Raw genomic sequence first — 106,594 nt, 5'->3', positions numbered from 1 at the left:
AGGGGCTCAGCAAAATATAACCTTTTTATTTTTTTGCAGCGACAAGTGTCCCCAAACCCTGTGTTTTAATTCTTAATCTCTTCAGGTACCATGTCTTTTGCACATTAGTGTCAATAGGTGTGATCAAATGTAGAGGCATATGTCACCATCCAGGAGAAAGGAGACTCTTCAGAAGAGATTACGCTTTCTGCCATATTCAAGCTGTCCACCTAAGTGCATCTTTGATTTACCCTGAGACCCACTAAAACTGACATATCACAATGTTAGCAGGCATAGTGCCATCCTGACAGATGGGTATGAATGTAAGCAGTCAAAAGACTGTATCTGAGTAGCTAATGCGTATTCTAAGTGTTGGAGTCCCAGCCAGGAACATCACATCAGCAGCTTCTTCTCAACTCCTATGCCTATGGCTAAGGCGATATGCCATCACTACAGCTCTGAACTGGATTCATTTAGGGAAATGAATGCATATTTTACATGGCATGGGATTTTGGCTCTAGTGACTTGCGATTAGCACTCTGCGGGGGAGTTGTATTACAATGGAGTCTCCTTCTCTTTTGATTCTCAACCAAAGGCCTCCATGGAATTAGCTGCAAAAAGCCCTCCTGCTGAGTAGGCTGAAAGGGTGAGGAAGCCTTGAAAGGCTGAGAAGTATTAACAAGCTCTTGATCAAAATCAGTTTTCAGAAACTTCTTTGGAGTCTGACATAATATTGAAGCTGTGGCACAACATGTAATGCTTAATACCTCATTGATTTGTACGTCAAACATAATTTTTGTAGCAAATCTCTTAAGAAGCACATTTCTATTTCATTTAGCAACTTCCCTTCAAACAAAGTTTTTCCTTTCAGGTTGAAGTATAGGTGAGCATTCTCAGAAGCCAAGCTTTTTACTACCGTCTCCAAGCAAGGCATAAGGGTGAGCATCATGATGCCAAAGCATCTTCTCCCAGAAAGAAAGCATTTCACTCTTCACTGGCACCTATGCTAATTCTGGCCTTTCTACATAAAAGGGTTTCATTACAATTGTGCCAAAATCTGTGGTAATAGTGTGTCATGTAACTTTGGGTCCACATGAGACTAAGCCAGAACAACCAAAGTAATTTCAGCCAGGAGACTTTGAATTTAGGTGCTGAACTAAAGAAGACTAGTGTGAAATATGATTTACTAAAAACGCCTCAATTAAAAAAGAAGAAAAAGATTCATCATATGCAAATTAAAATGGTCTAATGACTCCAGCTAATGAAGCATCAACCACAGCATTCTACCTTCCACTACCTTGTCATCTTCCTCTTCCAAAGTTAAACTGAAGTAGATTAGCTTCTCTGGACATTCTTCCAAAATTAGTTGCTTTATTTTTTTCTACTTGAAGTAAATCTAAATTATAATAGTGGGAAACAGACCATTAATTTTGCTGCCATTTATATCACTAATTTTTAACAAACCCATCAACAGATTCAATATCATGTTATTTTTCTGTCCTTTTGCAGTGAATGTGTATTCTTCCTTTGAAGCAGAATCCATGAACATTCTTTTGAAAATGTGCTGTTTGTATTTGATTCTTTGCAACTGTGGATCACTAGGTTGATACTTTGTTCTGCTTTAAATGGGATCCACATCAAAAGATAAATGTGGTAAGCTTCCTTCTGCTAGATCAGACAATAGAGTTGTTAACAGATAACAATGCCCCCTGGGAAGGAGGTGAAAATGCATTTCTAAATTCTTATGAGTCATACCAAAATTGTAACATTCTCTGTAGTGGAAGGCAGAATAACACAAAAAAGAAACTATCAGAAAGGGAGCATACACAGAGCGCAAGATATCAATATCAGATGAACAGAAAAATTTTTGTTTCTATTTGTTACAATTTCAAAGCATATCATTGCACAGGATTAAAAGAACAGTAGCACAATAGATTAAGGTATCTTTTAACAAGCTATTGGTTCTGAATAGAAGTTGTTTAAAACTGCTGTATTCTGCAGAGATGCGTATTTCTCCTTTATAAGCACATACTGTACAGTCAGTTTGCAGATGCAGAAATCATAGAATCATAGACTTTAAGGTCAGAAGGGACCATTATGATCATCTAGTCTGACCTCCTGCACAACACAGGCCACAGAATCCCACCCACCGACGCCTGTAACAAACCTCTAACCTATGTCTGAGCTATTGAAGTCCTCAAATCATGGTTTAAAGACTTTGAGGTGCAGAGAATCCTCCAGCAAGTGACCCGTGCCCCACACTGCAAAGGAAGGCGAAAAACCCCCAGGGCCTCTGCCAATCTGCCCTGGAGGAAAATTCCTTCCGACCCCAAATATGGCGATCAGCTAAACCCTGAGCATGTGGGCAAGACTCACCAGCCAGACACCCAGGAAAGAATTCTCTGTAGTAATTCAGATCCCACCCCATCTAACATCCCATCACAGGCCACTGGGCATATCTACCGCTAATAGTTGAAGATAAATTAATTGCCAAAATTAGGCTATCCCATTATATCATCTCCTCCATAAACTTGTCAAGCTTAGTCTTGAAGCCAGATATGTCTTTTGCCCCCACTGCTTCCCTTGGAAGGCTGTTCCAGAACTTCAGTCCTCTGATGGTTAGAAACCTTCATCTGATTTCAAGTCTAAACTTCCTGATGGCCAGTTTATATCCATTTGTTCTTGTGTCCACATTGGTACTGAGCTTAAATAATTCTTCTACCTCTGATATATTTATAGACAGCAATCATATCCAATGAAGTGAGCTGTAGCTCACGAAAGCTTATGCTCAAATAAATTGGTTAGTCTCTAAGGTGCCACAAGTACTCCTTTTCTTTTTGCGAATACAGACAAACACGGTTGCTACTCTGAAACATATCTCCCCTAATCCTTCTTTTGGTTAGGCTAAACAAGCCAAGCTCTTTGAGTCTCCTTTCATAAAACAGGTTTTCCATTCCTCAGATCATACTAGTAGCCTTTCTCTGTACCTGTTTGAATTCATCTTTCTTAAACATGGGAGACCAGAACTGCACACAATATTCCAGATGAGGTCTCACCAGTGCCTTGTATAACGGTACTAACAGCTCCTTATCTCTACTGGAAATAGCTCACCTGATGCATCCCAAGACCGTATTAGCTTTTTTCACAGCCATATCACATTGGCGGCTCATAGTCAACCTGTGATCAATCAATATTCCGAGATCCTTCTCCTCTGTTACTTCCAAGTGATGTGTCTCCAGTTTATAACATAAATTCTTGTTATTAATCCCTAAATGCATGACCTTGCATTTTTCACTCTTAAATTTCATCCTATTACTATTACTCCAGTTTACAAGGTCATCCAGATCTTCCTGTATGATATCCCAGTCCTTCTCTATATTGGCAATACCTCCCAGCTTTGTGTCATCCGCAAACTTTATCAGCACACGCCCACATACAGAGAACATGAAAAGTATCCTCACACCTTCATGTCAACTATCTGAAATGGGCCATCTTGATTATCACTTCTAACGTTTTTTTCCCCCTGCTGAAGATAGCTCCTCTTCATTAGCCTCTTACAGTTGGTATGGGTACTTCCACCTTTTCATGTTCTCTGTATGTATAAATATCTTCTTACTATATGTTCCATTCTATGCATCCGATGAAGTGGGCTGTAGTCCACGAAAGCTTATGCTCAAATAAATTTGTTAGTCTCTAAGGTGCCACAAGTACTCTAGTTCTTTTTGATACAGACTAACACAGCTGCTACTCTGAAACCTGTCAGAAGAAAATGAAACCCTTGGAGGCCCTAGTAGCTTTCTTCCCCAATGTGATTTTTGTCCAGACAAACGCTATCTTATCCATTCCATTACTTCTTATTTCTTTACAGTCTACCTCATTATTGATATACAATGCTACTCCACCACCTTTGCCTTTATTTCTGTCTTTCCTAAACAGCACATACCCTTCAATACTTGTAGTTCAGTCATGACTACTATTCCACCATGTTTCTGTTATCCCTATAATATCTAGTTTCACTTCCTGCACCAGTAGCTCTAGTTCCTCCATTTTGTTACCTAGGCTCCTCGCATTAGTGTACAAACATCTTAATTTTTGCTGTTTGGCCTTGCTCACATTTTTTACCCAATTAGGTACAGACATTCTACCGCCGGTATCACCTATTAGACTGGTATATACACTACCCTTCCTCCTTATGTCCATTCTCCTACCCACGGCTGTATCCTTTCTTACTTCATTTTCTTCCCTCTCTCAATGTTAAAATCTGGAATGGAGATTACCTGGACATCTCCCAGCCATCTCCCCCAGATTCCTAGTTTAAAGCTCTCTTGATCAGTTGTGCCATCCTCCATCCTAGAAGTCTATTTCCCTCCTTACTCAGGTGAAGTCCATCCCGAGAGAACAGTCCTCTGTCCATGAATGCTTCCCAGTGGCCATACATCCTTATACATAAGCCCTCCTTATAGCACCAGTGCCTGAGCCATCTGTTGAGCATCATAATCTTGTCACACCTTTGTTGCCCTTCTCTAGGAACAGGCAGAATCCCACTGAAGATCACTTGAGCCTCGATTTCCTTAAGTGTCTTCCCCAGCCTGGCATAGTCTCCCTTGATACATTCCAGCGACAATCTAGCTGTATCGTTTGTTCCCACATGAAGGGCAATCAGTGGACTCTTTCCCGCTCCTGTTAGGATCCTCTTCAGCCTCAGGTCCACAGCCTGTATCTTAGCACCCGGCAGACAGCACACCCTTCTGTTCTCTGGATCAGCTCTAGTTACAGGCCTGTGTATTCTTCTCAGTAAGGAGTCCCCAATCACGTAGACCTGCCTTTTCCTGGCTATGGTGCAATTCTCCAGTCTATCCCCGTTCCCTCTAGCTGCAAGTCCTCTCGATTCCTATTGTCCCTTGCAATCCTCTGCAATCCATCCTGGGGCTCATATTTGGTGGTGTTATCTCCATTGTCTCTTGCCCTCTTAGAATCATAGAAGGTTAGGGTTGGAAGGGACCTCAGGAGGTCATCTAGTCCAACCCCCTGCTTGAAGCAGGACCAATCCCCAATTTTTGCCCCAGATCCCTAAATGGCTCCCTCAAGGATTGAACTCACAACCCTGGGTTTAGCAGGCCAATGCTCAAACCATTGAGCTATCCCTCCCCCCTAAAGAGAGGACTAGCTGCTCTTCTATAGGACTAGCTGCTCTTCTCTTCTTCCTTGCCCTCTCACCTTCAATGACCACCTGCTGTGCCCCTACTTCATTTTCCAACACTGCAAACCTGGTCCTGAGCTCTATTTTTTCCTTCACTGGCCTGTCTTTTCCTCTGCCTGGTTCTCTTAGTCACATGCTTCCACTGTCCACTTTCCTCACCCAGCAGTATCCCCTCAGAGTTCTTTGGTCCTGCTTCCATCTGCAAGTCTGAGCTTTTGCCTTCAGCCACCTCGTGTCTTTGCTCCATCATCCGCTCGAACCGCCTTTTAAACACAACCAGAGTTTACACCTGCATCTCCAATCCTCGGATCTTTTCTTCCATCTGCTCTATTGGGCGGCACTTCATGCAGACTAAACTCTTTTCAGGTACCCCCTCCAGGATCATGTACATGCCACAGCTTCTACATCCAGTCATCTTCATTGTGTCTTCCACTGCTTGGGTACCTACCACTGCTGCCTCTGTATCTGTCATAGCCTTCCCACCTAAATCCTGTTAGTCCAGGAAACACAAACCAAACCAAAACATCACCACCCACAGCAAAACAAACCCCCAACGAGCACCAAAACATTGCCAGACCACCACACACTCCCTTCACTACCCTGTCTGTTCCTCTGCCTGGCTCTATTAGTCTTCCCCCCACAACTCCCCTTGCAAACTCCCACTCAGACTCCCCTGTTTACAGCTCTGTTTGCTGGCTCCTGTGCTACTGGATTGGTCAAATCGCTCACAGATACTAAAAATGGTCCTGATTTTATATGTAAGATGTCATATTGGGTTGATTTGGGGGAGGGGTTGGTTTGAAGATGGCTTGGGGGGGGGCGGTTCTTTGTTTGTTTGGGGGTTTTAGTAATTGTTTTCTTCTCCCTTTAACACTCTGTTCTGAATAATCTTCTTTCAATAGATGGGAAGGGTGGGAGTTTACCTGTTGAAAAAGAAGCTAACGCTGCTGGAATAGTCATAGATTTCAATAACCCTTTGCCTGTTCCCAGGCTTTAAGCCTGTATTTATTTTTTTCCCTGAGATTAAATGAGACTCATTAAACCTGATTCAGTTTTTGCCTTTTAAAATACTGAAGGCAAAAAAACAGGAAAGCTGTGGATACTGGGCTAAGGGACAATTCTGCCAAGGGACACTTTTGTTCTATATCAGCCACTTCAAGAACAGAAAAAGAAATGCACAAAGAACAGAAAGAAAGCGTGAGAGAGAAAAGAGGGACTATTTTCTATTTTTAAATTGATGGTAAATTCCAGCAGAGTATATATGTGATATAGAAAAACAAAGATAGAAAATGCTACACAAGGACATATTGAGATCTCAGAATTGTTCTGGTACCATCAGAAACCATATGTCCTGAAAAGACAGCTAGGGACGCAAACTATGGAAACTATACTCAGCAGCTAGCAAATTTTAAATAAGGGCAAGATATGTTGCCTAGATCAGCCCCACCAAGCTCTGGCAGCTATAGCCACAATTTATACTGCCACAGGAGGACACCCTCTGCCTATCATAGAATATCAGGGTTGGAAGGGACCTCAGGAGGTCATCTAGTCCAACCCCCGGCTCAAAGCAGGATCAATCCCCAACTAAATCATCCCAGCCAGGGCTTTGTCAAGACTGACCTTAAAAACCTCGAAGGAAGGAGATTCAACCACCTCCCTAGTGGAATTCTCCAGCGGGATAGGGCTGTTGTAGATGCTCCTGCATCAGCCTTCCGCCCATCCCCTGATGCAGAGGCATAGTTAGAGGAAAGGAGGCATGATATGAGCACTGCTACAGTCATCTGATCCTTAGCTGCCCAAATTGCCACACTGGCAGCCATTAGCCTTTTGGGTGTTCTGTCTTGTGCCAGGGAACCAGCCTGGTGCTCACATGATCAGGGAGCCACAGAAGTGGCTCACAGCTGCCTTTGTTCTTACTGCCTCTGGATTTGCCCTGCGCACAGCTCAGCTGATTTAAATAATCTGAGCCTTTGTCATAACCATATTATGTGTGAACATGAACCACACTGGAATCAACTATGTTACAAGCTAGTTACAAACAGGATAAAAACTTGTAGGGTAGATAAGCCCTAAGGGAATATGCCCAAGGCATACAAGGCAGCACTATGTGTGTGTCTTGTCCCATATATCAACATGCACATTTGAAGCAGAGAAACGATTGAACCAGTTTTGGCCTATGTTGACTTTTACAGAGCCCTGAAGAACCCCCAGTTTCTCCTGTTCTTTATTTGTACTGTACTCAAAACTGCTAATCACCACCGATAAGGATTAAATGGGTCTGTCTTGGGAGCCTATCAACAATCCCTTTCATCTGTTTAAATGGATAACTTGTGTACTCAAGGTCACGGGACACTTGCTGGAGGATTCTCTGCACCTTGAAGTCTTTAAACCATGATTTGAGGACTTCACTAGCTCAGACACAGGTTAGGCGTTTGTTACAGGAGTGGGTGGGTGAGATTCTGTGGCCTGCATTGTGCAGAAGGTCAGACTAGACGATCATAAGAGTCCCTTCTGTCCTTAAAGTCTATGATTCTATGAACTTCCATGCTTCACCAGCAGCACTGCCAGGTAATTAGATTCAAAAACCAAGAATCAAACCTAGGTTTCTCATGGATATATAGAGTGAGAGCCTCAGCTGGTGCAAATCAGCATCACTCCCTTGACATCAGTGAAAGTATAACAATTTACACCAGCTGAGGATCTGGCCCATTCTCTTTTTATTGAGCCATATAAGAGTAATCAGTGTCATTGATCTTTTGCCACTAAGTACTACTCCTTGTTTTACAGATTATTGGGGTTTTTTGTAATTTTTCAGTTGTCTTTGCTGCTTATTGAAACAAGATGCTTACATTACTGATTTCACTGAGGCTTACTGTAATGAGAATGCAAAAACAGGATTGCATCAGAAAAGATTTCAGAATATATAATATATATGCTGGTACATCTAAACCATAGAGCATTCTATTGTGAGTAATTTGGGGCAAGATTATGAATTGTTGTGCGCTATGTGTAATTTTTATCAGAGATTGTTTTTGAGTAAATAGAATGCCCTACAGCCATCTCTTCTAGTCTAGTCTAATAGGAAAAACAGGCAAAGCTGAATAGAAAACACAGAGCTGAACAAAAAATGACAAACATTACCAATCAAATAATTTATTTGGGAAAATATTTTTTATGCTAATCAGCAAACAAAATATTGGATGAGTAATACCCAACTAGCAATACAGGTTAGTGTGTTGTATGGTAAACCATAGAAATACGCGTAATAAGAATAATGTGGTTATAGAGGCAGAGTTTTTGTCTATCTCCCTCCCCATTCACCCACTTCTAACTTTCCCCCTTTTCTTTGCCCCCTCTACATTGATTTTCCCCTCCCTCTTGTGGTGGGTGGACAAGTCTATCATTATTTCATTTCTCTTCCCTTTTCTCCACTCACAATTGAAATTGTCATGCTGACATAATTGCTTTGACTAGGGGTGGCCAACCTGTGGCTTTGGAGCCACACGGCTCTTCAGAAGTTAATATGCAGCTCCTTGTATAGGCACCGACTCCGGGCCTGGAGCTACAGGCGCCAACTTTCCAGTGAGCCGGGGGTGCTTACTGCTCAATCCCTGGCTCTGCCACAGGCTCTGCCCCCCATTCCACCGCTTCCCCCCCGTCCCCGGAGCCTGCGTGCCCTCGCTTCTCCCCTCTCCCCCCCTCCAGAGCCTCCTGCACACCACGAAACAACTGATCGGGAGGTGCAGGGAGGGAGGGGGATGCGCTGATCGTCAGGGCTGCCGGTGGGTGGGAAGCACTGGGAGCGGGGTGGGGGAGCTGATGGGGGGCTGCTGATGTATTACTGTGGCTCTTTGGCAATGTACATTGGTAAATTCTGGCTCCTTCTCAGGCTCAGACCCCAGCTTAGACCATAACCTCATTTTGAAAATGCCTACTATATTTCAGTATAGGCCTTTTCAATCTAGAATAAAGAAAACGTTCATGTGTGACAAGTGGAGGGAAACCAAAATGGCAGCTGCCATGTGGCAGGTTGTCTGAGCAAGCTGTGAAAACCTGCAATTTTTCATGCAGCCACCATACTTTTCAGCTGACATTGATATAAGTGAAACCATGTCCCAAATGAATGAGTCTTGAATGGTGGCTGTGACTATGCATATTTGGCTTTATGAGTTTTGTGATGCATGTACTACAGAATCTGTGACACAGTTTTAAAGGGATGGTATGCAATGTCCCTTGTAACGAATGCCCACCCCGCCAGACATGTCAAGTCTCACTCATTGGGTGTGAGACTCACTCATTAGCATGCTATCTCTCTCTCACACACCTTCTTAAACTAATCCCATTCATTGTGAATACATATTTAAAGATTTAAAATATTTTTACTCAAGTGCTGAAAGAGACAAGATATCCAGGGCCTCAGGCACAAGGTTTAGAGCAGGGATCGGCAACCTTTGGCATACGGTCCGTCAGGGAAATCCGCTGGCAGGCCAGGATGGTTTGTTTACCTGTAGCGTCTGCAGGTTTGACCGATCACAGCTCCCACTGGCCACGGTTCGCTGTTCCAGGGGGCTACAGGAAGCAGCGTGGGCCAAGGGATGTGCTGGCCGTCGCTTCCCGCAGCCCCCATTGACCTGGAACAGTAAACCGTGGCCAGTGGGAGCTGCAATCGGCCGAACTCGCAGATGCTGCAGGTAAACAAACCATTCGGGCCTGCCACTGGATTTTCTTGACGTGCCGCGTGCCAAAGGTTGCTGATCCCTGGTTTACAGCTTGGAAAGCTGTTTTCCAAGCTTGTGTTGTGGTAACCATGGAGACTATAGGCCCACATTTTATATGTGCACAAAAGGAGAGAGGAGGCCATGCGGAGGAATGGGGGAGGTTGTGTGTGAATACTTGACAGTCAAAAAAATGAGTTCACCCAAAAAACAAACAGGACTTGATCAAAAGTTTTGCAGGTTCTGCAAAATACAGTTCAAAATTTAAATCACATATAATGGGGTGCACCTCTCGTGAGCACCCTCTGATTGAGTGCATGTGCCTGCATTCTCTCCATTTGTGGTGACTCCTGTTGATGGTTTCTCAGGCAGGTTTTCACTGACTCAGTCCTCTGGCAAAGTCTGTATGTCAAACAGAGCAGACCCCTTCTGGGTCATACAGTCCACCAGGGGCTTATCCCAGTATCCCTCTCTTGGTATCTCTGTAGTCCTCCCTGAGATCAGTCTTCAAATAGTCCCAGCCCTGGTATGGTGCCATACCCTCAGGGCTTCCTCCCTAGAGATACTATCTTCCTGCAGCTTTCCCTGGGCTCAGTCCTTACTCAGTCTCAGCAGCTAGCCGGGAGCAACTTCTTTCTCCCCTGGGCCCTGCCAGCAACTGATCTGCCTGTGGTCCTGCTGCTCCTCACTCTTTCAGCTCTAGACTGCAATTGACTGACTCTGGCCCTGCAGCTTCTTTTAGGCAGGGGTGAAAGTAAGTCTAGGGACTCACCAGTACGAGGCTGGGCTGGGGCCGGCTCTGGCTCCCAGAAGGGGTGGGGCCTTGGGCAGAAGGGGCAGGGCTGGGGGTCAGAGCCAGCCCCGGCCCACCCTGTACCAGCAAGTGCCTCCTTCCCCCTCCCCGGGGTGACAGCAGCAGCCAGGGGCTGTGGCAGTGGTTTAAAGGGCCCCGGGCAGTAGCAGCAGCCGGAGTCCTGGGCCTTTTAAATCTTCCCCGGAGCCTGCCAGAGCCCTGGGGAAGAGGCTCCAGGGACGATTTAAAGGGCCCAGGGCTCCGGCAGCTGGGCTCTGGCAGCAATTTAAAGGGCTGGGGGCTCCAGCTGCTGCAAACCCTTTAAATTGTGCCTGGGGAAGCCGATCCAGCTCTTACTTTCACCTCTGCTTTTAGGTGAGTCTGCTTGGCCCTCATTGGCTGGTTCCCTGCAACCACTCTAGGCCACTCGGAGGACTTCTCTTCTTCTCCTCTCTGGCATAGGGTGTGATAGGACCCTGAGGCCTCCAGCAAGGGGTCTCTGGGCCTAGTCCACCCTGTCAGACCACACTAGACAAATTCAAGGTCCTTCATTGTCCTGGTAGCAGGCAAGACTTCTTTTTAAAATGCACTTCTTTCTTTAAATGTGCTTATATCACATTCCCATTCCTGTCCAAGGTTGCCAGGCTTGTCTTAATTTTACCCAACTCAAATGCAAGAGATGAGAGAGTGTTCAGTTTTGTTTCAAAGAATAAGAGACCATTCAGACCAAACCTTGGACTAGACGGGACACTGTCTTCTATTGTCCAAGTGAACCTGGCAAATCCTGAGCCACGTTTCAAGTTTGAGCCACCAAAAGAAGTTATAAAATCATCAAAGGGGGCCACATGGCAATATATCAAAGCACGTGACTAAAATGTGAAAACAGATTAGATATTAAAGGAAATGTGGAATCTGAATCCTTTGTCTATGCTTTGATTATCTGATCTATCTAGCCAATCTTTTTTAAATGCTTCAAATTAAATTCAGTTTAATTACGGTACTTATTTTACATTCATTTAATGTATTGTTTGGTTGTGTTTTATTTTAATTAATTTATTTTGCATTTATTTATTTTGGAATCTGATTACTTTATTTTAGTTTGCTGTAAATGTAATATGACCAATAATATACAAACCAAATAATATTTGTATTGTAAAGTATTTTTAAATAAATGATCACTATGACAAGTTTATGTGCAAAATAAACACTGTTGCATTGATAAAACATAAGTTTTCTTTTTTGTTAGGTTTATATAAAAACAGTTTATTTTTGAATATTTCTCTTGTTCTGTCCATTGACTGTGTGTTATAAGCCCAGGGTTATTAACTCTGATTCTCAGGGATCCTCAAGCATCCAGATTTTTTGTTCCAATCAGCAAATAATCATTTTTATTAAAATCCACTGGTTTCCCTTGCATATAGAATCCTCATGTGCCCTAGACTTCAGTATAAATTAGGACATTTAAGTGTTTCATATGCAATATTAAGCAGTATACATTTTAAAACAAACTATTAAGTGCTGGTTGGATTAAAAATCTGAACTATTGGATGTCACCAAGGACCAAAGAGGAGAGTTTGTGGCTAAAGCAGGGATTGGCAACCTTTGGCACGTGGCCCATAAGGGAAATCTGCTGGCAGGCCAGGACAGTTTGTTTACCTGCTGCGTCCACAGGTTCAGCTGATCGCAGCTCCCACTGGCCACGGTTTGCTGTTCCAGGCCAATGGGGGCTGTGGGAAGCGGTGCGGGCCGAGGGATGTGCTGGCCACTTCCCGCAGCCCCCATTGGCCTGGAATGGTGAACCGCAGCCAGTGGGAGCTGCAATCGGCCGAACCTGCAGACGCGGCAGGTAAACAAACCGGCCCGGCCTGCCAGCAAATTTCCCTGACAGGCCGCGTGCCAAAGGTTGCCGATCCCTGGTCTAAAGCAATGACCTAGCACACCACCTCGAAAATCTTACTTTTTGGCCTTGAATCTCACTCTTTGGTTCTGTAAATCTCACTCCTAAGGACAGCTTCCCCACTCACTGTGATGTGTCCTTTGTTTGGAGCAGTGGGGCACTTGCACTTCTGGACTCCTTACAGTGGACAGAAACAGCCCCGTCCCCCATAGCATTTGTGGCCACCACATGGAGGAGGCCTCTGTGTGCCGATGGCACTGATTGGTCTATTTACAGGCTGCAGGAAGGGCTTATTGGTTCCCCTATTCCAGTTTCGGGGTGGGGGAGGGGGATATTGTTTCAGAGTGGGAGAGAGTCTTTTAGCTGGAAGCTTGGCCCCATCCTCCCACCATGAATTTTCTAGTGGATATTGAGTATGGTTCTGGGGTTTGAGCACTGGGTTAAACAGCTTGCTTCAGCTCTATGTGGATTGCCTGTTGTTTTCAGGAATCAGTTTTCCCCTACTATAGATTGATGGTTGGAGGTTTCTATGTTCCCCGAAGCATTTATAAGGGTTAAATGTTAAAAGCATAAATTTGCTCTCTTTGTTGAGCACTTGACCAATGGTCTAATGGTGGGGGCAGGGTCATTTACCTATCCTAGTCCTGAACACAGGCCTGTGAGTGGTTTTTGACTGGGACCTGAAGTTTTGATTGGCATAAGGATGGAGTGCTGCTAGGTCAAGTACACAACCTTTGTGCGCACTCTTATCAGAGACAAGGGAAGGGTGGATTGGGGGACAGTGGCATCTTGCCGATCTCATAGCTTGGCTAAATGTGAGATGAGGTGGCAGATAAGGCTGAAGTCAGCTGCCTTAACTATGTAGGCCTGGATGGCCAATAAAGACCACTACACGGGACTCATTCCACTGCTGGGTGGATAACTTGCTAACCCTTTTTCTTCCCAATCTGACATTTTGTTGAGCATTTCGAATACTAAAAATTGCTACTCTTACACCATTTTGATTGTGCCTGACTCTCGTTCCCAGCAGTGTCTGTTTAACAGGACACTTGCACAATTTCTTTCAGTGAGACTTTGCACAGTAAAAGTAAGACGCAGCAGGACTAGAAATAAAGATGCTGGCTAAGTGCATGTTATCAGGCAGGCCAGCTAGCAGGCAAGCACTTGGATACTATCCCTAATACAAACAAATAAATGCAATACCAAATGTTAAACAATGTTGATATCCTGGCTTAAAATAAGAAAACCAATGAAAGCCAGCATTTAAGCTGAAACTTCATCTTTAATTTGTTCTTTTGCACATTGCTGCTCAGGAGCCAACAAAACAATAGGATATCATTGATGAAGTAGTAATGGCCAATACAATAAGGCATGCAAACTTGACCACGATGCTATTGGAGACAATGGTGGTTGAAAGTTCTAATAAATCTAGATACCACAGCCTCATTAATGCATTATATCATCCACTTTATCTGGGTACAACAGGGTGAGTAAAGACTGGAGTTTCTGCCTTAATGTTATTTTAATGGAGGGGGGTGTACTTAGTCTGAATGGTGCGATCTTGAAAAAAACATTCTTTTGAATGTCATAACAAAGGAAGGAAGGGAGCTATCTCACTGATTTATTTAAGAAGTAAATTTTTTATGATGTAATCTGTGGTGGAGACTTTTTGAAATTATATACGCATATACATATAAGATACAATAAATGACAGCTGCTTAATATAGCTTTTAAGTACTCCTCCAGGAACACTATGCCTTTCTCTTTTGATTTAATAGAAATTTGTTACATTCAATGAAGCACAGTGAAGTGGAGACACCAGGTTCTTTTTTTAAATGTGGGAAAATACAAGGCCTGTTACCTTTACATTTTATGAGATGCTTGCTCTTTAGTGTTTGGCAAGACAAATAGAATTACATACTGGGAGTGACTCAGAACAGAACTTCACTATCAATCATCTGCCTGGCTCTGCACAAATTCTGTAGGGCATTCAGGACATTTTGCTGTCTATGAATATTTTAGACAAGAAGAATCCCTGAAAGCGTCCTGATGGATTAATACAGGAAAGTGGGACTTTTCTTGTTTTACAGCTGTTTGCCAAAGCACTATTGCCATTACTGCTCTGCAGTGGAAGCATGCCTCTTTAAACAAAAAGGAGAAGGCCAATGGAATACGGCCGGTTCCTTTTATCACAAACTCATTTGAAAGTAATGATATTGTATATATGAATACTGCATGAACTACACAGCAGAAAATGGAACGCTGTATTAGTTTCTAAACCTTTCAAAAGGGCAATAATTAAATCAAAATATAGTGGATGCTTTCAGAAAAATCACATCCACTGGCGAAAAGAATAATATGTTAACATCTTATCTGAGAACTAAAATAATTTAGTTTTCTTTTAAATTTAGTCCTATTTTGGTTTCTCGAAACATCCCCAACAAGCTTGGCCCAAGTTAGAGGTATGAACAGACTCTTACGTATCACTCCTTGTTGAGTTCAGGAAGTTAAACAGGCCCTTAACTGTCCATGCATTTTCACCTTAAAAGGCTCTTTCACGCCAACGGAACTATGTAAATTTGAAATATCAATTAAATATATATCCATCCATCTAGGTACCTATAATGCACCCATTAGCACAGTATCTGATTTCCTAATATAACTACAATAATTTAAGGTCTATGGAAGCTGAGTGCAGCAGAAAGTATGGGACCATAGCACATTTCTTAGAGTAGGAGTGTTACTCTAGTCTCAAGCCAGATTCTAGATTGGGTATTACATTTTTACACTGAAAATTTCCTCTTTAGTTTCAGATGAACACAAACATCTTCTCTGTTTCCTGTCCCAAACTGCATTACTGTATCCTGTCAAACAGCTGCCACATTCCATTCCAGAGATAGCTGCATTTCAGTTTGGGTGAAATGATTCCTTTATCTCCCTTGACTACCTCAGAAGATTGTGATAATAAAGTTTTGTAAGGGGCAATGAGATGTTCGGATGAATCGCTCTGTAGAACTGCAAAGTATTATTAGTTATGATTACATATTTAAAATAGAAACTGTCAGAACTACAGAAGTCCAAAAGCAAACCCATGAATTGAACCATTCCTGAACAATTTGGATAAAGATCTGAAGTTTGTGGATTGGGCACATTTTCAATTAGAACAGGAGTTTATACAGACCAGAAAATGATCTACCAATTATTCTGATTTTAAAAGTTCTCAAATCACAGATATTTTTCTTTATTAGCGCAACTATTAAACAAGATCTGACTAGTATCAAGCAGTATATCTGTTATAGTAATGGATATGAATTTGCCATGCTATTCTCTCATTTTGTGTAGTAAGAATAAAAAAGGCCCAACCCATTAACAAGAACTGGGTAAATGATCTCACTCCATCATTTTCAGAGGGACTGATGAAATGTGAAATGGGTTTCATGGCAGTAAAGCATCATGATACTAGAGAAATTGTCTGAAATTAGATATATAGGTAGATAGATAGCTAGATATTGGTAAATCATTTAATTGCATCTCAATAGAAATGCGTGTGTGTGTATGCATGAGAAAGAGAGAGTTTGTTTCCACTAATACAACAGATGAATTAGAGTGATATTAATCGGATCTTTCTCCTTGCTGAATTTCAAAGGCTTGCTGCAAAAAACGAAGGTGTTAGATCATCTCAAAACAAGAATCTATTATAGTGGAAAGTGTTAGACAACCTAAATATAGCGGTCACTCCTAGCTTCTCTATAATATGTATACATAGTATATCTCTGTGTGTGCGTATGTATGTGTATACACATATTCATGAGACCAGATCCTCATCCTCATCTGGAGTAAACTGGTGTAGCTCCATTGACTAGAGCTGAGGATCCAGCCAGGGAGCTGCCTGAGTAACTTTAACATGGCCAAGAGACCCTGGACCCAGCACCAGGCTCCTCTAAGAATTTTTTAATTTCATTTTCTATATTTGGATTTCAAATGATAAAAAGGCCTGTGCAAGGCTCTAGGCCTGATTTAATTAATCATAAAATACAATGAAATAAAAGCAGCATAATAGCTTTCTCCTGCTGCCAAACACTGTAGCTAGTCCAGTAGCTCTAGTGATGGACATCAGTGTTGTGATGCTGAAGGTTCACCATTCAGGCTCTGATGAAGATGCATGGGGTTTCTGCAATTGTACATAATATAATTTTTTACCTTTTTCCTTTTAAAAAATTAGGAAATTACTTTTTTTTAAACTACCTCCAAAAATAATATTTAGATGCAAAGTCAAGCTCTCAAAGTTAGGAAATGCCAAATTTATGGTTACCCATGCATGCTTCCCCCTTGTGTATATGCATTATGGTACAGTCTTTAATAACATGATCACATACTTCTTTTTCCACAGGACCTAGCTGTAATTTATTGCATGGAATGGGCACAAGGATGCAGAAACAAGGTTGCCTGGGCAACCGTATAGCTGGCGTTTCCTAACTTTGAGAGCTTGACTTTGCAATCTAAATAACATTTTTTTAACACTGGTTTTATACACACACACATGAATAAATGATGATGGGAAATGATAGAAAGGTTTTATTGCCATGAGTTTGGGACTGCTGTATTACTAATTAGTTGCAAAGCCACAAGTGAATTATGCAGCTCATCCCAAACAAATCATGTATAGACCCTTTAATCGTCATATGCTACTAACAAAGCCAGGACTGGTTCATTCCCCAACATCATTAGGGCCTTAAGGTCCAATCATGCATATCTTTTGGAGCAAAGACTCTCATCCAATTCAGTGAGATTTTGGGGGTGCTCAAGAAATGCATGATTGGGCCCTTAGGACAGAAGTAATTCTGTTGAAGAGAAAAAGTTTATTGTGGGAAATTATAATTAAACCTAACAGCAAAAATAAAAATAAAAATGTAAGAAACTGTAACACTTGTTAGTAAACAGTTTGTGACTGATGGAAAAAATATTATTTTTGACATGTAAGCACCAATTTGAAGATGCAGAATACCATCTACAGGTGCAAATATAAAATGAGCCTGTTTCCTAAAAATTCCACCTATTCATTGCACTATATTTCATGCCACTTAATGTATTTTATAATATTATGTAAAATAAATGTATGAATATATATTCCAAGTTTTAATGCAGAAGGTGTGAAATTAGTTCTATACCAATGCATGTTTCCAATTGTTGGGGTTTAGAATATCCAGAAGCTTAGCTATCTGTGACATAATTTCTCCAGTTCTATTACATTAAAGTAAAAATAAACCATATAGTAAAAAAAGGGTTGTTATAGAATCTACCATGTAAAATTAAACAGACATTTTTAATGAAATACTGGGGATTCAATGTATTTTAAGGAAACCCTTGTCTTAGGCACTGAATACAGTAGTCCTCCTCATTTCTCCTAATTTTTCCTCCGAGGCTCCTTTACATTGCAGTTATCACAAATTCTCTATAATAAGAAGATCATTTTGTTTACAAAAGCATAATCTTGCGAAACATTTGCATCACTAATGTAATTAAGCACTTGTGCATATGCTAATGTATTCTACCTAATCTTAGGTTTGCAAATTTTCATTTCTGTGGAAGAGACAGAATTATAATTTTTCCCTTTAGTAACTGCTTGAGGGTTTAATGACGAAAAATTAGCTGGGTGGCATTACTGTATTCTGAAAGACAGAGAAATCTAGGCTGCAAGGGAATTATCCCACTACAAACACAAATAAATAAAAAAATAAACAAACTTTCAATTTAAATTTTAAAAAGCAAATGCTAAGTGCATGCTGATCTTTTTAAAAATTAAGCTGCTGTGCTATCTTCAACAATCATGTAGCACTCTGAAGTCACACAAGGTAAAGAACATAAAATTACAATGGGCCTGATCCAAAACTCCCTGGAGTTCATGGATGTCGACACTGCAGCTGGGAGCAAGCTTCCTAGCCCAGTGGACAGACTTGCGCTAGCTCTGTTCAAGCTACCACGCTGAAAAATAGCTGTGGACACAGCAACTTGGGTTTTCAAGCCCACCCAAACCTCTGGGCCTGAGTTTGGGTGGCTAGCCCACATCTACATCACTGCCACACCATCCACACTGCTATTTTTAGTGCACTAGTGTGAGTGAAGTTAATGCAAGTCTGTTTACCCAGGCTGGAAGGCTGACTCCCAGCTGTAGTATAGACATATCCAATGGGCACACTATGTCTACTTTGTAAGGGCCTGATCCTGCAAGATGCTGAGTAATTCCCTTTGACTTCAGGGAGGTTGCTCAGCACCTTGCAGGGTACAGCCCTAAAAATGGTTACACAGTGCAAGGCTAAAAAGGCTTTCTTAGAAGGCCTGACTCATTGTTAGGCCTGACTCACCAGTTACTAAAAATAAATCGATAAAATGTGGTTTGCCTTTTCAAATGAGTAAGATTTTATAAGCCATCTCAAGTTTTTGCCCCTTACAAAACATATTAATCTACTTACTAGTAAACTTTACTTACAATAGCTTTGGCATATATAACATGTGGATAATTCTTGGTTACAGTACCTACCTCACAGAGCTTTTGAGAGGATTAATTGGTTAATAGCCTCCTGATTATCTTATTGATGCAAGTAGTCCCACTGAAGCCAATGGGACTAGTAACATGAGTAAGGCAAAGTGGTTTACCCCAATATTTGCAAATTGCTTTAAAGATGAAGACCCAAATCTTCCAGCATGGCCAAGCTGCACTCAATACAAGACTCAGAGAGTAGGGCCTTGGGGGCAGTGAACAAAGGTAGTTTCAAGCCACCTTTACACTTTCCCAAGCCTGGGACCAGCTTGGAACCAAGTCAGCGTGCAGCATAAGTTAGAGCATCCTCAGGGCTGCTCTCGTGTACTGCTGTCTGCAGCCCCCTTTGGCATTAAGGCATAGAGCTGCCCAGCCATGCCCCCTTTGCTCCAGCTACACACACTGGGCTGAGTGCCAGAGGGGTGTAGGAGACACTATAGGGGCTCTGGGTCACTCAGGGTATATCTACACTGCAATGAAACACCCGCAACTGGCCCTTGTCATATGACTTGGACTCATGGGGCTCAGGCTAAGGGGCTGTTTAATTGTAGTATAGATATTCACGCTCAGGCTGCAGCCTGAGTTTTGCATCCATCCCCACTCATGCCGAGCTGAGGATGCCCTAGGACAGTAGGTGTAAGACTGTATAGTGTACAAGGGATAATAAGGCATAAAAGTCAAAAATGGTTACAAGACAAATAAAGACAAAATGCAACTAGTGCCTAAGTGAACAAACTATGTTAAATTCAATGCAAAGTTCTTCTCACCACATGTTCTAAACGGTCTTACTGACCAAACTCCTTAGGCCAGGACCCCTTCTTATGTGTAAAGGCTGCTTCCTTTGTTCCTTCTCATTCAGTGAATCAATGGACAGAGAGAGAGAGAAGGAGGAGGGGTGACTTGGGGCATTTCCCCTTTCTTTTTATAGTCCTCCCCTCCCCCCCTTCAGAAGCATTTCCAGCTGGGAGCAATGCAACAGGCAATCTCTGTGATGGAAACACTCTGCTGCTTCTTTGCTAAGATTTTTTGTGCATGCCCCCTTTCCTGTCAAAGAATGGCCATGTAGCAGGTAATGGACCATTGGCCTAGTTTACATCTGACTGAGGCATCAGCTTGCCCTTTGTCTCTGAGGAACTGGTTTGGCCATTCCCCAGATTTGGAACATGTTTTAGTAACACCATACAGTGTAATCTTATAACTTTATATACAATGTTGCCAATATATTTTGCCAGGACAATAATGACCAGCAAATTATGAGTTTTTAAATGATACCTCACAAGGCACACTTTGTACAAAGATTATTACAATAATGGACATGGAGGTATATTCTGTCACAAGAACTTTGACATAAGTTTCTGTATGACAAAGTCCAATGCCTACACGAAGGAAGTAGGACCTCTAACACATTAGCTCTCGTTTTTACCTTGTGGTTGGACTTCTTTTCTTCCCTTTAGGAACTGGGTTCTTCCTGATTTTTCTATCAGGTGTCCTCATCACTTCTAGGAACTAAAGACTGTGCATGACTTTTACCAGGAGAGCAATGGCAGTGAGTAGCTGAGCCTTGATGATGTGGCTAGATTTATGGCCTGTTACTGATGAGGATGCAGAAAATCCACCTGCAATATGGCAAACGAAATGTGGAAGAAATGTGTGGTTTCTTTTATACTAGGTGACTCATTGTTCTCTGCCTATATTAGGGCCACCAGTCCTTCAGCTATGTTACAACAAGTCTGCTGGCAGAGGTCCTGATATTTCTGCTGAGTGGTCTTACTAAGCATGTTCTTGCCAGACAGTGCTCAAGAACCTAGTCCTCAAAGAGCACAAAAATCATTTTGTGAAAGAAAATACTCACCACACATTCCTGCATCATTGTCACAATTTCTATCTGCAGTCCCAAAATACTAGTCTCTACTCATCTGAGTAGTCCCACTGAAGTCACATAGCCATGTGATTTAAGGTTTACAGAATCAGACACTTGTTTAGACTCACAAAGAATGAGAGGCTGAAGACCATTGTAAATTAATGCTTTTAAACTTATGGTTTTCTTATTTTGTCAGCTCTTCAAGACTGGTATTCACAGGTGCTTGAAGATGGTCCAGCATAGCACAGGAGACTTGATCCTGATTGAGGCCTCTGGAGGCTACCACAATATCAATATTAAAAAATTATAACAATAGTAAATGATAGTAAAGAAACAAATTTGCTCTAGGAAAATGGCTGATGGGGGGAAAATTACATTTCCCCAAAGTTAATGCACCACCTCTGTACATATTCTTGAGAAATGATGTGTATTAAATTTGCACCTTTACCTCCAGATCAATTTTATTATCTGTAGATTACCTGGAATCTATTTAGCTGCAACAAAATAAACATTTACTACAATTGCTACTGCAAACTGAGAATTTGTTTTACATTTCAGCCGTTAGGTACATTTTTCACAATCCAGTTCAAGCCTGATTCTGCAGCCCTTAAAGTGTTCACTGCAGGATTGGACCCTTCTTGCTGGGACTGGAAGACGCAAATACTAATTGTAAAGCATCTTGGTTATTCAAATGTATATAACTGATTTGTTTTTTAATAGAATCGCAGTACTTTAGGTTTAAAACATATTAATGTAAAAGTATGTTTCCTAGCCCATTAAAGCTTAAATTGTGCAGATTAATGTACTTTCTCTACTACTACTCCATTTTGGAAGGTAACCAAATTGAAAATCAGTTCATTCTGAAACTAACATGTTTTTATTATTATCTTTGATACAAATGATCTCATTACTAAAAGTATATCTAACCATTGTAATCGGGGACAGTTGTAACAAATGAAGGCATAGCAGGCCATACTATTTCATTCCCCTCATGTAAGGTCAAAGGTTTATGACTCTACTGCCCAGAAGAGAATGGAGTACATAAAAGTTTAGATAACCACAATCCCCTCCCCAATTTCATTTGTGGCTTGCAGAAACTCCTTGATCCGTCCCAATAGATTACTGTAGTATATTTTTAAAGAGCTCATCATTTATATAAAAAGACAAGAGTTGAAATGAAAATGTGTAGAAGAAAACAGCCCTCATAAAGTGACAGAAGCACTAGTTTGCAGCAAGGTGACATAACATCTATCAGTAGAATGAAACAGCTGTCTCAGGCAACAAAGATAAAAAAGTGAATGCCTTCAGAATAGAGAAGGAAATTGAGGACAAACACTGGATTCTTCAAACTTAAAGAACCTTCATAATAAAAGAGGCACCTCAATGTTAAAGAGCAGGGTTGAAATCTTGGCTCCATCAATGTCAATGACAAAACTCCTGTTGACTTCAATAGGGCTGAGATTCCATCCTGGGTGTTAGTAACCAGCTAGCTCAAGGCGGATAATGAGTTATGGAACTTTTCTTCTTCAAGGTCAGCAGTTCAAATCTAACTCAAGTAAGTAGTGACTTTCTGCTGAATGTTGGGCCTATATATGAAATAGGTTGATGTTCAAAATCACGTTCCCAGTAGACAGGTCTCCCCATATCTTGAAAACCATTGTTATATTTCATACGAAGTGGCTCCTTTACTGGAACGCTCAGCAAAAAGTCCAGGGACAGAGGAAGCATGCTGACTAAACTTTAGTACTGGGGCTAGTTCCTCCAAAAAATAGTTGGAGTAGTGAAGGGGGAGCTTGCATTGATGCTGCCTATGCTATACTTCATCACTTAGTAAAAGTCATCCCTCTCCAACACCTTTTACAAGCACTTTGAAATGAAAAATCCTATACAAGGGTAAATTTTCCCTGTCAGCATTTTCCCATGTTACTTCCACAGCTGCCTTCTGCAGGTTTCTTCCATGCACCTGTGAAACCACAGCTGGCCACTGTTGGAAAGAGAATATTGCACAAGATGAATTGCTGCTCTGATGCAATATGGCAATTCCTGTTTTCATGTTCCTAGCATTAATATAAAAATGTTTTAGGAAAAACATCAAATGTTTTGAAAGTATTGGCATATGTTTACAATATTTCTGAAACTAAGTTTTCCATGAAAGTCTTTTGTTAATGCCACAATAGTGATGTGAGATAATATATTGTTATCTATGTTTTAAACACATAAATCTTTATATCAGAGAACTTGAAGTGTTTCAGAGTAGAAATTACTGGAATTCCAATTAAATGAGAATTAGTGTCTGCTTCCTTAAAGTTTCCCTTGAAATTAAACAAGTGAACAAGAACTAATGTAATCTAGCCTGGAAAGAAATATAATTTTTAATACCCTGCAGCAGATCAAGCAAAATAGTCCTATTTCAAACACTATGTCATTAGAGTTGATCAGGATGATTAGTTTTGATTGGGCAAGAAATAGCCTGACACCAAAAGTAAATTATCTATTCAAATGGAATAATGGAGAAAGCTTTAAAATTGTTGTAGGATGTTGGATATTATTTTTACACAAAGTGGAAATTATGCCCTCAGAACTGTATCTTATGTGTCTCATTATTTGAAATCTTATCTCCCCTGAAATTTTTATGTGGACCTAAATTTGGTAGAGACTGAAGACCTAACAGTTCATAGGACTCACACAGAGCTTGGAGGTTGGGGGTGAGTATGCTCCAGTGCCTGATAAAGATAAAATTAAACATGCTCAGTGCTGACAAACTGGATGACTTTTACTGCAAGGCAGAATCATAGGACTGAAAGGGACCTTGAGAGGTCATCTAGTCCAGTCCCCTATACTCGTGGCAGGACTAATTATCTAGACCATTCATGACAGGTGTTTGCCTAATCTGCTCTTAAAAATCTCCAATGATGGAGATTCCACAACCTCCTTAGGCAATTTATTCCAGTGCTTAACCACCTTGACAGTTAGGAAGTTTTTCCTAATATCCAGCCTGAACCTCCCTTACTGCAATTTAAGCCCATTGCTTCTTGTACTATCCTCAGAGGTTAAGAAAAATAATTTTTCTTCCTCCTCCTTGTAACAACCTTTTACATAGTTGAAAACTGTTATCATGTCCCCCTCAGTCTTCTCTTTTCCAAACTAAACAAACCCAGTTTTTTCAATCTTCCCTCATAGGTCATGTTTTCTAGACCTTTAATCATTTTTGTTGCTCTTCTCTGGACTCTCTCCAAGTTGTCCACATCCGTCCTGAAATGTGGTGCCCAGAACTGGACACAGTAGTCCAGTTGAGGCCTAATCAGAGTGGCGTAGAGTGGAAGACTTAGTTTTCGTGTCTTGATTACAACATTCCTGCTAATACATCCCAGAATGATGTTCACGTTTTTTGCAACAGTGTTACACTGTTGACTCTCATTTAGGGCGACCAGATTTCCCATTTTTAAAGCGACAGTCCTGTTATTTGGGATGTTTTCTTATACAGGTGCCTATTATCCCCCACCTCCTGTTCCAGTTTTTCACAGTTTCTATCAGGTCACTCTACTCATATTTAGCTTGTGGTCCAGTATGACCCTCAGTATGACTCAGACCCACAGTACTCCTTCCTAGGCCGTCATTTCCCATTTTGTATGTGTGCAACTGATGGTTCCTTCCTAAATGGAGTACTTTGTATTTGTCCTTATTGAATTTCATCCTATTTACTTGAGACCATTTCTCCAGTTTATCCAGATGATTTTGAATTTTAATCCTATCCTCCAAAGCACTTGCAACCCCTCCCAGCTTGGTATCATCCACAAACTTTATAAGTGTACTCTGTATGCCATTATCTAAATCAGGGGTCTCAAAGTCCCAGCCCGCGGGCCACCTGCAGCCCAAGAACCTCCCCCACTGCAGCCCATGGAGGAGAGACTCATGCAGACACGCTGCTGGAAATGTCTGCAGCAGATGCCGCCCCCACAGCTCCCATTGGCTGTGGGAGAGAGAGAGATACCATCACTAGTCGCCAGGCAGAGTCAGCCGTGGAGGCAGGGTCACTTTTTTCCACAATGAATATAAACAAGTCAAAATACTGAACACAACTACCTGATGCATGTTAGGATATAGATATTCAGGCCTGTCTGAAAAGGCCTATACTTTAAGAATTTAGGTGTATTCTTATCACTTAGCTAGTTATAGAGGTATAAAAGAAAGAATCAAAATCACAGTCTGCCTTTTTACTGGTCTTCTCTTACAGTGACAGTCTGAGGCTCTGTTCTTAGGCTAAGGGCTTTGGCTAAGCTAGGAAGTGTATGGTCACATCCTCACATTCCAAACTAGTCACAGTGAAATAAGGCAATCTGGGGCTGTTAGAAAGGTGATCTGATCTATCACCTCCAGAGAAAGGGAAGAGCCTAGAGGATGTAAAAGGAAGTTTAGTTTGATAGTTTTCTGTTTGGTAAGAACTCACTTATCAATAGACAGCTGGGAAACCCTTATGTCTTTATAGATGTAGTTGTGAAATCCTCACTTCTGTATTGTTTTGTCATTATAGTTCCCACTTTGCTATTGTTTGTCTGTATGGTCTCTGTCTGGTTCTGTGATTGTTTCTGTCTGCTGTATAATTAATTTTCCTGGGTGTAAACTAATTAAGGTGGTGGGATATAATTGGTTAAATAATCATGTTACAATATGTTAGGATTGGTTAGTAAAATTTCAGGAAAATGATTGGTTAAGGTATAGCTAAGCAGAACTCAAGTTTTACTATATAGTCTGCAGTCAATCAGGAAGTAAAGGGGCAGGGAATGGGAACAGGGAATGAGGGTGGGGAAACTGGAATCATGTTTTGCTAAGGCGGGGAAATGGGAGCAGGGACACAGGTAAGGCTCTGTGGTGTCAGAGCTGGGAAGGGGGACACTAAGGAAGGAAACTGGAATCATGCTTGCTGGAAGTTCACTCCAATAAACATTGAATTGTTTGCACCTTTGGACTTTGGGTATTGTTGCTCTCTGTTCATGCGAGAAGGACCAGGGAAGTAAGTGGGTGAAGGAATACGCCCCTAACAATGCGTACCTTGCTGCAATCCTGAAGGTTGCCCAGTCACTAAGGCCAAACATCAACAAACTGCAGGAACTGAAGCATTGCCAGGTGTCTGGCAAACACTAAAAACTCTCTGGCAGGCAAAGAACTGCATAACTTTGTATGATCTTTTTATTATTTCTAAGAAATTCAAAATAAAAAATACAATATAAATGTTTTCTTTTCTGAACACCATCTTCAGTGACATTATTGGCCTGCTGGGAGGATTTAAGGGCTGGCACTGGCCCTAAGGTAAATTGAGTTTGAGACTCCTGGTCTAAATCATTGATGAAGATATTGAACAGAACTGGACCCAGAACTGATCCCTGCAGGACCCCACTTGTTATACCCTTCCAGCATGACTTTGAACCACTGATAATTTACTCTCTGGGAAGGGTTTTCCATCTAGTTTTGCACCCACCTTATAGTAGCTCCATCTAAGTTGCATTTCCCTAGTTTGTTTATGAGAAGGTCATGCGAGACAGTATAAAAAGCTTTACTGAAGTCAAGATATACCACATCTACCTCTTCCCTCCATCCACAAGGCTTGTTACCCTGTCAAAGGAAGCTATCAGGTTGGTTTGACATGATTTGTTTTTGACAAATCCATGCTGACTGTTACTTATCACCTTATTGTCTTCTAGATGTTTGCAAATTGATTGCTTAATTATTTGCTCCATTATCTTTCTGGGTACAGAAGTTAAGCTGACTGGTCTGTAATTCCCTGGATTGTCCTTATTTCCCTTTTTATAGATGGGCTCTATATTTGCCCTTTTCCAGTCTTCTGGAATCTCTCCCGTCTTCCATGACTTCTCAAAGATAATCGCTAATGGCTCAGAGATCTCCTCATTCAGCTCCTTGAGTATTCTAGGATGCATTTCATCAGGCCCTGGTGACTTGAAGACATCTAATTTGTTGAAATAATTTTTAACTTTTTCTCTCCCTATTTTAGCCTCTTCTCATCCTACCTCATTTTCACTGGCATTTGCTATGTTAGACATCCAATCACCACCAACATTTTTGGGGAAAACCAAAACAAAGAAGTCATTAAGCACCTCTGCCTTTTCCACATTTTCTGTTATTATTTCCCCCCCTCCCCATTGAGTAATGGGCCTACCCTGTCCTTGATCTTCCTCTTGCTTCTAATGTATCTGTAGAATGTTTTCTTGTTACCCTTTATCTCTCTAGCTAGTCTAATCTCGTTTTGTGCTTTGGCCTTTCTAATTTTGTCCCTATATACTTCTGTTGTTTATATTCATCCTTTTTAATTTGACCTAGTTTCCACTTTTTGTAGGACTCTTTTTTTATTTTTAGACATTGAAGATCTTCTGGTTAAGCCAGGGTGGTCTCTTGCCATACTTCCTATCTTTCCTACACAGTGGGATAGTTTCCTCTTGTGCCCTCAATAATGTCTCTTTGAAAAACTACCAACAGTCATCTATTGTTTTTCCCCTTAGACTTGTTTCCCATGGGATCTTTCCTACCAACTCCCTGAGTTTGCTAAGTACAACTTTTCTTGTTGTCAAAGCCTAAGAAGATAAACTAACTCAGCCAATTAAATCATTGGGAGCAGTAGTAAAGTGTAAGAAGATTAGTTTATTTCAGTTGTCCTCTTTTCTTACTGTATTTAGATTGAAGGTGGGTTTCACCAATTAAATTGTCCCACAAGACACATCTAAAAACAACTGCATTTCACAACTTTCAAGCACTGTGATATGATCATCCAAGGAAAATTTTCTTGAATCAGACTAGAGTTATTTCAGCTACAATTTTCGAGATCTTGAATGAGAAATGAATTTGTGTCCTTAATAGAGACACTGGGTTTACGCTTATTACAACAATCAATAACACACTAAAAAAAAACAGCTGCTTCCCCTGCCTTCTTCTCCTCCTATGACTGGAGGGACGTTAAGAAGCCACCTTGAATTGTCCCTTGAAATTTGTGTTTACTACTTATACTAAACAATCTGTTCCACCTTGTATTTAGCTGTGACACTCTGAGTAAGTTTCCCAGACCTGAAGAAGAATGATGAAATACAGCCCTGGTCTACACTAGGACTTTAGGTCGAATTTAGCAGCGTTAAATCGATGTAAACCCGTACCTGTCCACACGATGAAGCCATTTATTTCGACTTAAAGGGCTCTTAAAATCGATTTCCTTAGTCCACCCCTGACAAGTGGATTAGCGCTTAAATCGGCCTTGCCGGGTCGAATTTGGGGTACTGTGGACACAATTCGACGGTATTGGCCTCCGGGAGCTATCCCAGAGTGCTCCATTTTGACCGCTCTGGACAGCACTCTCAACTCAGATGCACTGGCCAGGTAGACAGGAAAAGAACCGCGAACTTTTGAATCTCATTTCCTGTTTGGCCAGCGTGGCAAGCTGCAGGTGACCATGCAGAGCTCATCAGCAGAGGTGACCATGATGGAGTCTCAGAATCGCAAAAGAGCTCCAGCATGGACCGAACGGGAGGTACGGGATCTGATCGCTGTATGGGGAGAGGAATCCGTGCTATCAGAACTTCGTTCCAGTTTTCGAAATGCCAAAACCTTTGTCAAAATCTCCCAGGGCATGAAGGACAGAGGCCATAACAGGGACCCGAAGCAGTGCCGCGTGAAACTGAAGGAGCTGAGGCAAGCCTACCAGAAAACCAGAGAGGCGAACGGCCGCTCCGGGTCAGAGCCCCAAACATGCCGCTTCTATGATGAGTTGCATGCCATTTTAGGGGGTTCAGCCACCACTACCCCAGCCGTGTTGTTTGACTCCTTCAATGGAGATGGAGGCAATACGGAAGCAGGTTTTGGGGATGAAGAAGATGATGAGGAGGAGGAGGTTGTAGATAGCTCACAGCAAGCAAGCGGAGAAACCGGTTTTCCCGACAGCCAGGAACTGTTTCTCACCCTGGACCTGGAGCCAGTACCCCCCGAACCCACCCAAGGCTGCCTCCTGGACCCAGCAGGCGGAGAAGGGACCTCCGGTGAGTGTACCTTTTAAAATACTATACGTGGTTTAAAAGCAAGCATGTGAAAGGATTACTTTGCCCTGGCATTTGCGGCTCTCCTGGATATACTCCCAAAGCCTTTGCAAAAGGTTTCTGGGGAGGGCAGACTTATTGCGTCCTTCATGGTAGGACACTTTACCACTCCAGGCCAGTAACACGTACTCGGGAATCATTGTACAACAAAGCATTGCAGTGTATGTTTGCTGGCGTTCAAGCAACATCCGTTCTTTATCTCTCTGTGTTATCCTCAGGAGAGTGAGATATAATCCATGGTCACCTGGTTGAAATAGGGTGCTTTTCTTCAGGGGACACTCAGAGGAGCCCATTCCTGCTGGGCTGTTTGCCTGCGGCTGAACAGAAATGTTCCCCGCTGTTAGCCACAGGGAGGGGGGAGGGTTGAGGGGGTAGCCACGCGGTGGGGGGAGGCAAAATGCGACCTTGTAACGAAAGCACATGTGCTATGTATGTAATGTTAACGGCAAGGTTTACCCTGAAAGAGTGTAGCCAGTGTTTTATAAAATGTGTCTTTTTAAATACCGCTGTCCCTTTTTTTTTTCTCCACCAGCTGCATGTGTTTCAATGATCACAGGATCTTCTCCTTCCCAGAGGCTAGTGAAGATTAGAAAGAAAAAAAAAACGCACTCGAGATGAAATGTTCTCCGAGCTGATGCTGTCCTCCCACACTGACAGAGCACAGACGAATGCGTGGAGGCAAATAATGTCAGACTGCAGGAAAGCACAAAATGACCGGGAGGAGAGGTGGCGGGCTGAAGAGAGTAAGTGGCGGGCTGAAGAGAGGGCTGAAGCTCGAATGTGGCGGCAGCATGATGAGAGGAGGCAGGATTCAATGCTGAGGCTGCTGGAGGACCAAACCAGTATGCTCCAGTGTATGGTTGAGCTGCAGCAAAGGCAGCTGGAGAACAGACTGCCACTACAGCCCCTGTGTAACCAACCGCCCTCCTCCCCAAGTTCCATAGCCTCCACACCCAGACGCCCAAGAACGCGGTGGGGGGGCCTCCGGCCAACCAGCCACTCCACCACAGAGGATTGCCCAAAAAAAAGAAGGCTGTCATTCAATAAATTTAAAGTTGTAAACTTTTAAAGTGCTGTGTGGCATTTTCCTTCCCTCCTCCACCACCCCTCCTGGGCTACCTTGGTAGTCATCCCCCTGTTTGTGTGATGAATGAATGAAGAATGCATGAATGTGAAGCAACAATGACTTTATTGCCTCTGCAAGCGGTGATCGAAGGGATGAGGAGAGGGTGGTTAGCTTACAGGGAAGTAGAGTGAACCAAGGGACGGGGGGTTTCATCAAGGAGAAACAAACAGAACTTTCACACCGTAGCCTGGCCAGTCACGAAACTGGTTTTCAAAGCCTCTCTGATGCGTACCGCGCCCTCCTGTGCTCTTCTAACCGCCCTGGTGTCTGGCTGCGCGTAACCAGCAGCCAGGCGATTTGCCTCAACCTCCCACCCCGCCATAAACGTCTCCCCCTTACTCTCACAGATATTGTGGAGCACACAGCAAGCAGTAATAATAGTGGGAATATTGGTTTCGCTGAGGTCTAAGCGAGTCAGTAAACTGCGCCAGCGCGCCTTTAAACGTCCAAATGCACATTCTACCACCATTCTGCACTTGCTCAGCCTGTAGTTGAACAGCTCCTGACTACTGTCCAGGCTGCCTGTGTATGGCTTCATGAGCCATGGCATTAAGGGGTAGGCTGGGTCCCCAAGGATACATATAGGCATTTCAACATCCCCAACAGTTATTTTCTGGTCTGGGAATAAAGTCCCTTCCTGCAGCTTTTGAAACAGACCAGAGTTCCTGAAGATGCGAGCGTCATGTACCTTTCCCGGCCATCCCACGTTGATGTTGGTGAAACGTCCCTTGTGATCCACCAGAGCTTGCAGCACTATTGAAAAGTACCCCTTGCGGTTTATGTACTCGCCGGCTTGGTGCTCCGGTGCCAAGATAGGGATATGGGTTCCGTCTATGGCCCCACCACAGTTAGGGAATCCCATTGCAGCAAAGCCATCCACTATGACCTGCACATTTCCCAGGGTCACTACTCTTGATATCAGCAGATCTTTGATTGCATGGGCTACTTGCATCACAGCAGCCCCAACAGTAGATTTGCCCACTCCAAATTGATTCCCAACTGACCGGTAGCTGTCTGGCGTTGCAAGCTTCCACAGGGCTATCGCCACTCGCTTCTCAACTGTGAGGGCTGCTCTCATCTTGGTATTCATGCGCTTCAGGGCAGGGAAAAGCAAGTCACAGAGTTCCATGAAAGTGCCCTTACGCATGCGAAAGTTTCGCAGCCACTGGGAATCGTCCCAGACCTGCAACACTATGCGGTCCCACCAGTCTGTGCTTGTTTCCCGAGCCCAGAATCGGCGTTCCACAGCATGAACCTGCCCCATTAGCACCATGATGCATGCATTGGCAGGCCCCATGCTTTCAGAGAAATCTGTGTCCATGTCCTGATCACTCACGTGACCGCGCTGACGTCGCCTCCTCGCCCGGTAGCGCTTTGCCAGGTTCTGGTGCTGCATATACTGCTGGATAATGCGTGTGGTGTTTAATGTGCTCCTAATTGCCAAAGTGAGCTGAGCGGACTCCATGCTTGCCTTGGTATGGCGTCCGCACAGAAAAAAGGCGCGGAACGATTGTCTGCCGTTGCTCTGACGGAGGGAGGGGCGACTGACGACACGGCTTACAGGGTTGGCTTCAGGGAGCTAAAATCCACAAAGGGGGTGGCTTTAAATCAAGGAGTAGTTCAGGCAGGAGTTCATGGAGGGTTCCAATAAGAAATGGTGCACCTAAGTTACTGTTCTTATTGGAACAAGGAGGTTAGCGTGGCCTCTGATTGATACATGGCTAGATTTAGCTCGCTGCACCTTCTCTGTGAGTGACTGCAGTGTGACCTAGAGGAATGAGTCCCCTAGACAGGGGAAGAGGCAAATGAGTACAAAACAAATCTGGTCTATTTCTTGTTTCGATCCACTCCATCTATCTTTTACATCTTTGGCTGGCAGCAGACGGTGCAGAAGGACTGCATGCCATCCACATCTCATGGCTGCTCGGCAGAAGATGGTACAGTACGACTGCTAGCCATCCTCATCTCTTGCCTGCCTGGCAGAAGATGGTGCAATATGACTGCTAGCCATCCTCACCTCTTGCCTGCCTGGCAGAAGATGGTACAATACGATTGCTAGCCATCGTCATCTCTTGCCTGCCCGGCAGAAGACGGTACAATACGACTGCTAGCAATCCGTATTGCCTGCCTGATCACCATAAGACGGTTCAATAGGCCTGACTGCAGGACTAAAGAGAATGACCTGGTCAAGTCACCAAAAATTTAGTCCCTGCACCCATGTCTGCCCAGGCGCTCCCAGCCAACGTGGCCAGGAGCACCTCCGACACGACGAGGACGGCTACCAGTCATACTGCACCGTCTGCTGCCAGAAGGCAATGGGTTGCTGCTACTGTGTAGCAATGCAGTACCGCGTCTGCCAGCACCCAGGAGACATACCGTGACGGTTACCCGAGCGGGCTCCATGCTTGTGGTGGTATGGCGTCCGCACAGGTAACTCAGGAAAAAAGGCGCGAAACGATTGTCTGCCCTTGCCTTCACGGAGGGAGGGAGGGAACGGGGGCCGGACAATATGTACCCAGAACCACCCGCGACAATGTTTTAGCCCAATCAGAGTGCTCCATTGTGACTGCTCTGGACAGCACTCTCAACTCAGATGCACGATTGTTTGCCGTTGCTCTGACGCAGGGAGGGGCGACTGAGGACACGGCTTACAGGGTTGACTTCACGGAGGGTTCCAATAAGAAATGGTGCACCTAAGTTATTGTTCTTATTGGAACAAGGAGGTTAGCCTGGCCTCTGATTGATACATGGCTAGATTTAGCTCGCTGCACCTTCTCTGTGAGTGACTGCAGTGTGACCTAGAGGAATGAGTCCCCTAGACAGGAGAGGAGGCAAATGAGTACAAAACAAATCTGGTCTATTTCTTGTTTTGATCCACTCCATCTATCTTTTACATCTTTGGCTGGCAGCAGACGGTGCAGAAGGACATATTGCCTACCTGCTCACCATAAGACGGTTCAATAGGACTGACTGCCGGACTTAAGAGAATGACCTGGTCAAGTCACCAAAAATTTAGTCCCTGCGCCCATGTCTGCCCAGGCGCTCCCAGCCGACGTGGCCAGGAGCACCTCGGACATGACGAGGACGGCTACCAGTCGTATTGTACCGTCTGCTGCCACAAGGCAAGGGGTTGCTGCTACTGTGTAGCAATGCAGAACCGCGTCTGCCAGCACCCAGGAGACATACGGTGACGGTTACCTGAGCGGGCTCCATGCTTGCGGTGGTATGGCGTCCGCACAGGTAACTCAGGAAAAAAGGCGCGAAACGATTGTCTGCCCTTGCTTTCACGGAGGGAGGGAGGGAGGGAAGGGGGGACTGACGATATGTACCCAGAACCACCCGCGACAATGTTTCAGCCCCATCAGGCATTGGGATCTCAACCCAGAATTCCAATGGGCAGCGGAGACTGCGGGAACTGTGGGATAGCTACCCACAGTGCAACGCTCCGGAAGTCGACTCTAGCCTCGGTACTGTGGAAGCACTCCGCCGAGTTAATGCACTTAATGCACTTCTGTGGGGACACACACACTCGAATATATAAAACCGATTTCTAAAAAACCGACTTCTATAAATTCGACCTTATTCCGTAGTGTAGACATACCCACAGTCTGATAAAATACAGCCTAGAATACTCATGGAGCTGAGTGAGGAGATATCTGAGCCATTAATGATTATCTTTGAAAAGTCATGGAAGACGGGAGAGATTCCAGAGGACTGGAAAAGGGCAAATACAGTGTCAATCTATGGGTATGTCTACACTACGGAATAAGGTCGAATTTATAGAAGTCGGTTTTTTAGAAATCGGTTTTATATATACCCCCTCAACCCTCCCCCCTCCCTGTGGCTAACAGCGGGGAACATTTCTGTTCAGCCGCAGGCAAACAGCCCAGCAGGAATGGGCTCCTCTGAGTGTCCCCTGAAGAAAAGCACCCTATTTCAACCAGGTGACCATGGATTATATCTCACTCTCCTGAGGATAACACAGAGAGATAAAGAACGGATGTTGCTTGAACGCCAGCAAACATACACTGCAATGCTTTGTTGTACAATGATTCCCGAGTACGTGTTACTGGCCTGGAGTGGTAAAGTGTCCTACCATGAAGGACGCAATAAGTCTGCCCTCCCCAGAAACCTTTTGCAAAGGCTTTGGGAGTATATCCAGGAGAGCCGCAAATGCCAGGGCAAAGTAATCCTTTCACATGCTTGCTTTTACACCATGTATAGTATTTTAAAAGGTACACTCACCGGAGGTCCCTTCTCCGCCTGCTGGGTCCAGGAGGCAGCCTTGGGTGGGTTCGGGGGGTACTGGCTCCAGGTCCAGGGTGAGAAACAGTTCCTGGCTGTCGGGAAAACCGGTTTCTCCGCTTGCTTGCTGTGAGCTATCTACAACCTCCTCATCATCATCATCTTCTTCGTCCCCAAAACCTGCTTCCGTATTGCCTCCATCTCCATTGAAGGAGTCAAACAACACGGCTGGGGTAGTGGTGGCTGAACCCCCTAAAATGGCATGCAGCTCATCATAGAAGCGGCATGTTTGGGGCTCTGACCCGGAGCGGCCGTTCGCCTCTCTGGTTTTCTGGTAGGCTTGCCTCAGCTCCTTCAGTTTCACGCGGCACTGCTTTGGGTCCCTGTTATGGCCTCTGTCCTTCATGCCCTGGGAGATTTTGACAAAGGTTTTGGCATTTCGAAAACTGGAACGGAGTTCTGATAGCACGGATTCCTCTCCCCATACAGCGATCAGATCCCGTACCTCCCGTTCGGTCCATGCTGGAGCTCTTTTGCGATTCTGAGACTCCATCATGGTCACCTCTGCTGATGAGCTCTGCATGGTCACCTGCAGCTTGCCACGCTGGCCAAACAGGAAATGAGATTCAAAAGTTCGCGGTTCTTTTCCTGTCTACCTGGCCAGTGCATCTGAGTTGAGAGTGCTGTCCAGAGCGGTCAAAATGGAGCACTCTGGGATAGCTCCCGGAGGCCAATACCGTCGAATTGTGTCCACAGTACCCCAAATTCGACCCGGCAAGGCCGATTTAAGCGCTAATCCACTTGTCAGGGGTGGACTAAGGAAATCGATTTTAAGAGCCCTTTAAGTCGAAATAAATGGCTTCATCGTGTGGACAGGTACGGGTTTACATCGATTTAACGCTGCTAAATTCGACCTAAAGTCCTAGTGTAGACCAGGGCTATGAAAAGGGAAATAAAGACAACCCAGGGAATTACAGACCAACCAGTTTAATTTCAGTATCCAGAAAGATAATGGAGCAAATAAATAAGCAATCAATTTGAAAACACCTAGAAGATAATACAGTGGTAAGTAACAGTCAGCATGGATTTGTCAAGAACAAATCATGGCAAATCAACCTGATATCTTTATTTGAGTGGGTAACAAGCCTTGTAGATGGGTGGACATGGTAGATGTGATATATCTTGATTTTAGTAAGACTTTTGATACTGTCTTGCGTGACCTTCTCAAAAAGCAAATAGGGAAATACAACCTAGATGGAACTGTTATAACGTGGGTACATAACTGGTTGGAAAGAGTAGTTATCAGTGGTTCACAGTCAAGCTGGAAGGGCATATAAAGTGAGGTCCCTTAGGGATCAGTTTTGTTCAATATCTCCATCAGTGATTTAGATAATGGCATACAGAGTACACTTATAAAGTTTGTGGATGATACCAAGCTGGGAGGGGTTGCAAGTGCTTTGGAGCATAGGATTAAAATTCAAAGTTATCTGGACAAACTGGAGAAATGGTCTGAAGTAAATAGGATGAAATTCAGTAAGAACAAATGCAAAGTACTCCACTTAGGAAGGAACAATCAGTTGCACACATACAAAATGGGAAATAACTGCCTAGGAAGAAGTTCAGCGGAAAGGGATTCTATAAGAGCTCTGTGTAAGCTCAAAAGCTTGTCTCTCTCACCAAGAGAAGTTGGTCCAATAAAACATATTACCTCACCCACCTTGTTTCTCCCGTGATCATGATGACAGACAAAAGTTTCTTAGCAGCCATAGTCCACCAGAGTATTTACAAAAGTAAGCACCTCTATTTTATCTATCTATATCAAGAGAGAAAGAGAGAGAGAATAGTTTTCTCTGACCTACTCCATCCCTGTACATGAAAGCTAATCAAGTACATTCATTCTGGGTTATTGCTAAACCTGCCACTTCCAAAGAACAGAGGACCCAATCCTGTACTTCTTTCTCAGTTAAAGCTCTCCTTAACTACAGTGGTGGCTTTGATAGAGTAAGGTGTGCAGGATTGGAGCCCAGGGGAGTTTAAAGAGGCAAGAAGTTCAGTGACCAAAACTATCCTGAGACACTGCAGCATCCCTTCCTTCATGCTCTGAAACTCAGAAAATAGTCTTCAAATTATTGCTGAATTTCAAACTTTTTCTATCTGTTAAAAGACCATGTATTTGCCATCATGTTGTTTGCTCATATCTTTGATACCCTGAAGGACAATTTATTGTTTTAATGCATGATGTAGTATAATTCATCACGTAGCAAGAACAATACTAATAACCCCTCTTTGCATCAGCCATCACTCTTCAGCCCTTATTGTATCTGAATCAATCTGGGCTCATTTATATTAATCATGACTTGTTTTGTATTGAAAAAAAAGACAACCACAAATAATGTGCATAGGTACTACCACAACACAATATAGTAAGCAGAGACTTGTTTGTTAGTTTCAGATTTGTAAAACTAATAAATATCTTAAGTAAAGAGCACATTATAACCATTGAAAACAGACATTTCAGAGAACAGTACATCTGAAAATGCATGTGAACCATTTTTTTAAAAACATCTAAGAACTTTCATATTATCAACCCATCCTAACTTTTTAAAACTACACTTCTGATCTATACTATTGCAGGATGGCTGAAGGGCAAGCACTTAGAAAAGTTATATATAAACGCATTTATACCCATTTTCAACTGTATGGTCTCTAAGAGCTGCATCCAATAAAAATATATTCAGCTTCTGCACCAAGTTTTATCAGCCTTGCCCTGTCTTCCAAAGAGTGCCAACTGAACATATTTTTTATTGAACCTGCCATAGAGGGTTTCTGACATTATTCTTCACATCATTTAGACAAATATCAAATGTGCTGTGTATAAAACGCTAATATTAAAATATTTTTGTTTTCATTTTAGAGGTAATTCAATGACCATAGATAAAAAGGCCTGTAATAAGGTCTAAATATAAATGGTATTGGCACTGACTGATTTATCAAAGTAGTAAAGCACGTGCCTAACTTTAAGCACAAGTAGTCTCACTGAAATCAGTTGGACTACTCGTGTTTAGAGTCAGGCATGTGCTTAAATACCTTGTAGCTACTTATGATTTTGCATGATATAATATGGTATAATATAGTATGTTTTTACAATACAAAATAATGTTACATACATGTGTGTATTTCCCGAACACATTAATACCAAAGTGCAAAAGGTGCTCTATCATTCAGATTTAACTGAGAAATGAATTCTTATTTGAGATTAGATTTGAATATTTATTAATTTGGCAACTTGGATGCTGGTCAAGACTGATTTCCATATTTCAGCTAGCAACCAAGAACTATTTTCCTAATCTTAAACAGCGAAATAGTATATAGAGCTGCTTCGGATGATCCACAGAATAACTTAGAGCAGTTCAGTTAAAGATGTGTCTCTCCATTTTTGAACCCCTTTAAAAATGGGCTATTCTACCCACGATGTGTGCACATAACAGCTATTAAGTTTAATTAGAGTTAGACATGTATCAAGGGGGGAATATAAGAAATTTTGGGATTAATGAAATATTTAACAGGAAGTCAATGTAATACGTTATGAAAGATTGGAGTAACATAGAAACAGAGGCTCTGCACTGGTTCACTGGCACAAAGAAGCCATACACATGTGGATACAATGGGGATCTTCTAGTGATATAAAGATCCCATAGCAGTTCCAATGCCATTCCCACTCCAGTCCCCCATATATGGGGTGTGGATGGGGGGGAAAGAAAGGTGCTCTACTTTAGGCCAATCCACAGACTGGCAGCTGGACATTCCATGACTGGAACTGAGGCCATAAAAGTGGTTTGAAACCCTCTTAGCCACCTCTTCTCCTGATGATGCTGTTCAATCTGTGCCATAATAGCAAATAGACGATTTTGTTCATGATATTCCTTTCTTGTTGTTCATTTTCTATATACAGTTCTCCCCTTTCAGTAAATTGTTAAAAAAAAATAACAGTTTCTGTCCCTTGTAGACTACTTGGAGTCCTATAGGGGAAAGAGCTACAAACTTTTGTTCTCACTGCAGCTCTGGGTTTTTGATCCTTCCTCTCTCTTTCAAGCTTCACTGAAAATTTCTGGGGGGAAAAATGTAATTTTTATCCATGGCACAGTATATGGGCTGAGAATAAGTATCCTGTAGACTCTCCCTCTATTGCCAAAGTTTTAAAAAAATAATAATGATGACAGCACAAGGGTTTTTACCATAGCCAGGACTCCAGTTCAGAACATAAGAACGGCCATACTGGGTCAGACCAAAGATCCATCAAGCCCAGTATCCTGTCCTCTGACAGTGGCCAATGGCAGTTGCCCCAAAGGGAATGAACAGACAGGTTATCATCAAGTGATCCATGCCCTGTCACCCAAGCCCAATTAGTACTAGGAATCAGAGGAAAATACTGTAGACTCAGGTAGACCAACTGGTTCTCTAAATTATCTACTTCTTTTGCTAAGTGAGGATACTTCTCCATCTGTGTCTCACAGCCCTTGCTGACTCTGGCCTTCATTTCCTCAGAGGTACTGACCCTGTTCTCTACATCAGATAGCCATTGGGTGCTAGCTGCCTCAAAGACGGAACAAGAAAACTGCAAACTTCATCCTTGTGTCATTAACTGCTTGCATAATCCCTCATCCGAGTTATAAGCACCCCATGCAATGCTTATAACTACTTATGACTAAGTAGGAAAGTCTTTAGCAGGGTGAGCTGCTCCAATGCAGAAGGAAGGCCTCACATATTCCTTGATGTCCATCAAACAAAGCACATATTTGTTTATTTTCTCTTTTCTGTAGCACCTATTGCTATACTAGCTAGGCAAAGATTAAAAACTAATTAGGTATGGCAAGGACAAAAACAAAAGCAGTCATTCAAATGATAAACAAAATAAGTGCCCTGCATTATGCCCTGAAGGTCACTATACTCAAGTTCTGTTGGACTTCCAAGGGAAGCAAATTCCAAAGCCAATGACAGCTCTCAACTAAGGAAATCTTGCTGCCAGACAAGGAGTACTTCAAACTTACTTCAGGAATTAATATCAAGAGTCTCCCATTTTTTCTGAACTTTTATGATGGGGCTTCAGGTGACAGACAGTATTCCAAATAATTAGATCTCACCCCACCAGGACTTTGAAGATCACAAGCAAGAGTTTCAATTCCATCTGGAATAAATAGAAATCTAACACAGAGATTTGAGCACAGGCTTTAAGGACTCAAGGTAGCTGACATCACTCAGGTGTTCTACCCCAGATGGACCTTCTGGGTGGACTTCAAGGTTTTCCCTAAGTAGAGATTATTGCAGTAACAACGGTATGGATGACCATTGTGAGGTCATCACAGAGAGGAATAGACACAATCTCCTGACCACCCACAGACCATGACAGATATTATAAGTCATTGCTGATGAGAATACAGAATCAGCAATAGGTCTAATAGGACCCGTAGCCAGAACACCATTTTGGCAGAAGTGAGTATGTTCCCTCAATCAGTGCTGCAGACACTACTTCTGTCAATTCTTTTATATACTTCCCCTTGTTGACAAGTATTGCTTTAGTCTTATCCTGGCTGTCATAGCCAGTTTGTTTTTATCCAGCTCCCTATTTCTGCCAGATCATCAGAGAGGCTCCTGGAAAATACACTAGAGGCTTCATATATACATTAAACAGGAGAGGGAATAAGACAGAATCCTGCAGGATCTGGCATAGGCAGGCCCACAGAGAGAAAGAGCAATTCATCATTCAGCACTGACCTGGAAAGTAACAAATGAACCCACTGATGGGCCAGTCCATTCGCTTGTGCAAGATCTTGCAGGTGAGTCAGTACAGACCTCATGGTCAATGGTATCAAAAGCTTTAGCGAGATCCAATCAAATCACCACAGACACATCTTATCCATTACAACTATGAAATTATCAGCCAAAAATATCTGTATAGTCTCAGTCCTATACACAGTTCTGAACTTGCACTGCTCAAGGTAAAACAAATGTGTGGAATCTAAATCTAGCTGGAGATGACCCATTACCACCTATTCATCCTTCCCAAAAAATTGGGGTCCAAGTGGGTGACTGGGGAGGCTGTTAACATCTAAGGGTGGTTTCTCTGGAAGGGACTAACTGATGCTTGTTTAAGTGTCGTTGGCAGCTTGTCCTCTTGCAGAGCATTATTATCCATGATATGCCCCATGCCTCATCCATGATATGCCCCATGTCTCTCCACTAGCTTTAGTCAGTCACAAAGGACACGAATCTACATCATAGCTGATTGGTTCCAGTTCCCTAACCACACCCCAAAATTTAGTAAATGAAACTGGCTGAAGTCCAAGCAGTACAGATGGGATAGTTCTTACCTCCTGCTCCAATACAATGGGCCAGATCCTTAACTAGTGTAGATCAGCATTACTCTATTGAAATTTCCAGATGAGGATCTGGCCCATTGCTTTTATCCTTTCTCAACCTGGAACAAAGACCGTAGCCAGAAGAGTTTTTGTTCTCTCTTCTCCAGAGAAGCAAATGCATATTCATGATTATTTAGATTATCTGGAGCAGGGCCTGTGTCTTCCTTTGTGTTTTGCACGGTGCAAGCTTGCTGTTGGTGTTTAACAAATAATAAATAACAATGATGCAACCAATATGTGCTAGTCATTCTACAAACAAATGCAGAGAAAAGGCTGTTGGCCCAAGGAGCTTACACTCTAAATAGATAATGCACCGATGAAGGATGGGAGAAGGGATATAACAAAAACACAGCAACTGAGTGGTACTTGAGCTCATCTTGCTAGTTGTGTGATTATTTTATTTATTTATTTACTAACATGGATTTTGTTAACACTTGAATGAAGGGAAGGAGGGTATCTATAAGCCTTTTGGAAGGTGTGTATTTTAAGAAGGAACTTCAAGGAGGACTTGAGATGAAATTATGTACAAAGATTTAGGGTGACTCAGGGACACAAGGTTGTGAAATATGTTTCCAAGGAAAGGATCAGAGTAAAAGGCAGGAGAATTCCTGCATTGCATGATCTACAAGTCCATTATTGTAAAGTCAAATTCCACATGCACTAAGTGCAAATTCTGGGAGCCACTTATATACATACAATTTGACCCTGAGGTCTCTGTAAAAGATACCATCTGACCTTGATTCACTGGAGCCAGCACAGAAAGTCTCCAGAAGTACAAAGCCCACCTGCAGAAGGCTGAAGCTGGGCAAGATTTCTGAAACTCCCACTCTGTCAGAGAGCCCAAATGTGGTCAGAGTAACTCAGAAGTGGATGATGAAGGTGTCATGGCCAGGTAACACTGGCACAGCCATGCACTGTTTTCGTCTCTCTCCTGGGTAGCCTCTGCCAGCAGGGATTCATAGAAGCCCTTCCCTGACAGAGCCTGTGAGATAGGGCAGCACAGCAAACACTCCTTGCCCTCCCTTGCCATGAAACCCCTAGAGGGTGCAGCAGCCGTTACTTGTGGAAAAGGTGAAATCTGCACTACTCTGCCGAGGAGAAGCAAGCCCAGTGTCTCCAATCTCAACCTTGTGATTGGGCTTCCTCTGCTGCAGTGGTTCTTACTATCACCACTCCGAGGGCTTGTCTTCACTACACGGAGATCGACGTTGCTGCAATCGATGCAGCAGGGGTCGAGGCAGAGCGCTCTCCAGTCGACCTCAGTACTCCAGCTCTCCAAGAAGTGTACAGGAAGACAACCGGAGAGCATCTCTCATTGACGCTGAGCAGTGAAGACACCATTATATGCTATGTCGAATCCAGCTACGTTATTCACATAGCTGGAGTAGCGTAACTTAGGTCAACTTGCTTCAGTAGTGAAGACAAGCCTTTAATATACTCTCCAAGGACCTGTTCATAGACAAAAATGAAAGGATCTCACTGAGGGAAAGGAGCTAGAGCAGTCCAATTGCGAAAGACCCAGCCAAATAGCAATTTCTGCCTTTCTCATCATACAACTTATCTCATGGACTCTGACAAGTAAAATAAAGAGCAGGCTGGGATCAGCCTCTGGGGAGCATATAAATGGAAGAGCACCACCCTTACTTTGCCGCCATTCCAAGGAAGGCTAAGGCATCAATAATTCCTTCTTGCTCAGTAATGAGAACTGTAGATATCAAGACCTCCTATAGGCTATTAGCTGACACATTTTAAATATTCATAGGCAAAATATTATGCGCAAGCCATACAGTGCAGAACATCCAAGTAAAACACCAGTATATTAGCCAATAAGAAGAAAAATGATTAGATGTGTGTAAATGTGCTACCCTTTATTGCACAGAGAGGATTTACTTCCCCAACATTTTCAGGGCTGCTGCTGCACATCTAGGCTTAGTATCTAATACAATGGGTACAATATTGTGTAGACAAGTACACAACAATACAGCATATATTTTTCTTAAAACTTTTTCATGAGGATGAAAGATGAATAAACAAAACAAAAAAAGAGAACTGAACAGAGCAAAGTTTTTTGCCTTACAGTTCTAGAAGCAAAGTAAGAAAAATCAGTGAATCCTTATTAATGCTGGTGTTTTATAAATCTAGGTAATCACCTTATTCCTCCCATCCTAAAGTTAATAAAATAAGGTCTTCATGCAATGTATTTTAAAACAAAAATACTTTCTTATCAACAGAAAGAATTGTTTCACTTAAAATGAAAAATGAATTGCTTAGATCATTTATCCAGTAGACATTGCAAGTGCAATCTTCCTGATTATCTCTTCAATAAATCTTAATTTCAGAAGAAAACTGCTATTACAAAGATTTCCTTTTAGCAATAAGGGGAGGAAAAAGGATGACGGAGTCCTTATTTCATAAATCATATTGCAGAACATATACCAAACTCAAAAAGAATGTTTTGAGAAAGATCTTACTAACCTTGTTTAAGATGGATGCATCCTTTTAAGACATTAGTGTATCCAATAATATATTTTGTGGTTTGCCCTTATGTGTTTAATCATAAGTATCAATGGAGCTACTTTTAAAAGCAAAGTTCCTTTACTTCTGCAGAAGTAAAAAAATCACATTTTAAATCTGAAAAAAACAACGCTCTCAACAGATTGTAGTTCACGTTTTGAAGCCTCGAGGTTAGGTTACTGCCCTGCCTTATATTCCTTTGTTACCATGTTCCCAAAAATCTTAGTGTAAGAACCAGGCTGTGCAAAATTGTGCCATTAAAAGTATACCTCTCAAATGGCCCCTGTTTGGAGGGTTATCCCTCATTTTAGTCCCAAAATTCCCTACATCCTACTCTAACTTATCATGCCCTCACTTTTGTAGTTGAAAATGATTTATATCAGAAATAAAGAATCATGAAACTAAGAATATAGAGAGAGTTATTTACACTACAGATATGAATTGCTCAGTACTTTAAGTTTCCAGTATGAATAGATTTTTTTTGTTTCCCTCACTCTAGGCCATTCTTTCACATTGTATCTCACATTGGCTAATTGAAAGGCATGGCTAGAATCTTAATGCTTAGGGAGCTAGATCCTGGGATGCATCCAAACTGCTTGGCACATCAAGGCAGCAGGGAGTATTTACAAAATAATTATCTTTGTACCACTTTAAAATGATATGGAGTATTCAATAATAACAAGCAATCAGAAGCCAGTGAAGCTACTTTGAGCTTGATTCTGCTTCAACACTGGTGTAACAGCTCCGATTTAATTGGTATTAATCCTGATTTTCCCTCATGTAATGAAGCTCAAATTCAGGCCTCTGTTGTCCAGGATGGTGTCTGTAGGATGAGCAATGGGAAGCCACAATCAATACTGAAACCTGAAAGAGTGACATGTACAAATTGTTGGAAAGCCTCAGCAGGGAAGATCACTTCCTTGTGAAACACCGAGGTTTCCTTAGGAAAGTCAATTCAATATAGCAACAGAACCTCACTAATACACACACCTCATAAACCTCACACAGTCTGTCTTCGCCTCACAGAAAATGTTTAACATTACTAAGGCATCAATATTTTTACAAAAACATACTATGCAATATTTACTCCTATAGGAAGTGTTATAATATACAATTAAACCTGAACTATGATTGTCAAAATAAATTAACAAAGGCTATGTAGTAATGCAATACACTTGCCTTTTTATTATGTCCATTCATTGACTTACTTATTGGTTTGTAAATTTATGTTGGTTCTCGCCCTCAGTGAATGTTTTTTATTTAAAATCTATTGATTAATAATTTACAGTACATAAACCAATAATCACCATGTACAATAAAATATCTACGTTTTCAGGCAACTGCTTGTTTTAATTCACTACCCCAAAATTTCACCAAAGACAGCACTTACCAGCTCGGGCCCCAGTCCTGCAAATGATTCTTCATGAGCAGACACTTGCCCCCATGCAGAGTCACTTGCAAGATTAGTCATGTCCTGCAAATATAATCCATGTGCACAAACCCTTGTACCTATGTGGAGGAGCCCCACTGACTTTAGTGATAATCTGTGGTACTCTCCTACAGATCCAATTGTAGGATCAGAACCTAAGAGAGACAAGACAAATGGATACAAGACCAGACACAGCAATGGGAAGAGTGAGCAAGAAGAGATTCTTTTTGAGGAGAATGGGCTTCTAGACTAAGTGGGCAATAAGGGGAAAGTGAAGAAAGGGGTGCCACGTAAAAGTGCTAGAGAATCACAGATCATTACTAACACTGAACAAGGAACTTTATTAGAAAAAAGGAAATGCTGTTATCCGTAAAATAGCTCTATCTATGTCTTTCCACCTTACTGTAGAGCTTCTGTCTACAACCCTCTCCCAGCCCTTCCTCTTCTTGCCTGGCTTTTTGCAACTATATTAACATGGTCTAAATCTGGCTGATCCAGTCTTTTAACAGGAAAATCCTTTGGGAGGAATTCGACATTTGGGGGAGAAGGAAAAAGCCCTCTATTAGGGCTTTTAGTTTTTGTTTTGTTTTGTTTTGAATTGCTGGCTGGGCGAAGCTAGTTGAAATGGTAGAATATGTCCTGGGGAGATGCATTAATTGGCATATGAGGCACTCAGTGGTGCATAATAAATTTATTTTCACATGGCTCTGCAATTTATTGTATGGCTGTGCAATTTATCACATGGATATAACCTCCACATATGTAGTATGCCTGTGTACATGCATAGAAACACACATGCTTCCTTATCTTGCAATCCTGACTGATTTCATTGCTTCTTAGTTCCCATATAAATCTGTGGAGATTTTTGATGGGTCTATACATTCTAATCTATCCCACCATGATCATCCATTAACAATACCAACAATCCTCAATTTTAGCCCCTAAACTTTCAAATAGCTGCATGGGATTTAGAAACACAACACCCATTGACTTTTATAGGCTTATTGAGACTCTATTGTGTGTAAATCTTTGGAAATTTAGGTGGAACAGTTAAACATTAATGACTAGGCATGAGTAAATTGAACAATTCAACTAATAATACTACAATGACCCTTCAGAATTTAAAAAAAAAATTAAAGTTTTTTTTTCTCTAAAAAAATAACTTAAGGATTTTCTCTTCCTTTCTCAGTATTTTCCTGTTTGATCTCCTGTCAGCCCTGAGAAATAATTCCCACAGAAACATTCTTTGCAGTATTTGTGCTCATATAAATACATATTTAAGACTCAGTAAATACTGGGGGTGATATTTGTGTTGTTTATTCAATAAACTGCAACAAATCCTTTATAGCTATTACAGTCTGCTGCTTAAGTGTATATTATTGTAGTATAAACTGAGTTCCAGATGATATGCACATCTTGAACTCTGAGAGGCCAGCAGAAATGAGGCAGGAACTGAAACTGTTGAGGTGATTCTCACAACTCGAAAGTTCACATTAATGATAAAGTCTATACTGGACATAGAAGGGGAAGAACTGGAAGGAGTGTAGTACTAATTGGCAATCTATTTATAAAACCAGTAAGGTTTGATAATGAAAAAGGCACTCTGAAAATACTTTGAGGAAGAAGCACTCAATACTGTATATAGAAAACAAAAGAGAAACTTCAACAAGGTGAAAAAACCTCCACTATGGGGGTGGAGAGAACAAGACAGACAGTTCCAGGGCTAGTTATCAAGGAGCCAGAAATCAAGGATTCTGAAATCAAGGGAGATTTGAACTTTCCTGTGTGACACATACATCCAAATAGGGATCATGTAAGTGAGTCATAGGTATGTAGAAGCCAACATAATGATCCATAAAACTGAGAATCTAACCAGAGGAAAAGCCATCTAGAGATACAGATGACTTAAATTTCTGGAAAATGCTGCTCCACCTTTTTCTCTGCCTTCCCACAGCCTCCTTTTCCTCTGTGTCTGTGCACTATACACTTCAGTTGTGCTTAACTCCTGGGGGACCCTCATCTTGCCAAGGAGAGAAAGGGTTCTTTTTTCCTCCATCTGTGAATGTACATTGTGTGAGCTCTCCAATTCACTGAGGTTTGTAGTCTATCTTCTGTGGACCTCCATAGGTGAGGTGTAGGACGGCTGCTGTGAACCCTCAACACAGGAGGTACATGTATGGCAATCCAGGTGAGAATGACATCAGCGCCTCTATTTCGGCTGCTTCAGGAAGAACCTGGGCCAAGCCCAAGTAGCTGAGATAGTAGGAAGGAACAGAAAGAGAGAAGAATGGGAGAATGAGGAGCAGGAGAAAGCATCTGAGAGAGGGAATGTGTTGCTCGTAGTCCTCTCTCTGATCTTTCCTCCAACACCCAAATTTACCTAACATGCTCTTTATGAGTTCATTTTCTTCTTTGACAGGGATATTGGCCTAGTGCAGATGTGCTATATCTGAATATTTAAAAGGCTTTTGATACAGTCCCACATGTCATTCTCATAAGCAAACTAGGGAAAAGGGGTCTACATCAGTGGCTCTCAACCTTTCCAGGAGTACCCCTTTCAGGAGTCTGATTTGTCTTGTGTACCCCAAGTTTCACCCCACTTAAAAATTACTTGGTTACAAAATCAGATATAAAAATACAAAAGTATCTCGCAGCACACTATTACTGAAAAATTGCTTACTTTCTCATTTTTATCCTGTAATTATAAAATAAATCAATTGGAATATAAATATTATATTTGCATTTCAGTCTATAGTATATAGAGAAGTATAAACAAGTCATTGTATGAAATTTTATTTTTTACTGACTTGGCTAGTGCTTTTTATGTAGCCTGTTGTAAAACTAGGCAAATACCTAGATAATTTGTACACCCTGGAAGACCTCTGTGTACGCCAGTGATACATGTTTGAGAACCACTGGTCTAGATTAAATTACTATAAGGTGGGTGTACAACTGATTGAGAGACCCAAGAGTGATTATCAATGGTTCACTGTCAAATTAGGGGGACACATCTAGTGGGGTCCTGCAATGGTCTTTCCTGGGTCTGGTATTATTCAATATTTTCATTAATGACTTGAATAATGGAGTGGAAAGTATGTTTATAAATTTGGTACAGAACACCAAGCAGGGAGGGGTTGCAAGCACTTTGGAAGACAGGATTAGAATTCAAAGTGATCTTGACGAATTGGTCTGAAATCTACAAGATGAAATTAAATGAAGACAAGAGACAAGGTCTATGCTTAGGAAGAAAAAAATCAAATGCACAACTACAAAATGGAGAATAACTGTCTCGTAGTAGCACTGCTGAAAAAGATCTGGGGTCCCATGGATCACTAAATGAATATGAGTCAATAGTGGTATGCCATTGAGAAAAAGGCTAATATGATTCTGGGGTGTATTAACAGGACTGTCATATGTAAGACACAGGCCATAATTGTCCCACTCTACTCAGCACTGGTGAGGCCTCCACTGGATACTGTATCCAGTTCTGGCCGCCACACTTTCAGAAATATGTGGAAAAATTGGAGAGAGTCCAGAGGAGAGCAACAAAAATTATTAAAGGCTTAGAAAACATGACCTATGAGGAAAGGTTAAAAATACTGGGCATGTTTAGTCTTGAAAAAAAGAAGACTAAGTGGGGGACCTGATAACACTCTTAAAATAAGTTAAGGGTAGTTATAAAGAGGATGGGGATCAACTTTTCTCCATGTCCACTGAAGACAGGACAAGAAGTAATGGGCTTAATCTGCAGCAAGGAAGATTTAGGTTAGATATTAGGAAAAACTTTCTAACGCTAGGGATAGTTGAGCACTGGAATAGGCTTCTGCAGGAGATTGTGGAATCCCCATCTTTGGAGGTTTTTAAGAACAGGTTAGACAACAGCTGTCAGCGATTGTTTAGATGTATTTGGTCCTGCCTCATCACAGAAGATTGGACTAGATGACCTCTTGAGGTCCTTTCAGCCCAACATTTCTATGATTCTGTTATTCTGACACAATAGTTCACTCTGAAGGGAGGTGGTTAGACATCTCTCTTCATGGTTTGAGCCATGGCATGTGATGCCACATACTTTCCTGCAGCTGAGAGTAAATCAAAAGCCAGTAGCAATCTCTGGACTACATGATGACAACAATTGGGGAGGAGGTTGAGCAGGTGCATATGTGTCTCTAGTATCTTTCTGTATAGTACTGGTGAGAACACATAGGAAATCTATAAAATACCTAAATACATAAAAGCTTCTGGGTTCACGGAAGCTCCATACATGGAAGGGAACATAGAAAAGAACAAAAGGCAGAAAGAACTCATTTATGGGTAAACTAAATTTGTACCTAACTTGGATAAATTCTAGACAGAAAAATGACTCTTGTATGTATGCATTTGAAATATGTAAACACCAAACAGAGAGGAGAGCCATTACAATTAAGAGTACCAGTTTGTTCCCAGTGCTCTGCTCTCTTCTCTGGCTTCATGCTGAACTTCACATGTAATTCAAGGTTTTGATTCTCTTCAAAGCCTTACACTGGCCCAACTTACCTGCAGGATTGACTCATCTGCATGAACATGACCTCCCAAAATCACTATGTCCCACTGAAACAGTGGGACTGTCAGCCTCAAGGATGAAATTTGCGTGTGTGCAGAGGAGAGAGAGCTTTCTTGGTGACCAGCCCATGAATCTGGAACTCATTCCTGGAAGAGATCAGGACAATTACAAACCACACCATCTTCAGAGCAAAATGCAAATCCTACTTCTTTGGTCCAGCCTTCCCACAAAAATACTGCATTGGCAGAAGATTTTAAAATATTCATAAGCAAAATACACACAACAAACAAATGTTAAAGAAAATCCAGTCCCTGCTGACTGTAGGCAAGAAGGAGTCAGAAAAACATTGTGTGTGGTGGTTGTAAGTGTTTATAAGTTTGGGAGATGCTCAGTTATCTCACTAATGATGATTGTTTAAGAACCAAGGCAGAGAGCTGGACAGGAAAACAAATGTAGTTGAATAGTAGAAAAGATTCACAACTCAGTAGTGAAGTCTATTAGACTTTTTGGTGTTTATTGTCTATATCCCCAAGCATGCAATTTGCTGCACCTGCACAGAGACTCACTGAATGGGGTTCTGCATAAGCACAACAGTGAGCCTGCACAGAGTGAACTGCAGGATTTGGAGTCATAGAATCTATGGGACAGGTCACTTTTACCCAGTGCTCTGCGGTTGTTATAGTTCACTGAGTAAATCCATATAGCCACTTTTTAATATGTAATTATTTCTCCCATACATTTCTTTGTGTCAGTAAATCTACTTTCCATATGCAAATAACTGCCATCAATTTTTTGGTGAAAACAGTTTTTGAATTTCCATAGTAATAGCCACAGACTCACACATACAAGTAACTTAATTCAGGTGAGTATAAAGTTATTTGTGTCAGCTTCAGTGGGCCTGCTCATGTGATTAAAATTACACATGTATGATTGGGCCCCATGTCTGTATTTCAGTAATCTTCTCTGTCTTTATTTTCCAGTATAACCATGTTTAATAACAGCTTTGGATTATACAAGCACAAAACATTTCAAGAGGTAAACCTCTTTATATTATTCATGTATTTATTTTTAAATAGTCACCTAACTTTAAAGCAGCCAAACTTCTTCTTCTATTTTTTAATAAAAAGTCTGATTAACAATATTGCTTCTGGACTGCGATCTTTTCTGTCACATTTCATTGTGAAACAAATCTTTACAAATGGGTTATAAACAAAAAGGATTTATACCAGAAGTGCCTACACAACCTTAACTATAGGTATGCACACCTATGTTCTAATTGATACAGATGGATAGCCACAAAAAGATTGCTTTAGCTCCACAGAAATCACTTAAAAAAACAGCGCAGCTTATATATCAACTATATTATTTCTCCTTAAAATTGATTTCTACAGTGTAACATTTCATTTTTATTTGCATGCAGTTTGTTTCTCACTGATTAAATAATTTCCCAAATTACCTTGATTCTGTCATCTCTGTTTATAGCTAAGCATAACAACCAAATTGTTTTTGCTCTATTTACATATTTAATGCAGTGCAATATCTTATTCCATAAGAAGTAACAAATATGGCTTTATTTTAATACCCTTTCAAAGTATCTAACAATGATTAATCCTGTATAAGTTTCTACATTCAAAAACAGGATCAACTGTATCAATGAAGCATTTTCTAGCTAGTTTAAATATGCTGATATTTATATCTCTGCCCTTTCAGTTTTTAAAGCAAACGGTAATCATTTACTCTTCAAATTCATTATTTACATGTAGGATTTCTGTTTTGCTAAGGAAAAGGTGGGAGCCTTTGAGACTCAAATATGTACCTGAATTTTTTGTGTGTCTTGGCAAATCCTCCCTAGATTCAGTGCTACGCTTTGGTGAAGAGGATTCTGGAGTGCCTTTGGGAAGCATAGGTGTTTCGACAGATGGCATTGGAAAACAAGAGACATACTTTGGAGATAGAAATGACAGAGAAAAGACAAATAAAGACAAAGAGTTGTAGATCTGGGTGAGGATACTGAAAGATATATAGAATGATAGGAGACGCTAAATGCTTTGTCTATGGTGCCAATGTACCTAGAACTCATTACAATCCCACAGGCTAAACTGGCTAAGTTAAAGCAGGAGAACAACCATTTTCATACTAGGGGTATATGAACTTGTTTTACTAAAATAAGGTTCCCTCCTTTCCACCACCCTCAAACCTTCACCCATTTTTAGAACCAACATTTACCTTAACCATTTTTGAGGTTCTGAAATGTTCTGATGAGTTCTCTTTTTCCCCATTGGTATGTCTAGCTGCTTTTCTACGTTCTGTCTAGGGGCTGGATGCTGTGATTTGCTTAGACTCCTTGAAGACTTAAGGCCATAAGGGACCATCATGATCATCTAGTCTGACCTCCTGTACGCTGCAGGGCACAGAACCTGAACTACCAAGTCCTGTATTAAGCTCATTACCCCTGGCTAAGTTCAGAGGCCATGAACACACAAATAAAATGAAACTTTATTTCCTGGCCCTACTCACAAGACCTGGGCAGAGTTCCAAAAAGGAATACATTTATCCCATGACAGGAGTTAGTGCTGACTCAAGTGGCTACTGTTATTTCTGGAAGGGATTGAACACCCTCCAGTCCCATTGTCTTTAATAATTTCATTTGTTTTTATGTTCTCCCATTGTTTGTTTGTGTGACCATGTGCAAATATATAGGATGAAACTTTACTCAGTATCTATGGTGGTAACTTGAAAGTTCTGATTGTGGTAATTTTGTTATTTTGGCATTTTTGCACAGATCTATTCACTTTAAGATTAGCTGCAAAAAAAAAATTATTTTTTTGGTATTTTAGACTTTTTGAGTTCCACTGCGTTGTTCTGCTTATAGTTTGTTACAATGTACCTTTCTTATTCTTTTTATCCCCAGTCTAACTACATTGCTGAGTTGAGGGTTTGAGGTCTCTTTAATTTTTTTCATCAGTACTAAGAATAAATAGGGTCAATTTGATATTTTCAGCTGCAAGAGTCCAAAGGTGAGAATTAAAACCCACTGTGCTAGAGACAAGAGATTCAGTGAACTCTAACCTTCCTTCAGGCAGAGGAAACTACACTCATGATCATCAAGCAGATTAACAAGAAATCTGATTGAGTCTGGAAGACTATTGCTGCAGTGGATTACAAGTCTGATCTCCTTTTTTTCCTGAATAAATAAGCTCCAGGGCTAGGACAATGGTACAGAAAAATCAGATAGCATCACTGGCTATGAAGACAAAGTGTGTCTATGTAGCAGACCCAATAAAATGAAGATGAAGACATCTACTGAATATAATTATAAAATATAGTATTGTATATAATATTTATAGTAATATTTTTATTTTATATTATTAATAATCTATTATAATATATAATCTTTATCCAACTCTTTGTCGGTCTTGTCTATTTAGACTGTATGATCTTTGGGATGGGCCAGTCTCTTACTAAATGCATGTATAGTGGCACAATGGGGCCCCGATCTCAGTTGGAGCTTGTAATGTGCCACAAATAATTAATTAAAATTACACCATGTGAAAATAAAATCATTGCACCATATAAACATTTGCTAGTTACTGGATGTACCAACCAAGGGTTAAAGATTTCAAGTCATTTATGGAGTGTGGAATTTCTGAGCCTGAACATAGAGGAAGGCGTTGTACAAGTGGAAAGAGAATGCAGGATAATATAGTTTGCAGATAAAAGAGATTTAGGATGCTGATAATCTAATTGTTTGATCTTCAAGACAAGAAGAGTATTCTGGAGTTACTTGTGAAAATAAGATTTTATGTAGAAACCTGGGGATTCTCACCACTTGGACTGTTTCACCCCAGACTGTACGTGCTATTGCTTCTAAAACAGAGCAGACCTTTCAGAATGAGAAAATAGATACTGTTCAGATACATCCAGGCTCTGTTGAATGCCTCTTTTCCCCCCTCTGGTTTATTGTATCCAAGAGGCATAACAAGAGTTGGGAAGGGGAGAAAGCACAGCTCACTGTACATATGCATAGGACTGTGTACCTGTCCTAAGGTTACCTATTACCTGAAAAAATACAGTACAAATGCATTATCTGGAAAATGCACATTTCACTGATAATACTTACACCTACACCTCAACTGACTGCAACTTTCTCCCTCCTTATTGAATGCCTTTTGAATAAAATCAAGAAAAAGATTCTGGTGACACTGACTCTGTTCTGGAGCAAGATGATTGCTGAGATTGATAAACTGTAATCTGTTTAAAGCTTGTGATTTTTGTTTTTGCTGTGGCTGCAATTCTTTGCAGCAGAGAGCAGCTGGGATGTTTCCTGCCAGTAACCAGACATCTCATGCATGTTTCATAAATATGTCTTGCTACTGAAACAGAAAGTATTAAAACAGAGTTAGTGCAAGTTTGAAATGGTTTGCCCTTATAATTTTAAAGTAGCCTAGGATGAAATCCTGGCTCCACTGGAGTCAACACCAAAACTCCCAATGGTTTCAATAGGTCCAGGCCTTCACCCCTAATCTTTAACCATGATGTAAACCCTTTCCATTTAAAATCAAAGTAGTTGTGGGTGAAACAAAATATTTCATGTCTATTTTGTTACATTAATCTAATTTTAAAATGGCCAAACTGTTGTCTTGTCATTCATTTAGAAAGTGCCCCCAAGGACTGGACTTTATATGTCAAATTTAAACCTAGATTAAATGTTTATGGTCAATTTATAACCCAAAGAAGATAGGGTTTATAATGGAAGTTCTGGAACAACTTAACTTGAACCATGTCATTAATGTTGCTGTAATACTGTTATATAGCAGAAATATTCTTAATATAATACAGCAGCCCTCAGTAATGGAAGCATGTTTTAAAAAGGATAAATTCAATAATCCTAGCAGACAAGTCAGCTATATAACATTAACAGAAAATCCTTCCTAATATGAGTATTGTTTCCTACTTTATTAAGCAATTCACAAACTATGGCAGAGAATTAAGAAATGCATATACACATGTATTCCGTTTAACTTGTATTGTTGTAGACTTTTCACTCTATTTTGTACGCTAAGTAAATCTTACTTTATTTAAGATAACTCGGATTTATGATTTTTCCAGAGGATAATTAGTGTGTGCCACTTCCAAGAGAGAAGAAAAATGAACTCCTGACTTCTGTGAGATGTGAAAGCGTGGTGTCAGAGACACCAGCTCAAGCAGCCAGTCAAAGGACCAAGGGCTCCATTTCAAATGGTGCTGCTGCTATCTTGGTTTATAGACAGGTTAGAGCATCGAGAGTGTTTGGAAGGCTAGATTTTCAAGCATACAGGAACAATGAGAGGCAATATTAAGCATACCAAGAAATAGAGTTATTTCATGAAGAGCACGTAGAGTAATATCACCTTCCCAGCACCCAGCTCAAGTAACTGGGCTGAGCACTGAAGAACCGAACTGGCAGAAATGGAGAAGGACTCTTTCCTTCAAGGCAACAGAATGGCTGCAGATCTGTTCACAAACAGCAATGGTGTGACTGTAGTAACCTTTGTGGCCCTGCAGCTGGAAAGTGTGGAAGGGTTTGTGCAGTGGCTGATTATGTAGTCTTATCCCACTTCCAACTCCAAACTGTGCAGAAGAAGTGCATATCCACAAATCCTGTCTGCCCCTTGCACAGCATAATTGGTTCTGCTACAAACATTTGTTTTCCAGCATTGATTCTGCTGCAAGAAGACCCTCCACACTCCTGGCGCAGGGAGCACTATGTGCCCCTATAGACTACTAGAGGCAAGAGATCTGCAGTGCTCACTTGTATGTCACCAGATTAATATGCAACATAGCACCTGATTTCCAAAATATTCAGAGGAACCATTTTGTGCTCACAGTTGCATATTGATCAGTGGCCTTTTACCCATCATAACACATGTTTCCTTCTTGTTTGTGCTCTCATTTGCAGTATGTAAACAATTTCCCGGCGCACCATCTTCTCTGCAGGCAAGCAAAGACTGGCTTTTAGACTGCATCTTTAGTTCCCTCAGTCTCAGCTTCCTCTTTTAGTTTTCAGCATTCTACATGCTCCAACCTGGCCATAAACTGAGATATCAGCTGCACTACTTAAAATGGAGCCCTTGGTCCTTTGACTGACTGATTGAACTGGTGCCTCTCAGACTATCTTTCTACATCTCAGAAGTCAGAAATTCATTTTCCTTCTGTCTTGGAAATGGCACACAGTAATTATCCCATGGAAAAATCATAAATCCAAGTCATTTTAAATAAAGCAAGGTTTACTTAGCATACAAAATAGAGAGAAAAATCCAGAATGATACAATCAAACAGAATAAATGTACCTGAGTCTAGAGACTACACAAAAACTGAACTTGCCAGGCTTAAATCTGTCAGTGTGAAAATATGAAATGGTACCTATAGAAAATATCTATAAAACACCTCTCTCAGGTCCCCTGGACCTGGTGAAGCTGCCTGCTTGCCTGCCCAATGTCCTTGTGTCTGTGTGATCTGTCTGTCTCAAGGCAATCAGATCATGTCTTATTAGGGTTGCCAACCCTCCAGGATTGGCCTGAGGTCTCCCGGAATCTGCATCGATCTCCTGGTGACTATTGAAAGCAATCCAAGAGATTTTAAATAGGCTATTTTAAGAAAATGAGATTATGTCATGCTGGGGAAAAAAAATCTCTCAAAATAGATTCAGTCAGAGTTGGCAATCCTATGTCTTATAGATACCAGAGTGAAATCCTGCCCCATTGAAGTCAATGGCAACACCCCAAGTGTTTTTGTTCTTCCTCTTTTTGCTCCAATTTCTTTCTGGCTGGTCCAAAGGGTTTATTTTATACATTATGAGCCTAATCCAAAACCCACTGAAACTGGTGGGAGTCTTTCTATTAATTGATTTGGGCTTTTGATCAGACCCCATATCACTCTCCACAAAATAAGTTTGGAGCAAGTAAAACTCCAAAAACTGTTGACAAGTCATAGCCCATATCACTGCCTCACATTTGTCAAGCCTACTTTAGTGATCATAAAAGAAAGAAGAACATAAGCCTATTTTTCCTTTTGCAAGTGCCTTTTTAAAACAAATCTGTTTTTGTGAGAGTCTTTTCCCCCATATATTTGGTGTTGACTTTGCTTTCTAATAAGAAATCATTAATTCTAAAAAACTTCAACCAACAGAATGAGATTACAGTTTCAGCAATTCCAATTGTTGAATATTTTGCTTTTGTCCAGGGCATGATTTTTTTCTGCAGATTTTTTTGCAAAGAAGATCAATTTTCACAATGTTCATTGTTTAGATGCCAGCTAGTGTTTAATATTCAGTCAGCCATTTATTGCAATTCCTGGAAAGCTTTACGTTGATCAGTTTGCTTTCTTGCCTATTTAGAAAGTTGGTGTCAAAACTGTCATGACAGTTTGATGGGGAAGGTGCCATCTCTCTAACACAAAAGCAGCCAGTGGTCCTAACATGCCAGAAAATCAGGAAATAGCATAATCCAGCATGAGAAATGCTACTGAGAAGCAGAAGATGTATGAGTGAAGACTTCCCAGCCTAGTAAGGAGAAACTCCAGCTATCTAAGTGAGGAGGGGATGAAAGAATAAAGACTGAAGACAAGAAAAATGGAGACTTCAGGATACATATCTATACACTTTTATGTACTGCTGTCATTGAGCTCTCCTCATTTTCAATGGATGCAACACACAAGTAAAATCCATCCAATTGTCAATGTTGACATTCATGTGCAAAAACATTTTCCTGTGCCACTAATTTACAGTGCATGAATTTATTATACGTTAGATGTACATTTTACAGATTCCCATCCTTGTCTCTGTCCCTTCACACTCCCTGTCTTGGGTATAACAAATCTCTTCCTTTTAGGCTTCCAAAAGGCAACTCTTCTTTCTCACCCAGACATCTACAATCAAAGGGCATGTAGGTACCTGCATATGTATTGCAGTTAAGTTAAAGATGGAATAGTCCCAGCAAATCAAATCCATTCTTCCTCAGTATTTCCTCAGTAGTGCAACCTTTTCCTTTTTTGGAACAGTCTCACTTCAAGAATCACATTTTTATTCTCTTCCCCATTCTCCTTTTCATTATAAATTCAGTAGGAGTATTAAACTGTAAAACAGGTTAAAAGCCATATTTTGTATTCAGATATACATAATTGCCCTGGGTTCATGTATGTATAACCGATTCATGTTTTAGAATAAATAACTATTGAAGGTATGCCATAATTCATAAAGAACCAATGATTTATATGGACCAAAATTTAATATTTATTTTCAAGATAAATCATTAACACATTTTTAATTTTTATTTATTTCACACTTTTCCAAGAATGCAAAATTGGCATTACTATTGAGAAATTTTGTACCTGAGTCACCAGTCCTTCTCCAAAAATTAGTCACTCACATCTTTCACAGTTTTTGTTTTTAAGAAATAACCTCAATCAGTAGGAATATTGCACTCTTTTCTTTCCCGTGACTTAATTCTCACTGCATTCTAATTGGACAAAACCAGACGAACAACAGTTGTATCTAGTTATTGTGCATGGATTGAGGTGGCTTTTGAATTTGTCAAATATGAATACAAACTGACAGATGTAAGCAGACCCCCATTGTACTAGTGCTAGAGAAGGTGGGGTGCTTACACCTCCAGTAATTGGCTGCTGCTGTGGAACAAAGCACAGGCTACAGCTACTCTGGGACTTCCCTAACTTGCACTTCTGCTGTTATAGCCCCTATATATGGTTCCATCAGCTGAAAATCAGTGATCAACTCCAGCCATACCTATTTCTGCCTACTCTGTCCCTTCCATCCTCTGGCCTGCCCTTTCTTCTAGAATAGCCCATGCACTGGGGCTTCCACAGTGTCAGTGCACAGTTGGCTCTACACTGCGAGGAGTGTGCAGTCTGCACAGGAGGGAATTAACTGGTGGATCCTCCACCACTTTGAGCACAGCTGGAATAAAATGGCTTCAGTTCAGGGGTGAATTTTCCCTAAGGTCCCAACTCACAGAACTTATGCACTAGCTCAGATGTTACATGGGAACAATAGCTGAACCAAATTCTTCTCTTAGTTACTCTAATGAAATTCCATAGTCTATAATGACATTTCACTGGTGTGAGGGAAGAATTTTGCCCTCTGTGTTTGGAACTACGATAAAAATCAATACGTTTTCTTCAATACTAATAATGTTTCTGCTGCTGGACTCAGCAAAAAAAGGATCAAGACTTGTTACCAGTACTGAGAAAACCTGAATTTCATTCCAGTTTTAAATAGTGAAGTCCAAATTCTCCACTCAGTTACACCGGTGCCACCCCATTAAATTCCAGGGGGAGGCACCAGTATAACAGAGGGGAGAATGAATGAAGTAATGTATTCTCATTACCTTCCCAGCAGTTTGTTTCATTTGCCTGCAGTAAGAAAACTAAAATTAGAAAGCATTTCATGTTCACAGTTTGCTTGCAATATGAAAAAATAAGCCTATAAATTTGTCTTTCAATGTGTTATGCATTGTGCAGTTCTACTAAAAAGAAAGTTAGCTATATATTAGCGTGATGAACTGTAAATGTCATAGTGTACTATTTTGTCCAGAGTAATTCAGATTAATGTGCCTAGAAATATTACTTGAGGTGTCTAATTTGTAAACCGTTGTCAATACAGATGTATTCTTCCAAAAGAATTGTATTCCTATTTTACTTTATGATGCATGCTCTTTTAGGTGTTTATAAAACATCCTCTGCTAGTCTTAAAACGCTAGTGCAGTTGGTATTTCTTTCTGCGGTCAGTGCACACCAGCATTGAGCCAATTCCACTTGCATGTGGGTGTCAGGCAATGCAGCTGTTTGGGTGCAACTGTTCCCATCCTATCTCACGAATCCCTCAGCTCTCAGTCTGCATTACCCAAAGCGGTTGTAGCAGACAAACTCCTGATTCTTTGTGTCTGAAAAGCAAAAAGAAGGAATGAATTATCCCAGGAATCCAAAGGAGATAAAATAAGAAATAAGAAATGCAGATGATTGCCCTCAGACCTCTGAACAATCAGTAAGATGGTTTCAGAAGATCCTGCTGTTGGGAGTTTCAGCCTTAATATTATCTCTGAAAGAAACAGTCCCATCAGTACAGAATCCTAAAGAATAGGTAAAAAGAAAAGGAATACTTGTGGCACCTTAGAGCCTAACAAATTTATCTGAGCACAAGCTAAGGGTGCCACAAGTACTCCTTTTCTTTTTGTGAATACAGACTAACACGGCTGCTACTCTGAAAAGAATAGGTAGGAAACCCTAAAGAAATATAAGCCTCCAACTTTTAATTTAGCTTCTATCAAAGCATTTGAGTAAGTGAGAGTACAAGCCAAAGCTTTTACCCAGCCTTCCACTCCTAAAATAACAGACTATCAAGTTGATTCTCTACTCAAGGAATTTTCAGTTCATGGATTATTCACCTGGTTCACAAAGGCGAAGACGAATGCTAAATCTGCTTATTATTGCTTGTATTTTTTTTGTCCTGTTTGTATAGTAGAAAGATACATTTGTGACTTCCCAACACTGTAAGTTCTGTGCAAATAAAATTATACTGGTTTCCATATCTAGCCAGTCATAGTGATGTGGTTGACTGAAGATGGAAGTTACATTGAATGTAAAAAAGATCTACAGTAGAACCTCAGAGTTACGAACACCAGAGTTACAAACTGACCAGTCAACCATACACCTCACTTGGAACTGGAAATACACAATCAAGTAGCAGCAGAGACAAAAGAAAAAAAGAAAGAAGAAGCAAATACAGTTCTGTACTGTGTTAAACGTAAACTACTAAAAAAAAAAAATAGGAAGCAGCATTTTTCTTCCACATAGTAAAGTTTCAAAGATGAATTAAATCAATGTTCAGTTATAAACTTTTGAAAGAACAACCATAACATTTTGTTCAGAGTTACAAACATTCCATTCTGAGGGTCCACTGTACTGTGTTTTTGAAAATTGACATGCTTTCCAAAAGTAACCATGAAATCCAGCTTCCTACTGGCTGATGTCATTGCATCATTATTACTAAGGAAGACTTAGGCACACTAATTAAAAGGCAAAGTGCCTCCAAGCTTGCAGTGTTAGAATTAACATGCATTTTGGGAAGACATGGAGGTATCTGGAGACAGAAACCCTTATATTTCTTCAAGATTGGAGGATGAGATTAAACAATTTGGATTTCACTAGAACTTCTCATGGCTAAATGTTGATGACAAAAATACTTCTAAAGAAATTTTGGTTAATCATTTTTCATAATCAAAGGCTAGACATAAAACAAACCTTGGATTTTGTTAAGGAAAAGTTAGCACGTGTGACTCCATTTTGGTTTGGGGCCCACCATTGTCTAAAAGCAAGCACATCATGCGCCAGGAGGAGTGTTCCTTAGATACTGCATTCCTGTGAAAATCCTCCTCCTTGTCTCCAGCCTGCCTTGACTCCCGGTATCTGTTCTTTGTCAGTCCCTAAACTTCCTATCTCCTGGCCTTTGATGTGAGGCCTCCCATCCTGATAATAAAAGTTACTGATGCATGGCTTTAGGACCATGCTGCGTAATTAACATACTAGTTTAGCACGAGGAATGCACCAAGCAGGGATAGGTGGTAGACAAGAAAAGAGTTTGTTTATTGGCTAAGGTTTCCGATGCACGAGGGCAACATGCTTTGCTAAGAGGTATATAACCTTTGTATAATCTGTATTCGGGGTCCCCTCCTGGCTAGCAGGGGGGCACCATGCTCGAGCGTAATAAACTTGGTGTTTTTTGGGAACTCTGCAGTTGTGGACTTCGTTTATGTGCCTCAGCCTAGATTTGAACTGTGCGTGACCTATTAGGTATAATTCGTTCATTTGTGTGCATGTCCTACCAGATATAATTCGCAGCAGTTGTGTGCGTGTCCTATCAGGTATAATTGATACAAACTGTTTCAAAAAAATTACTGAATAGAAAGCTTTTTCTCAAGAGTAATATATGAATAAACTGTGGCCTCCTCCAGTGAGGTGAGTGAATGGCTTCTTTTTTTGTGTTCTCTGAGGCCTGGTCTACACTACATGGTTAGGTCGATGAAAGGCAGCTTACGTCAACTCACCTATAGATGTGTCTTCACTTAAATTTGGCTTCTGCCAACACAAGTGCCCTGCTATGCCAACTTAATAACACCACCTCCCTGAGCAGCATAGAGTCATGGTCAATGAAGATAGGTCGAGACAGTTATAGTGTAGATACTGCATTAATTACATCAACTGCTGCTGGCCTCCAGGAGCTGTCACACAATGCCCTGTGCAGGCAGACCACTTATCCAGCCGTACAAACGTCAACATCTATGAGCAAATTGCTCAAGGGATGAAGGAGAAAGGCTACAAGATGGACCAGCAACAGTGCTTTGTGAAAGCCAAGGAGCTGCGGCAGGCATACCTGAAGGCCAGGGAGGCCAACAATTGATTCAGTGCTGAGCCGCAGACCTGCTGCTTTTATAAAGAGCTGCAAGCCATCCTTGGCAAAGACCCCACCAGCACCCCCAAAAGCACCCTTGATACTTCTGAGGAGCCCGAGTCACAGGCTTCTGTCATGAACAACTAGGAGGAGGAAGAGGAAGAGGAGTATGAGAGATGGGTGACCAGGGGATCTAGCTGTGCAATGAGCCAGGACATGTTTTTTGACTCCACCACAGTCCAACCAGTCAAGCACAGACAAGACTGATGCAGGGGAAGGAACCTTTGGTAATTGTGCCATTTGCTGTGGAAATTACAGTGATGGAACCGCCAAAGTAGCAGGACACATCTGTTGATTTATTCTTTTACTTGTGCTAGAAGTAGTCATGGAACAACATAGAGAAGTACAATTGCTATCTACTTTTCATTCCCTCCTAGAGTTAGGCAGAGGGTGCCATGCAGAGCAGTTTGTTTATGTGCACTGGGATGTCCCGTGAATCCTCTGTAGAGATCTCTGTGAGGGGTGATTATCCCACATTCTCCCTACAAGGTTAATGCAGGTCAGATGGGCACAATTAACCCATTAGGCAGCTGATTAAGGAGGCTCAGCTGGACAGGAATAGGCAGGGCCTATACAGCCCAGGAGCTTAAAGCAGAAGAGGCTGCTGGGAAAATGCTCCCAGGAGAAAGAGAGGAGTGAGTGGGCACTACAGGCTGCAGTCACTCCCTGGGAAGAAGAAGAAGAAGGCGGCGGCGGCTTTTGGGAACTGGTAGAGTTAGGAAGAAAAGGGGAACCAGTAGTAGGAAAAAGCCCAGGGATAGAGCAGTGAGGCCTGGGCTGAGGGTCCCTGGGCTGGAACCCAGAGTAGAGAGTAGGCCCAGGTTCCCCTACCAGTCACTGGGTGAGTGGCATCGAGGCAGTGAGCAAGAGGACTGCCTCGAACTATTGAGAGTTAAACTCCCCCAGATGCAGGGGGAACGCTGACAGTGACATAGCCGGAGGGCTGATCCATGGAGAAGACATGGTAGTTCCTGAGGCTGCGAGAGGAGCTACAGGCAGATGGAGTGACAGCTTGCAAAGTGCAGACAGGGAGGGAGTTGGCCTCAAACTAATCCCCAGAGTAGCAGAAGGAGGTGCCAGTCCAGCAGAGAGTGGTGCACACCGTGACAATCTCAATGAAACTTTCATGGAGGTACTCTGTAATCCTCTGCCAAAGGTTTTTGGGGAGGGCTGCCTTATTTCTTCCACCATGGTAGGACACTTTCCCATGCCACTCAGCGATTACTACTGCAGGCACTATTGCAGTACACAGGCCTGGGTGGCATCAGGATGCCAGCAGCAGCTGTGCTCTCTCTGCCTCTGTTACTTTCGGGAGTGAGATATCAGCTAAAATCACCACCACCTATGGAAAACAGTGCTAGTATTAAAAAAACACAGAGTACTTGTGGAACCTTAGAGACTAACAAATTTATTTGGGCATAAGCTTTCATGGGCTAAAACTTACTTCATCGGATGCATGCAGTGGAAAATACAGTAGGAAGACATCTATACACAGAGAACATGAAAAAATGGGTGTTGCCATACCAACCAAATAAATTTGTTAGTCTCTAAGGTGCCACAAGTACTCCTCATTTTTTTTTTGCTGATACAGACTAACACAGCTGCCACTCTGAGTGCTAGTATTCAGTTCCATTGCCCTGTTACCATGCCAGTAAGCTATTCTCCCCTCATTCCCACAACCCCCCCCCCGCCCAGCCATACTCAACATGGCTGGTGCTGTGACCGGCTCTGTGCTGTATCAATCCCAAGCAGAAGTGAGAATGTAGTGTTTACAACTTTTGGGGAGCCAGGGTGCGGGGTTAAGTATCTTAAGTTTCGATTTACATTGTGAATACATTGACAATGGTACTTCTGTGTGTTGTATCTGCAGCTGCTGCCATTGCAGCCTTCAGGGTCTCCCGCTCCTCACCTACAGAACACCCAAGCCAGATAAGAAGGAAAAAGAGGACTCAGGATAACGTGCTCCATGAGATCCTGCAAGTCAGTACTGCATCAGAGAATGAGCACAAGGCTTGGAAGATCACCCTTGCAGACAACATGGAGAAGGATACAATGGAGAGGAGAAAGGCACAGGAAAAAGAGAGGGACGTGCAGCAGGAGATGCTTGCGCTTCTCAGACAACAGAGATGCTGCAGACTGTAGTAGACATGCCGGTTCAACAATCCTGTGCTTGCCTCGCTCTATAGCCCATAAAGAATTCAATACCGGGGCCTCCCTATGCCACTCCTCAACATTCCACATGGCATCAGGGGTCAGTACATTGTGCTTACCACTCCACCCGGGGGGACATTAAAGACAATCACAGCTTCACATACCCTGCCCTCTGATAGCCATAGTGGGTGCATGTGTACCTGAAATGGAAATGACTGTTCTTTCCCCTTCATAAATTCTGTTCCCTTAATTCATTAAGTTCTAAAAAAATTGAATTGCCTGGTTCATGTTACAGAAAACAATTCTATATTTTAGAAAATAATTCACCTTTATTAGTTCACAACGTAAGCTTGCTGGTGCTGAGCAGGGCTGACACCTACCAATTTCTTGTTACTTCGCTTTCACAGAACCTATAACATCATTCGCAAATAATATTAATATGTGCACTGACAATGTTATATTCCTACATACAAAGCAATCACTACAAGATTCATATTGGACTGCAAAAGAGCAAGGCAAGGAAGAGTACATTACAGCAACACACACTATTCTGGCTCACAATTCAAATGTTTTCTCAAAGCCTCTCTCAGTTGTATAGCTCTGCATTGAGATCTTCTAATAGCCCTTGTGTCTGGCTGTTGAAATTCACCAGATAGCAATTTCACTTCTGCCCTCCGCCCCAGTGGAAACGTTTCCCCTTTTTCTTCACAGATATTTTGCAGAACACAGCAGACAGCTATAGCCATTGAGATATTTTTCTCACTGAGGTCCAATCTTGTAAGTAAATAACACCAGTGACCCTTCAAATGACCAAAGTCGCATTCAACTGTCATTCTGCACCTGTTGTGTCTGTAGTTGAAGCACTCGCTGGTGCTGTTGAGGTGGCCAGTGTATAGCTTTGTGAGCCAAGGGAGCAAGGGGTAGGCTGGGTCTCCCAGGATCACTATTGGCATTTCAACATTCCCGATGGTAATCCACCAGTCAGGAAAGAAAGGCCTTGTTCTTAAAGATACATGCATCATGCACCTTCAATGACCAGCCCACACTGATGTCAGTAAAGTGTCTAGTGCTTGCATGACCATAGAAAAGTAGTCCTTTCTGTTGATGTACTCTGGAAAAGTGGTCTGATGATAAATAGAGATATGCATGCCATCTTTTGCCCCACCACAGTTCCGGAACCCCATTTCTGCAAAACCATTCACTATGCCCTGCGTATTTCCCAGAGTCCACAATCTGCATAGCAGGATGTGATTAATAGCCCTGCACACTTGCATGACAACTGTTTCTCTGGTGGATTTCCAAATTGATTCCCAACTGACCAGTAGCAACTCTGTGTTGCAAGTTTCCACAGTGCAATCGTCACTTGCTTCTCAGCTGTCAGCGTAGCTCTCATTTTGGTGTCACTGTTCTGGAGGGCTCGAGCAAGTTCGGCACAGAGATCTAGAAATGTGGCCCTGTGCATTTGGAAGTTCTACATCCACTGCTTATCATCCCAAACCTGTATGACAATTGAATCCCACCAGTCAGTGCTTACTTCTCAAGCCCAGAACTGGCCCAGAATTGTCATGTTCCCCACGGCTCCTCTTGTGGCTCTGCAAATACTGCAGGATCATGTGCCCTGTGCTTGCTATGTTCATGACAATAGTGCAGGGCTGTGTAGGCTCCATGTTACTGTCAGAGAAGGTGGACAGCAAGGAGGGACATGTGGATTTGTGGGGATTTTGTAAAGAAGGCACAAAATATTATGGAATGCAGATGAAATTATGGGATGGAGAAGACTGCATTATGGGAAACTGACCCCATGCTCCCAATCACCCCTGCATCACTTGTTTCAGCCACATCAAGCATTGCACAAACTTCCTAAAAGACCCTGCACTGGGTGGTGGCAAGTTGCACAGTGGGATAACCACCAGCGTGCGCTGCACTCTGCATCGATACAAGGGCTCCTGGTGAGGAGACACACCACCGACACAAGGAACCAAGCATGCACATGTACAAGTGCTGTAATTACTGTGGCGGTTGGGTGTCGATGTAACTTAGGTGAACATAATTTTGTAGTGTAGACATGGCCTTAGACCTAGTAAGCATCAGTTCCCACTGTCCTAGGGCAAGTGTCTTCTGGTTCACTCAGTTGCCCTGAAAGTGATGGCAGGCCTATCATTGAGAAGGAGAAATGACGACTCCCTGCCCAACTGAAAATACGTCTGATTTTGTAAGGTGTCTGTCATTGCGCTTTATAGACAAGTTTCAAGAATCTCTGTAACACACCCCTCAACCGCTGTCTCTCTGAGAAAGTACTACAGTCCAGTCAGAATTAAACACAGCATTCAGCTTTATAGGTTATTATACAGCTTTGCTACCAAGCCACCTAATTTTAAGATAAGACAGAGCTGGGAAACAGATCTGAAATATACTTTGTCAGATGCCATTTGGGAAGAAATCCTATGCAAAATTGAAGTATTTTCTTTCAGTACCAGGCACAGATTAATTCATTTTAATTTTCCACAGGGTGTTTTTTGTTTTGTTTTGAGTTTTTTTATATTCATGATGAAACTGCATAAAATAAATCCCTCTTATTTGTTATACTATAAATAGAATCACAGGTTAATACATGAATCCCATACATTTTGCGATATTATTTCAGATGCAAAATTTTTGGAAATATGTAACTTTTATCTTAGATGGACAGAATTAATTTAAAGCTTGATCACCCTGCTGTTTATCAGGATCACTGGAAGAGGAGATAAAGAATTATTGTACTAACAGAATGCTGGTAGTGGCAGACATATTGCTCTTGGCTCAAAGAATAATAGACAAATCCTTGCTGTGCAGCTCATTAACAATCCCCACAGGCCAGGTCTACATTGATAATTCTAAACATTCACCGCCACCACAAACACTAGTTCAACTCCATCAGTGTTATCAGCTATCTAGTATAGGACTGCCAGCTGCCAACAGTGTTTTTAAGACCATGTTTCTGATTCCTGCTTTGAGCAAAATTACGTGACATGTTAAAAAAAAAAATGGGCCAGTGACCCACGTTCTCTGTAATCTGTGTGGCCGCATAACAGCCTATTTAGTGCCACGCAGGCACTCAGGGAACCTGCCCGACTGGGACCTGCCACGGCTGGGGAAGGGTGACCTGAACCTGCTGTGGCCAGGGGCACCCCTCCTCCGGCCACAACTCAGCCCCAGACCTGTGCAGCTAGGGGAGGGGCTGCCTGAACTTGCTGTAGCTAGGGTGGCCCTCCTCTGGCCAAAACCCAGCACCAGCCCAGACCTGCCAGGGGAGGGACACCTATCTTGCAGCCCCAGCCGCGGAGCTGCTGCGGCCGGAGGAGGGGCGCTTCTCGCCCCAGCCCAGGTGCTGCTGCGGGGAGAGAAAGCTGGGGGGAGTCCTCTCTCCTTGCCCTAGCCCCAGAGCACCCTCCTGCACCCCAAGCCCATCATCTCCAGCCCCACCCCAGAGCGCGCACCCCGAGCTGAAGCCCTCACACCCCTGTACCCCAACCCTCTGCCCCAGCCCTGAGCCCCTTCCCACACTCCAAACCCCTCAATCCCACCCCCAGCACATGAATTTTGTAATATGCACCAATATGGAGGTGATGTGTCAGACATCACCTCCATATTGGTGCACATAACAAAATTCATTCTGCACATGTGTGGGAAAAATTAGAGGGAACACTGCCAGGGACCTATCTATATGAGGGTTCTCAACATTACTATGACTGGTGCACCTTAACTGGTTTTGCAACTATGGCGAGTTTCTAGAAATTTTCCCTAGGGTAGGCAGTGTCTTAGGCCATGTCATACATACCGTACTGCAGCGGTCCAGCTTTATTGATACAGCTGCACCGCTGCAGTGTATGTGGAGAAGACACCTTAAAAAATCACCTCTGCAAGTGGCATGAGTTATGTCGGCAGGAGAAGCTCTCCCCTCTCATTGGCCCTGGTGTTAAGCAAAGTGGTGATCCTGAGTTGACTCTGACAAGCTGCTGTATACTATTCCCTAAGGAACAATGTTTGTAAGAGTTCTGTAAGTGGTCAGTGGCACAGGGGCTGAGCACTCCGGAGGGAAGCTGAGAGAACTCAGGGGTTGGTGTATGTCTATCCTTAACAACCTGTACAGAGAGGGCAAGGCCTGCGAAGATCTGGAAAGTGCCTGTGTTGCCAGTGGATGGTGGGTTTAGGGAGCTGATCCACAGCAGACACAGGGAAGGCTCTCTCATGCTAAGGGCAGGTGACAGTGAGATGCTTCCTGGGTACCCCTGAGAGGCATGACAGGGAATTGGATGAGCCACACAGTAATCATCTCTTCCACTCTTTGGTGCACAAATACTAGACTTACCAGTGAAAGTATGTAGAAACTGTTGGCTTCCAATTCATTTGCTTAGTAAAACTCCATTACTAAAGACATCAGCTGAAAATACAGACAAGGACATATAAGCCAGATGCCTTCAGACTAGCAGAGTCTAGAAATACAGATAGTACTTATAAAGGCAATATCGCCTTTAACAATTATTTCTTGATAATATATTGCTCTTGGCTCCAAGAATAATAGGAAAATCCTCACTGTGCTGCTGATTAACAAGCACCTCAGGCCAGGTCTACACTAAATCCTCCAGGGACTCCCTTCTGTTTTCTCTCCAAGTAGGCAGAGATTTTTTTTTAAAAAGGGAAAACTGAAAATGTTAATGTACATTTATTAAGTACAGGTGTGTTAATATCAAATAGCTACAAGTGGTAGTAAAGGTATTTGTAATACCATTAGAAGAGTGGTAATAGTTGAGAGGAATAAACCATTATGGTGGACTTGGCATTCTCTAACTTGGGTGATTTTGAAATTTCCAGAACTCTGGTTATATGGAATATGTGAGATATGTGAAAAATACCAATGCCTGAGACTGTCAAAAGGGTTTGTATATTCTTATGCTCAGTTAGCTCTCTGACTAAACTCAAGCACATACTTAACTTTTTGAGTAGCCCCATTAGATTCAAAGGGTCTATTCAAAGTTAAGCATGCTTTTAGTCTTTGCAAGGCTGGGGCCTTAATAAAGAAAAACAAGTTCACGTGAAAACTTTAAAAAATGGAACCAAGGAACAAAATAATACAGTAGTGTGATGCTAATGCTGTATTATTGGTTGGGCTGGTATTTTCATTCTAAACCATTATTCTCGGTTATAACTTTAAAAAATAGCTTTAGGGATCAAATTTCTCATTTGTAGACTCTGCACAGAACTGCTTTTAAAAAGTTTTATAAAAATCATTTCAGCCATTTTGGAATTTTTCAAATATGAAAGGGGAAAGACAAAATGTAAAAAAAAAAATTATTTCTAAGCTTTTCAGACACTATTTTACACTTGGATGGCAAAAGCAGCTTTCTTTTATAACTTTAAACATGCATAGGCCAAAAGAAATATAATTTGAAGACATTTGTTTTGGAAAAAAATTATACTGTTATTTAAATGAGGAAGCGACTATTTTTGTGTACTGTACAGTACCACGCACGGTGCCAGCACTAAAATAATTAAGCAGGTTGGAATGGGCAAGCTTGTCTTTTGCAGTCCAGTGGAACCATGTTTTGGGTTTAATACTTCAAGTATATCCCATTAAACAATTTTTATTTTTGAAGTATTGATGAGTTGGTAATTTAATTTTTCTTAAATTACTTCACTTCAAAAACCTTGAACACACATGCTCTGTGATGTCGTGATTTATAAAACGGCTCCTCAGCCTGGTCTTGCTAGGAATCAGGCATACAATGGTCTTTCTGAGATCTCCCTATCACATTTCCTGGATCAAAGAACCACAGTAGAGGATGCTTTGTGTACAGTAGTAATAGACACATTCCTATTATCGTACTAGGAAAAACCCGGCAGTCAAAAACTTAAAGGGTTACTAAAGAGTTTTCTGGGTTTTACATGTCTGATGCTTTTGAAACTCAAAAACAAGTGTGCTTGGAACTGGAATGGTTTAATGCTCCAGCTGCATTTTAAGGATGATTACAACACTTTGATTCTGAGAGCAAAAGGTTCTAAAACCTCCCCCAGTCTCTTGAAGATTGTGTTGAGTACACTGGACTAGGTTTTACGCATCATATTTTCTTTCATCTTCAGGACGCTCTCTGAAAGTCTCAGAAGTGAGAAAGTGGAAAACCACCAGAGTTTAGGGAGAGGGAAATGACAAATGAAGGGGAAAAACAGCTGATATTTAAGTTAAAATGCAATCAGATCTTCTGTTTGTAAAATATGAATCATTAGCAAAATTTGTATTTGTCTGTAAAATACATCTTATTCCCTAGAATATTCCCCCTTTATCTAAAATACAAATTCATATATTATTCCTACTGCTCAATTCCCTTAAACCCATCCTTCCTATCATAAGGACTGTGGTCATCTGGTATTTACTCAACTACATGAGTTGTCCTTCTAGCCCAGAATTATGTCTCTGGCTGGGGTTAATACTAAATATTCAGAAAAAAAGTGTAAAATAAATAAATACAAACCTATAGTAAGCAGTTATGGGATAACCTGACCTCAGGGATATTCCCTCCAAACCCCAGTAGTGGGATGTTGACATAAGACCTCAAGCATGAGGATTTGTCTCTCTTCTGAAAGTCTTTGGGACTGTTGTTAACAAAAAGCTATAATAAAACCCAAAAGAAACATTTAATGATTTCTGATCCATGTTCTAGACTAGACTCATCATTCATCTTTCCCTTATAAACTTAACTAGAGGGAAGTTTATGTGCTTGTAAGAAAGGCCTATTTGGTAAGACTTCTAACTTTAGTTTCTAATGAAGAAAGTTTCAATCAGGAGTTCGTATGTTTATAATAAAAATTAATACTATGTCACTCCAGCCACCAGCACAGCCTGGACCCTAATATAAAGCAGCTTGAAAGAACATTGACTATTAGTATATAACAAGTTAAAAGATATGTTCAAGATTCTTGGAGAAGTTGGTCTACATGAAACTAGCTTTCATATAAAAGACATACTTCTTATTCTGAAAATAAAAGCATGCACTTCCCTGAAAATAACACACCATACAACACATTTTACTTTTTAAACAAACATTAATAACTGTAATAAATTTTCTGCTCTTTAATGAGTCAAGACAATTGTTTTCCAATTCAAGAAAATCACCAAAATCAGGCCATACAATGTATAAGGAAGAGGTTTGATATAATAATACCTTCCCCTTTAGATTAACTTGACTATGATATTATGTAATGTCTCAAACGAGAACGAGTTCATTTTTATACCTGTGAACACTTTACTTTTGGTACTAATGTGACAATTTGCTGATTTTTTCTAGCCACTTAGAAACTAAGATAAAGTTTAACTTCCAGCCCAATAGTATTGCATTATTTCACCTGAAATTGTCAATTAGAATGTCAAAAATAAGTCCCTTCCCAGATGGTCATCCCCACACAAGTAGTGGATAAATCTGCCAGTTAAGTACTGTACGATAAAGGTGGAAGCAACCCATTTTTGTCCACCAAAATAACTATCTTCCAGTTTACAAAGCTGCTACAAAAAGCTTGTTTCACTGTCCACCCCCCATTTCCTTACCCCTCACTCAGTCAGCCATCAGAATAGATCTTCAAAATTTCATTTCTCCAACACATCTAAGTGTGGTTCCCCATTAATACTGTTGTGCAATTTTCCATTATAATTTAAGTACCTTAACAATTTTGTGTATACAGCATAGTAAATACAAAAGCTACATTAAAATAACTAACCCAGCTGATTAACTTTGAATCTAGACCTTTCTTTGTAAAACAAATCCATAATTGTGCTATGCTCCAACTGTAACACTTCTCAGTAGTAAACTTCACAAGTAGTTTATATGTTTTCACCCATTCATATCAGTGTATAAGAATTCCAGACTTAGCATGGCCACAGTATACCTTTTGGGAGCATATGAAGAACACATAGCTTGGTGCATTTAAACAAATAGCAAGAGGTGGTATTTCACATTATCTGGCTGCGGTGTAGCAAAAAAAGCATTTCAATTCCCCCACAATTCGTTTTTTCCTCTTTGTATCAAGCTGCTTTGGAAACACTTATTTTAAGGTTGGTAACTTGCATGCCAATTTTGATCTGGTAAGAATTCAAAACTAAAATTGTAAAGCCTGAGAATAAATTGGATTTAAACCACAAACAAAAAAAGGAACCATATAAAAATATGCCTGGCATGCAAAAAGTTCACAGCACAGAAAATAAAAATCCAATACTCTTTTTAGAGGCTACTTTGTTTCTTGTACAGTGGCACTTCAAGAACTATTGCTAACAACTTTCATTGGCTGATAAAGAGTATAAAGATCTAAAAATCAGAAATTTTTCAAATTCAATGGACATACAATTAAAGTAATTCAGAGGGATTAAGTACCCTACTATTCAGCATCCTGGGACAATCATCCAGTCTAAATAAGTAAAGTTTACTTATGGCCTAATATAGCAAAGCATATGCTTAACTTTAAGCCTCTGAGTACTCCCATTGATTTTAGTAAGACTGCCCACATACTTGAAGATAAGCACATATTCAAGTGCTTTGCCCAATAGGGCCTTACCATTCAAACTGATCTTTACTTTTCTGCAGGCAGTCACTGAACAGCATGGCTCAGCCTGAGACTGAAGATGAAAGACTCTACCTCAGTTTCCTTTGCTAAATTCTCTCTGATGCTGCTTCCTCAGATGTACCCCACACTAGAGTGTGGAAAGAGAAATCATACGAATTTATGGAAACATTCTCCCAAGAGAGCGGTGTTGGTCACAACTACTGTGAAGCACATGAGGTGTCTCTGTAATAATTTAATACTATATGTCTGATTGTTATAAAGATGTTTATTGAAAGAAAACATGGGATTTAGAAAGAGGGTGACTGTTCTAGGCAGAAAGTACAATGGCTTCAGATTGCCATCCATCTGCCACTATTTAAAGGACAACAAAAGAGTCATTTTCTTTGAAGTTCCACGCGGCAAGAACCAGCTGAGGTCACCAGACTAGTTTCAGGGAGCAGAGCCCAAAGGCCCAGGAAACACACACAGGACTTTAGGCTGGACAGAAGTGGCTTTCTCAGGAGGAGGTAGTTGCTTGGGAGACAGGGTCTCTGCCAAGAGATTGCAAGCCTCTAGGTAATTTAGATAAGAATATAGATTGTTTTTATAACTTCTACTATACTGCCTTCTGTGACATTATTGACATGAACTGTGACCGTATAGATCGTTGTTGCCACCAAGGTCCTATAGTAGCACCAAATCTTGTACAAAGGGAGTCAAGTAAGGTGTCTATGAGAAGGCTGTAATTGCTGGTTATAAATGCTGTCTGTATGCATATATCACTTTTGTATTTGAAGTTATGAATATTGGCTACATACTTGTATCTCAATGTGTTTGATTCTAAGTAGCACCAGTGAAGCATTTGGCCAGCTTATGGAGAAGGAACTCTTCAGATTAAGTGCCCAATCAAGAAACACTTACCTGACAATGGACCTTGGGAGACTCCAATCCCACATGGAGCAGCTTTCCTGGGAACGTTCAAGGTAGCATGTGGGCAATAGCTGCTCTACCTGTAAAGAACTGAGTCATGCAGGGACATGTGACTTGCCTATGTGAATCCAAACTCCATCTTGCTGCTGTGATTTTCCACAGTAAGAACAAAGGAGTATCCTTCCACATAGCAGAGGATATAAAAGTCCGTGGAAACCCCTCCATTTTGTCTTCAATCCTACTTCTTACCTCCGGAGGAACTTGGCTACAAACTGAAGCTCTAAATAAAGGACTGAATGACCCACCCAAGCTGTGATGTACTCCAGAGACTTTATTTGAACCTGCAGTTTATTCCATCACTGCTACAAGCCTGAACCAAGAACTTTACCATTACTGTATGCAATTGATTCCATTTAACCAATTTTAGCTCTCATCTCCATTTTTATGAATAAACCTTTAGAATTTAAATTCTAAAGGATTGTCAACAGTGTGATTTGTGGGTAAGATCTGACTTGTATATTGAGCTGGGTCTGGAGCTTGGTCCTTCAAGATCAGGAGAACCTTTTTCCTTTTACTGGGATATTGGTTTTTGTAACTATTCATCCCCATAAGGAGCGGTGTTGGTGTTGATATTGGGAAACTGGAGTGCTTGAGGGAATTGCTTGTATGACTTTGGTTTTACCCCACTGGCTAACCAGAAGTCCTCTCTGTTTGGCTGGTTAGGTGTGCAAAGGACCCCCAGCCTTGGGCTGTGAGTGCCCTGCTCTAAGCAATTTTCCTGAATTGATACTCTCAGTAGTGTCCTACCAAAGGCTGCTTTGTTTCACCTTATTAAGCAACCCTTTGGTTCACACCACTACTCACAAACTCCCAAGGAGAATGGTGGGTGCCAAACCCAGCAAGGCCTGCTGAGGGAAGCACAGTTGACCCAAGGAGTACTATATCCCAGGATGCTGTTTAAGGGTATGTTTACAATGCAGTGAGATACCTGCAGCTGGCTTGTCCCAGTTGACTTGGGTTTGAGCTACACTGCAATGAAACAGCCCCACAGCCCAAGCCAGGATGCAGTCCAGCCATGGGTTTTTATTTGCAGCGTAGAAATACCCTAGAGTGGAACCAAATGCAAAAATGCCAATAGCTGTTAGAGGTACACCGAGACTTGAGAGGTATCAGAGTTAGCTGTACCTCTGACAAGTGTGATAACTACAGTTTAAAGCAGGGTTTGTGGAAGACCAGTTTTCATTTTTATACTTCAAAAACCACACCCAGGAACTTCCAGCACTGACAAATTAGAAAAAAACTTGTGCTTGAGGAAAGGCGATACAAAAGAGCCTCTCACTTATAAGGAACTGCAACACCTCTATTTTCTTGGTCAGTCAAGATCTTGACAGTTGCCAGACAACTTTAAGTTAACTTCTGAGAATACCAGTGACAGAGGATATTGTTTTTAATCACTGTTCTCAAGGGGAGGTATTTTCTTAAAAAGTAAAGCCAACAGCCTTATTTCAGAGGTTGTTTTAGGAGAAGAAATGCCAGTTCTATTTTTCCCTGAATATTTGACAGGCCAGATATCTGGACTATGCAATTGCCAGTGTCAGCATCAATCTATTTTTATTTCATGAAATAAAACATTAGACGCTCCACAAGTTTCAGATGTTTATTAAGCCCCAACAAGCTACTTTCCAGCACATGATTAAAAGTGCAATGTGAGGCAAGCTTAATTAACATTTCCTGGATGATTAAGTGTATTAGTTGTGCGGACAGCTTCTGGAAGACCTTCATTCTGTGCAGCTTGTAAAGGGAGAAGAATTTGTTCTTTAGAAGTCAGGACGATCCTTCTTCAGTTTGCTGTAGTCCACACTGACCGAATAGAACTAAGAGGGAGTGGGGGGAAAAGAAAGAAAGAGGGTTTTGATCAGGACAAGATCCAAGTCTGTACTAGGGGAGAAGACTACTTTCAATTTAACTGAAAACAGTTATTGCTATATACACCACATCATTTTCTTTGAGACATTAGTATAGTCAAGTGCATAGATGGACTTTAGCACAAGAGCTGCATGTTTTAAAATACATTTCTAGTTTAAGTTCTGATGGTACATGCTTTCTATCATATGTCACAAGAGCCCCAAGTTAAAGTGAGTCTGAAAGACAGCTTCACTGCAAGGTTTAAACCAGTCATTTTCTAACTGTTGCCCATCAAGAACCCACAGAACTTCCTTACCATCCCCAGGATTAAATATTTGAACATTAATATACAGAATTTGGAAGAGACAGTCCATGGGTGGTTGTACCTCAGCTTCTTTAACATATCACATTATGGAGAAGTAATAGTTTGGATAGGTTCACTTTGAAAAACAGGGAAGTTATTAGTGTCCTTTCCTCTCCAGTCATCTTTGGATAAGTTACTAATTTAATAATTTTATTAAGATGTTGAAGTAAAAAGAAAACGGTACAGAGTTTAAGCATGGAAGTTTCTGGTTATCAGGGAATAAGGTACAGATTATCAAGGGGTGCGAAGTTTGGTTTAGAAACAGGTGGCGTAAGGAATACATAACCTGCAATCTCCCCGATTGGGAGTAAAAAGGTTAACAGGTCAAAGTACAGACATTGAGATATGAGGGTATCTTGTTCATATAATGACTATGTTCAGGTGTGGAGTATAATGAGTGGATACGATGAGGATGGATTTACCCTCATTTGGTGGGATTTAATGTTCAGTGAGTTTATGGTTCCAGTTCATATGGTCCAATGGAAAAAGTCTGTCCCTTTCTCATAGTTGATGCATGATGTCATACCGGCTCACACCTCCTGGTACTGTTGGTGGCCGGTGATGTGTTCAATGTAGATGTCCCTGGACCATCGGATGGTGTCCAAGACCATGAGACGTCGCATGAGCCATGCGTAGCGTCGCCGATCCACAGGGTCTGCAGCACATGCTCGTTGCAGGGGTCCCAAGCGCCCAGGGTTCTGATGATCAGGGCATCCATCTGCACCTCGTAGCCCTTTGCTCTCAGGGTGTCGGCCGGGGAGGGGGCATATTTTTCCAGCTTACGAGCTCAGGCTTCGCAGAACGCCGGGGTCCTGTTCTCAAAAGGAGGAGATCATGAAGTCGACGAGGATGATCTTTTTCTGGCCTTGTTGGTGACTATCACGTCAGGTTGCAACTGGCTGTCGGTATTGGGGATGGCGCAGTTCACGGCCACCTCCCCCAGGCGTGGTGTGATGGCTTTCACTGAACAGTTCTGGATGGCATTGTGGTGCAGCTGCCAGGCTCTGGAGTGGGGCCTGCAGCTGCACAGGATGCGGGGCAGGGTCTTGTTTGACCAGCCACACTTCCTGCAACACTTGTCTTGGGGCGGACGGCTCTGTTGAGCGGGACGCAGTTGAGCCAGGCATGGTGGATGAACCGCCAGCCAGTGAAATGGGTGAAGCCACCCCCAGCGAGGAAGTGGTTGCTGGCATCCCACTTGCTTGTCAGTTCGAAGGCTTTACCCTGGTCCGGTTTACGCTTCAGGGTTTCCATGTACAGTGAGTGGATGGCTGTCTTCAGGGTCTTCTCCAGCATGCCCCTGGAGTGCTTGGGGTGACAATGGTGTTGTCATCGGACCTGTTCTGCGGCACCAGGACTCCCAGCTCCTGGTGCTCCTCGCACCACTCTCAGCGGCAGCCGATGTGCTTCCCCCGGCGACGCATGGAATTGTGAGCATGGGACCACAGTGAAGTGATGTCACGCCTGTCCCGTCTGAATTCGCCATCCAGGGAACCGCTCAGGAAGGTGGCGATATCTTGGTTGGAGGAGGCTCTGCCGATCTGCTTCTTTGTTGCATCATGGAGGGTGTTTGCGGCGATGTTCCTTACCATGGCGTCGGGACATGTCAGCAGGCAGAAGGTGTGGGTGATCACCGTGATGTTACACAGGTTGCCCATGCAGGGGACATTGGCACCTCCATGCCTGTGGGCGATGCAGACCAACTCGCTGCTGGCTCTCTGGGGAAGGAATAGCCACTTCTTCACCAGCTGCCGGACAATCTTGTCTGCCTTGTTGAGGGGTACACCTTCGCCACGGCGGATCCCCTTGGGACGAATGAGATGCAGGGGATCAGGAAGGTGTTCAGGGCGTTTATCTTCTGCCACAGTTCTAGCAGGAAGGCATCAACCTTGGCAGCATCCTGCAATATCTCCTGGATGGTGTCCTCGGGTATCTGCCGGACACGGAAATCTGTCAGCGTGCTGAGATGCTGGTATGCCTGCCCCTCTGCTGGGGGACGACGGGCTCACCCTGGATCTGGAACTCCATTATCTGCACTGAATCCATTTTGCTGCCATCGACATGGAGAGTTGCGCACTTCTTTGCACTGAAGTGGAGCCCCATCCAGTCAGCAGCTCGACTGGTGGCATCTAGCATATGTTGGAGGTTCTCTCGGTCTTCTGCGGTCAAGATTAGGTCATCCGCGTAAGCCAGGACGCTCACCCTCTCATCGTGGAGGTTGAAGCCATCTGTGCCATTGGAGATCGCTCTCAGCAACAGCTCCATGGCGAGGTTAAAGATGATGGGGCTGAGGGGACAGCTCTGCTTAACTCCGCTCTGGATTGGGATCTTGGCGGTCTCCCCTTCGACCAAGCAAATGGTCGTGCTGCATCCCTCGTACACCTCTCGGATCACACAAAGGAAGTTCTCTGGCATCCCCTGATCTTAGCACCAAAGTGGCACAGAGGGCTGTTTCAATCACCAGGTGAAAGTGATGGTTTAAACCAAGATTAGCCATGGAGAGCTGATTAGAAGCCTCCATTCACTCTAACAGCAGTTATTCTCAGTGCCATCAAATTTAGATTCCTAATCCTATTGAGTAATACATTTAGAGCAGTTGCCAATCCCTAATGATCACAGAGGTCCTCACAGATAGAAAAGAGATAATCCCTCATACTATCTTGTGAGGACCAGGATATAGGGGGGAAAAAATCAAGGGTAAGATTGAACAGCTTTATGTGCAGTAGCCTTATTCATACACCAGATGCTGTTAACAGGCAGAATTGTGAAGCACTAAGTACAGCAATACATAAACAGAAAAGAATATGAGAGAACATGCATAAAGTGGGCAAGAGAACATTTTAGAACAGTATTAGTAAAAGCTGCATGGTTAACCAAGTGGTCTTCTGGGTTCAAAGATTGTAGCTCAGATCACAATCTGGACCAGTCCTAAAATAAATGTCACTGTAGTGCGGGACAGGAAGGTATAACATTGGAAAGAGAATAGATCTTCTACATCTTGTATTAAGAGCTTAGAGAATGTATGACAAGGAAATAAGTCAAATACTGACGTACTGATCAAATATTGACAGGTTTCAGAGTAACAGCCGTGTTAGTCTGTATTCGCATGACTACATCGGTGCATCCGATGAAGTGAGCTGTAGCTCAAGAAAGCTTATGCTCAAATAAATTGGTTAGTCTCTAAGGTGCCACAAGTACTCCTTTTCCTTTTGATCAAATATCGACTCTTAGTAAGGCATATTTTAGCATCCAAGGTTGAATAAGACATTGTTAAACATATGATGTTTGACTAAATAAGCAAGCAGTGACTTAATGACAGCAGGACTGGCAGTAACCATTACAACTAAGGTATATAACCGTATCCATTCTAACATCCATTCTATGTTATCAGTCATAATTTTTAAACTCGAAGTGAAGTTTTACAGGCATGATCTTTATCCAAAAGCAAGCTTTGGAGACATTTGAGTGATTCAGCTCTTGGGTACCCCCCCCCCCCCAAATCACAAGACTTAGCAGCCCTCCAACCAGAATATCTGGAAACATACAAAAGTTGAAATTTGACAGGGAAACAGGCATTTTCATTAGTGAGGGCTTTGAGCATTCCAGGAAAGAGATCTGAATATTTACAAATCATTTGACAAAAAAACTACAAGTACCATATTAACTTTGGATTTCTCATAAAAGAGTCCTGACCCACCAAGCTGATCTGTGCAGGCAAGCCTGTGCAGAGCCCACTGACTTTAGTTGTACGGGTTCAGGGATATACCCACAGAGATCAATTTGGAGGATCAGGATTTCAGCTTGTACAGTTATACAGCTGAAATATACAGGCTCACTTGAGCTGTGCAGTGAAAAGTGTACTGCATATAGATTTTTGCTTTAAGTTCAAGTTACAGGGTTCAAGCTTTGGAGCCATTTTTTAAACCCATACTTCAAAACAAGTCACCTTTGGTCAGAGACCAAATCCAGCGAGTTTTAGAAAGTTTGAGCAACTAGAACGAAGGGGTTAAGATTGCATAAACACATTCATTCTCATTACACGCTTCTACCTTATTCACTATAATCCTGAGATTCTGCATATTAGTTTGGAAAAGAGTTGCTTTCCTTAACAAATTTCCCTAGAGATCTGCTTTAAAAAGAAACTTTTTATTGTGTTTATCAGAATTATACGCCATCAGCTACTGTATCTATAATTTCCAATACTTTCAACTACTTTAGTTTCCACAACACATGAGGAGTTGTTTTAGTGACACTGCCAGGAAAAAATGCAAAGGATACACAGGACCAAATATGGTAAACCTTGAGATTTCTGCTTCTTATGCCAGTACAAGGCTGGGAACACTATAGAAGTTATACTGTTGTTCAGAAGAGGACCAACCTATAGTATATTTTTAGCATTAAATAAAAACATCTTACACCTAGGATAGTTTCCCATTAACATAACTGATAAAGAGTGCAAAAGTGGGTTTTTCTTTTGACTTTTCTCCAGAAGGGTAAAAAAATTACACCACGTATGGCCATTTGGAGGTTTCCTTTTAGTAAGCATAATATTGAAGATACTGTGGTAACAATATCACTTATCTTTGGTAAACTTGAGTTTTTTCTAGTGCCAGTGATGGTTAACTCAAGAAGCTAAACGGACTGTGAATCTGCTACAAGTATGAGGTTTAAACTTTTTATATTGAAATAGGAAATATACTGCACTTTTGTTTTCAAAATACTCTACAAACTTTAATAGTGTTTAACCATAACGCTTGTGAGGTCTGTATTATAAATAGTTTACAGCAAAGGCAGTATTTAAGATACAAATTAACTTTGGTATGGTAAACAATAGAGGAGGTTGGAATTAAAAAAAAGTATCTTTGAATAGCAACGGAGACACTTTTTTTGTAGCCTGTCACAAAAAAGCATTTGTAAAAAGGACCCAGACACTCACATATCTTGTTTGTCTCAACTAAGTGACCCTTTTTGGAAGTCTTGCAAAAGCTCTCTTTACAATGCCTATATTCCTGAAATGAAGGACTAACAAGTGAGAAATGCAGCAAAAGAGGGCTCAGCAATATTATACAACCACAATACTTTACACTTCAATTTTCACAAATGAGGGTCTCTGGTTTAGCAGAAGATTTTTAGAATGTAAGATTTCCTATCAAATTACTAAGTCATAAAAAATGGGTCATAGTTGTCCAAGTGAAGTACACAGATTCTTTTTTTTGTTTATTCACAAACTTTGTGTGCTGTACATACCCCACTCTCTGCAAGTTAGCAGGGTTCTACTGTACTTATTTGATCATCCTAATAGAAGCATAAAAAATTTAAGACTTTTGCAGTAGTACTGAAATCAAAATAGTTGGATTCCAAAACTGATTTTAGCATGACATCTATTATGTGTAGTTTACAGCGCAAAGCTTTTACCCTCCTCCCTCCAATATCAATTTAACACTGACTACTGAGTAGCATATTCTTCCTTGTTGTTCTGTATCAAGGAATAGAAAAATTTATTTGCAGCACTACTTTCTTCATTCAACACTTTGCCCTAGGTAACGAGACTTCTAGCTCATCAGACACTGCCTCCAAGCAAAGGTAATATTTAAATAGGCGGTCTCATTTTAATATTCAAATCTAGCCTTGCCTCCCAAATCAAGTCATCACTCCACTGCTAATTCCCAATCCAAACCTAGGCAGTAACTGACAGCAGGGGAAGCATATTCAGTCCTCCCTGCACCACCTCTCTCTGGTGCCTCACACGGAGCTGAGCCTCCAAAAGTAGCCAGGCCACAGATAACATACATCTGTAGATTAGCCGATGCCCTAATGGCTAAAAGCCTTTCTGCCTCTTACCTTGTACTGATCAGTGGGAGCCAGCTTATTCCAAGGCTCAGGGTTATTCTTTTTGTCCCAACTACAAAGAGAAATACAGTAATATAGCAGAAGATATAAATCAATCACACTGCTTTTAACATGTATTATATATTATGGAACTGGTGTTTAATTACTTAAAGAACATAAATGCTTGTCTGTCCTGATAAGTTTCCACATAACAAAACCACCACTACTGTAGGTAGTCTTCAAAATTTACTTCATGAGCATGGAATCCGAATTTCCTCAAACTCAACTCTGAAGCACACTGAAGCTCAGCTAGAAACATGGGCCTCCAGGAGTGCCAAGCTTTTCATAAACACCGAAGTTTGTTTGAATATTATATTTTTATATATACACATACACACATATATACACACACACGCATATACATACAGATACTGTAAAGTTTATGCCTACCAGACATCAGGGTTGAACATTGCCAGGCGCATAATGTACAGGGCTGCGCCAGAACCTCCAGCTCCAATAAAGATAAAGAGAGGGATCAACTAGAATAAAAGGATTTGGAAATGAATGAGAGATTAGAACATAAACCTAATGCCACTTAGAAAACAAGGCTGGAAATTAAGTCCTGCCCAGTGATCACACATTTGGCTCATCAGTTTTGAGCCACCCTACCGAAAGTCACTAAGTAGGTTCAGTGCCTAGTCATGAAGGACACAGCATGCCCGTAGGATGTCCTAATGCTAGGAGATCCTGCTTCTCAGGATCAGGCATTGGCTTCTCAATTAACAGATCCTGCTTCTCTGGAACAGCAGGTGGGGAACAGGTACATGCCACTACCAAGTGCACCACAACGCCCAGAAGAAGGCAGAAGTTAACCCTCTGATTCTCTAGGGTAACACTGCCAGCAGCTGCGATAGGCGCGCTGGTTCACAAGAACCAAGAAAACGGGTTGAAAAAAATCACGTGGTTACCATGAGTGGGCTTGGAAAAGCCCCGCGCTGCAGGAAGGCGACGGGGACCTGGGCCTCTAAACTACTCTCACTCTAGGGCCATGCCCAGCTACCTCTAAAAAACAGGGGCGACGGCAGCCCCGCCCCGCCGGGCTTACACGGGTCTCCGGACGGGGCTGTCACACCAAGGCGGCGCTAGTCCGGATTGGGGGGGGGGGGGGGGGCATGGAGCCTGGGGAGAAGCCAGAACCGGCGGGAAAGGGCGGGGAAGGGCAGGAGACCGCATAGGGTGACCGAGCTCTCCCTGCAGCGGGATTAAGCCCAGGAGAGCGGCAGATGGTGGGATTCTTGCCCACACAGTCCCCTGCCAGGGGAGTCCCGCCGCCAACCGACCCCTACAGCACTGAAGCTGCCTCCCCCCCGCCTCTCCCGACACACCGCCCGGCTCCGGCTGCCCCCGCCCCTCCCGACACACCGCCCGGCTCCGGCTGCCCGCAACCCGCCCGGTTCCGGCTGCCCTCCCCCTCCCGACAAACCGCCCGGCTCCGGCTGCCCGCAACCCGCCCGGTTCCGGCTGCCCTCCCCCTCCCGACAAACCGCCCGGCTCCGGGCCGAGCCGCCGCCCTCCGGAACGCACGCTGGGATGTTTCTTGGCCTGACTGAGCATGAGTCGGAACATGGTGACGGTTGGGTGGGGGGTCTCGCGCTGTGCCAGACCCTGACTCGGCCTCTCAGGAAAGTCTTGTCTCTCTCACTCGCTGTAAGGCCCAATGTCATTCAAGGACCCCGCGTTGCAGGTGCCAGATATAATCACCCACATGGGGCTGTCCTGGTGGCTGCCTGCGTTCACTGTGCCTCAATGAGGCGGCCCTACCTCAGCCGCCGAACAAACAGACCTTACAGAAAGGTTTGTATGGAGTCATCTATGAGTCCCCCCTACTGCTTCGTCTCCTCAGGACTCGAAGCCCCTAGTCAGAAAACAGGCAACTCCCTAGTCACCTATACAGTGGAAGGGGACGGGGGAGAGAGGAGGCGGCGAGTCTGGCGCATGCACCAACTGAACGCTGCACCGGGGGGGGGGAAGCGGCTCCGCCTCTGCTGCAGCCCTGCAGGCGTCAAAATCGCATCCCCCGGGGCCTGACGTTCTAAAAATAGCCCCGCAGCGGCTGCGCTTGGCGCCTCCTAGCCAGTGTTGTCCTGTCACTGTGTCTCGTGGAGCCCGCTGATGGAAGGACCTAAATCCCGCAAACGCTTGTGCACGTGCTCAGATTTAGCTTTGCCAGCCTGCCTCAGCCATTCATAAAAGCCGCCTCCCCCTCTCCAGGTAGAGCCCAGAGATTGGCCTTTCAAGAGCTTTACTTAGAGTCTAAGTTCTGTGTTAGTACAGCCACCAGCACAACAGGGCCTGGTGCCTGATGGGCTCCTGGGTGCTGAGGTAATACTACTACTAATCAAGTAAACGATCTTTTTTTATTTGCCTTCTGGGTTTTGAGCCTTTAGCGTATGATTACTTTGTGATTTTAAAGCTGTTCTCTGCAACCAGGAGGACTAGAAATTTAAGAAATAATGAAAGCTCAGATTTTCATGGTTCTGGCACAAATCTTCACGGAAAAACTAAAAATCAGACAAACTAAAATTATGAGGCTGTAAGGAAATCACAGGCTGCGATTTTGTTGTGCAGACCACAACTTTTAACACACTGCAATTTTTTGTAGTTGCAAATTGGAGTGACATTGAGACCCCATGCACCACATCAGAGCATCACTCACTCATATTTGACCAGGCCACTCATTTGTTATGCTGGCCTTCTGTGCTGTTGTCCAGCTTTGGAAGGTAAACTGCATGTCTCGGACTAAGCGCTGGCACTTATGTATGGGTGCACACACAGGGCTTATGCTCCTTGTGGGAGTACCCAGGGAGGGTCTTCAGTCTTCACCAGAAAACAGGTTGAAGGGAACCCTGAGATAGACTCCCCAGAGGAGCACCTGCCTAGTGACATGTTGATGTCTGACCACCCCAAAATCGCAAATTTAACAAAACTAGCCACAACTTTTGAACCAAAAAAAAACCCACAACTTTCTTACAACATCAACCATAAGAGCTGGCAACACTGCTTTACACACAAGTCGTCCCAATAAAGTCAATGCATAAAGTTAGGCATGCATGTATGTGTTGGATTGAGACCTTAGATTGTAAATTTTCTTTGTAGGAAATCTGTCTTTTTTTCTGTGAAGCACCAGGCACATCTATGGAGTTATTTAATACACAGTTTAGGGCTTTATTTTTCCACCTTCATATGTTTCTGCATTTTTTTTTTCTTTCCTCTCCCTCTTACTCTTTGCTTCTGATCTGCTTTTCTTCTCTGAACTGTGACCTGCCCATGAGAAAGATGTTATTACCAAGGAAGGTTTTAGTGAAAAAGTGCATCTTGCAGTTTGGTCAGGGTTGGGTTTAGTCTCATCTCATTAGGTAAATAATCCATAATAGGGGTCACACCATTAATGCTCAGTGAGACTAGTCATGCACTTAAAGTGAAGCACGTGCTTAAGTGCTATGCTGGAATGGTCCAACTATGGCATATTTATTGCTTTAATACATAGAGCCACAATAGCTAGGTTGTGACAATGTCACCTGTCACCTTGGTATCTGAAAAAAGTAAACCAAAAAAATTTTTCTTACAGCACAGTTAGTGTTGGGAGATAGATATGCATGCAAGTGAAACATGCAAGTGAAAGCTGTTTATTTAAAAAGCCATCATTTTATACAATAAGTATGACAAGAATCCCAGATTTGTATTCTATCAGAAAGCTATGAATATATTTGTAAGCAAGTTATCATTTCCTATACCTGACCTCTTAATGTGAGTTTGTTTCCCTTAAAGTTTGGTAGAGAATGGGTATGTCTACACATGCATAAAAAACCCACGGCTGGCTTAGGCAGCTAACTTGAGCTCACAGTGCTTGGACTCTGGGCTGAAGAATTGCTGCATAGACATCTTGAGGGTCCCAGAGCTTGGGCTGTAGCCCAAGCCCATATGTCCTCACAGCAATTTTTCAGCCCAGAGCCTGAGTCAGCTGACCAGGGCCAGCCATACGTTTTTTATCCCTGTGTAAATGTACACAATAAGATCAGTTGCATGAAGACAGAAACAATTCTATTCCTAGGCCAGGAGCAAGATTAAGTGTAAATATTTTCTTAAAACAGGTTAAGCCTCACAGACTTCTCAGTTGCTTGAAATGTTAGGACTTCATTTATGTCCTTCAGCGACCACACAGAGTGCAATACCTTGACCAAGGATCCATGATATCTACAACTACAAGTTTAAATGCATGTAGTATGTGTAGAGTGTATGTATTTATTTCTAGTAGTGATACTGTTATATTGATCTTACTTGAAGCACAATTTCCTATTATGCAAGTGTCTAGTATAAATCCATACCACTAGAGAGAGTAAATGCTAAATTAATCCAGTGAATTGTACAGCAATATCTATTTGATCTGAATTTCTTTCTTTTGAGAGTTAAGGATCTTTGTGGTCATGCCTGTCAATTCCATTTAACACTTTAGTTAGGCTAGCTGCTTCTTTTTCTCTGAGTAAAGTTAGGTTTCAGAGTAACAGCCATGTTAGTCTGTATTCGCAAAAAGAAAAGGAGTACTTGTGGCACCTTAGCGACTAACCAATTTATTTGAGCATAAGCTTTCGTGAGCTACAGCTCACTTCATCGGATGCATACTGTGGAAAGTGTAGAAGATCCTTTTTATACACACAAAGCATGAAAAAATACCTCCCCCCACCCCACTCTCCTGCTGGTAATAGCTTACCTAAAGTGATCACTCTCCTTACAATGTGTATGATAAGGTGGGCCATTTCCAGCACAAATCCAGGGTTTAACAAGAACGTCTGAGGCGGGGGGGGGGGGGGGGGGGAGGTTAGGAAAAAACAAGGGGATATAGGTTACCTTGCATAATGACTTAGCCACTCCCAGTCTCTATTCAAGCCTAAGTTAATTGTATCCAATTTGCAAATGAATTCCAATTCAACAGTCTCTCGCTGGAGTCTGGATTTGAAGTTTTTTTGTTGTAATATCGCAACTTTCATGTCTGTAATCACGTGACCAGAGAGATTGAAGTGTTCTCCGACTGGTTTATGAATGTTATAATTCTTGACATCTGATTTGTGTCCATTTATTCTTTTACGTAGAGACTGTCCAGTTTGACCAATGTACATGGCAGAGGGGCATTGCTGGCACATGATGGCATATATCACATTGGTGGATGTGCAGGTGAACGAACCTCTGATAGTGTGGCTGATGTTATTAGGCCCTGTGATGGTGTCCCCTGAATAGATATGTGGGCACAGTTGGCAATGGGCTTTGTTGCAAGGATAGGTTCCTGGGTTAGTGGTTCTGTTGTGTGGTTGCTGGTGAGTATTTGCTTCAGGTTGGGGGGCTGTCTGTAGGCAAGGACTGGCCTGTCTCCCAAGATTTGTGAGAGTGTTGGGTCCTCCTTCAGGATAGGTTGTAGATCCTTAATAATGCGTTGGAGGGGTTTTAGTTGGGGGCTGAAGGTGATGGCTAGTGGCGTTCTGTTATTTTCTTTGTTAGGCCTGTCCTGTAGTAGGTGACTTCTGGGAACTCTTCTGGCTCTATCAATCTGTTTCTTCACATCCGCAGGTGGGTAGTGTAGTTGTAAGAATGCTTGATAGAGATCTTGTAGGTGTTTGTCTCTGTCTGAGGGGTTGGAGCAAATGCGTCGAAAATAGCAGCTGTCCTATCTCGGGGCCTCTCCTTCTGCCCCTCCACCCCCACAAACATGATACAGTTCTGTGGTGACCTAGAATCCTATTTTCGACGTCTCTGACTCAAGGAATATTTCCAACACACCTCTGAACAACATACTAATCCACAGAGACCTCCTTACCAACACTACAAAAAGAAGGATTCTAGGTGGACTCCTCCTGAAGGTCGAAACAGCAGACTGGACTTCTACATAGAGTGCTTCCGCCAACGTGCACGGGCTGAATTTGTGGAAAAGCAGCATCACTTGCCCCATAACCTCAGCCGTGCGGAACACAATGCGATCCACAGCCTCAGAAACAACTCTGACATCATAATCAAAAAGGCTGACAAAGGAGGCGCTGTTGTCATCATGAATAGGTCGGAATATGAACAAGAGGCTGCTCGGCAGCTCTCCAACACCACTTTCTACAAGCCATTACCCTCTGATCCCACTGAGAGTTACCAAAAGAAACTACAGCATTTGCTCAAGAAACTCCCTGAAAAAGCACAAGATCAAATCCGCACAGACACACCCCTGGAACCCCGACCTGGGATATTCTATCTACTACCCAAGATCCATAAACCTGGAAATCCTGGGCGCCCCATCATCTCAGGCATTGGCACCCTGACAGCAGGATTGTCTGGCTATGTAGACTCCCTCCTCAGGCCCTACGCTACCAGCACTCCCAGCTACCTTCAAGACACCACTGACTTCCTGAGGAAACTACAATCCATCGGTGATCTTCCTGATAACACCATCCTGGCCACTATGGATGTAGAAGCCCTCTACACCAACATTCCACACAAAGATGGACTACAAGCCATCAAGAACACTGTCCCCGATAATGTCACGGCTAACCTGGTGGCTGAACTTTGTGACTTTGTCCTTACCCATAACTATTTTACATTTGGGGACAATGTATACCTTCAAATCAGCGGCACTGCTATGGGGTACCCGCATGGCCCCACAGTATGCCAACATTTTTATGGCTGATTTAGAACAACGCTTCCTCAGCTCTCGTCCCCTAACGCCCCTACTCTGCTTGTGCTATATTGATGACATCTTCATCATCTGGACCCATGGAAAAGAAGCCCTTGAGGACTTCCACCATGATTTCAACAATTTCCATCCCACCATCAACCTCAGCCTGGTCCAGTCCACACAAGAGATCCACTTCCTGGACACTACAGTGCTAATAAACGATGGTCACATAAACACCACCCTATACCGGAAACCTACTGACCGCTATTCCTACCTACATGCCTCCAGCTTTCACCCTGACTACACCACACGGTCCATTGTCTACAGCCAAGCTCTGCGATACAACCGCATTTGCTCCAACCCCTCAGACAGAGAAACACCTACAAGATCTCTATCAAGCATTCTTACAACTACAGTACCCACCTGCGGAAGTGAAGAAACAGATTGATAGAGCCAGAAGAGTTCCCAGAAGTCACCTACTACAGGACAGGCCTAACAAAGAAAATAACAGAACGCCACTAGCCATCACCTTCAGCCCCCAACTAAAACCCCTCCAACGCATTATTAAGAATCTACAACCTATCCTGAAGAATGACCCAACACTCTCACAAATCTTGGGAGACAGGCCAGTCCTTGCCTACAGACAGCCCCCCAACCTGAAGCAAATACTCACCAGCAACCACATACCACACAACAGAACCACTAACCCAGGAACCTGTCCTTGCAACAAAGCCCATTGCCAACTGTGCCCACATATCTATTCAGGGGACACCATCACAGGGCCTAATAACATCAGCCACACTATCAGAGGCTCGTTCACCTGCACATCCACCAATGTGATATATGCCATCATGTGCCAGCATTGCCCCTCTGCCATGTACATTGGTCAAACTGGACAGTCTCTACGTAAAAGAATAAATGGACACAAATCAGATGTCAAGAATTATAACATTCATAAACCAGTCGGAGAACACTTCAATCTCTCTGGTCACGCGATTACAGACATGAAAGTTGCGATATTACAACAAAAAAACTTCAAATCCAGACTCCAGCGAGAGATTGTTGAATTGGAATTCATTTGCAAATTGGATACAATTATCTTAGGCTTGAATAGAGACTGGGAGTGGCTAAGTCATTATGCAAGGTAACCTATATCCCCTTGTTTTTTCCTAACCCCCCCCCCCCCCAAGACGTTCTTGTTAAACCCTGGATTTGTGCTGGAAATGGCCCAACTTGATTATCATACACATTGTAAGAAGAGTGATCACTTTAGATAAGCTATTACCAGCAGGAGAGTGGGGTGGGGGGAGGTATTTTTTCATGCTTTGTGTGTATAAAAAGGATCTTCTACACTTTCCACAGTATGCATCTGATGAAGTGAGCTGTAGCTCACGAAAGCTTATGCTCAAATAAATTGGTTAGTCTCTAAGGTGCCACAAGTACTCCTTTGCTTTTTGCGGATACAGACTAACACGGCTGCTACTCTGAAACAGAAATGAGGATTTCACATCCCAGCTATTGATAAGTGAGTTCTTGCCAGACAGGATGCTATCAAACTAAGTTTCCTTTTACATCTTCTAGGCACTTCCCTTTCTCTGGAGGTGATAGGCATTATCAGCACAGGATTGTATTCCTAACAGCCCAATAGCACTTATTTCAATGTGACTAGTTTGGAATGTAAGGATGTAACCATATGCTTCTCAGCTTATGGCTGCCTCTGCTGCTTAGCCAAAGGCCTTAGCCTAAGAACAGGGGCTCAGACTGTCACAGTAAGAGAAGGCCCTTACACCAGCAGACAGCGATTTTGATTCTTTCTTTTATACCTCTATAACTAGCTAAGTGATAAGAATACACCTAAATTAGAGTATAGGCCTTTACAGACAGGCCTGAATATCTATATCCTAACACCAACCACTTTCAAAGCTAGAGATTTAAGGCAATCAACATGTTCTTTAACAGGAAGGAATTAAGATGTGAAACATGGAGAAGTTCCAGTTGTTCCTAGAACAATGAAATGCATTTTTTCATCGTGTGTTGGCCTTACATAAACTTGAACATGTCTCTGTTAATCAGAGTGATGCATAAGCTGGAGAGTCTCTGTAGGATACAGCAGACTGGGCTGTACAGTAAAAAGGCAGAGAACATTAGATGGAAACCAAAATCATTTCAAAGTTTTGGAAAAGTATACAGATGCAGACCCTAAAAGTCATGCTTACAAAAACACAATTATATTTATTGTGAAAGTGTTTCAAAAGACTATTGAAAAGATAGATAAATCTAATATTTGGAAAAATATAATTTAAGCACTGACAGAAGAACCTCAGAGTTACCAACACCTCGGGAATGGAGGTTGTTTGTAACTCTGAAATGTTCATAACTGAGCAAAACATTATGGTTGTTCTTTCAAAAGTTTACAACTGAACATTGAAACTTTACTAAAAATGCTGCTTTCCCTTTGTTTTTAGTAGTTTATGTTTAACACAGTACTGTACTGTATTTACTTTTGTGTGTGTGTGTGTGTGTGTCTCTGCTGCTGCCTGATTGTGTACTTCCATTTGCAAATGAGGTGTGTGGTTGGCTGGTCAGTTCATAACTTCAGTGTTCGTGACTCTGAGGTTCTACTGTAATTTTCTTATCTTTCAAAAGATAACTGAATATTGTTGGCATCATAGCAGAATTTTCAGGAGCCTTCCCGACCCATCACTAGCTTCAAACACTCAGCAGCTGATCTCAAAGTGATTTGCCACACGCTATCCTCTCTTCGCTTGTAGTCATCTGCTATGATGACCCACCATCATCCCTTCCATGATAGAAATAACGACTAAAGTTATCTCTGTGCCTGATGTGACCAAAGTACATAAGAGCACATACTGACTTCCAACAGCAGGGTCTGATCTCCCCAATAATACTTCTAACAAGCGCTAGTCTTCTTTTCCATCTAGAAGACACACAAGAGTCTTCACCAACACCACATCTCAAAGGCTTCAAATTTCTTCTTGTTAGCAGCATTAGTTTCTCATTATTCACAATCATAGGAAAAATATAATATTAAAAATTTCAGCAAAACAATAAATATAAGGGCAAAGGGGTGGGAAAATGAAGTGTTTAAAAATTGGAATGTAACCCTTCTTCTAGTCAGTATTGGCAGCAACAAGGGACAGGTTCAGTATCTAGGGGTTCCTTTTCAACAATACAACACAAAACCAGTTCGAGCTCTCACCCCGTGACCTGGGACAATTACACACCACCCCCTGAGTGCCTCTAAAAGCCAATACTTTCCCTCTTGCTAAAACAGAATCTGAGTGTAGCAAAACCAAAACCCTTTTAATAAAAGGAGGGAAGTAACTCAGCATTGATTTGGGAAAACACCGCAGACAGGGGTCATAAACATAAACCATGAGCAAAAGACCCACCCCCACATAAGTTGGGCAATGTCCTTTCCCCTCAGGTTCTTACGTCTAGCAACCAAAAGTCCCTTTAACGTGCCTGGCCCTTCTCTGCAACCCACTCACAGTTGTTGTCCTTGGTCAGTGCAGACCCAGAGTTCACTTCCTACCCTGGGTGTGGAGGAGGGAGTAAGAAGGCACCTTACTCACTCTGCTGCCTCGGCACTCGCTTGCCACTCCTCTCCACCAGCTGCCCTGCTGGCCAATCACCACACCTCTTTGCAGGGCTCAGCTCCTATCCTTTCTGACAGCTGATTGCCAATCCACCAGGATATCTTCAGGTCCCCCCACTTAACACAGGTTTTAGTGATTTCAGCTATTATTGGGGGAGCCTCACTGCTGGTGCACACTGGGTAGTCTTTTGCATCAGAGACACTTTCCCAAAGTAGGTCTAACACTTAGACGTAGGTATCAGTGATTTCAGTTCTGCAGTGTGTAACAAGACTTTCAATTGAGTCTAAATTAGCTCTTTTATTACACAGTGGAAAGAGAACAAGTCAAACCATTTCTAAGACCCTGAAACAGAACCCACCCTTTCTCAACTCACTGGGTTTTGGAACCCATGCCCCCTGCCTAGCGAGTGTCGTTTAGTTGAGGGTGAGTCCCTCAATTGGAGGTATACCAATTACAGTTCTGCTGCCCTTTATTCACACAACAAGGACAACAACCCTTGCCGCAATAGCAAGGAGACTGGGGATCCAGCACCAGCCTAAAGTGATCATTTGTACAAGCAATCCCATCATACTGAGCACCTAGGCAGGGTGGGTGTGCCCATGCAAATGCAATCAGCTCCTGAAGTTCTCTTCCACAGTTTATCACTAGATGTCAGGGGAGAGCTCATTCAGACTCTGCTTAAAGGAATACTATTAAAAAAACAAGAGTTTGAAGGATGTAAAAAGGAATTGAAGAACATGGTATTGCCAGTAATAGATGCTCCAAGTGTTGTCAGAACCATTTATCCTCAAAATATTTCAGTATGCCTACAGTTCTTGTAAACAAGTGCATATTGTCTAATCTAAGACCCAGATTCATAGACTTTAAGGTCAGAAGGGACCATCATGATCATCTAGTCTGATCTGCTGCACATTGCAGGCCATATCCACTACTGTAATAGGTCCATAACCTCTGGCTGAGTTATTAAAGTCCTGAAATCTTGATTTAAAGACTTCAAGTTACAGAGAATCCCCCATTTATTCTGTTTTGTAAAGGAAGGCAAAAAACCCTAGGTCTCCACCAATCTGTCCTGGGGGAAGATTCCTTCCCAACCCCACATATGGCAATCAATTACACTCTGATCATGAGGGAGAGACCCACCAACCAGACACTTGGGAAAGAATTCTCTATAGTAACTCAGAGCCCTCCCCATTTAGCGTCCCATCTCTGACTTTTGGAGATATTTGCTAATAGCAGTTGCAGATGGGCCATATGCCATTGTAGGCACTTCATCATGTCATCCCCTCCATAAACTTATCAAGTTTAGTCTTTAAACAAGTAAACTTTTTTGCCCCCTCTATCTCTACTGGAAATATCTCACCTAATGCATCTCAGGATTGCATTAGCCTTTTTCATACCTGCATCGTATTGGTGTCTCATAGTCATCTTGTGATCAACTAGTACACCCAGGTCTTTCTCCTCCTCTGACACTTGGAACTCAGAAGTCCCCAGCTTATAGCAAAAATTCTTGTTATTCCCTAAGTGCAGGACTTCGCACTGTTACATTTTGTCCCACTTCTACTCCAGTTTTCAAGGTTATCCAGATCTTCTTGCATGTTATTCCGGTCCTCCTCTGTTTTGGCAATACCTCCCAACTTTGTATCATCTGCAAATTATTAGCACACTCCCGCTTTGTGTGAAGGTCATTAATGAAGGTATTAAATAAGATCGGTCCCCAAACCAATCTTTGAGGAACTCCACTAGTAACCTTCTTCTAGCCTGACAGTTCACCTTTCAGTATGACCCATTGCACTCTCCCCTTTAAACAGTTCCTTACCCAGCTTTCAATTCTCATATTCATCCCCTAAGTTTTCAGACTGCCTAATATTTTGCTATATTTGGTCTCTCATGTAAAACTCCAGTGGTTTGTGCTAGTGTTTTTTCATCAAAATCTAGTTCTACAGATCGATCCATGGCTTGTGGGAGGCTGTGTCCACACACAGCCTTCAGACATCTAAGCAGGAGTTCGCTAAGAAGGTCCTCCACTCTCACTGTTGAGCCCACTCTGGGCCTGGAAGCTCAAAGACATACTATGAAGAGCACTGGCATATTTTAAATTAATGGCAACAATTTTGATGGTGAGCAGCATGCTTGGTAGTGTTTGCAGAGTCAGACCCTTAAGCTCCTATCCTGAGCTGAACCCTGCACCCATGCAGAATCCCAGTGAAGGCAATGGGGCTTTGGGTAGACTCAGGGATTTGCCCACATGCAGTTTATTGCAGGATTGTGCCTTAGATTGTAAAGGCTTCAGAGTAAGTACCTTGTACTATTCTCTATTCCATTATGTCTTTGTAATCTAGGAGAATAAGGCCCCTTGTCTTTGTACTTACCTGAAAAGCACTAGTGCAGTCCTGGCTCTATATAAATTATAACAAAATAAATTGGTATCAAATTATCCAAGCCCCCTCACAACATATGCTGCTAGCACCCATGTAAATGAAATTCCTGTTAAACAGGGCCCTCGAAGCATCAGACCAGAAGAAGTTGGAAGACAGTGATTATATTATACTGTTAATGTGTGACAGGAAAGAAAGAGCATTTTAGAGTGGAATAATTATAATAATGCAAACTTAGTGATTTTTTATATTTTCTGGTACATAAACTGACATCTAGAGTTGCTTCTCCAATAAAACAAATACAAATTACACCTTTGATTGTTAATCAAAACATAGTGTTACCTGTAAACTTAAATATAGAGATATTTGTACTCTAGTACTAAGATCGTTTAGAATCTAACTCTTTAATTGTAGAATTTAATTAAGTCATTTTATTGTTTGGTATAGTTTTCTTTTAGTATTATAAATTGTAGGGCTATACAAACAGCAATCACATTAAATTAAAGACCAAAAACAATTTTATGCAGCTAACACTGACTTTCAACTAGCAAAAAGTACAATAATTTCTAGGAAAATGAAATTGGTTCACTGCAGATCTTTGAAGAAAGAAGATTACAAAACAAAACTATCTTTTGGCAAAATGTGCCTTTAGTCACAAGCTTTTAAAAATAAAATGTAGAACTGTATTCTTTAAAACAAATATTTCTGATTGCTAGAGGGTCATATCCTCAACTGGTGAAAACTTCTGCATAGCTCAACTTCAGTAGAGCTCCAGAAGTCTCTAGATTTTTCCTTATTCATTGTAACAAGGATTCTGTTAGCAGCATGTTTTAAATCTTATGAAGAAATGTTCCTAAACATTCCCTACGCTGATAAATCTACTAAAATATATATTTCACAGGGGGACCAGATGGATGTCTCAGATGAGTAAAAATGTAATATTGAGCCTTTTTTACTTCTTGGTTAACAGGTTCAAATCTGGTACAGTTCAGTAGTGACTAAACATTTTTTTTATCTGATAGGTTTTGGAGCAGTGTGATAACACTGGAACAACTGACTTGAAGCTGGGGTCAGCTGAAATAGGTCTTTCCTATTCTGCTGAGAGATAATTGTTCAGATAGAAAATGTTGTGGATGGAAAAATAAAACAGAAATGGGAAACAGTGACAAATGAAGTTCTAAAAGGGACAAAAATCCTAGGTACATTCCTAAGCATTAGTTTTTTGTTGAATTTTTGCTCAGTGTTTTCAGGTTGGAGTGATGTTGTGAAGGCCAAAACTATAACAGGATTCAAAAACTAACTGGATAGGTTCATGGAGGATGGGTCTACCAATGGCTGTTGGTCACGGATGCAGTACCACACTCTGGGTGTGCCTGGTCTGTGTTTGCCAGAAACAGGGAGTGCATGACAGGGGATGGATCACTTGATGATTGCCTGTTCTGTTCATTTCCTCTGAAGCACCTGGCATTGGCCACTGTCGGAAGACAGGATTCTGGGCTAGACAGACTATTGGTTTGACCCAATATGGATATTCTTATGTTCTTAATGTCATTTTAGAGGCAGTAATGTTACCCTGTTTGTCAGGCACAAAGAAAAAACTGAGGAGTGTTGTGGAAAAAGTAGTAAAACTATGAAGCAGATACATTTATGAAATAAATTGTGGGCTTTATTTACTCCCTAGGTTCTGCCAGCAAAAGCTGATGGAACACAGGGTACAGGTCTCTAGTGGCCGTTATTTACATAAAAAAAATATTCAATAGTCATCTTTGAGCTGGGATACAGTGGCATGAATCTTACACAACTCCCACTCTGCCAGAGGGTGCAGCACAGCACCAGAACTACTTGGGGCTAGCCTAGGATGAGTGGGAGGCCAGCTAAAAGATGTGCTGATTCAGAACATCTCTCTAAACCACCTCTGCCACTATCCCATTCAGGGGTAAATCACCCTTCATGCAGCTATCCCAATGGTTGCAGGAGTAACTGTGGCCCACTATCTCATTTAGTAAGAAACTTTCATCTCACTTCCATAAGCAGGGGTTCAATTTAACCACTGCAGACCACAAGAGGTTTAAACAGGAGGTTTAGAGCTCTGTGAGTGTTTAGCTGTGTGCTGCTTTTGCTATCTGATACCAGACTATGTACATCCAGTTGGTTCTAGGAGTACTGCCTATAGTTAAGATTGCCCAACACTTTCCATTATAAGACTCTATTTTCAGCTGCTTAAAACTTTGCCAAACGTTAACTGTTCAGGCTGAAGTTTTTCATACCGGTGTCTGCCTCAGGGTTTTTAAGTTACATCAAAAACAGTTCAGTCATTCCCAAGAACAGTATTTTGCCCCTGTTAAAAAAATTCTTACAATTCTCTTGTTGAGAAGTTCTAGCATCCCCATTCCTTGGAGCAGGGATTTGGCAGGGGACAACCCTAGTATCAGGATTGCCCTTTCCTGTCCCTGGTAAAATCTGCTCAAGTGATAAAAACTAAAAATCTCAATTTGCAGATGCTCAGTAGAGACTTGTTAGAGTCTGGCAGCTAATTTCTATTAGTTGTATGTTCCTCAGTTTCTGAGGGCCCAAACTGAGACATCCAAGGCCTGATTTGCAGACATGCTGAAACCTCACATCTGTAACTGAAGTCAATGGGAGCTCTGAACAAATAAAGTGATATAAAGTATTAAATATTTTAGGCCTTAGGCATCTTAAATTGGTCATCCAGATTTACTTGAAATTTTGACTTTAACCTCTCTGCATCTCAAAGTTTTATCTGTAAAATGGGGATAATACCAGCCCCTCACTGCATGGGACTGTTGTGAAGAATTAGTTCAACTCTGGGAAGTACTCAGATAGCACAGTGATGAGTGTCATAAAAAAGCTTGTGAGAAAATTAATAATTCTGTATTCAGAGAAAGGTCTGAAGGAAATTTGAAATGCACGCAACACAATGAATGATGAGGATAAAGTAAAATATTAAATCTCTACCCACTCAGTGAGCACTGTCCATCCTATGTACAGAGGTGTGGGTCCTGTATAAATAACACCATGTAATCATGTAACTATCACCATAACTAAAATGACAGAATGCCTACAAGAAGTTATCTCTTGAAAGAACAGCAGCTGGCTTAAGATGTCAGGCCTAGTGGTCAAAGGTTAGAGTCAAAGTTGGAGTCCAAATGCATGAGACAAGGGTCAAGACAGAGTCAAAACCAGGGCCGAGGGTCAGAACCAGTAGCTAAAGATCAAGACAGAATCAGAGCTGAGGGGCAGAACCAGACTATCTGGAGTCAGGGAAGGCAGGAACAAGATAAGGTTCAGGACAGGCTCTAGACTGGAGCAAGGCTTGGAGTGAGGAAAGCACAGGCAGACAAAGAATCTACAGGAATGTGCATTGAGCTGCTACAGCTCCTATACAGCTGCTGAGTTTAAGAGCAAGCCACCTGATTTCCTTAGCCAAGCAGGTGGTTCTGCTGTGCTCTGTAGGGTTGCCAGGTATCTGGTTTTCGACCAGAATGGCTGGGCAAAAAGGGACCCTGGTGGCTCCAGTCAGCACCTCTGACTGCACCATTAAAAGTCTGGTTGGCGGCACAGTGGGGCTAAGGCAGGCTCCCTGCCTGCTGTGGCTCCCCACGGCTCCCAGAAGCAGTGGCATGTCCTCCCTGGCTCCTCCGCATAGGGGTAGCCAGGAGGCTCCACACACTTCAAGCACTGGCTTTGCAGCTTGCATTGGCTGAGATTCTAGTGTCTGACCATCTTTAGGAAACATTGCAAAACCTTCCTCTTTGAGAAAGACTTTCCACTATAAGAGATGCTCACAATATGAATACCTATTCCCGTGAAGGGGTTTTACACATGGTGTGGAGTCCAGATTTGCATGGGCTCTCTTTACACAGGTGGCCAAAGTGTCTGCTGCAGTGTGAATCCTCATGTTCTCCTTTTAGGGGGAGCAGAACATATAGATTCATAAGATATTGGGGTTGAATAACTCTGAGTGGCTCCACACCTATTCTGTAGGTGGAAAGGAGTGGAGAATCAGGATTGCAAAATTAAGACTCAGATTTCAGCATATATATTAAAAAATAGAAATAATGCACTCTTCAGAACTGATAAGTTGGCAAACTGAGTCAATCATGTGTGTTGATGGCATAAGGGAATTGCTCTGACTTACGATGAGAAAGGTACTGGACTCTAATTCAGTGGATCCCTAGCCATGGGAGCAAAACTTCTAGTTAAGTAGTGTAGTAGGCTTCCAAGGGAGACTGTGAAATATCTGTCATTGAAGATTTTTAAGAACAGGTTAGACAAACACCTGTCAGTGATGGTCTAGGGGTATACTTACTCCTGCTTTAGCATGGGGGGATGGACTAGAAGACATCTCAAGGTCCATTCCAGCCCTACATTTCTATGAAGTTTACTAGGGACTTTGCGATGGCTATTGATTTTACATGCAAGGGGCTCAAATACGTCAGTGTCAAGGTTCCTTCCCCACTCTGAACGCTAGGGTACAGATGTGGGGACCTGCATGAAAACCTCCTAAGCTTACTTTTACCAGCTTAGGTTAAAACTTCCCCAAGGTCCAAATTATTTTACCTTTTGCCCTTGGACTTATCGCTGCCACCACCAAACGTCTAACACCGGTTACCGGGAAAGAGTTCGTTTGGAAACGTCTTTCCCCCCACAATCCTCCCAAATCTTACCCCCCCTTTCCTGGGGAAGGTTTGATAAAAATCCTCACCAATTTGCATAGGTGACCACAGACCCAAACCCTTGGATCTTAAGAACAATGAAAAAGCATTCAGTTTCTTAAAAGAAGAATTTTAATAGAAGAAAAAGTAAAAAGAATCACCTCTGTAAAATCAGGATGGTAAATACCTTACAGGATAATCAGATTAAAAACATAGAGAATCCCTCTAGGCAAAACCTTAAGTTACAAAAAGACACAAAAACAGGAATATCCAGTCCATTCAGCACAGCTTATTTTCTCAGCCATTTAAAGAAAACAGAATCTAACACATATCTAGCTAGATTACTTGCTAAGTTCTAAGACTCCATTCCTGTTCTGTCCCCAGCAAAAGCATCACACAGACAGAGAGAGAGGCTTTGTTTTTCCCTCCCCCCAGCTTTTAAAAGTGTCTTGTCTCCTCATTGGTCATTTTGGTCAGGTGCCAGCGAGGTTATCCTAGCTTCTTAACCCTTTACAGGTGAAAGGGTTTTTCCTCTGGCCAGGAGGGATTTTAAAGGTGTTTACCCTTCCCTTTATATTTATGACAGTCAGTGATAGCCAACAGTATAAAACCATAAAATGAGATGGGATAAAGACTGTAACATAATGCATATGCATAAGGGGGACAAATTAAGATTGCACAGGCATTTTCTAATTTTAGAGACCTTGAGTTTGCAGCCTTAGCGTTCTTCTATCATATTTTTTTACTGTAGTTGTAAATAAATTAGACTGGATAATGTATCCTGTGCCAATGTCTATAAATTTCTCTGAAAACAAGGAATGTGCTCCTGGAGTCCAGTCCTTCCTGAACACTTAGAGGCTGTGACAAGTGTTATGAGAATAGGATATGATGGGAATATGGACTAAATAAATGTCTTGGGAAAATTTTCTTTCAAAGACCACAGGCATTTGTATTTTTTGAGCTGGAAGAGTCTGATCTCATGCTTCTAGGCCTTTGTGCTGTGCAAAGAGTTGTGAAATTATTAGAAAGGGTGGTGCAACAGAAATTAAAATCTCTGTTAAAATATTTATCTTGACCAAAGCATCTTTGTTTTCTGATTTTTTTGACGGCACTCTTGTAGATAGTATCACAAAAAAGCAAAGGACTGCCTGGTTGTAGAAGCATTGTTAGGGCAATGTTGTAGCCTGTATCTATTCTGTGGATGGAGGATATAATTGTTTAGTACTATCAATCAAGCACCTTTCTCAAGAATTAGTAAACAAAGGCCAATGAAAATGGTCACTGGTTTTCAAATGCAAAAATTATCAAACAAGAGATTTATTTAACCTCTTTTGTTCTAAATTAGGTGTTAAGGACATTTCTAAAACATATTATTCCAATGCGCGTAGTAGACCTTCCTACTTTTCCTTCCAACTATTTCTTACTTTGCTTTTCAGTGGAATAGATATTATCTAGAAAATTGCAGCCATGGAAAAATATAGGTTACAGTCAGTGATGCAAGTAGAATTTATTTTTTACTGGTACGCTGGACATAGGTGACTCATGGGAGGGACACAAAGGGGGTGGCTCCAGCTAAAGGGGAGCACATGACCCCTCACGTGACCCCCACATGACTCCTCACTGCCCTGCCCCCAACCCAGGGCCCCCACACTCTCCGCTCCCCTCCCCATCCTACGTTACTTGGGGAGGGGCTCTGTCCTCCTGCTCTGCTGGATATAGACGTCTGAACCACTGGGGTCTCCAGAATCACAGTGGCAAAAGGAGCAGAACGTGGGGCCACCAGGTGGCCCCATGCCAGCAGCTTGTCTGGTGCGGCTGTACTGCCCCCAGCCCCTTCCGGTGGGGTTGTACAGACCCCAGACAGGAGATGCAGCTGCCTGGAAGGGCTGGTGGTGGATCTGGGAGCGGTACAGCCATGCCAGAGGAGCTGTTGGCATGAGGCCGCCCGGCGGCCCCAGTGCGTTCTGTTCCTGTGTCTTTCCGGTACGGTGTACCAGCAATAAATACCTTAATGGTGCAGCGTACTGTACTGCCTTACGTGCACCACTGGTTACAGTGCCAGGGTTAATACCAAGCAAAGTTCTCTCTTAATTGAACAGGACTGGCAGTCCTTTGCAGATCCATTAGCACAGCAGTCCATCCACCATCTGTATAGATTGTGAGGGTGACGAGTGAAAAACAAATACTGACCACTGGCGAAGCTGGTAACAAATCATGTTTTTGTGGGATCACAGGAAACCAAATGAATTTTCATTTCAAGGTTTTGGTGAAATGAAAGCAAGTTTAAAGGGGCAGGGTTTGGTTTTGGTGCATTGTTTTTTTGTTTGGATTTTTCACTGTGTAATTATCTATCCAGGAAAATAAAAGAAAATTCACAATCTTGCCCGGAAGGTGGAATTTGAGCATTTTGGCCACAAAAAGCTGTGTTTCAGAAATAGCAACACTTTGGCAGGGATCAAGCTTACAAATATTCTTGCAAAAACAATCACTTCTTGCATATGAATATTCATGAAGCAAAACCCAGTATTTGCACAGCTCTCAGGCCAGATGAACTACATGGATTCCACCAGTTCTGCCTATGCACACCAGGCTGTTGGCTCCCAGATGTTTAAAATGCACATGGAGTGGAGACCTAATTGCGCAAGTTCCTTGCAACTGCCACTCTGTTGGGGAATCTGGGGCTGCTTGGTGGAGCTCACAAATTAGACAGGACTACCAGGGGAGGGGTCACTGTCAGACCACCAGGAACTATATTTCATCTTCTACTAAGAGATGCTTTAGAGCACTGGCAAAAGTTTCTCCTCTAAACAAGCCTGATCTGTGGTGGAGAGCAAGGCTCTGCTGTTGTCTGTCCTCCCTGAGGTAAATCCTTACTTGGGAGAAATTGCTATAGCTGCCACAGGAATGACTCAAGCCACCAATCTGAGGATAGAATAAGGCAGGGGTGGCCTACCTGAGCCTGAGAAGGAGCCAGAATTTACCAATGTGCATTGCCAAACAGCCACAGTAATACGTCATCAGCCCCCCATCAGCTCCCTCTCCATGCTCCCAGCACCTCCTGCCCACTGGCAGCTCCACCAGACGGCACCTCGCCCTCCCTCCCTGCACCTCCCGATCAGCTGTTTCATGGTGTGCAGAAGGTTTGAGGGAGGGAGAGGAGTGAGGACATAGCAGGCTCAGGGGAGGGGGCGGGAAGGGGTGGAGTGGGGGTAGAGCCTGTGGCAGAGCCAGGGGTTGAGCAGTGAGGCCCCCCCGGCACATTGGAAAGTTGGCACCTGTAGCTCTAGTCCTGGTGTTGATGCCTATACAAGGAGCTGGATATTAACTTCTGAAGAGCCACATGTGGCTCCGGAGCGACAGGTTGGCCACCCTTGGAATAAGGGGTGATTCACTTATCATTTTTTTGCCTTATAAGCAACTTCTAAAATATGAAAAAAATAAAGATTTTTATAATTGACTGTTGGTTAGGAGAGGTAAGACCCCACATTTACAATGAATTCAAAACATTAAAGAGAACAATACAGTACTAACAAAGGAGAAAGAAAACAGCTTATGTTTACAAAGTGTAGTTCTCCTTGCTATGGTGTTATCTGCACAAGCTGTATCAGCAAAGGATTATGCAGTTAGAAAAGTATAAATAGGTTTTGCATTCTAATTTATTTTTCTACATTTTCACTTCAGTGGAGAATGTCACTCTTTTAATGGAAACACTGTATGGAGAGAATAAGACTCTCAAATCTCAAACTAACAAGGGTGCGCGTTTACTGCTATTGAAGTCAATGGTAGAACTTTTATTTGATTTCAATGGGAGCAGGATAGGACCCCATTCTCTGACCACATTGCACTGGTTTTCCCAAACCTATGTTAAATAAGAAAAAAATCACCTGTCTTTCATCTAATATGACTTTTATACTGTGGCTTATCTAATACAAGAAGTAAAGGGCAATTCTCTTTATTTATGCATTTTTTCTTGCACAGAAAGGGAAATTAGCTATTGCAGTATTGGCAGGTAAGAAGCAAACTGACTTTAACCATTGCAGACTGCTGCTCAGATAGTCACCAAGGAATGCGTTATTTGCTTCTGTTTTCTCTTCCAGTTTTAAGGAGAGGTTAAATGATAGGATATTAGGCTCAGGGAGAACAGTCAAAAGTAGACTGGAATTTGCAAACCTGAGGAGGTTTGCCTGAATAGGGACTGCAAGAGAAAACTTTTGGAAAATAAATTATAAATCCAATATACTTCAGCGACTGAGGCAATAAGAGATGATGCTTAACCCCAGTTGTTTCCATCTCATAACAGAACTGACTATTTCTTTGGGAATTTTCAAATTATGTGGCAGATCTGGACAGAGCTGGTAACAGAACTACGTCTGGAGAGGGTGTAACAGAGCTACATCTTTTTGGTCTGAGTTTCAATGTGTAACAGACATTGAGGTTCTGGAGGTGCTGGGGGATGAAGAGGGGCTATGCCAAGCAATTTAGATCTGTGCTTCTTTGGGCTCGTGAAGCCTGATGCTAGGGCCCTTATTGGAGTTGATTGGACATGTCTCTGTGGGAGGACATGATGCCAATTTCTCTTAAAGAAAGAATTAGTAGATCCTCAAGAAACTATCTGATTACATTTACAGTATCTGCAATTATCATACTCTCTTGAACCTTCCTTTTTGTTAGAAAGAGTTGGTCAGGCAATTCCATCAATATCTGGAGCATTTCAGTATTTTTGAATCCAGTAGCATTGGTTGTAGGTGTGGGTATACTATCAAGACTATGTTGGTTGTGTTGGTATCACCTTCTGGTGATGGAAGAACATCACAGTCCATGCTGATCCTTTTAGATCTGTCAGCTGGTTTTGATACTGTTGACCATTAGGTATTATTAACACAAGCAGGAGGAGATGGAGTTACTCCAGAATGGTTCCAATCTTCCTTTCAATTGCTCTTCTTTCCCAAAGGTTCTCTTATGCATGGAGCCACCAGGTTCTGTCACTATCGTGTTCAGTGTGTACATCTGCCATTAGGAGGATTAATACAAAGTGTGATCAGCTATATATATGTGTAAAAAATGTAACTGCCAGGGATAGTCCTATGGTCACTAGGGGGACCAAGAAATCCTGAGCTGGGTTCATAGGATTTGGTATCCCCATGGATATTGGTCATCAAGCATTATCAGCTTTCTCATGTCCAGCTATCCTGAAGAACTTCATTAGTTTATGCAAAGAATTTGCCATGTAGCTGTGTGATTGGTTCACCAAAACCAGTCTCAACTTGCTCACCTTTAGGGACCCACACACAAGGTAAAAACATTGTATTCAATTCATTTTTGATGTAGGAGATCTTCTCCATTTCAGGCTGGATACAAACAGCAGAGCCACATCACCTCTATGTTGTATGTGTACCAAAACCTGGCAGGTACCAACTATACCAAAGCTGGTCCAGCAATATTGCACAACCAAGTTTCAGTAGTACTTACATTATCCAGGTCTAGATTGGTACAAACCTCAGTATCTTGTGGCTCAGTATATAAGGAATCCTAGTATCAGTTCTAAATTTTAAAAAAAGGGAAGAGTTCAGCAAGGGGGGTGGGGGAACGAGGAGCTGTGACAGGAATTGTCCAGGCTACTCTCTTCATTTTTTGCTTGTGCTTTCTATTAAAATGTTATCAAGTGTGATTTACCACTTATTAAGACAAAATCTTTCCTTTTTCTTACTCCAATACATTTTTTTTCTTTAAATACATTTTCATTTAAATGTGGGAGGTTGTATTACTATAGTTTATGTATGAGAAAAAGCTAATGAAATGTTTTGATGTGTGCACTGACGCCCATCATCCTTCACTGAAGGATTCGTACAATATGTCTGTAAAATTCACATTGTGTGATTGCATGTAATTTATAACTGTGATAAGACTTCTAAGCCAGAATTTCTTATCTTCCTTTATTTGATCAGCAGAGTCTAGATTGAGGTGAAAAGTATGTAATAAGGAAAAATACAGCATATTTTGATTTTGTGCTTTTGAATATGTAGTAAGACATCAAATGAGGCTTGATAAGAGGCTGAACATACAAGTCAACACACAAAAATAATGAGGAGTTTCATAAAGTATGTAGGTGTTACTGTATGAAATAGTGTATTCATGTTATGCTTCACAAGAAATCAGATGGGTTAAAGAGAACAGAATGTTCTGTTTGTTTACTTGTTGTTTCAGAGCATCCTCAGTCCTGAAAGTTGATGCCATGAGACCTCCTGTCTTTTACTAACCTTATTTGTCTGACTAACTCACAAGACTGTACAAGACTGTACACAAGACTGCTCCACTGATGCTGTCTCTGCCCATCTGTTTTTCCTCCTTGGGACTTGCCCCATAAGAAACACCTCCTCCAGACTGCCATCTCTATTCAATGAGACATGATCAAAACACTACCACTTGTCTGAAAGATCTGTCTAATAAACATCAGTTACAGTTCCAAACTGCTCAAGCACCTACTTTTCTTGTTTTTTCTCCATGGAATGCAAAACAAACACTGATAATATCTTACATTACCTCAAAAGTTTAAAGACTAGCAATCTTATTTTCATCAAGCATATAGTTTTGACATGCTGAACTACAATACACCTCAAATGCAATACATGTGAAAGAATAAATCTGTTAAAGTAATACATTTCTTGCCCCCACTCCCTCAAATACTATAACAAAATGAAAAATCATGTAATGAAATTCAGTGAAGTCCTCTTAAAAGTGAACTACAAAGATTTCTCAAAAGTTCAATCAAGAATTGTCCTCTGCAGTTTTTCTGTTGTACATGTGGTACTGTCTCCTACATACTTGTTTTTGATCTCTCTTCCCCTCTCCTCTTGGGTCTAGAGAAAAATCGACACAAATCAGATATTAGGAATGGCAATATACAAAAACCTGTAGGAGAACACTTCAACTTCCCTGGACACACAATAGCAGATTTAAAGGTAGCCATCCTGCAGCAAAAAAACGTCAGGACCTGACTTCAAAGAAAACCTGCTGAGCTTCAGTTCATTTGCAAATTTGACACCATCAGCTCAGGATTAAACAAAGACTGTGAATGGCTAGCCAGCTACAAAAGCAGTTTCTCCTCCCTTGGTGTTCATACCTCAACTGCTAGAAGAAGGCCTCATCCTCCCTGATTGAACTAACCTCGTTATCCTTAGCTTGATTCCTGCTTACATATTTATACCTGCCTCTGGAAATTTCCACTATATGCATCCGACGAAGTGGGTATTCACCCATGAAAGCTTATGCTCCAATACGTCTGTTAGTCTATAAGGTGCCACTGGACTCTGCCACTTTTCCAGATCCAGACTAACAGGCTACCCCTCTGATACTTTACGGTGATGGCTCTCTTAAACCTGCTTGATAGCATATTATTTCATGAGAGCCTGGGATTTTCAAGACAGCTGAAAGTGTCTTGGAGGTGGTAGAGAACACTGGGATGTGGATCCTGAGACTCTACTTTCTATAGTGACTTTAAGGGCCTGAATCCCCACTCATAAAAGTAAATCTCAGTGAGAGTACATTGAGGTACAGCTTCATTACCTAGAGCAGCAATGAGCATGTTGCAGCACTGAGAAGCACTGTGAGTTTGGAAACATTATTTTGGC

General features: G+C 42.0%; 1 protein-coding gene and 1 long non-coding RNA gene across 8 annotated transcripts; both read right to left on the bottom strand.

The window, feature by feature from the left end:
- Positions 1–12,503: 12,503 nt before the first annotated feature.
- Positions 12,504–68,423, bottom strand: LOC119565404. 7 transcript variants are annotated; one of them, XR_006289026.1, is made up of 6 exons: positions 57,274–59,521; positions 49,337–49,489; positions 43,336–47,056; positions 36,162–42,309; positions 22,363–22,967; positions 12,504–20,738 (listed from the first exon to the last, which is right to left on the bottom strand). It is a non-coding gene; the product is annotated as an uncharacterized LOC119565404 (long non-coding RNA). The 7 variants fall into 7 exon arrangements; XR_006289025.1 differs by lacking the exon at positions 12,504–20,738 and having other exon boundaries at positions 22,181–22,967; positions 57,274–59,520; XR_005224035.2 differs by lacking the exon at positions 12,504–20,738 and having other exon boundaries at positions 22,181–22,967; positions 36,162–36,257; positions 57,274–59,513.
- Positions 68,424–75,134: 6,711 nt separating this feature from the next.
- NDUFA4 (NDUFA4 mitochondrial complex associated) lies at positions 75,135–83,337 on the bottom strand. The gene is made up of 4 exons (XM_007064890.4): positions 83,174–83,337; positions 82,040–82,128; positions 81,602–81,662; positions 75,135–75,365 (listed from the first exon to the last, which is right to left on the bottom strand). Exons 1-4 carry the CDS (start codon positions 83,213–83,215, stop codon positions 75,309–75,311), a joined length of 249 nt encoding a protein of 82 aa, XP_007064952.1. The 5' UTR covers positions 83,216–83,337; the 3' UTR covers positions 75,135–75,308.
- Between the last annotated feature and the right edge of the window lie 23,257 nt (positions 83,338–106,594).

This window comes from Chelonia mydas, chromosome 2, assembly GCF_015237465.2.
Source record: "Chelonia mydas isolate rCheMyd1 chromosome 2, rCheMyd1.pri.v2, whole genome shotgun sequence".
Classification (NCBI taxonomy): Eukaryota; Metazoa; Chordata; order Testudines; family Cheloniidae; genus Chelonia; species Chelonia mydas.
Note: the sequence above shows the minus strand (reverse complement) of the source record. Positions and strands in the feature narration are given on the sequence as shown.

Excerpts from the sequence above, each read along its gene's own strand:
- NDUFA4 (XM_007064890.4), bottom strand. The coding sequence starts at position 83,215 with ATGTTCCGACTCATGCTCAGTCAGGCCAAGAAACATCCCAGC. Across the intron at positions 82,129-83,173 it reads AGGCCAAGAAACATCCCAGC|TTGATCCCTCTCTTTATCTT; the intron begins GTGCGTTCCGGA and ends CTTTTATTCTAG. Across the intron at positions 75,366-81,601 it reads CTCCCACTGATCAGTACAAG|TTCTATTCGGTCAGTGTGGA; the intron begins GTAAGAGGCAGA and ends ACTCCCTCTTAG.